This window comes from Thalia democratica, chromosome 8 (genome assembly GCF_965202585.1).
Source record: "Thalia democratica chromosome 8, ktThaDemo2.hap1.1, whole genome shotgun sequence".
Classification (NCBI taxonomy): domain Eukaryota; kingdom Metazoa; phylum Chordata; class Thaliacea; order Salpida; family Salpidae; genus Thalia; species Thalia democratica.
This window is the reverse complement of record NC_139172.1, coordinates 5,344,446-5,488,624: the sequence shown is the minus strand read 5'-3', so window position 1 is coordinate 5,488,624 and position 144,179 is coordinate 5,344,446. Positions and strand designations below refer to the sequence as shown.

Genomic DNA, 144,179 nt, shown 5'->3' with positions numbered 1-144,179 from the left:
GAAGCACGCGAAGCGTGCACACTCGGCCGATAAGGTGTCAAGTTCCGATAGACAAGCCCAACAAAGTAACCCCGAGCTGTTAACAGTTTTTACATACCAACAACCAACCCAACAACTGTAGAAACATACAAAACAGAAGAGAATATAACAGCAGAGGGTTATAAACTATTTCCAACAATAATGGCTCGATTCGCAACATTAACTATTTTCCGAGTCGAGCCAAAACTACTTAGAGTTTTCAAACAACGAACGCAAAAGATTATTTAACGGAATAAAAGCCAACGGTCTATCCACCGATCTAGAACATGTTGAAGATTCCATTTAACCACCGGTCTATCCACCGATCTAGAAGATGTTGAAGATTCAATTTAGCCAACGGTAGTATCCACCGATCGAAAAGTTGTTGAAGATTCCATTTAGCCATCGGTCTATCCACCGGTCCAGAAAATGTTGAAGATTCTTTTTAGCTAACGGTCTATCCACCGGTCCAGAAAATGTTGAAGATTCTTTTTAGCTAACGGTCTATCCACCGGTCCAGAAAATGTTGAAGATTCTTTTTAGATAATGGTCTATCCACCGATCTAGAAGATGTTGAAGATTCTATTTAGCCAACGGTAGTATCCACCGATCGAAAAGTTGTTGAAGATTCCATTTAGCCATCGGTCTATCCGACGGTCCAGAAAATGTTGAAGATTCTTTTTAGCTAACGGTCTATCCACCGGTCCAGAAAATGTTGAAGATTCCATTTAGCCATCGGTCTATCCACCGGTCCAGAAAATGTTGAAGATTCTTTTTAGCTAACGGTCTATCCACCGGTCCAGAAAATGTTGAAGATTCTTTTTAGATAATGGTCTATCCACCGATCTAGAAGATGTTGAAGATTCTATTTAGCCAACGGTAGTATCCACCGATCGAAAAGTTGTTGAAGATTCCATTTAGCCATCGGTCTATCCGACGGTCCAGAAAATGTTGAAGATTCTTTTTAGCTAACGGTCTATCCACCGATCTAGAAGATGTTGAAGATTCTATTTAACCACCGGTCTATCCACCGATCTAGAAGATGTTGAAGATTCTATTTAGCCAACGGTAGTATCCACCGATCGAAAAGTTGTTGAAGATTCCATTTAGCCATCGGTCTATCCACCGGTCCAGAAAATGTTGAAGATTCCATTAAGAATGTTTGAAGGTTCGGGTCATTACGGTTCATTCCAGTTCGTAACACCGAGACCAGCCTCGGTTCATTACGCTTCATTCCAGTTCGTAACACCGAGACCATTCTCGGGTCATTACGGTTGATTCCATTTAAAATCCACTATGTTTAGTTGATACTTTAAGCAATGAGTACTACCAAAAACCCCAAAACCCTTTCATTCAATCATCCTCACTAAACTGGTTAAGAAGCACGCAAGGCGTGCACACTCGGCTGATAAGGCAGCAAATTCTAGTAGACGCGCCCTACAAAGTAACCCGTGCTAAATACAGTCTCTTACCAACAAAATGGTTTAACAGACCTCACTGTACCAGGTGAGCCTTATAACAGAAAGAACAATGTAACAGCGGAGGCTTATACTTGAATCGTAAATATATAACCAGCAATATATTTCATTTAAAAATTTTTGTGTACTTTTTACTTTAAAGATAACAATAAAAGTTCTCAACTTAATTAAGTAGAGAATGATCTATTCACAACTTTAAATTGTATTACCAAAACAATATTTTACACGCTTGAACCTAGTCAAACGAGATCATCAGTTGAATGAAATTTATTTAATTAGAATCTACTATAATACTCTAATATAAGAATTCAAATAGTTTAGATAGTACTGTGGTTTAAAACTCAACATTATCCCTTAGTTTTTGAACTTCTATATACTCATAAAACGAAGCGTTTTAATCAAATCTTCTTTCTTAATTAAAATTTTGTATTTTTCGGAAGGTTTTTAGTTATAACTATTTTACTCATGTAAATTTATTGTTGAATTAATTTCGACAAAACTTATATAAAAAATAAATCAGTATAGGACACAATCAACTTTTTGTTAGTGATTTTTCTACGGCATCAATAACTAAAAAAAATCAAAAGATCTTTATTTTATCATTTAACTTAAGATTTGTTTCAAAAAAATAAAAATTATTTATCAATAATACTATTTATTTAAAATGAGAAGTTAATTTAAAAGAAACAGTTTCTTATTAAAATAAGTTTTTATATTTATTTTAAGTTTTGTTTTAGTAAAGTTTTTTATTTCAATGATAAATTTAACTATTTAATAGTTTACATCAAACAGTTCCTTACTAAAATAGTTTTAAATTTAAGGTTTATATCGGAAAAGTTTGTTTTTATTTTCATTTCATTTAAATTTACTTTTACATAAAAAAAATCATTATGGTGTAGTGTACTAACAATCTTCTAGCTTTATACAAAATAATTTTATACACAGTTTTAAATTACTACGTCATAATATATTTTTTCACTACTCTTGTACCTTGTTGCATAAATGTGTTTTATTTATACTAGTTTATTGTAAGTTTATTGAGGACGTATTATAAATCTAAAAACGTTTTAAACTTATAGATTGAGCAATAAAAATTAGTAGATTTTTTAAAGCTATCATTTTAAATTTTTACTTTGAATTAATTTTTAACATTCCATGGAGAATGTGTACGATGTTTTTAATAGAGAAGATGCATAAAGTAATTCTGCTGGTGATTGCATTACTTAATCTTTCTTTCACTATATTGCATCATTTCTTGTTTTTTCAGTCAGTAGCTGTTACTCGACTACTTATATGTGTATATTGGTTCAGTCCAGATTTCATGAGTTTGTATAACTTTTTCTACAATAAAAGAAATAGGCTGATCTTGTTTCTTCATAATATTGTTTATTAAACGAAAAAAAAAAGCGCACAAATATTTGGTATGAGGACCTGGTGTACGAAAAAACCTTTCGGTTATCGAGTCATACACCAGGATACAGTTTAAAGTCATGTCCAGGACAAGCACGTCTCATTCTTCTTTTTACTTAATAGAGATTTATACACTTTATATTTTTCATGTTTATTAAAAGACATGTAGTAGCTGGTAACAAATCATATTAGATTATAGTTGTGATAATTACAGTTGTAAATATATTATTAAGATAAGATACCAAATTAAGCGATGAAAACAACGATTTATATCTTCAAAATCTATTAAAAAGAGAATATATCTTTCTTGGCTTATACAAGGAATGGTTCTGCAGTATGAAAATTCAAAAAAGATTTTTCTTTGAAGCTTTTTTTCTTCGTCATAGAATCTTTTTTTTTTTAATAACTTTTTTATGGGTCTTGTTTCCCCTTCTTTCCTTTCTCTTAATTGTAGAAATTTTGAAACTTTATTTATTTTAATAATTTGTACTGACTTGTTTCGTAGTCTGCTGCCTATCTGATCAAATTTTGCAGCGAAAAATCTCAAGAAGTGAAGCAACTTTGACATTTCTGTTTTTTCAATTTCAATTTTTCATTTCTTTAAAACAAGTAGCCTTCATAAAGACGTTAACAGCATTTTAGAAGATGGTCATTCTGGCTTGTAAACAGTAGTAAACAAATTATGAAAAATGTTTTCAAATCTTTTAGTTTAATGATTTATCGTGTCATGTACAAAAAGAGAGCTGTTATCTTTCCAATACATTGATGATGCTTCAATAGGTTTTAGTTTTGATGAAGCACGTTCCTTTTCATCGTCTGAAGAGATGTTCTGCTTGAAACTTCAAAGAATTCGCTTGTTAGTAAATAAAACTAAAATTACATAAAGCTAAATAGATTGACAGACTCCGTCCATATTTAATATTTTTCATTTAATTGAGCAATAAATGTTTGAGCTGTATGTATTGCTTGGTTGTAACTGTTTAATTTATCTTGAAACTGCTTTTCCTGCAAGTATAAAAGCTTGACGTGGAAGAAAAATTTCGTTTGTGATGTACTTAAAGTTTTTATTCACAATAATTAATAGTCACGCAATATTTCTGAAAAAGCTGGTAATTTCAGAGTATGAATTTTTTTAGTATAAATTAAATGCTAATTTTTGACTTAAATCATCACGTGAGGACCTTGTAGTGAATATATTTTGTCAATTTTCTGCTGTTTTTGACCGACCTTGATTCCCTGAGCTCTTAGTTTGTCTAATTCCATCTTTTTTTGACGATTTAAAAAAAAATTAACACATTTTGTTATGTTTTTTATTGGCACTACCTTATTAGCCAACTAACTACATTCAACCTTGAAAGGGCAAGACAACTTGTCTTTTCAAAGCGGGAAGACAGTTTGTAAGGTTTTTTTTCTTGTTAGATTACTGACTCTTCTTTCTTTTTTTTCCTTAAGATGTTTTATAAAACTTGTAATGTAGGTAGACGACTTACTACATTAAACCATAAACGGGCAATTTCTTCCACGAGACAAACACAAAGTTTTACAAGTTCTGTTACTTTTTGTTGTTGCCTGGTCGCAACTTCTGTTCTGTTTCTAAAAAAAATTAATTAACTTAAACATATCGTTTATTTGAAAGTAGAGTTTAGACTTGTTTTACGAAAATAAAAAAACAGCTTATATTTTTTGATTTAATTTGCAACAGAAAGTTTTAAAAAAATTCAAGACAAATAATATATGTTATAATTTCTAGATATAATTTAAACTATAATTTCCACAAGAAATCTTAAGTTTTAGTGCATTAAGTTTTTATGTTATTTAAAACTAAGTTTGCTGCATAAATCAAAGAGAAGCATATTAACTTCTTTTATGGACCATGAACAGCCTGGAGAAAAAAAGATCTTTTTTCTGTTTCAGTAATTAGTTTGTATTTTTTCTATCTAAGTAAAACTTGTGTATAGAAATCCTATATACTTTTATTTTGATGCAAATTCCAAAATTTAGCTTATAAAAAAAATCTTAATAACTTATTTTCTTCCTTTTAAAGAGTTTACTCAGTAGGTGTTCAAACTGCCAAGGTCATTGTACATTATTGTACAATGGACCTAAAAGTAAAGTTTTTGTCTATTTTCTTTTTCAAAACTATTTTGTCTTAATTGACTGATCCGCAGTTTTTGAAATTTGTCTAATGTAATTAGTTTGAATATTTTTTAGTAGTAACTTAATAAAGCTTATAAACATTTAACTACGACTAACATTAAAAAAAACATAATAATGTTTCATACTAATTTACAAAAAAGTTTAAATTTTAGCGACATTTCTTCAATTGTGAATTAAGTTTAAATTTATTTATAATTAAACGTGTTAAACAAATAAAATAAACTCACTTTATTTTTTCTATGTCATCATCAACATACAGTTTTTTACCAACAGTATCCTCAGTGGTTCTGTTGAAATATTAGTACTAATAATTCTTAAACTATATTTTTTAACTCACTTTTCTTGACTTATTTTTCTCTTGCTTGTTTGGCTAGTAGGTTCTAATAAATGTCAATTTATTTAAAAAGTTTTACTTGTTTGTAAGGTATTAGTTATAAAGTCTATCTTTATTAAAACTTAAAATAATACCTTTTTAAAACAACAAAGTTTTTATGTAAATTGAAGTTAAGTTGTTGCTTAAAAATTTCAACGAGTTGCAATTAGATTTTTTCGATTGAACTTATAGTACTTTTACAAAGCTGTAAGAAAACATTTTATTAGATTTGTATGAAAATATTTTCATAGCTTACCTTTTATAGTTTTACTCAGCCCAGAGGTTTTAGATACATCTGTAACTGTTTGAAGAAAAGTTTAAATGCTTTTTATAAACATTTGACAAAGTTACATTAAATAAACATTGGTTGTAGGGCTTAAAATGGTTGTTTTATCAACCTATATTTAGTCTGCAAATATAGCAATAGATAAATATCTAACGTGATTTACCTCTTGGTTCTTTTTATTCCCTTGACATTTTTAAAATTCTATATATGTTTAGAGAATTAATTTAAACTTTTAAACTATATTTTACTTTTTAATAACATTTTCTGGTGATTTAACATCAAAATTTACTGTTTCTTATTAATATCAATTATCAAAACATATTGATATGTCGGCTGCCTTTTTTGATAAAAGTTGCTAGCGGGTCGTTATTATTTGAAATAATTGTAAATATCTATGTAATGATAATACTTTATACTTTAATATAATAAAACAAACATTTATAAAAAAAATTAAGCTAGGAGTATAACTATAAGCTTTTATCACAAAAATATTTTTTATAACAAAATAAAAAGTTTTCTACTTATATTCATATAAGGAACAGAGTTACATTTTATTTTTCAGCTTTTCATAATAAACAATGATTCACTTCTAAGTGATCTAAAAGAGATTTAATTATTAATTAGTTATTGTTCAAATAGAATCTGACTGTAATCTTCCGGCTAATTTGTTTTTTTCTAGTGTTTCACTTTATATCTGACCATTCTAAACACGAGGTATTGGTGTCAAATTTCCTCCAAGACATAGATCAAGGGTCGAGAAACTAAGGCTCATAAAAGGCAAACGTGCGGCCTGCAAGCATGAAAATTTTTTGGAGCTTACGCTAGGTATTCTGAGGATAGAAGTGAAGAACAAAAAAGTCTTAGGTAAGTTGTTTTTAAGCTTTTAAACATAAAAATAATCTTACGATTTTTTAATAAATTACTATTTGCCACGTTTGTTATCTGAACGTCTTATTATTATTACTATTATTATTATTATCTCTCACGTTTGTGTTTGAGCACCTTATTATTTTCCAGTTGGAAACTTTCATAGTTTATTATATTTATTTACTTATATAAAGTTTCGGTTTAAATAAACGTATCACTATAGTGTTATTTTCTATATGTCAGTTGGAAACTTTTAAATGTCAATACTTTAAATAAAGAACATTAAATAAGTTTTTTAAGTGTTTTAAAAACACATTGAAGTATAAAAATACAAAAATATTACTTTTGATTAGTTTTCTATAGATTTACAAGTTAGCTTCAAAACATTTTAATCTGAACAACTGTAGAATATTTTTTCTAAATTAAAAGCTTACTTGTTTAGAAATGTTACTAAATCATAATAACGCATAAAATATATAATAAAAAAATTCTAAATAGCTTTTAGCTTGTTTAGTTGTTTTAATAAACAGTATGTTTTTTTGATAAAGATACATTTTTTGTAGTATACTTTTTTAGAGCTTAAAATAGTTTAAAAGATAAGATAACATTAACTACTTTTCTATAACGAAAGTGAAGTTCAATAAAAGGTTTGAACAAAAGTTGTTTATTTATCGCAATAAATCCACTTAAAATGTACGCATAAGTGACACTATTCGTTCAGTAATCATTGGTAGATAGCGATCTTTAGTGCTGTTCAAACAAAGTGTAAGCAGTGTATTTAGAAAAAAAACATTTACTGTATAAACAAACAACATTTCAAAGATATATGACGTTTTTTGTAGGATAAGTTGTAAATTTTGTTCTCTCCAAAAGGTACGATATCGGTTTTTCGCACTAAACATAAACTAAAAAACAAGCATAGTAGTTATTTTTTTAAACCATTTCAGAAGTAATTGTAGTTTTTCGTTTAACAAATACCGATTAGAAGGATTAAAGCTTAGATTTTTTTAAGTGTTTTTCAACATATCTATTAATTTATACAAACAAAATCAGTATAAATTCAGAACTACAAACTTATATTTTTACAAACATTAAAGACAAAATCATATTAATTATGAATTCTAGCGTAGTATTTTCAAGCTTTTGCAATGATAAAATCTAGTATAGTTTTAGTTAAGTAATAAAAAAACAGTTTTTTTTTTAACTGTGATGTTTTTATTTAGCTTTTTTTTGTTTTTTAACTTAACTAAATAGTATATTTTATTGCAAAATTTAAATAGTTTATAAAAACAAGCACAGTTTTATATAATGTTTACAATTCTTATAGAAACAATACTTGTCAGTTAGATTTTCTTAAAGGTAATTTATAATTTAGTTCAATTCTTACTTTGGTTAAAAAACTTGAAATTTCTGCTTTAAAAAATTCGAAATGTGTGTATCAAATATCAATGTTTTAGTTCTATATCTATGATACTTAAAACGCGTAGTTAAACAACTCTTAAATATTTATTTGCATAAAATATGTATCACATTTAAAACTTGCACAACTATTATATAGTTAAAGGAATAAGTAAATAGTTATAAGAAGCTTTTATAATCTATGTTTTGGTTTGTTACTTAATTATTACTGAAAAAAAAACATATAGTGTCTATTGTTATTATATTATTCATTAGTCTTATTTACAGTTTTTTGTTTCCAAACAAAATTAAGAAATATCCAAACAAATATTCTAGCTTTTATTTAATAAGCTTACATTGATCGTTAAAGTAATTTACGATAGTTTTTAGTTTATGTAAGAATACTTATGTCAATATAACAAAAAATATTCAATTATATGTAATAACTCTAAAGAAAAGGGGTGTTTTTTACCTTAAGTATTTAAAAGCTATTATTGAAGTTGTAAAGAACGATATAATGTTAAATTATGAAATTGTGAACAAATATTTAATTTTTATAAAACCTAAATGGGTTAATTAACATTAACATTTAATTTAAAAATACTTTAACACTAAAGTAAACTATTTTCGAAACAATTCATTTGTCTTTAATTTGTTAAATATGGTTATGAACGAATAGATAACTTTATAGTTCTAGCTTATAAAAGTAAACATGTTTATAACTGTGAGATATGGATCAGATGAATGCAGTCTGTTTAATACAGACTGTGATATTCTTTACTTTATCAAAGATTTACAAAAACGATGTAATCCTAATGGAAAGATAATTGAACAAGTAGATCTGTCTGATGAAAGCGGTATATGTATTATTTTTGCTTATTTTTTTTACTTTTAAAAAAAAAGCTAAATATATGCTTTTTTAATAAATAAAAACTTTAATAGGATTTTTAGTCGGTATTAGTGATGTTCCAGAAAATAAAAGAACTTCAAACTATGTTACGCCATACAGTACATACATTTTGTTAGAGAGAAAAAAATTGTTGATGAAGGAGAAAGCTTCAGAAAAATCAAATACACATGAAAAAGTTGCCGACTTAAAAAAAGAAAACTCAAGCGGTAAAAAGGTTACTTGATAATACGTTTACAAAAAAAAACATAAACTATCGTTTTTTGTAAAGTTGATATATATCAAACAGGAATCATAATACAATAAAACCAACTTTTAAAAATTTTTTGCTAATTTTTTTATATATCAAGTTTATTATGTATACAAAAAGTTAAGTCACAATGAAGTAACTGTTTCTAATATGTAAAACAAATAATTTTTTGTAATAAGCTATTTTATACTAGTTTATTTTGAATTCATATAACATTTTATCTAAAGGTTGTTAGGTTTGCAACACCAGAAAAAAGTAAAACTTTTGACAACCATTTGTACTATCCACTTTTAAATGATATTTACTCCTACTACCCAGAATACTACTTTCATCGCAACAAAGAAGACAAAAGAGCTTATATGAAGAAAATGAAAGGTTAGCTCTAACAAAAGTTGTTTACTTAAAAACATATACTACATCAAACTATTAGAAGTAAAATACTCAGTCATAGACAATATTTAATCCTTCAATAAGTTTATACTTTGAGTGTTCAAGCTTATGTTGATACTAAAGTATTTTCAACATTTATTTCCTTGAACGGATATTTTACAGTTTTACTTTTCATAACTTTATTTTTTTTAATTGCTTACAAAATACACTTAGAAAATTATTTAAATAAAAAACAGCAAAAGACTGATTTGTAATTTACTTTTTTTTAAACTTTTAAAATTTTGTTTATAAACTTTTTTCTTACATTAGAGTCTAGTCTAGACAAACAAATAGCTTTTAGCTAGACTATTTTTGTCTGCACTGCATAAAAATGTGATTTGCAATATTTTTGTAACGCACACTAAAACTTGAAAAAATACAAACTTTTCTAATAAATTAGTACAAAAAGTAAAAATATTTTTTATAAGATTAGACAAAAAAGTAATTGTTTTGCTGTAGTATGATACTACTAAACATAGCAACTAAAAACACTAAAATAAGAATAGCGACAGAAAAATCTAAAATTTTATTAAATGTTTTAAGTCAAACGTTTTATAAAAAAGTTTTTGTTGCTAGAAAAAATTATCTAAAATTATGTTTATACTTTTACCATCTCCTACTAAAATTACTTGTAAAACTTTACTTTTAGGTACAAAATTAGAGTAAAATAATTTTTTAAGGTCTTGATTTGTTTCTACAACAAGTTAATATACTCAATGATTTACAAAAAAATTGTCTTTAGACTAAAAAATAGGATTGCTAGTTTATAAAAAGTTTCAGTTATCATTTTAGCTATGAGTTTTTTATTTTATTATTTCTGTATTTTATACTTTTTATATCATTTCGGAATATAAAGTGTGCTCTTATTTCAATATGTTATACAGTTTTTATCATTTTATGGATAAAATATCCAGAAACTTGTTGAATATGATTTTAAATTTGTTCTAATAAATTGTCGTTATCTGTTGTTGATTTCTGTCGTAACAACACTCTCAGTTTAGAAACTATTGATTAAAATTCATTTTTTAAAAGCTAGTATGTAGTGACACTAATCAACTGATTAAGTTATATCAAATAATTGTAGTTAAAAACTGGAAATATTATTTCTGTTAAAAATTCTTATAGTGCACCTGATCTTTATTTTTTTACGTTTACATTTGTTTACATAATAACTATTATTTTAGCTACTAGAGTTTAAAAATTCTCTTAACAATAATAGAAAAAGAAAACAATAATGAACTTGCATTTTTGGATGTACAAATTAAAATAAAAGAAAATATATTTTTAACTTCGATTTACAGAAAGAAAACGTTTACGAGAATACAAGATGTTATTTGAATTTTCAATCAAACTGTAGTTTAAAGAGAAAAGTAAATTTAACCAGAACTTTGTGTCATCGTGCACACAAAATATGTTCCTCAGAGTTGCTAATAAGTGAAATCAAACAGATCAAGTTATTATTAATCAAAAATTTTTACCCACAAGAGTAAGTTAACAAAACAATTGATTTAGATTTGAGAAATTTGGTTAGAAGAAAGACACTAGGACCGGAAAAATGTGTAGTTACTTAAAAAATTCAATTCATTAATAAAAGCTCAGAAATGATAGAAAAGAAAATTAGACAATTAATATAAAATACTTATTATGCGGCATCTCTAAGCCAATATTAACACCAGGTGGTAAGGATCTAATATCAAACTTAAGTAAAAGTATGGTAATCTACAAATATAGCTGCTGTTGTAAAGCTAGCTATATTGGATTAACAACAACACCTATAAGGATAAGATTAAAAGATCATGTACCAAAAAGTGTAAAGAACTTTTGCTTTGCAGATAAGAAAGATGATATACCGGTCAAGGTTTTAAACGCATCTAAACGTTCATCTATTGCAGAACATTTAGTTAATAATCCAATTCATGCAAACGGTTATAATCTAAATAGATTGAGAATTATTAAAACTTGTAGTAGCTTTTTCGGTTTAATTAAATTAGAAGCCATTTGTATTTTGTTAAGGAAACCTTTTATATGTAAGCAAAAAGATTTTGACTATATTGTTTCTTTATTTTCGTAACACTTTATAAGGATTGTTTTCAATTTATTTATGTTTAGTTTTATTGTATATCAATTATAACGTAAATGGACTTATTTAATTTTAACTGTTACTAATTGCTTTTGTCGTTTTTTAATCTCTTGATTACTTTATGATTGTTTGATTACTTGGTTACTACATAAGTTTGTAAAATCTTATTACTCGTTAGCTTTGTACTCTACTGATGGGAATTGCTCAAAATATATTTAGTTTTATTGAACTTGTGTGTCTTGTATATCTTATTGTATAATTATTGGTCACTTTTGTTACAATAATGATTAAGTAATGTTATACAGGCGTAAAGTGTTTGCAGTGTTTAATTTCTTAAAACATATTTAACTATCAAACTTAATCTTATTATTTTTAATTCGGTTTAATTACAATAACTCTATTATTAATAGAAATTCAAGGAAGATCACGTGTCATGGAGTGTAATATGAAGCATCGTAAATCTCTCTTCCCAGGATCAACTGCCAAACCTAAACTGGAACATCATTTGAACAGCATTAAGAGTGTTGAAAACAAAGCTTTGATGGGAAGAAGACTTACTTTATTTTAACTTTATTTTAAAATTATATATTTTTTTGAAATTAAAAATTTTTAAATCAACAATGAAAACGTTTAAATTGTACTTATTGTATAACGTTTGTATATAAAAGAATTTTCAAAATGTTTTTTTTTTCTTTGTTTGAAATTTAAAACTTTTTATCTAACGGTATCACAACTAAGAGGGCAGTATAAAGCAGAATAAAAACTGCAAAAAAAACTACTTGATCAACATACATTGATGCTTATTTGTAACTTTATAAAATATATTTTCAAAATAAAACTAATACAAGCGTGGGGTGGAGCATTGGAGCAGATTTTTCACCTAAAAAGTAAAAAGTAAAGCATGATATTAACAGTTACAGTAATTAATCGTCAAATAAACTATTGTTAACAAACAATTTGTTGTAATAGTAGTATTTGTGTCTTACCAATTAAGTAATTAAAAGCATCTAATTAAAGTATTTTTTAATTACATAGTTGTAAATTTTCCTCATCCCTCACCAAAATAACTCACACTTCGCCGCGGTAAGGGTACATTTGAGCCTTTACAAAAGCAATACTTTATGTGCAACTGGTCTTTAGACCAAACTTTTTTTGAGCATTTCGGTTTTTTTTTCGTTGCCCAATAAACTTATTTTAATGAGTTAAACAGAATATTATGTTTGGTCGATTTCTTTTTTTATGTTAAATTTTACATTGTTTTAAACTTTCATATTATACTTAAATTGAAGGTGATAAAATAAAGTAAGTGGTAAAAGACTCAATAACCAAAAGATCTTTCAGTTTAAACTTTTTCGTATAGCTTGTTGTTTAGCATTCAAAAAACTATTACACTACTAACAAAATTTATTTTATAGTTTATTTTTAAATTGGTTTTAGTACATTAATAGCATATTACAGATAAAACTAAGCAATTACCCTAGCTTTAATGAATTTATTTAAATATTGATATTTTAAGAGTTTTTTTAAGTATTTTAAGTGGTTCAACTAAGTAAAAACTATTTAAATCTATGCATCTTTAAAAAATCTTAACACCTTACGACTCTCATTTATTAGTTATATGTGTATTTTCCAAATATGTATTTTCCAAATATGTATTTTGTTATATTTATTATAAATACTACATACTTGCTATTTATTAAAAAACTTTCGACTACTTCGTTTAAAACTATTTCTTAGTACTTTTATTAGGGCAAAAAATTACTAAGTAAAATATTTGGAATGTATTCAAAGACAAATTACAGCCCGCGACGTGTTATTAAGCTTGAGAACAACTTGTACAAAACAACTAAAATTGAGCTTTTTTATAAAGAATGTGCTATTAAATTGATATACAGTACATAGTACTGCTTATAAAAATATGAATGTATTACAATCTTTATAAAAATTTTTAAACTTAAAAAAAATATTTCTAATTGTAAAGTATACTAAGAAATTTTAACTAGCCCGCTCGCAATAGACTTTTTCTGGTGAATATTACCCAATAAAAAGTAGCCCAACGCTAATACTAAAGAGTATTTTGTTTGAGTATTTAATTTACTGATATCAATTGTGCTTTAAGCTCATGAAATTTACACTTGGTTTGATCATGTACTTGTTCTGATTTCTTTTAACCTTATTATATGTTGTTATAAATCTAACAAACAATTCGAGTTTAGTATATAAAATCTATATTTATTGTTAAGTGCTATGTAGTAAGTTCGTTTAGTTTCTTTACTAACAGTTTTTACTAACTAAATGTTTTTTAATGGCGTTTTTAATTTTTAAGTCACTATCTAGTTGTAATTTTTAAAATTGAATAAACTCTTTATATTTTACGATTTTTTATATTAAATAAGCAAAAAGTTCAAAAAATAAAGTTTTTTCTTCAAAATCAAACACTATTTTGTAAATTGGGGTTAAATTTGGTAATTACCGTCCAAAAATGAGTAAATTTGATAGCAATTATTTAAAACTGGGTTTAAACACAAAAAAAGGTTAAGAACCGCTATTTTATATGGTATAATTTAAGTCCTGTTGCTAAAATTTTCATTCAGATTGTTTTGAAGTATACTGTTCTGTCAATTTAAACAGAGAGCTGTTATTAATTACTTCTAAACTTTACGTGTTTTTTGCAAGGCAAGATGCTTTGGAAATCGTTTTATTTTTGGTTTACCTATTTGTGTAAAGATTAGTCATTTGTAGGTATATACTAAAGTGTTCTTAACATTTATTAAAATTAATTTAATTTTACAAAACTAGGTTTAAGAACAAAATATTTAACTAAAAATTACTAACGTATATTTTGATAAAAAACAAAAAATAATAAAAAGCTTATGTATATTTTTTGTTATGTTATATATTCTGATACTATGTAATAGTTCAATAAGTTTCTTTTAGACTTTATGGTTTGTCACAGTAAAAACAATATGACAAAAAAAAATTATTTGTGTTCTAAACAGTCAATAGTTTTACCTAAGTACTTAATTAATTATTACTTATACAGACTGTTCTAAATTGATACTGTTTGCCAAAAGACGGTAAAAATGTTTCAAACTAAGAAAGCTTGTTAAAACATTTTGAATATGAACTTTTCAAATAAAAAAAGTATTTATTACTTAATAAGTAAAAAAAAAACTACTTCATAAAAAAGTTATTTTTTTGCAGTTTCATATAAAAAAACTACAATACACACAAGGGACGTAGCCTGTTTATAAGAAATAATATTTTTAATTAGTTTTGGTTAATTACTTGTTAGTGATATTCTGTATCATTAAAATTTCGTTTATTTTGTAAACATCTAAAAAACATTATGTCTAAAATGTTCGAAATTTTATAGTTTTTTGGAATGTAGGTTTTTGAAATAGCAGAAAATATAAATGTGTCAAGATTCGTAAATACCAATATAAATCTAATTAATTATTGAAGTTAAAGTTTAACTTAAATAAGTTTCTGTAAGACTTCAGTTTTCAATCATAAAATTAAAACTTATATATGTTTTGGTTTTAAGAAAAGAAATAAAGAGATCTCAACTTCTAGAGAACAAATAATAAATTATTATTTTTTTTTTTTTAATTGTTTAAATGCTATTTTTTATGACTGTCACATATCTTTTTTTAGATTTATTAAAGTACTGACGAGGTCTTTGACCGAAACTTAGTTTGTAAAATAAATTCTTTAAAGAATAAATTCAGAAAATTTAAATGATTTTTTTTTTGTCAAGAGTTTTTCGTGCTTTAAACAGTCGACTATTTTACTAAATTGAACCATTGTTAATAAAAACTGTTTTAACATCAAACCTACAAAATAAAAAGTATTTAATTAACGTCAATTTAAATATTTTTTTGCAGTTTCTATATACAAATAGTTTTTAGTTGTCCAACTTATTCGAGTGACAACAATATATACAAAGTTAAAAAAGTTATTTGAATTAGTTAAAAATTATTAACTTCAAATTTTAGAACTCTTTATAAATTTAAATTACACATTTTAACAAAAAATACGTAGTTTTAAGGGATTTAATGTAAAATAATAACAAAAGTATTTTACTTTAAGGTGTATAAAATTACAATCGAGTTTTTTATGTCAAAAAAGATTAACTTATTAAATACAAACCTAATGATCCAAATTAATTTTAAAATAAGGACTAAATTATTTAAATTAAATAATCCTTAAGATATATAAAAAACGCTTAAAACAAAACTAATTTTCTTAAGAAACACTTAAAAACTTTTTTTCTAAAATGTCATGTTGCAACTTACTAGACTAAACACTTGAAATGTACACTAAATAGTTAATTTAAAAATGTTGTTCTTTATATTGAAAACACATTTACACAACTAATGGTTACTAAAACTGTACTCAATTCCTAAATGTATACTTCCTAAATATACTTAATTCCTAAATAGTTTCATTCTTTTTCACTAAGTAATCTAGTATACATTTAGGAATTGAGTACAGGAATAATATTAATTGAATAAATTAATAATTTTGTAGTAACTTTTGTATTAATAATTTGAACAAAATTTTTAACCATTCAACTTTTTTTTTTCGTGTTTATTCCGATATATACACAAAAAAACAAATAATTTTACGTATAAAATTGTTAATAAAACAAGGTATAAAATAAGTAACAAGTAACAAATTTTCCGTTAGTACATACAACAAAGACCGAAGACACATTAATAAGCTGAAAATAAGCAATAGTGATAGCTAGCTTAGTGATTTGTATACATATACATATATATATATATATATATTTCTTTAACTTTACTTTAGTAACTTTACATTAATATATTGAATAAAACAAAAGATTAAATTTTTGAGTAATAAACTTTGAAACTATTTGTTAAACAATATAATAAGCGCAACATAATTTTGCTTGATAGTGAAAATTTAACGTTAGTTTACTTTTGTATATAACGACTGTTATGGTAGCTCGAATAAAAAGGATGAAAATATTTAAACTTTATGGGACTTGGGAGGTGATTTTTGTTGCTGCAGCTTCATCTGAGCTTGCATTTTATCAACCATCTCCTGCATGCGACGAATCTGTATTGTATATATATTTTGTTAAGGAAAAACTCAGTATGCTTTGATAAATATACTAAATTAAAATTTATTCGGTTTTAGTTGATTGCAAATAACATTATTACAAACTTGGAATAAATAAAGATAAAGTTTATCTTAATAAAAATCCTGAGTTTTTAATTTTTTTTTTAAAGTTTGAAGATTAACCAAATAATATTGTTAATAATAATGTTCTATAGGGTACATGTGTTGCCCCTCAAAAACGTAAGTATTTCAAAATTTCGCTTAGTATATTTTTTGACGTTGGGAAATCACATAAATAGACAGCACAAAAAAATTAGCTTCCTAGCTTTGTTTCCTTTCACTTAACTGTGTATAGTCGGAATCAAATAGTATTGTTAACATTTTATTATTAATAATTGTGAGCTTGAAAATTGTTTTAACAATAACTATTTTGAAATTAATCTACTTAGCAATAAATAAACCAATAGCTTCTTAATTAAGCAACATGAAGTTTCAAATGAAAATAGTAATCAAATCACCTGTTCATCTTTGGCCTGTAGAGCAGACATAGTCTCATCTTGAACGACTGGAGGCCTTCCGCTGTTAATAAATAATTGTGTATTAATTAAAAACTATACTACATATAATACAAAGAAATACAATTATTAATTATTTACAAACAACTATTAACTCTACAGAGTGCAAACTATTTGTTAACATACTTTTGTATAGTTTGTAACGCTTACATTTTTTTATATACAGTGTTTAAAAATAATTTTTTTTTTGATAATAGATGGGTCTTGCCGAATTTTTGTAGTTATTATGAAAGGATTGAACTTAAAACTTTATTTGAATAAACTGCGTGTTTACCATAACACGTTATCATAAAAAATGTATAATAAAAAAACTTCGATAAATCTTATACACAACAACCTGGATCAAAACTATATAAGAGGACTTGTTTGGTAAATATTTTGCTATAACTTTATTCAATTGTAGAAAAAATACTCGATGTTTATTAACAAAGAAAAACAATTACCCGGATTGCTTGAGCCGCTGAGCCCTGAAATTTTCGTAGTGCAGATCGTGAGTGACTTCTTGCAAGTCCTGCATGTGCGTTCTGTTGTATAAAGTATATGTGGTCAACTTTTTTTAAATATCAAACAAATTAGAATGTATTATAATATTATATATATAAAACCTGATTTGTTGATAAAACTAAATGCGTTCTGTTGTGAAAAGTATATATGAATTAATTTTTAATTTTCTTAAACATCTAAATATCTATTTTCACGAGCCGGTTTTTTTATGTTTATGATCAGTTTAAATTAAGACAGGTAACAATAACATCATAATTAATAAAATAATAAATAAAGATATTTAATGAAAAAAAATCAATAAAAATGTTAGAAAAAGTGCTAATTTAATTCATAACTACAAAAAATTAAACTACAAAAGTGTATAATTTGTACAGCTGTGTTAACCAGTTTAAAGAAAAAATTTTCAGCTTGTATAAAGATAACTAATTTGGTAGAGGTCATATTGTAAATACTTATTTAAAATTCTATAACTTATTTTAGTCTAAAATGTACTAAAAAATATATATTTAAAAACTTTATTTAATATAACAAACTACCAAACGAGTGTTTACCATAAAATAAATGCACATTAAAAAACTTTATGTAATATGTAATAAAGTAACATTTTATAGCATTACATATTAAGATTTTAATTTAACACATTAATATTTCAGCAGCAAATACGTACATTTGCTGGGTACACACAGTAACGAATAAATCAATTTAAACATTTTTTGAAATTAATTAGTTTTTCTTACACTGGGACTACCATTAATTTAATATATAATCTTAGACTTTTTATATTATTAAAATAAATAAATAAACTTAAAATTTTTGGTCAAGGTTGTCAGTTATGGGTAAAAAATAGTAGTACAACTTATTTAACGTAAATCAGTAATTTATTATATTCATTCTTATTTAATTAGCCTTAACTGGTATTTCTACTTTAACAACGTAAAAACAATTATTTATTTGCTTTAGATAATTATTTTTGTTTTAACAAATTTACTGAGGAATGGTATAAAAAAGTTTGCTTTAACGTACAAGTAAAAAAAATGCATATCTCTGGTTCAGAGTCGGTTTTTAAAAACAACATGAAGCAAAAAATTATACATATCATCGTAGCCAGATCGTGCATATATTAGTTCAATTGTTGTAAAACATAAAAACAAACAGTTATCGTCATTTAAAACGTGCAGTAAATCATAAATATTTTATTTACAACAATTTCAAGCAAAAATGTCGAAATGCGCAACATGAATTTTCGAATAATTTGTCCGCATCCAACCGTTAAATCGCGATAACGTCATTCGCAATTTGGAGCAAATTTCTCTATAACCAGCCTAATCATCACTGTTTGAAACGCCACTATTTTCTTCATATAAAGCCATAATTCGCGAATATGATATCCGTAAAACTATAAATTGGCAGGAATATTTTCTCCTTTTTTCCAGTCGAACGGCGTGTTTTTAATTTTAAGCGATGAGAGAAAGCATCGTTACGAAAATTTAATTTGATGGATGTGTTATATTTAAGTAAATTTTAATATTTAAAATCTGTTTTAATTGACTGTAGGTTGTTTTCGAAAGTAGTACTTAATTAAAATAAATAACTACAGGTTTGCCAAAGGTTTTTGAGAAACTTATTCCAAGATTTTTGAGTTTCTTCGAGGTTTTTGAAAACTTTTGGGTTCATTTTTGGTACAAAATTAAATTTTGGTAAAAATTCATTTTGGTAAAAACAACATTGTAAAGCTACTTAAAATATAAAATGTATACTTTAAAAAAAATTAATTATAACAAAAAAGTTATCCATATGATACTTTTTTGTGTTAAATCAAAATTTCATCACTTTACATGTAAAAATTATTTAAAATTCCAGGTTTTTCCAAGTTTTTTAGTGATGTTTGTTCGAAATTCTGGGATTTTCAAGTTTTTCTAAAATTTCAAAAATTTTAGGTTTTCCAGGTTTATTTTTGCCTAAATTGTCAAACTCCAGGTTTTTCCAGGGTTTCAGGTTTTTTTGAAAATTCTGTAACGAATTGTAAAATAAAAAGCATTTGTCTTCACATCTAAATTGTTATCGAAAACAAATAAAAGGAAAAGAAATAATAATGGCATACTTTAGGATTAAGTGAACGTTGTTCGAGTATAGGCTGATAACTTAACTTTAAATTTCAATGCATGCTTGTAAATTTTCGATGGTTTTTTATGTAAAAAACACTTGTAAATACATAAGTAGCGGTAAAAATTATTTTGAAGTTTGCAACTAAACAAAAATCCCTAAATTGTCATTTTCTAAAACAGTTAAGTATGTATAAGTGTTTGACAATTATTTTTATTTTATTGTAAACAAAACTAAGATACCCCACATTAACATTAAAACTTGGAGAACTAAATATTTCAATGCAAAAACACTAAGTTTCCATTTCAAAAATACTTTTTAGTGATGATTTATAGTTGCCAAATTCATATTTGTAATCAGTCTTATTCATTGAATGTGGTAATAATTACAACTGATCGAAAAGTAATGAGAAATGCAATAGGTGTTAATTATGAATGTTAAGAAAATAAAAAACTATCTTTGTAATAATTAAGCAGTACTTGTTTAAAAAATTTACCTGTAAAAAGTAAACTGTTTACTTACATACCATAAGTGAGTAAAAAATAAAACGATAAAGTGGTCTAAATGAAAAAAATAGCTAGATTTAAGTGCTTTTGAGCTCATACAAATTACACTTGGCATGAAAACTAATTAAAAGTTTAAATATTTATTTAAAGAAAAAAAATGCAGGATCTAATAACTTGAAAGTATTTTTGAAAACTCTTACTTTAAATATTGAAAGTATTAAAAAACCAAACTCTTATAACTACTGTATAAACATTTTTAAATATACCAATTAGTCTAAATCTAAAACATAACAAAAATGTACATTAAAAAACTTTCTTTGTTTAAACTTTCTTTACGAAAAAACTACCAAGCGAGTGCTTACTATAAAAAAAAATGCTTTGGTATAAGTAATTGCACGCACAGCAACATTTTTATAATATTTCAACAGATGTAAAAAGTATGTTTTTATTTTTTAATTTCAAAAACTCACTTAAATTTATTTTTTCTAAACTAATACTTAAATTATTGAAAGTATTAAAACTAAACTGTTATAAATAATGTTAATGTATAAACATTTTTAAATATACCAATTAATCTAAAACATAACAAAAATGTACATTGAAAAAACTTCTTTGTTTAAACATTCTTTACAAATGTTTAAATGTTTTTTTTTTAACTCACATTAGCATGGTGCGCAGCTTGAGAAAATCGCAATGCTCGGGATTTTCCACTTCGACAACGCCCCACGGGTACAGACGCCCGCGAACCGACTTCCCCTTTACTTCTATCATCTGCGTGCTGCCCACTATTGCGAACGGGATGCTTTCCTGCATTAACAAACAATGTGGTTTTAATGTTTGAAATTTTGTGAAATGCGTTTTTTTTTTTGTTATATGTAAGCTTTAAAGTTTATCAATAAATTCAAGCGAACACAATGAATGTAATCAAAATCAAGCATGGTGGCATTCGTACAGTTTTTTATTTATCACATGGTCTGTACTTGAAATGGTTTTACAATACTTGCGTCATGTTACTTTTTACAATAAATTATATTTATTTTCTAAATTTGAGTAATTAAGCATTGAATTTGAGTTTAAACTTATAAGGGGGTAAGTTTGATTTTTATGGTAAAAAACTCATTTACTTTTATAGAAGTTTATCATATTTAAAACCATCTAAGAACATTTAGTTTTGGTCATAGATAACTTTAAAATTATTTTTACTTGATTTTGGAGCATTTAGTATTACAGAAACTATATTTTAAATAGTAAAACTTAAAAAGTAACTGAACGAATATTGATTGAAGGTCGTTTTCAAGAAAATAAATAAACAATTACTTTCGCCATATACAAAAAAATTAGACAAGTTACTAAGCATTGCGTTACATCAGAAAATTGACACAATCACATAAATTCAATTAGCTTTTAGGTTGCGGGTACTATTTTTAATCATGAAGAAAACTTGTGTGCTATCAACTTAAGCATTACAACAAAAATTCAAACTTTCAGCTGGCGGGTCTGCTCTTTGAACTCCTCGTCTTCGTCGTCGTCTGCTTCTGGGAGGTGGTAGATGTTTATCTGGTTTTCCTCGATTTCCCGCAAGATCTTCTTCTTCAGCCTGCGCACCTCCTGCCTGGTCAGCGTGTCGGACTTGGCGATGACCGGCACGATGTTCACCTTGTCGTGCACCGCCTTCATGAACTCCACGTCCAGCGGCTTCAAACTGGATAATTAATAAAATAAGAAAAAAAAGATTTAAAATTAATAAATAACGCGTCTGTTTGACGATATTTTAATGCATTAAAAAAAATATTTCTTTAATTTTTTCCATGTACTTGAGGTTTAATTAATCTAACTGAATAATAGTAATTAAATAATGAGACTATTTGACGATATTTTGATGCAACAAAAAAATATTCCTTTAATTTTTTGTTGTACTCATCATAAAATCGATCTAAACTGTTAGGAAATTTTTATTTTCAGGTAGTTAATTTTAGGAAAACTTAACTAAAACTAGCTACAACTATCTTCAAACTGAAAATAAATAATGGGTAACTATTTGATGATACTTCGGTTCGTTAGAAAAATATCTCTTTAATTTTTTCCATGCACTTAGGTTTAATTAATCTAAATTTATAATATATTAGTACTATTTCATTTACCGTTGGTTTGTTTTAAGAAAATTTAACTGAAACCAGCTACAATTATTTTTAATTTACATACTTCAGGGTTTCCGTAGATCAAGCTGAAAAAAAATTCCCGACTTTTCCGGACTTTTTTTAATAAAATTATTAAACCGATTCAAAAATACATCACTAAAGACTTGGCATTATGTTAAGTTTTTGATCTTATTTTAATACAGGTCAAAACGACAGTTTTTTTGCTGAATTCTATCATCTTACTTCGATTGCATCATTCACAACTTTTTTAATTTAGAAAAATACCGTTTTTAGTATTTAAATTAAATTTCTTATAAAAAACATGTCTATTTCAAATTTAATGACTATTCCTGATTTATGTCTTTTTCTTTTCGTTTTTCTGTTTTTTCTGACTTTGTGACTACCCTGAATATCACTTTAGATAACTATATTAAAAAACTGAAAATAACTAAACATTGTGTAAAATAAAACAATAAAAATATAAACTTTATTATATAATATATCATAACGAACATAACGATAAACATATCAGTTTCATCTTATTTAATGTTTCTGTACCAACATGTTGCTTATTTGCGTAAAAACGAAACTCTCTGAAACAATTGTTAGTGATTTTATATCAGTTTTGTACCATTAAGTTTATTATAATCTACAGTAAAGATTTATTAGCTTTTAACAAAAAATTGATAGTTTTAGCTTGATAAAATTAAGGTTGTCTCAAATAAATTTATGATATACAGCTTTACTCTGCCCACCAGTAACTACTTTTTTGAATATGTTTTATTATTACAGATTTAAAAACGCTTAAACTTAATTACAAGATCTTGTATAGTTGGACTAAGAATATTAATTATCTAATCAACTCAAATTTACAAAATATTGAAAACTTTTTTATCTTCTATCTGTTTGACAAATTAAGCTAAAATTTAATTTTTAACCTACTGTAAACCAAATGATTAATTATAATAAAATAATAAATCTTATTGAATATTTTTATTCCATAGCTTGAGTTAAGCAACATGAAATTGAACTTTTAGGCATATGCATCAAGTTTTATTAATATTTAATAATATTTCACTTCAAACTTTTATTTCTTTGTTAAATATTATTTTCTCAAAAAATCTTTAACTATTTTCTCAACTTAAAACAGCATCCAAATTTAAATGTTTTCAACTAACTTACTTACAAACTTCTAAATAAGCGGCATGTATAAACCTTATTTAAATCTCTTTTAACACAACACTTAAACATTTGACTCTCTACGAGTAATGAATAATTCAAAACATATAAACAGTAATAATTTTATTTACTGGCAATTTTTTTTGTTTTAACATAACTAATAAAAGTGAAATTCATTAATTGCATGCCATTCCTCAACTCTAACATAAAAAGTTAAATTTTTAGAAATATGTCTCATACATTATTACATACAACTCTAGTAGCATACATTTATTATTATAATTGATCTACTATGACTGAAATAAAATCAAATAAATTAGTATACTTAGATATTAATAAAATACTTAGATATTAACTGGTTATGTATAATAAGTAAAATCAAAACATATAGCAATAACAATTTAATGCTTTTTTAACACAACACTTAAACATTTGACTCTCTACGGGTAATGAAATCAAAACATGTGATTACCCGTGTCCGGAAGCGGATATGAAGTAGAAGCAGGAGTGCACCCTGCTGTCCAGAATGTGCCTCCTGTTCAGCCCACTCTCGTCGTGCAGGTACTTGTTGAACTGCGCGTCTATGTACTCCACTATCGGCTTGTAACTGAAAATTTAAAACTGTATCATGTATACCCGCATGATAATTATTACTAAACATTGTTAGCTTTTAAAATGACTAATATAGAATATCTCACAGTTAGTAAATATTTTGAAATAGAGGGTGATATATAATCAAGTGATCAATACGCAAATTTGATCAAAAATGATAAAGATTTTTATTTTGTAACTAATTTATTTTTCAAAAGGCCATGTGGGGTCCACATTGTTTTTTACAAGTTGATCGTCTTTTGTAGCGCTTTATCTTAGCTATCAGAAGCATTCTATTACTTTTGAAGTATTTCAAAAAAAAATTTTGATATAAAATATCTCCTAGCTAGATCCCAAAGACAAAAAAAAAATTTTTTAGTAAAAACCTATATCTTTCTTTAAACTTTAACCAACAAGTCTTCTTAAAAACAGGAATCGTGAGCGATTTTTTTTTCATTTAGCCTGACTGATCCCAATTTAGCCTGACATTTTTTGAAAGTAAGGAAAATCCCTTTTAGAAGTCATTTTAGGTATTTATTTGGGGGTCTTGATTAGAACTATTGTAGTCTCCGACTTAAACCAACTTTATCTCAAAAAATATTTTGAGCTTTAAAATTCTGCAAAAAGCAACTCATAGCTCAGTTACAACTCAATAAAATAAGACTAAATTGTGAAAAAGGTGATTTACCCCCCTCCTATGTCCTTAACATAACAAATTCAGTAATAAGTTTTAAAATAATTATTATATCTAAATAATTAACAGTGTAAAAACTAAATATATATTATTAGATACAATTGTTCAATTTAATTAAGCACTTACTAAAAACATTATAACCAGAAGATTTATAATAAAACAACTGCATTGTCGTTTTTTATTAAAATTTAAAATGAAACGCTTACACGAGTATTAAAATAAGTAAAAAAAAATTAACATAGTATTTTGACTAATACTTGAAATTGATACATAATTATAAATCCTAAACTCTAAATAAATACAGTGGTTGTTGATGTCATATCAGATTTAAAATGCTTACACTTAAATTAAAAAAAAAACCTTTAATATTTTGTTCTTGTAAAGAAAAATTAATTGTACCTAAAATTTGTACTCCCACAAAACTTAGTACTTATATCTTAAAGCTAAGTTTTAGTGTTGTGAATATCTCTAATAACTTTAAACAAACAGTAAATGTATGAATAAACTGCTTAGAGTTTTAATCTAAAAAGTACTTGGTATAAAGCTATTACATTAGAAATTAAAACAGTTTAACCAACTAAGCTCTAAAAAACATAGCTGATGAAAACAAATTCAAACGAACAGATAAGTTGTTGAACTGAACTCTTATGTTTAAACTGTATTTATTTTATGAGTTTTCATAATTATAAAGTATATAATCTACACAAAACTAAATAATAAAGATTCTTAACATTTTTTTAAAGATTCAACACAAGATTTCAAACATTTATTTTTACAAATACTGACTGATTTTGTCTTTAATTACTAAATCTTGATTTAGAAATAAATTCACATCTCAATTTGATCTTTAAAAGATTTCTCAATTGTTTATATCCAATATTTTCAAGCATTTGAACTAAGAAAAACAGATATTCTCAAGTTTTTAAATTAAAAAACTGATTTAGCCTGACATTTTTCAACTTTTTTCAAAAAAACTGATTTAGCATGACTTAGACTGACGCGCACAAACCTGTAAAAACTTTAAATAAAATAAACTGTTAACAAATGCTTAGCAAACATTTAATTTTCTACAGCTGTATTTATTTTACAAACACAGTTTAAAACTCACCAGTCTTTGCAATTGATGGCATCACCGTAGCCGGGAGTATCAACTACGGTGAGCCGCAGCTTCACCCCCCTCTCCTCAATCTCAACAGTGCTCGCGTCTATTTTGACCGTCTGCTTGATTTTCTGAACGGCAGTGGGAACCTTGCGGTCGGGATACAAGTCGGTGAGGAACAAGCTATTCACCAGAGTGGACTTCCCCAAACCAGATTCACCTTTGTAAGTTTTTGAACGATTTTTAATTTGCTTTTAGTTTTAAAATGAACAGGATGCTACAAAATTTTTTATTAAGATCAAAAATAGTTAAATAAAAAACATTCACATAATAGAAATAACATAGACAAGTCAAAGTTAAGGGCATAGCAGGGGGTAAACCATTTTTTATTAACATTTTTAAAATTTGTCTTTTTTATTTGAATTTTAACTAAGCTAAAAGTTGTTTTTTACAGATTTTAAAACTCAAAATAATTTTTGAGATATAGCCACTCAAATTCGGGGACCACAACATGTTCCTTATGGAGGGAGCAAACTAAAACAGCAAAAAAAGACTACTGCGCTAAAAATTCATCTTCTCCTATTTTTTTCAAGACCTCAAACCTTTAAGAAATGTTCCTTGCATATTTAGAAAATTCTGTCAGAACAAAAGCTAAATTTTATGACCAAAAAACAATAAAGAAACTTTTTTTTGTTCATTTTTTTATAAAATTTATGTAATTTTTTTTTTAAATTCCTTCCAAATGATTTTTTTTTATTGCACAAACACAAATAACTGAAGGTTTTTTACTTAACAATCTAGTGTTTTTTTTTAGTTATTTACAGTCCACATGTTTTTAAAAGCTAGACTGCTAGAGTATGTGAACTGGTTGATTGAAATATATACGCTATATCATGTCTTTTAAGTTTTATTTTATGAAATTTAGTTTCTATTTAAATAAATGCTTGTTATTATACTATGCAGTTTATTATATCTAGTTAACAGAATTGAAAGTCTACTGTGTTTATTCAAAGTCCATAGCAGCATTTTGTTTATCAATAAAATTACTAAAGTAGGAATCAAGTTTAAAAATATTAATTGTTATTATGAATTTTATTGACATATTTTTAAAAATATTTAATTAAAACCTTTATAATTTTTGATAAATACTCTAAAACTAAGCAAAATTACTATATCACAATTTTCATTTTTGTTTGTGACTTTATCAATCTTAAAAACTTTTCTCCTGTGTTTTTTTTATAATCTAGTAGTTTTCTAGTGTAGTGGAAAACTTATAGTTAGATTATTGATCTTTAAAACTTATATTATAATATTAGTTTACTTAAGTTATTAATAGAATAAAATATTAATACTTTAATATAAATTGATTGGTAAAAAGGACCATTGAGAAAACTGTTTCAATTCTTAAAACAAAAATCACTTAAAAAAAAAGATCTTTCTTAAATTAAAAACATTTTCAGTTTTGCTGATTCAAATAGAATTTTCTACTGAATTGAAACAGATTTTAATATGAAGTTTATTGAACAAAAACAAAAAATTGCTCAAATTTTTTTTTGGTTCAAGTACCTGGATACACAAAAATACCTCTCAACTAATTTAACTTCAAATTTTATACTTTTCCAAAAAATTGTTTTAACTGGATGAAATAAAATACTTCTAGTTTTATCTATATTTAATTTAAGTTTATTTTCTTTAAGCCAATTTGAGATGAAGTTCAAAATTAAGGTTGTCACTGTCTTGTAAATGTGTGTTTTTATTAAATGTTCTATACAGTAAGGTATTGTCTAATAGTTGCTTAAGTAATAGATAATAGGTACCGTCTAATAGTTGTTTAACTAACTTGTGTTTTTTAAAATATCAAAAACTGTCTAACTCTAATCTAAAAAATAAAAAATACCTCGTACCATTCATCCTAACTATAAATATACATGTATATAAATTTAAAAACGACAAAAACAATAGCTTATTTTGTCTTTAAAACAATTGACAGACTACTAATACCTGCAACCATCAAAGTGAACTCGAATCCTTTTTTGACAGACTTTCTGTGAACTTGGTTGGGAAGATTAGCAAAGCCAACGTAACCATCTGATGTTTGCTATTCACATAAATTAAAATTATAAATATGTTAAATTAACACTATTTTTACTGTATCAAATGTTAGTAATACAATTGATTTAATACAAACAAAACTTACCTTTGAATCTTTTTTGTTGTTTTTGAAATTCCACATAAAAAAAGTATACAAATTAGTTCTTATTTAAAAATTTACAGATTAAAAAAAAATTAACCAACTAAAAAACTTAATAATACTATTAGTTGTGATAAAATAGTTTTTGACTGATTATAACTTAAAGACATTAAAAAAAAATAATCTTCAAATGTAAATAATTTAATTATACTTAACTAATATTTTGAAAATTAAAACAGTAAATATATAATCAAACAATCAACTATTTAACTAAATTTACATTTTTTTTAAACTAAATGTATTAAAAACAGCTCACCTGGCATCTTGTGAACAATTTAGTATCAAATTTAATAATTCTGAAATTTATGATTTAAATTTACCTAATAAATTTTCTGATTACTAAAATAACAGAATACAACTTGCCTTAGAAAAAATAAACATTTTAAATATAATATTGGCTTAATTCCAAGTAAAAATTTTCAATTAAACAAAAACAAGTGACAAAAAACTTTTTAAGTGGTTTTTATGGAAACTTGTTAAAGTTTTTAAGGTAACTTGAAAGACAATTGAAATTTATCTTAAATTAGATTTTCAAGAAAACTTAAAAAATTATTTTCAAATTTTGAACATTTAGAATATTTGTACTAAAAATTAGTGCATGATGTACATAAAAAAATCATTTTTGGTTTTGAAATTTTTTCTAAGTTTTAAACTTGAACAGTTTTTAATTCAGTTAACATTAATGTAAAAAAAATTGATAAAAATTGATTTAAAAATTCAACTAAATACAAATAAGTCTATTCTAGTTTGTCAGAATATTTTTATAACTTAATCTCATAAATTATTCACTTGTCAATGAGATGAATTAAAGTATTTAAGGTGAAACGAGAAAACATAAACTAGAAAAAAAGAAAACCACTCATTAGGTCTGACCTAATAATAATAATATAAACTAAGTAAGAAAGGTTTTGTCTTAAAGATTCTAAATCAACAACTTAAATAAGAATTGAGTTGTATCACACAAGTTATCACTCTTATGCAAAATAATCAGTCTAAGTTAGGGGTGGGCAACGTAAATAATTGACGGGCCAGATCCAAAAAAAAATAGTGCTCAGCGGGCCAGAGCATTTTGAGTAAGTGATCTACCGGATTCAGTTGGATCTTTTTAGATCCGGATTTTTATTCAAAAACGTTATCCAGATCTGACTAAATACTACTTTTAGACAAGGTTTTGTATCCAAATAGAACTTATTTCAAAAGAGTTGGATCCGGCTGGATGCTAATTAATCTGGTATTTTTGAATCAATTTATTAAGGGCATAGGGGGGTCCAACATTTTTTTTTACTAAAAATAACATTGGATCTTGTATGAAAGCTTTAAGTACAAACTACAAGCCAGTTTTTATAGAATTAAAAAATATTATTTAACTTTTGAGATATTGTGCTTTTTATAAAAAGTTTCCAAAACAAACATATGGACCGCAAAATTTTTGGAGTCAATTTTCTTGAAAATTTAAAAAATTACTAAAAACCTATCTTCTCCTTCATTTTTTAAGATAGAGACCTCAAATTTTCAGGAAACGTTCCTTTTATAGTTTAGAAGACTTTGAATGTTTGAATTTTAAAAATATTAAAAAATTTAAATTTTTGATAAAAAAAACAAAAAAAATAGGTGGTTTTTTTTTATTAAAAATTTTATTAATTCCTACATTCTATCTTTTTTAAAATTTAATATTTGATAATAAACTTTCTGTGAAACTTTGAAGAAGATTGCTTAAAAAATGAAGGAGGAGATAGATTTTTTGTGAAATGGTCTTATTTTGTGTTTATAGTTTGTGCCTTCCATTAAAAACCTATTGAGGTCACCAACTTTGACTACTCATATCTCATAAAACACTTTGAATTTTTTCAAGCGGTTAAAAATGTTTGATAGCTCAGATAAAACTCTATAAAATAAGATCTCTTTATTCATTCTGTCATAAAAAATTATTTGCTTCTGTAATTCTCTGTTTCACTTAAAGCTTAAACTAAAAGTTTAATTTATTTTTCATTAGTCCTTTTGTATTTAAATTATCTAACAACCTGTAAAGTTTATGTGATAGCAATTTTAACATATAAGCCCAAATTAAGAACATTGAACTGTAAGAAAACATCAGTCTCAAATTCTACTCATCTGTTGATCTCAAAGTTTTTCACATTTTGATTTGTTATCAACTTCATCAATAATAATATTAGGACTAAGTCACAAATGGTTATACAATAAAATTACAAAGTAAGTATAGGGGCTACAAGAAAAATGCAAAGATGTTTTTAAAAATCAAAGTCTAGGGGTGGAGAGATACAGTGGTGCCCTTTAGTTTCTGTAGTTAATTTTAGCAAAATGTGTTGAAAAAAGATTGCACTTTTTTATCATTTAGTTTGCATACTTTAAATTAACAAAATTCATCATTTGTTGATATAAATTTCATTTTATTACTGTTTGATTTTAAGTCAAGAATTTTTTTTTAATAAATAGCTTGAACTTTAAACAACGTTTATTTATGTAGAGGGAAGTAAGGCTGATGTTTTTTCTAAAATAAAATTAAAACAAAAATATATATAGACTGTGTGAGGCTACAAAGTTGAGTTGTTCAAATTTTATCTCTGTAGAAAATAGTATTAAGTTTAAAAAATTTGGAATAAAAAATTATTTGATACTTTTAGTTACATGACACATGAACAATTTCATTGAAGTTAAAATAATTGGTTTAAAACTTAATCATTGTAATTCAAATTATATTGTTTTTACTATTGTGCAGTCTAATTGTTACGCCCTATTAGTTTTGCATAAAAAGCATATTCTCCTTGGCAGTTAAAATAATATTGTCTTTATTAAGTAAGAAAATCAAAAGTGAGTTAGTAATTATCATAAAAAATATATAAACTTTGTATAAATTTTTTCAAGAAAAGTTTTAATTTATATCTCCACCAAATAAAAAAAATATTTTTTTTACATAACCTATTATATTAAAGTAAAAAAACTTTTTTTGTTTTAAGAAATAAATCGAAATTGCTTGTAAGCATGTTTTAAGACAATGGTATAAGTACACTTAAGATAAATATTATAAAATAACTCAGTTGCTCTTTTAACATTTTATTTTTTAATTACGTTTTGCTATTATTTTAGTAATGACCAAAACTGAGGTAAAAAACACATTAAATAACGTAGTTGTTATTCGATCTAACTAAGCTTTAAATTATATAGATATGTTAGCGCACTATAGCCAGTTAACTGCAAGGTCTGCGTTACATATACGACCAAACAAACACCCTAAGAAGTTTTACGACCATTGAGCATGGAGACGGACTTTCATAAATACCTAAACCTCCATTAAAATTTCTAAATTTAGTAGATGGTGACCAAGAAGCCAGAAACAGTTTAAAATCTTATTAAAGAAACTTTAAGTTAAGTATTTAAACAAAGTCTACTACTTATTATAAACGTAGTATATTCTAGGCCTATTAGCAGCCAACTTTCTAGGGCCTGAAATGAGTTTAAAAAAGACAAATTTAAATAAGACATTAGTTTCTAGTTTTCCCCCTAACTAGTAGCCTACTACAGAACTATAAATTGTAAGTACAACTAGATTAACTTCTTAGAAAGAACCTTATCTAATTGGTTAATCTCAAGTCTAGATAACGATCTATACCAACTTATATTATGGGAAGAGCGTATAGCTAGCTCTATAAGTATATATGAGGAACAGGTCAAAAATGCACAAGGTTGCTAAGTTGCACAAGGGGACTATTTCACAAAGACAGTTATGAACCAAAGGTCAATTTTGCACGAAGGGTCACTTTTGCACTAGAGTTGAAAAAAACAAAAAAAAATCTTATAAAAAGTAAAAAAAAAATATATATAAATGAATAAAAAAAAAGAAAAAAAAGTTACGAGGGTAAGAGTTAGGTTAAAGAAAACAGTGATAGTGAAAATAAAAATAAAAAACTGAATAATTAAAACTATTTCATAAACTTTAATATTAAAAGCATATAATGTTATTTTTACTTATCGCTGTGTTTTTAGCCAGCTAAAGTAACATACTTAACTTTTTTATTAATGAACATTGGGTGTTAAATAATATTTAAAAAACTAACATTTAGTCAAATTTGATAGTTATCATACATGGTAAGAAGTTAAAAAGTTCATATGATTTTTTTTTTGGAAAACATAGCAAATAGTAACAGGATTGTTTGAAAAATACATCTACTTAATTTATGCTAAACTTGTTTTTTTTTAATTTTTTAATACGAAGATGACCAAAAACCAATATTTTTTATCTTATTTTCAAACTAAAACTTTGAATACTTATAAAAAACTTATTTTGACAAATTTTAGCAGTGAGAATATTATATCTAGTGACAATCTTCTTGTGTTCTTGAGATAAATAATTAAAAGTTAAAAAATATAACAATAAATTAATATTTTAATGTACAATTTCTTTAAATTTATCGAAAAGTCTGATTGTAGTCAAAAATTTAGTTTTTATAAAGAGATCTTTTGTTTAATGACTTTTTAAAATTTCTTTTATAAAATATTAATTTTTAATCAAAAGAGTTTTTTACGACGGTACTAAAAAAAAACCTAAATAAAACGAAAGTATATTTAATTTACCATATTCTAAAATATCTAAAAGAATTGTTTGTTTTTTTTTTTTTTTCATTATTTATATAAAATTATTTGTCTATTTACATTCAGTATTAGTAACGTGCTAAACCAAAGTCGAATCAAAATAAAAGCCAGAAATAAAAAAGTTCTTAAAAAAAAAAATGAAAGCCATTGCAGTTTAGCGAGCCAATTTACCTGGCACACATACTGATCTTTGTATGCAATATGTAGTTTCTTTTGTTATGTGTGTTTTTGTAGTCCAAGTACAACACTTAATGCTTTATTCTTGACTTTTATATACTTTCTGAACACTCTTTCATTCCTAAATTACAGATTCTGACCATCTTCAAGTATTGGTATAAATTACTATAATAAACTAAAATAAAACTTTAGTACAATAGTTTTGAAAGTAGTTTACTCGTTAATGATAAGTTTTTATAAGTATGTTTATAATTTAGTCCGTACTTATTATTTAGAAAATATAATTGAATAGATTAACTCTTTTTAAAGGCAATAAGTTTAAGTACTATGCTTAAATATAACTATTTCAAGCAAAGTCTTAAAGTGTTTTATTTTCTGATACTTAACAACTTATTGCCGAATTAAATTAAACCAGATTTTAAATAAATAGATGTTTTGTAAAAGTATTTAAACTGTATGCAGCTACAAAGTAAACTTATGTTTATTTAAAACCGTTAACAATTAATTTAATAAAATCATTAAAGTTCAAGGTTTTTTTTCTGTTAAAGTTCAAGGTTTAGTTTTAATGTTCTGTCAATTACAAAAAAAATATTAAGAAGAAAAAAATCCATCGTTTATTCACTTGATTTATGTAAACTTAAGCTGAAAGGTACAGTGTTGTGAATACTTTCAATACATTTGAACAGCTTTTTTCCGGTGCATAACTTATTTAAAAAATACAAAAAAAAACAGATCGAATAAAAATAGTTCGACTATTACCTCATTTTATATTTTTAAACTTTAAACTACAGTATGATTCTATTTCAATTTCTATTCATTTTAACTTAGTAAGATACAATTTCTGAAGAGCCTTACTACAAAAGTACTAAAATAAACTTTTAATTCAGTTTTAAAATTTTTAAAGCAGTCATGGTGCATAAGAAATATTAGTAGAATTTGTACTTTTTAGACTGTAAAATTAAGAGTAATCATTTGAAAACACTACTTTTTTAATTCAAATTTGTAAAAGTGTAAACATTGTGTTTAAGAACTGTTCATTTAAGTTAAAACTAGCATTTTGTATCGGAAAAGATAAAACAAACCTTATTTTCATTTCATTTTAATCTTACTAAATTTTTTATTCACAATAAAACAGTTTCTATGACGTATAGACAACCTGTTTAAAAAAAAGGTAACAAATCTATTTTACTACAAATAATTTTTTTTATTTTTTTTATTTCTTCTTGAATACTGTACACCAGCTAATCCATTAGTTGCTTTATAATTTTCCATCAAGGTTTTGTTAAAACTCAGTCTGCTTATATTTAAATTATAGTGGTAATGTTTAAATAATTTTAAAAGTATTGATTAATAGGAGTACTAGATAGACAATGTAAAACAAGTTTCATTAAAATCAAAACAAAGTTTAAACCTAAATAAAAACATATCATTTTTACAAACTGTGAAAATCATATGATGTTGATTAAACATAGCTATTTTGCTTTTATATTACTGTGTTTCTTTACTTTAAAGCATATTAAAAAAGATTTAGTTAGTAAATAAAGTTCTGTGTTTCTGAAAACAACTAAACTTTTGTTTGTATAAAAAGTATTTTTCGTTATTTTATATTTTCAGTAGCAGTATTTACAACTATTTTATTTTTATAAAAGAAGCGTTTAGTAAACAAGACGACATTTAGAATAAAATAAGTATTTTAATTAATAAATAGTTTTATTTATTACCACTTATAAACTCTGAGTTGTGTAGTAGTTTTGATGATGTCCATTTATGAATTTTAGAGTTGTTTTTATATAAATACTAACTATAAATCAACATATAACAAAACATATGCAGCTAAGTAATACTAATCAAAATATGATGTGTGCAATTTGTTTGTGTACATTTTAAATAAGTTATAAGTTTTTAGATAAACCGAATATTTTAACAAACTTTATAAAAAACCTGTTTTCGTAATTGTTTAAAATGTAAAATATAGTTATAATACAAATAAACAAAACCACAACAAAAATTCCTTTCAATTTTTCCATTTAAAATTTTTGAAAAAGATGTCTAGAACAAAAGTTGTTGGAACAATAAGAAAAGTAGCTAATTTAAACAAATCTTATATTTTAAAGACAAGCTTTTAAATTAACAATAAATAGGTTTTTTAATTTTTTTAAAAATGAAATTGTAAACATTTAAACGCTAATATTTCTATACTAAAGCTAATTTTGATAGATTAACAAAGAATTCAAATCAACAATATTAATTTGAAAAAAAAGTATAAAACAACAAATTAGAATGACAAATTCATTTAGTTTTTTTTTGTTTACTTTAGTAGCATGTTTAACAACAAAAAAATTCTCAAACATCAAAATAACCAACATAGTTGTTCAGAAACTATTATAAATAAAAATTGAAACCTTTTTTTTAACCAGTTTATAAAAAAGAAGCTAAAACTTTTAGTTAATCTAAACTTAATGCTAAACAAAAAAAATCTTAAACAACTAAACTATTATTTTAGATATAAATTTAAAGTATATAAAACCTTTCAATAAAATTATTTTTTGTTTTAGCTACAAGTATAACAAAATAAAAATTGAGATAAAAAATAAATTGTATTATAGATACATGATGAAGGTATTATAGGATGAAGGTAAATGTTCCTTGATTCTGGTTTTGAAATGCCTCGAAGTTATAGAGACAGAAACAATTGAATTTTTATACCATACCAGAACTAAAAAAGTTTGTGTACTATGCAAATTCAATTGCTTATGTGAAAGAAGCTTTATCGGACAAACTTTGAAGCATTTTAAAACTGCTGGATCAAAGAACGTTTACCTGCATGCGCGTTGAAATTTAGGTTTGTCAGCTCCTGTGGTTAACAACTAACGACAGTGTAGTTTACTTTTTCACACACTGCAGTACTTTTTTACACACACAACGCAATCAAGTGTCTATAATACAGCTTCATTTTGGTTTTCAAAGTTTACACTTTTTGGCCTTTTATGAAACTTTCGTTTTATTAAGGATGTATTACAAACACAACTATAAAAAAAATATTGTTTAAATCAATCATAAATAAGCTCTAAATTTCGATTTAAAACAAAATTTTTGTCAGATATGCCGGATGACATACGAGTTAATGCAGGGAACTTGATGCGACCACCTTGATCCACTCATTAGATTACTTCTACTTCTACTCCGTCATCCAAACGGACCACACCAGATCGAACTAAGGGTCGGTGACCAGATTGGCAATCGGGCCGGTAAGTTCAAGGACAGCAACATTTTCAAGGGGCCGAACAAGCGAACGGGCAATTTGTGGAACGGATGGTCGGTGGGAGTAAATAGGACAACAGGGAAGGCCGGATGGTATCCCACTTTTAAAACTGTTAACAAATTTCGAACCATGAAGTTTCCAAAGTATCCCGACTTTTGATGATTGTTTTTCATATTTGGAAATTGCTAGTTTGTATTATTAGTTCATGCGTGCGACTTTGATAACTTTAATTTTCACAGTTATAGCTATAAGTTCCTGTATGTTTGACTTTAACTATGCAATTTTAAAAACTTTCTGTCTTCACAAACTTTATGTCTACTTTTCAAATCTTTGCTACCTTTTATTTATAAACCAAAATTAAACAAACATAAAACTTCGGTGAAACTGAAACTTTCTATAGCTTACTTTTTTTATAAACTTGTGTCCTTTTAAACTTCATAAAGAAACTTTAAACAAACCACAAATTTGTTAACGTTTTAAGAACAAATATAGAGCCATAACAGCTTCAAGTTATTTTGTAAAATTATTTTAATTATTATTCTCAAAGTTTGAACGGATGAAATAAAAAAAGAAAGTTTCAAGAGGTTCTTTACTTGTTATTCAAAATTGTTCTTACAAAGTTTAAATATCCTTTGAGTTTAATTGTTAAAGTTATGACTTGAGCAAGAACAGTGTTAAGTTCTAAACAAATACTTTTCAAAGAGCGCGAAGTTTCAAAAGTAGTTTTTTAATGTAATAATTGTAATTTATATAAGACTTAGTTTGTTGTTATTGTCTAATTATTGTTCAGAACTCAAGTAAACATATCTATAAATAATATTTTATCTATTATAATATAGCTGAACACTAAAATTATCACCCTAACTTAAGGTTCAAACTGTTCTTCAAACGTATCAGTAAAACTAACGAAAACTGTATCTTTCACGTTCATTTAAAAATATAAAGTTACAATAACAATTAAAGTTTTAACTAGCTATTAGCATTGAAATTTTTATAACAAAACTCGAATAACCTTACAATAGATATCAAATAACTATCGATTGTTCAAAGTTTAGATACACTTTCGAAGTTTGTATTAATCTTAAGTACTAAACAATCAAATATATCACTATGATATTTTGAGAATTAACGTATTACTAACCTTAAACTGTTTAAAGCAGAATTTTAAAGCGTTTTAATGATACAAAACGTTATTTAAATGATTGTTAAAATAATTTGAACTAATAAGTTTATAAAATTATCAGAATTTTAATACACTAGTTGGTTTCTATAATTTTTTCAAGAACAAAGTCAAGTTTGTAAAAATACTTAAAACAATTTTGAGTTATATTTAAAGAAGTTTTTTATTTTTTTTAATGTGTAATTAATTAAATGTAAAATTAAACTTTTGTAAAGATATCTTACCCCTGTTCACAGCTACTTACATAACATTTATTGAAGAAAATGTTTACTCAAATATTAAATAAGAAAATTTATATGAAGAAAAAGTGACCTAATTTTTATTAATAAAAAGCTATATACAACTCAAAACATTTAAATTACGTAATTTTATGTCAAATCGATCTTTTCTAGTCTGCTATCAAAATTTATTAAAAAATTCTTTAGAAAAAATATAATACATTTTTTTACAAATATATTTGCTTTAAAACATTAGTTTTAGTAATTTACAAAACTACTAACATAAAAAGATTACTTTTTTTTTGTTAATTGACAGAATATTAAAATAATGTTTTTAAAAAAACTTATATTTTAGTGCTTTAAAAATCAATTTTTAAATAGTTTTAAAAGAACGTAAGTTTTTTTGTAGCTGCATACATTTTAAACTCTTTTAAAAAGCATCTATTTATTTAAAATCTAGTTCAATTTAAATTCAGCAATAAGTTATTAACTATCAGAAAAAAAACATTTTAGGACTTTGCTTAAACTATTTTTTTAAGAATAGTACTTAAAATTATTGCCATTAAAAAGAGTTAATCTATTTGATTACATTATATAGATAATAAGTACGGACTAAATTATGAACATACATATAAAAACTTATCATAAACGAATAAAGAACTTCTAAAACTATTGTACTAAAGTTTTATTTTAGTTTATCATAGTAATTATACCAATATCTGACGATGATCAAAATCTGTAATTTAGGAATGAAAAATGTTCAGAAAGTATATAAAAGTCAAGACGACATCAATAAAGTATTATGAATTTCGTTTGTTACTGTCGTACAAAACTCTTTTCATTTAATAAGAAAAAAAAATTAAAAGAAGTTTTAAAAAGTCATTCCACAAAATATATTTTTATGAAGACTGAAATTTATAACTACAATAAGTATTTAAAATATAAATTTAATCGTTGCTTAAGAAAAGATCCTAGCGAAACAAGTTCACTGAATTATATGACAATAACAGGTTATACAGTATCCTTCTTTTATTAAACTAGCACATGTTTCTGTATGTTAACAGATTAACACACTTCAGCGGAGCTCTGTGAACTAATGCATACTGTAAGGAAAGAATAAAATCTAAAGTAGGTAAATACATGTGTCCATTAATAATTAAAACAATTGCTTTAGATTTTATAGGTTAATGGTTAATAGTAGATAAAATACTTAATAATAATCAATAATAATAAAATCAAAGTTAGATACAATTAGAAAGCAGATTGAATTCAAAAAAGAAAAAATTAAATTATAAAAAAAAGCACAAAAATCAAACTTGTTATTAAGCTTTGAAAGCCCTGACCAGTAATTAAGTTACAGCATCATACATAAAACCACCATGACTTATCTACATGTAGAATAACGTACAATAAGTAAAAAAAAATAATTATTGTCCTAGAAAGGAGCAGTCAGGTATCTGAATCAAAGATCTTATACAGATGTTTTAAATATTTAATAATTAAACTATGTTATAAATTATGTTTTTGTGTTTAACATGAAAGTTAAAATGTAAAACATAAAACGACAAGGTTATATGCTAAGTATAAACCTGCAGTAAAAAGACCTCTCACCGTTCTATTGAGCGTAGTAGGTTTATCTGTGATTTGAATACAGGTTTCTAATTAACATGGAACTTAACACATAAAAATATGAAGAATTATAGTTGAAGAATAAAATGAATATATAAAATGTCGGAGTATAGAAAGTGACATGTGTGAAAAAATATGTAAAAAAAGTAAATGGAAAAAACTATATTTTGACTTAGGATATATAATTATATTAATACAGTAACCTCTCGTTTATTTACGCACTTTGTGTCTACAGAAAAAGTGCGTAAAGATGTGAGAGATCGTAAAGATATGAGAGTAACCAAATATACTTACTACAATGGCTTTTTTTTGATATTGCTTCTAGTAAAAACAGACTGGGGACTTTCCCACTTTTTAATAATTTGTTTACCTACTTATAAATATGAAAACAAAAGATGATACTATACATACATTAAAAAAAAGGTTTTAAATTTATGTAAAATAATAATACTTATAGAAAATATTACTAATTTTAATAAAAAGTAGATTTTTGTTTTATCTATATTTATATGTGACTTATTTGATACTTAACATTTGTATTCTATTCTACTTAGCAAATTCAATTTATAATTAAGCATTTGTTTACAATTAAGAAATGGTGTTTGTCTATATTAAAATTTGTTTCTATAGTCTTATAGCATTTGGTGCTGAACTGGATTTCTTCTTTTGAACAAAAATATATAAAGTATAAGAAAAAAATTTAATAAAAATTGTTTATGTTACTAAAACACTTTTTAATTTGACCTTTGCCCACAGAAGGATAAACTTTTCATGCATCGTATTAAAGATGTATTAACTAAATGTTTATCAATAAGTCAAGGAACATAAGTTTACAAAGTCTAAAGATATAGAGAGGTGAGTTAGCATTTAAAAGCATATTTTAAATTAAAAATATACAATAAACCTATTTTTTGAAATATTAAAAAAAATTAAATTTTAATTTTTGAATTTTTTACAATTCTAAAGTGCGTAACTAAACGAGAGTACGTAACGTCACAAGAGCGTAAAGATGCGAGAGGTTACTTTATATACTAAGTGAGTGTGTGTGTTTATGTAAAATGAAATGAAAAATTAAAGGTGAGAAAGCGCCAAGGTGTTATTTGAAGAAGAACCGTCGGTTGTGTACACAGTTGTTTAAAGTATCACGTCTTTTATTTAGTAATTGTTTACTATCTTCTGCTAAAATTGCCATTTGTTCAAGGTTGCATATTTGTCAGATCTTGCTCGCGCTACTGATGTTATTGTTGGTGTGGTGAAGGATGCTCCATTCCAATTCTGTTTTGGTACTATACCTGTCAAAATACTACCAAACGAAATCTGACAATCTTGTGCTATTCTTATTATTCACATGCTTAAAAGTATACTCATGCCCAGTGTACCTATCTTAAAATGACCTCCTGTCGAACCGATACACAATTTATCCTTATTATTATCATTACCATTATTATTTTTGTTATTATCTTCACTAAGATTACTTTTAACACGCACATTATACACGACATTTTTAATTAAGCAGTTACCATGTAACGGACAGTTTAGTTTATTCGACTTACGACAGTTACAATTTTTACTTACATTGTTCTTGGGTTTATAACCAGGTTTAATTACTTTATTGTTATCAATATTACTGTCATTGATGTTATTATGGTTACCACAGGTATTATTAATATTATTATTGTTACTATTATTAATTATCATTTTATTATTGTTGTTATTATTACTATTATCATTATGGTTATTATTATAGTAATAATAATTATTATTTTTAGAACATGAATCATTATGTACAATTGAGTTTATACTTTTAGTTAGGCTTTTGCTGATACTTCTAGTTATAGGTCTATTATTATTATTTTTATGAGTTCGATTAATGATATCATTATTATTTTTGTTAGGCTTGCTAGAGTTACAATTATTTATCATACTACTATCATTTCTGTCTATACTAATATTAATTACATGTATATTATCTGTATAGTTGTTATTACTATACTTACTAATATAGATATGTTTATTAACTACATAAACCTTATTCAATAAAACAATTTATAAAATTTTTCTAAATTTATAGCAAAATCATATTACTTGAAGTTGATACTAATTTAAACATCAATTACGTCACAAACCTAAGTTAAAAATTTTGAGCTTTAGTTTTCAACAGTCTATGTAGAACAGGGTTTCCCAAAGCTGGCGGTAACGCCCCCCTGGGGGCGATTTAAGTAAGTCGGGGGGCAATAATTAAAAAAGGGGCGAAAGGGGGGGGGGAGGGTAATTTTTAAATTTTTGGCAGTCATAAAATTTTTACTTATTAGCTTGCTATTTAACTTTTGACCCTGAGATAAAACTGAAACAAATAAAGTCCATTTTGTTTACGTAAAACATAGAAAAATGATTTAAGTGCTTAGGACTACTATTTTCAAGTAAATTACATATTTTATTCATATTTTTTCTCATTTAACAACTACAGAGGTCGTAGATAACTTGAATCCTTCTATCTATTTTATAACCTGACATAACTAGTTAGGTATATTAACCCTAACCCTCGGTCAGTACCATTTTTTAAAATTTATCTCTCATTTTTTTTAATGTTTTTTTTTCTTTAAAATTTTCTTTTTGTTTTACTATTGTGCAAAAATGTACCTCATGCAAAATTGACCCTTGGTGCAAAACTGTCTTCGTGCAATTTTGTTCCCTCGTGCAATTTTGTGCGCTCGTGCAATTTTGTCTTTGTGCAAAAGTATCTTTTTGCAATTTTGTGCACTCGTGCAATTTACTAACCTCGTGCAATTTTGACCCGTTCTCAGGTAGTGTATATACAAATTAATAATCATATAACTATTTGATAATCACAATTATTTAAGTATATTGTGCGGCTTAAATAAATTACTTAGCATTAACTACTAAAGGTTCGAAATTTGTTATATAAGAAGTTATTATAATGTCAGATTTCAGTTAAAATTTCAGATAGGTAACGTACATTCCATATCCAGTCAAATTTTGACCCGCTAAGTAACTTAAAAAATACCTGTGCAAATCAATTAAAATTTAGTTTTTTGATACTTAAAATTTTGAAATACGCTTTCAATTTGGTTTTTAGTTCACAATAGCACTTCCTAGATCACAATAATACTAGATCATTTTACTACAATTAAAGTTTTCTAAATTTTTTATATGTTAGTTTTTAAATGCCGTAGCCCGCAAGTACATTTTTTTAACAAGTCGACACGATAAAGGGTTTTTTAGTAACAAAAAAAACTATGACCTGCTGACAAAAAAGTTATCCACCACTAACCTTAAGGGTTCATTAGTTTCAAAACAATTCATACTTGGAAACATTGATTACAGAAGGCTTTTTATTAGTTTAGTATTTAAAACCACTTAACCAGGCTTATAACAAAATAACTGCAAATTATTTTCTCAAGTCCTGTAAATTACTTTGAACACAGCCCAAAAATGCGTGCCTAAGAAGTAGCAGAATAAATTACATTTCAAACACAACTTCTTTGGCTCAAAAGTGCGTACCCAAGAGAAAACATACTGTATAAAATCATAGAGGCGATTTTTTTTTTAATTTTTAAAAGGGGCGATTAAGTAAATGAGTTTGGGAAATCCTGATTTAAAGCATTAGCAACCTTAGTTAATATTTAAATGATTAACCGGTCTCATCATTAAAAAATCTTAAATGAAATAGTTTTTAAACAAGATACTAGAGATGCTCCTGGAGAATGATGTTAAACTAAATCCAAGCGGAGTAAGATTCGATAACCAAAAGATTTCTTCTTTAACATGGTCTTCGGACCAAATATTATGAGCGCTTTTTTTTGTCGTTCAATAAACATTATAAAATGGCGGTTCATTGCACTTAATGCAGAGGTTGAACAAAACTAGCTAGTTATCATCAACATGACTAGCAGATGCCTGGTATCAAATTGGAATTAATAAAATCACTTCTAAACTGCAAAAATACTAATAAGTTATGTTCAACCTCAAAAAACTACGCTTTTGAAACAGTTTTTATGTAAAATAACTCATTAGCAACAAAATTGACACCACTACTTTAACGAAACGGAAAAGTGTTGTTGGTTTTTGCATAAACTGCTACATTCCCATGTATTGTAGCTTTAGAACCTCTGGCAGTTATCACTTTATTACAAACTCTTTTGTTACAAATATTGTTCACGTTTCTTGTTACGAAAGAAACTTCTAAAAGCTTTTGCTTACTTCTTGAGTTTCAAACTGAAAAGCGTTTTATTTTAAACTTAATTTAAACATTTGACTAGTTGTATCGTCCCAATGCACCTGAAGGTTTCGAGGAGCAGTTCATGTTTGCCTTATAACGAAATAAACTGCCTCAGTTGTTTTGGTATGGTGTTTTTAAAAACATTACAAATCGATGTTGATGATTATTTTTTCTTTTTGATATAGAAAATGCTTTTCTAGCTTTAAAACTATTATAAGTGCTTTTTGTCATAAGTAATACCTTTACTAAAGTCTTGTGATGCTCTAGTAATCTACGTTCGTTTGTTTTCTTACTTTCAATTAAAAATTATTTTTAGGCCCCTTTTTTAGAATTAAAAACGGCAACTCTACCTTGCAGGTACGACGACGTTGAAAAATAATTAAGTATCACAACTAAAGAATTGGATATTATACTCTACAAAAAGAGCTCATCAAGTGTCGTATCGTAGCTAGTTAAAGAACTCTATCAAGCCTCGGTAGAGTTTTAATAGTTTTTCATTCGTCCTGGGCAAGACGTTTAAAGGTACCTTGTGTTGTGCGATTCCAGTCTTTTTGTCGTTCAATAAACAATATATTCAATTTACGAGCATAAAGTTAATTTTATAGGCAAATTTATTAATTTTTCAAAAAACATAAAACTTTAATGTCAATTATTTTCCTTATCTTAAAGGCTATCTAAAAGTTTTTTATTTTATTTTAAAGAATGAACCTTTGTATTTATGTACCGGAAAAAAGCTATTCAATTTTAATAAACATAAAATTGATTTAAGGTTTTTTTATTCGGGGAGTTTTTAGGAGTAAATAGTAATTTCATTTAGTAATAACACAACAATCAAATGACTTGAAGAAAAAATAAAAATTAGAGGCTCCCAATGGCATATATATATATATTTATATAAACCTTAGCTTTATTAAAGAAACTCATTTGAGTCATTTATGGGATAGATTTTTGGTGATGACCATATTTTTGGAGCCCTTTTTCGATAAATGGATATCAGAAAAAATTTAAAATTGAATGCTCACAAAAATAGTCAAAGGTTGCCAAAAAATCTGGAATTTGATAGTTTTGGCTAAAAAAACCTGTAATTAGAGAAATTAAAAATATAACCTTGAATTTTAAACAAAAAATACTAAAATAATTTGGGAAAACCTGGAACTTTAAACAACTTTTACAGGTCAATTACCAAAGTTTCAATTTGACACAAAAAATAAATTGTAGATAATTTTGTTAAAATACACATTTAAAGAAGTTTTAAGATTTATTTTCTAAGTTGTTATACTATTTAACAAAGTGTTTTAACCTTAAACTTAATCTTATAATTAAAATAGACCCTTAGTTTAGTTTTGAAAACCTGGAAAAAAAATTGAGAATTTGGAGAAAATTTGTCGAAAAATATAAAAACCTTCTCAAAGTGTAAACAGAAATTGTAAACTGAAATATACTTGTTGCAAAATTACTGTAGACAAATACTTTAAAATCTGTTTAACATTATAGCTTTACTTCACTTTGTTTTGGTTGTATAGCTGGTTTTGATCATGCAAGCTACTGCTTTAATAACTTAAATTATATAAGTATATTCTCATTACTACTTTTCAAATTGTATTGTCAGTTAATACTTTGGTTTGTTCATTTAGGACATGTGTATCATTTAAGCTACCAACATAAACAAAACTTGATCAACTTTAGTTTAACCTACCTGACTTATGCTTTATCATTTTCATAGATTTTTTTTTACAATGATCTACATTGATCAACGAACGAATAAGGTAAACACTTCTTTAATCTTTGAAGTTCGTTTTTTGAGCTAAAGACCTCAAGCTTTCAGGAAATGTTCCTTTTATTTTTAACAGACTTTGAATGTTACAATTTTTAAAATATTAAAATATACAAGTTTTAGATTAAAAAAACAAAAAAAATAGGTGATTTATTTTGATTAAAAGTTTTATTTTTTAAAATTAAAAAAATCTTGCATTTCATCTTTTTAAAATTTAATAATACACTTTCTGTGAAAATTTAAAGAAGATTGCTTAAAAAATGAAGGAGGAGATCAGTTTTCACTAAAATAGTCTTTTTTGCGTTTTTAGTTTGCTCTTTCCATTAGGAACCTATCGAGGTCACTGACTTTGATTGCTCATATCTCAAAAATTACTTTGAATTTTTTCAAGTGGTTACAAATGTCTGATAGCTCAGATAAAACTCTATTAAATAAGATAAGCTTGTAAAAATCAAGATGGACCCCCCTATGTCCTTAAACAAGTACTTAATAGACATCAATATAACTTATGTGATATTATATCATTTTATAGTTTATTGTGCAATGTTGGACTCAGGCATCAACACCTGAGCCACTTAAACAGCACACACAATGAGAAAAATGAAAATAAAAACATTTATATTCAATAAAAAATAAATATAAACAAATCACCAAATATACTTATAGTTAAAATTATAAAAACTCATTAACAAGTTTAAACTTATTTGAGTGATATAAAAGTCAATAATTTAAGACTTACAAAATTATTTGTACAAAACTAATAAAATTAGATTAATATTCTGTCAGCAGGGAGGCAGAGGAAATAAAACTAATTAATATTACAAATAGAAAAAAGAAGAAATTAGTAGCTTATTTAAACAATATGAATATTATAAAGATCTTTATTTGTTTGTTTTTAAGATGTAACGTTAATAGGCGTTAAATCCTAGAGATCCTGATAAGCTAAGCTTATTGAAATATATATCACAGATGTTTTTGTGTTATAACTTTATTCCGACTAACGGCGTTTCACTGCTCTTAAACAAATTTAAGAATAGATCTACAGAGTCTATAAAATATTATCATACATTAGAAAAAAGCATGTATAATTATATATAGTATTTATGTGAGTAGTAACTATAATTAGATTTTCCTAATGTGTGTTAATGTTTTATAGACTCAGTAGATCTGTTCTTAAATTTATTTGAGATCAGTGAAACGCCGTTAGTCGGAATAAAGTTTCAACACAAAAAAATCTGTGGTTTATATGTTTTTATGTATTGTTTTTGTGAAAAGTTACTGAGTTTTACTGATACTTATACTATTTAAATAAAATCTTTTTGTGTTTAAAGCAAAAATGTTCCACCTTCTATGATACATCATCCTGTGGTAATTTTTTCCACATAGTCTTTGCTCTTTGAAAAAATGAACTTGCCACTGACTGTTGTTAAAATGATTTTATGTTTTATTTCTTTATTATTTCCTCTTAATTAATATTTATTATGGAAAAAGCTGAAAAATTGACTGAAAAAAGCCTTATGTTTCCCAGGAATAATTTCATAAAGCATAAATAATTCAAATTCCCATCTTCTATACTCTAGAGATCTCAATCCAAGTTTAACCAATCTACCATTATATGATGCTACAAGAACTACATATCAACCAGGTAAAACTTCTTTGCACAGACTCAATTTTGTTAATATGTTTTTTAAAAAGGATGACTAAATTTGTGTATTGTATTCAAGCTTGGGACAAACGTATATTTTAAATATTTTTGTCAGAATAGTAGCTGAATTAGTTATGATTAGTTAAATCTTTAGAAGTATTTGAAGCTGTTGACTCACAGTTTGACTTGCAGTTTTTTTTTGCAACCAATCCCAGAGCTCATGGAAACCTAATCAAAACGTCTTTCTATTTAATTCAACTATTATATTGTTCCTGATAATGTATTTCACGTCCAAATTGTTCTGGTCTGCTATGGCTTGTCTCATTTTAACTTTCTTTCTCAAAATTTCTGAATGTCTCAAGCTCCAAAATGATTCTGTCAGGGTTAATATAGACATTTTATTCTATTTCATTTTTTATTCATTTTATTCTATTCATGACTTTCAGGTTTATTAGTTTTAACAGTCTGTGTTTAGAGGCTACATCATTAAGCTTGATTATGATATGTCTATTTTTGTCCTTTGTGTTTTACCCACACAATATAGTGATTTTAACTCCTCTTTTTTTATTTTATTTTCTCCTAGAACTATTTTGATAATTTGCAAGTCATTTTTAGAGTTTTCTAGGGAACTATTGGTTGAATTTCTCCACTCAGGGATATTAAATACAATTACATTCAGAGCTTACTTTTCTTTTATTTTTTGTTCATTTTCTGCTTCAAATTTTCCAACAACTACACTTAATTTGGTAGTGGTATTTTGGTAAAAAAGTTTTTTGTTTTTATTGTTTCCGTTACATCAGCATATGTAGAAAATTTTTATTCAAATCTTTCAAATTTGGAAGAAAACTCTGTTTAAAATTCCAAAACTTCTTTGTAACTCTGAGAATTTTTCTTTCAAAGAAATAACTCTATTATTAAACATCACATATTTGTCATCTTTCTGAATTTCAACAATACTCTTCTCAATGCTCTTACTTTTCTCTTTAATACTCATTTTTCAATCTACAAATATCAGCCTGGAGTGAATTGGGCTCATTGTCTTTTTTACAGCAAAATGCAATCAATTTTTCTTTCATTAGGAACTTTTAATCAAAATATAATAAATATAAGAATAATATAACTTATTATATTTAAATTCCTGTATTTTTAAATTTAATTAACAAAAAAACAGTATATTTGGATTTAAAGGTAATGATTTTAGAGTTTTTTCAGATATATAATAATCTTATAGTAACAATTTTCATGGTATATAAAAAAAAAATATATATTTGTTTTAAACTTTACAGATGGATCTGGTTTCAACATTATTTTGATCTTATATAAAAATAAAAAATATTTTTTAAATGTATTTTATTTTAAACAATTTAATTATAAAAATAACAACCCTGTCTTCAAATTGTCATAAATTGATTTTTTTAAAGCTGTGGTTATTGTTAAAAACATATATGAAAACTGATCATATGCTTTCATGTTTATAAAAATTCAGCTTTAGTAGTTTGTTTTAAAAAATTGTTTTTTAAATAATTAGTATTAAATCCAGTGAAATAAAAAAGTGATAACTTAATTTTACAGTTGCTGTAACTATTAAAAACTGAAAGTTTAAACAAAAAAACAAGTGGAAGTTTCCACTGAACTGTAGATTACTTAAAAAACCCCAGTAAAACTCAAATTAGAAAAAAAAAATTATAATTGAAAAACTACAGAAATTTACAAGAAAACCTTAATTTTACTTTCTTTAAGCTTAGTTGTAGCTATTTGAAAATGATATATACAGTCAGTTTTATCTCAAAAACTACTTTGAATTAAAAAAAAAAACATTTAAAATTAACTGGTAGTTTTATTTTTGTATAAAAAATATGACTAGTTATCAATATAAAAATTACTCCTATGCCCTTAAGGGCATAGGGGGGGGGGGTAAACACTTTTTTTTGGTTTTTGATCTTATTTTATATAGTTTTTACTAAGCTACAAAATGCTTTTTTCAGATTTAAAAAACTCAAAATATTTTTTTAGATATAGCCTGTCAAAGTCGGAGGTAACAATAAGTCCCTTATGGGAGGCGCAAACTAAAACTGCAAATAACTAGAAATCACTAAAAATCTATCTCCTCCTATGTTTTTTGAGATAACTACTTCAAATTTTCAGGACATGTTCCTTGCAATATTTAAAAAAATTCTGTTGGAACAGAATTAAAAAAAAAAAATTATAACAAAAAAACAAAAAAAAAACTGTTTTTTTGTTTATTTTTCATATAAAATTTTTATTTTTTAATTTAAAAAAAAATCCTTCAGACAGAATTTTCTAAATATATCAAAGAACATGTCCTGAAAATTTGAGGTAGTTATCTCAAAAAACGTAGGAGAAGATAGATTTTTAGTGAAATAGTCTATTTTTGCAGTTTTAGTTTGCGCCTTCCATAAGGAACCTATCGTTGCCTCCAAATTTGACCGACTATATCTAAAAAAATATTTTGAATTTTTTAAATCTGTAAAAAGCATTTTGTAGCTTAGTAAAGACTATATAAAATAAGATCAAAAACCAAAAAAGGGTGTTTACCCCCCTCCTATGCCCTTAAACTACTTTTTGTCTATAAGAATATACAAAACTACCTTGAAATATTTTCTTCAATTGTCGTAGTACAATATTTTTTCACATATTTTCAACTAAAGTTTCAACAATTACTATTTTACCAGAAACTTAAAACAAATAATGAGTGATGGCGATTTACAAGAAGACGACTTTGAGTTTGTTGAGTCCCCAATTGTGTCTACCAACTACAATTTAGACCAAAAATTCTCAAACAACCATTTCAGCTTGAAAAAGTACCAGGAAGAAGATGATGATTTGTTTATCAGTGAAGGAATCGAGCAGCTCTCAAATGTACAAGTAAATGAAGATCAATTTGATCAACTGTTCGACCACTACGGTGTTTTAAAAGATTTTAACCAGATGAAAAAACTAGTTTTCAACTTAGGCTGCAATCAAAATATCAGAAGAAAAGTTTGGAAGTTTTTGTTCAAGTTCTATTCAGCTGACTCAAGCCTTGAATCTAGGAAGCAAACAGATATAAAGCGTCATTACAGGTATCATGCGTTGAAGAGAAGATGTGAAATGTTTTTGAATCAAACTACAAATGAAAGCTTGACTTCTTTAGAAACCAAGCCACTGCCTGTTTACGAAGGTGACAACAAGGCCACTAGTTCCGAGCTGCTACACCATGAGACTGACGCTAGAATTTATGCTTTCAGCAGAAGGTCTGATTTGGAAGGCGTCACTGTTTGGTACAGGATATTAGAAAAAGACATACCAAGAGTTTGTTGTGATCATCCTGTGTTTAAAAATGATACTGCTAGTGTTCTAGAAAAAATGAAAAATATTCTCAGGGTTTATGCTTTCTTTCATTGTGAAGTTGGCTATGTTCAAGTTGGTAAATTTTTGATTCTTTATATTGATTTTTTTACTTTTTCTAGTTAAAATACTTTCTACTTGTAAATTACAGTACATATAATGTTTTGACTGAACTGTTTTGCTTTAAGTATTTTCACCAATTTAGATATGTATTAGTTAAAGAATTGCAATCTGTAAAAAAAAATATAAGTGTTGATCATTAAAAAAAATCAAACTAAAAAGTTTGTATTATTTAAATTTTTTGATTGTGAATTTAATTAAAAAACCTTAACAACTGTTACTACAAAAAGTCTAAATAAAAACACTAACATTTTCAATCAAATATTTGTTCTTTTCAAATATTATTAAAAAACAAAACAGTTAAGTTTTTGCTAATCTGATTAGGTTTTAATACTGATAGCTCATATTTACACCATAGAAGTACACCTTGTTAATATAATTTGATCTAATTTTATAAAGTTTTATATTAAATATAAGAATACTTTAACTGCTAAACAAAGTTTAGAATAGCTAATTAAGCATTAGTAATTAAATTTAGCTAGTTCAGTAGGTTAAGGTGCAAATAAAAATAGCAAAAGACTTAAAATAAATTTATTAGTTTTCCTTAATTGTTTATCATTCTTTTTTAAACTCCGAGTTATCTAAACTATATAAAGCTTTCTAGCTTTAAATATGCTATGAAAGACAAACAAGTGTTGACTGTTTTCTGGACAGATTTTAGTATTATATTCGATATATAAATCTTATCTGTATTGAAGCTTATTAGTAAATAAGTAACAAGAACATTCAAAGTAAATAAAAATAATAAGTTTTCAATTAACACAATCATCATTAGTCAGAACTTATACATAGCCTTATATTTATAATAATTTAGATTTATGTACACTGTACTGTACTACTATATAAAGTTTGTTGATCAGCATTTGGTCTAGTCAAATATGCTAATTGTTTAAAAAAGAAAAATTAAATGAATAAAAATTTATTGTTTTTATTGTCATCAAAATTTTGACAGTACTTGTATACATTGGTATTGCTGGGTCATAACAACCTTGAAAACTGTCAAGTGTTTGTAACCTCTTGTCATCATATGAAACACATATAGAATTTTCGAATACTACCACTTTTAAAACTATCATCATTTAAGTTGCATAATGTAATAAGTTTTACTTTAAAACATTTAGTTTTAGTTATTTTATTAACTGAAATATACTTACTAAAAAAGTATATTGTACTTTTTATACATAGCTGGATTTTTAGCTTAACATTTTCTAAAAAAGTAAAAAACAAAATTAGTACTTATTGGTTGACAGGAGCTTGTAAACCTGTTTGTAAAATTTGTAGGGAATGACAGATTTGCTATCGAACTTCATCACTGTTTTCGACGATGAGGTGGAAGCGTACTGGTGTTTCAGCAACTACATGGAAAAAGTGCAGCATTGGTACACTGATGACGGGATCAATAAAAGACCAAATTTTGTTAAAAGTCTGCTCAAAGATCTTGAACCAAACTTACACAGGTTGCTAAGGTGTAAAAACTTTGCCAAAAATAGACATATAAAGAATATTATTTTTTAAATATTATTTTTATTAGTAATGACATATATAATGTGCAGGGTTGCCGATTTACAAGGAATTTGAGAAAATTTGAAAAAAACCTGGAAAAACCTGGAATTTTGATCAAAAGCCTGGAAAAACCTTGAAGTTTAACATTTTTCACGGTTCAGTAGTAAAATTTCGATTAGACTTCAAAAATCAATCATATAAAAAAAAAGTTCTCATTATCAAAAAAGTTTTTTGTTAAAAAACATATTTAAAGTATATTAATAGTTACTCTTGATCCTTTATCAGGGCCAAGCTGATTATTCAAATTTGGCTGGAATTTTTTAATTAGTAGAGCTTCTGAAGATAATAATTCATTATACGAAGTGCACGTTTTAATAACTTTGAAACTATTACAAATGTTTTTACAATTAGTACAAAATACACAATTTTCAATATGTTTAAATACCGCACTGTTGGTTGGAGTCACATGTTCTTTAATTCTGACGAAAAGTTGTCTTTCTGTCTCACCAATGTACTGGTTGTTCAGATCACCTGGACACATAAATTTATAGACAATACAACTTTGATACAAGCTACTTATTGAATCTTTTAGAGAGAAATATTTCCCTACTTTTTCTGATCTTTAAGTAATGCGTACTTTTACCCCGATGCTTTCAAATACTGCTTTTATGTTCTTGGCGAATTTCTCTGACGTCTTTTTAACATATGGTATTGTGATGTATTGTTTCTTATCATCTTTATTTTCAATTAATTCTGTCTCAAAGGTGTCTTTCTTTTGTATTTGTTCATCGATAAACTTGGCCGGAAATGAGTTTTTCATCAACAGCTCTTTTACCTTTTGCCACTCGTCATTTTGTAGATCTTCTGTAACGAGATTTTTGATTCTGTGATTCAAGTTTTTTACTAAATTTCTCTTCCACGACTGCGGTACACACGAGTTAAAATTCATGAGCACGCCCGTGCTTGTTGGTTTTCTGAATATTGATGTTATAAACTTGTTGTTTTTTATTGTCACCTGTGTATCGAGATATGGTAGTTTACCTTCTTGGCAAGTCTGGATTACAAATTTCATGTCTTGATGCATATTGTTGAGTTTTTTATCAAACTGATCTATTTGTTCTTTATTTTGGAAAATGCAGAAAATGTCGTCAACATATCTGCAGTACATTCTAGGCATTGCAGTTTTGTTGAGCAGCTCTGTCTCTAATTGACTGACAAACCAGTTGGCCAGTAAAGGGGCAAGAGGTGAGCCCATTGATAAACCGTTTGTTTGTTGATATATGGTCCCATTGAACATAAAGATGCTTTGAGAGCATGCTCTTAGAAGATTTTTAAATACTGTTTGAGTCATTTTTGATCGAGCAAATATTGAACTAGGATTGTCTATGTATACTACTTTCGTAACTTTATTAATAGTCTCCTCCAACGGGACGTTGGTATACAAACTCTTGATATCAAATGTGACACAAATGTCTGTGTTCAATGGTCGATAGTCTTTCAATTTTTCAAAAAACTCAAAGCTGGAGTTAATAATCCAGTCACTTTTTAAGTATGGTTTAAGTTCTATCTCTAGCCATTTACATAAGGCGTATTCTGGGGTTTTTATTGCTGATAGTACTGGTCTAAGAGGATAATTAGTTTTATGGTTTTTAGCAAAACCGTACATTTTCCAGGTTGTGTTCCTTTGGGTATTAACTTATAGTACACTTTGTCAGTGACTAATGGTTTAATGTATTTGTATACAAGTCTGTATATAGTTTTTTCTTTTAAGTACCAAGGTGCTTTGCTGTAGTTGTTTGAGTTTGGATCAAAGTTAAGTTTTTTGAACTTACTGCCATCTTCTAGAATCTTATTCATTTTATCATTGTAATCTTTTGTGTTCATTATCACTACTCCGTTTCCTTTGTCCATATTTAGGCACCTAATGTTTTTATTCCTAGCAAGGTTTATTAGTGTTCTGTGTATTGCCTTGTTTTTATTTGTTGCACATGCTTTGTTGCTCTCAGAAATAAACTTTGTGGTACTGTTTCTTAGATATTCTAGCATGTCATAATTCAGAGTTTTGTTTTCGTTTGAACAAACTTTTTTGGTTTGACTCTCAATAGAAGCTTTAGTTTATATTTCATCAATGTGTTTAGGCATAATGCTTCGTTTGAAACCAAACATTAATGCTGATTTTTCACTTAGTGACAACTTGTAGGAACTTAAATTGATTACACAGTCTGGCGTTTTACTTTTTCTTTGTTTGTTCCACAAGTTGAAGAGCTTCTTTTGGTGTGTTTTACTCTTATCCAACACCATACATTTGATGCTGTGATCTCTGATCTGCTGTAATATCAATTGATATTGACATATAGTTAACCTATCACGGAGATTGTACATAATATCATCTCTTGATCTTTTTGTAGAATGAAACTCTTTTTTGGCTATCTTAATTTGTTCTAAAAGAACTTTACGGTAATACTTGTGCACGTTTTCATAAACGTTTAACTTTGGTGGCCTGAACTTCAAAAATTCAGGAATTAAGTCTAACTCTTCGCACTTTTTTAAATATTTAATATCCATCTTTCTCATACTTGTCTTAATCATTAGTTTTTCTAATTTTCTTAATTCATAAACTTTAACATCGGTCATACTTGCAGTTTTCTTGTATAATTCAGATATATTTAGACCTTTTAATTAAGTACCATTTTACTACAAGACAAACAAATTTTTTCATTATAAACTTTATTATAAACTTAAGCGCTTTCGGAATGTCCTAATTCCCTTATCACAATGCTTAACACTCCCTAGTTAAACAAACATAAAATATTTAATAGTATAAATTATTTAAAGTAGCTTTACAATATCTTTTTAATTTTTTTATACTATTTAACACAGTTTCCTACCTTTAACTTAACTTTAAACTAAAAATGGACCCAAAAATGTGTACCTTTAAAAACCTGGAAGATAATTGGAAAACCTGGAATTTTTTTTGAAAAAAACGAGTGGCAACCCTGAATATGTTAATAAACTTTATTATTTTCTATAGCAAAGATTAATTACATTACAGCTGTTAAAAATAAATGTGCTAAAGTGTAAAAATTTCTCAAATGTAAAGCTTTATGTTTGAAATTAAACTACTTTTCAGTTTTGTGAAAAAAAACATGTTTTAAGGCCATAAGGGGGAAGGGGGGTAAGCCATGTTTTTTACAAGTTGAACTTATTTTATAGAGATTTTACTAAGCTTAAAGTTGCTTTACCGTTTTAAAAAATCTAATTATTTTTTGAAATATGACAGGTCAAAGTCGGGCCGCATAAATGATTCCCTATGGGAACAGAAAACTAAAACAGCAATAAAAGACTATTTTATTAAAAATCTATCTCCTCCCAGGTTTTTAAGCAATCTTCTTCAAACTTACACAGTCAGAAAAACTTACACAGAAAAAAACGTTACTTAGAACTTTATAAAAAATTATAAGTAAAAATTTTTATTTTGAATAAAAAAGACTTTTTATTTGTTTTTGTCAAAGAATTTTTTTATTTATTTAATGAAATTCATAATTTAAGTTTTTTTCTAATAATATAAGGAACATTTCCTGAAAATTTGAAGAAGATTGCTTGAAAAATGAAGGAGGAGAAAGATATTTAGTGATTTTTAAAATTTCCAAGAAAATTGACCCCAAAAAATTTGCGGTCTATACGTTTAAATTAGAAACTTTTTACAAAAAATAAAATACCTCAAAAGTTAAATGATATTTTTAAATTTTATAAAAACTGGCTTGTAGTTTGTATTTAAAGCTTTCATACAAAATCCAAAGTTATTTTTTGTAAAAAAAAGTGTTTTATCTCCCTTATGGCTGCGTAACGTTTTGTGCGTATCAGCATTGTTGTTTATATACAAAACTTAAAGTTTTTTAAGAATATTATAAAGCTCACATACCAACATAACAAAATTGTAATGTTATGTCTATCATTTAAATGTTCAAATAACATACTACTTCGTACTATAAAGTCAGAATATGTAGAGTTAATTCAAATAAAATTGCTGTTAATTATCCATTGATATTTTTAAACAACTGTTTTTAGCATGTAAAAATCATAAAATTAAAAAGTCATATTGAACAAAAATCATAAAAAATATTTAATGCGCTATAAACTTACTAGTATTTTTATTTTAAAGTTATAAAATACTAAAAGCAAGCAATGATCAAATATATTGAATAGTTTCAAAATAAATAAAAAACAATGAAAATTTACATTATTTCATTTACAACTCTATTATTGAAATATAAATAAAAGGTATATGTTAAAAATAAAATAAATTGAAATAAAAAGGTATTGTTTGAATAATTCACAGTCATTTGATCAACTTGGACGGGTTTTTGATGTGCCACAATTGGCTCTTTGTCGCCTTCAAGCGGGATTTCGACGTGCACGAATCTGTTACTTATTTTGAAATCAGCCAATCAGAAAGCTTCAATCACCACCAAGACTTCTTGAAAGTTCTGAAGTCATTGAAAAACACCCATCAGGTCTGACATTTTAATATTTAGATTATTTTATTTATTGTTTTGCACGTTAGTTGTTATAGACTTATATTTTTATTCCATTAATCCAGAAACAAAGTTTGTTGCTAATTTGTAATAAAACTGGAAATAGTTATTCTAATCAATGTTGAATTGTTAAAAACCAAACTATTTTGATATTTTAATAATTAATATTCTTTTAAAAATTTTGTATATAGAACATTTATTATTTTTGATTTATATTTTTTTATTTAAAGTTGATCATCACTTTTACTCAGCTCTCTTATTTATTTCTATTCACCGCTACAACTCGTATGTACTTTACTTTTAAATTAATATTCCATCAACATATTAAGATAAAACCAATTTTAATTTACCAAATAACTGTTCATGCAAAACACAATTGCTTAACAAGTTTTCATAATTTTCAAAAATAACTTTACAAACGATATATTTAAATAAAAACATAAATAAGTTTTGAATAACTTTACAAAGATCACCACCAAAGACGACGAACCTTTTGAGCTGCTCGACGAGGTGAACCCCGAGTACACGTACGATATATTCGCGTGCGCGGCCGTCATCACCCTCAAGCGGCAGGACCTGCTCGCCTGCCACGACTGCACCGACGTGCTGACGGTGGCGCAGTGCGCGTGCAGGCAGCTGGGGTTGGGGCGGGTGCACGGGAGGGCGTTCAACCTGTACCACAAGTACTTGCGCTTGAAGGCCCAGCGGCACGTCGAGAGGGAGTCTTCGAGCGTCTTCGGCAAGATGACCAGGGCGCTGAGGTCCAAGTTGAAGATAAAGTCTTGATCCGCAATCAAAGCTTTTGTGAAAGTATTTACACATAAACAATTTATGCGATGAACTGTTAAAAAAAAATTGATTACCTAAAACAAACCTAAATCTACTATTAAAATCTAAGTGTCGAAGTGCTTAATATTTTTTAAACTTTTAAAATACGGTATCCTTGAGTTCTTAAACTTTTAAAGTTACATATATAATCACGTACAGTTTATCAAATTCAAACTAAACATGTTTTTTAAATTTCTTTGGTACTATTGTACGTAATCAACATAGTTTTAGTCTAAATAGTTTTACCTTTGAGTCATATAACAAATACGTTTTAATGTTTTTACTAATTTATCATCCAAACATCTATAGTTTTTACTATTTTGTTGTGAAATAATCAGCTATATCAATTTGTAACGCAGTAAACTTTTAAATAAGTTGTTATTTTTATATCAGAGTCTTTCTCTAACTATTTTTACAAGGTGGTAAAAAGTTTAATGTGTTTTTAATTTTTTTTCCACTGCCTTATTGAACTATGTGTACTATTTGATGCTATGCTTTTTTCAATGTTGACTCGCTCTTAGACTTGAATTATTTGTATTAAAATGTATTTTATAAAATTTTTAACTAAAGTTTTCATTTTAAAATTGTTTGTTTTTTAGGCCTTTTAAGCAAAGTGTAGCTAACCATTTTATCTTTTTTGTTGATTGATTCAAATAAACTAACAATTCGGTTAAAAATTTTCAAATGAAAATCGTATGTAAAATTAAGTTAATAAATGAATAGTTAAAGTGAAAATATTTTAATGACATATTATTTTCAAACAACAATTTGATATATTTTAAGTCTTCTGTATAGCCAATACATAATCGTAAAATTTTAAGAAACTATCAATTTATTTACATAGGTCTTTCAAACGATTTATATGTAAACACAAGGTTATCATGACAAACATCTAATTGTGTAATAAATCATATTTAAAAGCTTGAAACTTTACTAAAAAGTTTCTTTTTGAAAGAGTTAAGGAAGTACTGTTTTATTTTTAAAATATAATGCATTTAGATGATCTTTTATTAAACTTTTATTATTAAGTTTTGACTTTTATTTAATTCATATGATGCATATTTTTATTTCGAATGTCTAAACTCTAAACGAGAGTTTTAAAGGGGACAATATTCGACCACTTTTGCAAAAACATCATTGATAAACAGTAAACTCTGCATATAAAATCAATAGTTAAGAAGCTGATTGTCTTAATTAACTAAGCTTACCACTTCACTAATTTTGAACTTATTTTATGTTAATAAAAATCGATTGCAAACACTGAATTTATTATTTTTTGCTGAAAAACCTTTTCGTCACATCAAAGTTTTAAAAAAAGAACAATTAAGGTAATCTTTTGATATAAGTAGTTTTGCAAATTACTAAAACTAGTGTTTCAAAGCAAATATATTTGTAGAATAGTATATTATGTTTTTTCTAAAGAATTCTTTACTACATTTTAATTTCAGACTAAAAAGATCGATTAGACATAAAATTACGTAATTTAAATGTTTTGAGTTGAAAATAATTTGTTATAAATAAAAATTATGTCACTTTTTCTTCTAAATTTTACAAAAGTTTTGCTTATAGTGCACATATTTTGCTTATTTAACTTTTGAGTAGAAATTTCCTTCAACAAACTTTTTGTAAGATATCTATCCCCTGTAACAGGGGTAAGATATCTTTACAAAAATTTAATTTTACATTTAATTATTACACATTTAAATAAATAAAATACTTCTTTAAATATAACTCAAATTATTTTAAGTATTTTTAAAAACCTGACTTTGTTCTTGAAAAAATGTTAGAAACCACCTAGTGTAATAAAGTTCTGATAATTTAATAAACTTAATAGTTCAAATTATTTTAAAGATCACTAAGTAAATAACGTTTTTGTATCATTAAAACGCTTTAGAATTCTGTTTTAAACAGTTTAAGGTTAGTAATATGTTAACTCTCAAAATATCGTAGTGATATTTTTTTTATCTTTGATTGTTTAGTACTTAATATTCATAGAAACTTCGAAGAATGTATCTTAACTTTGAACAATCGATAGTTTTTTAATATCTATTGTTAGGTTATTCGAGTTCTACTATAAAAATTTAAATGTTAAAAGCTAGTTAAAATTAAACATTAATAGTTATTGTAACTTTATATTTCAAATTGAATGTGAAAGATACAACTTTCTTTAGTTTTACTAATTCGTTTTTTTTTTGAAGTCTTAGGCTTTATGGTTTACTTATTTTTGTCTTTGATTCATTAAAAAAGAACCATTTTATTCATACATACTACAGAATACTTATTCTTTTTGAAACAGCTGTTTTCTTTTATAGTTTTATTATTAACTGTATTTCAAATTTGTACTTAGTGCATTTATTATTTATGAAAATTATTTACTTTACACACAATTAAAGTTTAATTAAAAAAGTTTTATATTAACAAATTTCTAGAATTGTTATATGAAGTTAATATACTTTATTTATGATAATACTTTAGTTCTAGACCAGCTTTAATTTTAATTAGACTATGGCATATTTTGGTACTATCAACTCAAATTTTTTTCTTAAGTCGACCTAAATCATGCAAAAACAAATTTTCAAAACTTTAAACTCAAAAAAATGCTAGTTCAAGTACTATATAACAGTACTTAATAATTAATTTCATAATTGTAAAACATTAAGAAATTTTAACAAAAAAGTCTAAAAATAAACAAAACATGTTACAAATCAGTTAAGCATGCTGATTCAAGCGTTTTTATTTACTATTACAATTTTTATTCAAACTTTAAAATTTTTAAAAATAAGTTTTGATAAAAGTTATACAATTTTTAATGTGTTGATTATTTCTGAACACTCACCGGTCCACAGTTGTGGCTTAGCACCCCTCACATGCGTGCAGTTTCCACTGACGTTTTGGAACACCGAGGAACATAACATTATAACCATAACCCATAACATTTAAGAAATAACAGTTATTATAGCTTGCATAGAAACAAAAAAATATAGAATTTAGATGAAAGTGATATATGTATTTGGAAGGGTATATTACGTACATAGATATTTTTATTGAAAAAATAATTTCGCTCAGTATGAATCAAGGCTAAATTAGAGGGGTAGATAGAAGGGAGATGGTATGGTTATAAAGACAATGTGTGATGAAAAAACAAGTAAATTTTTCTTATTCATAAATTATCTAGAACGGTAATGGTGCAATATCAGGAGAAGTCTGTGGCGCCGTCTGGCGATTAATTTTTTTTAAATTCTAAATTTTATGCCTACTTAAGCGGTACATAGATATTTTTTTTCTACAAGTTAGAGCTTTTAAAACCCTCAACTTTTCGTATACTATTTTAAAATAAACGGTTTTAAACATGTTTTGCTTAATATACCGCATGTAATAAAAGTTAAGTCTCAACTATAATACTTTTACGTGAAATTTAGTTTTAAAATTTAAATACAAAATAAGTTTAACATTAAAAACGTGTACTCAACCAAAATGCAGATAAATTCTGTTTGTTTTCTTTTAGTATGAGCTTTCAAAACCTCAGAATTTCAGTACATTATTTTTATATTAAGTTGAAAATAAATTGCTTTTATTATTTATTACTTTTAGTTTAGTTTTTAATTTCTTTACTTGGATAACTAAAATAAGTGTTTGATAAATAATTTTTAAAGCATGTAATTTTTAAAGATATAAAAGTAAGTTGTAGTATCTATTCGTGTAAGAAAGCATATGTGATATTTATATTAACTTATAGACTTACTGACAGTTTCACTTATTTTACGTTTTGCCTAAAAACCGTTTGTTCAACATAGTTGTTTAATAACAGGTCAAAATTAGTCATTTAATTTTATACTACTAAAAGCTATCTGTTTTCTCTTTTTGTAGTATTTCTTAGTTTCAATTATATAACCAACCTAAAAAGTTATTATATTATTATACCAGTTCGTTCAAGTTATTTTAGATTTCATTGCGTTTTTCAAATACATTTTAAAATTTTGCTTAAGATTCGAACGCATTTAACTAAAGCCCGACAAGGAATAAACTTTCTTTTTCCATGTAATGTATTTTATGTTAGTTTTATATGGTTAAATGAAGTTATAAATAAGTAACATTTCTAATCTTAAGAAGAGCTAAACAGTAAACTGATCAGTAGTATATAGCTGAGTAGTTAATAAAAAAATTGAAAATATGTTGTCTTTATAATTATAAATAAAATAAAACTCTAAGGTTGATAAAGCACATTAAACACAGCTAAATTACAGTAGACTACCGCTTAAGTACGCAAATTGAACCCGACCATAAAGTGCGTACTTAGCACGGGTAGTGCTTACTTTTTGACGACATAGTATAATATGAAATTTAGTTGTTTGTTTTCTTTCTTACAACTAGCCACCAAATAATTAAGCCAAAAAAACAAGTCTTTTTATTTTAAATAACATTTAATACATAATTCAAATCTGCAAAATTTTTAAAAATATTTTAAAATGATTAATTTTTTCTAGAAAAAGTTTCTACATAATTAATATATACATTTAAATAGAAAGTCAATGTCAGTCAATGATATAAAAAGAATATTAAGCCATATCTTCCATATTTTGCTTTGTTGTAGGAAAGTACTAATCTACATTGTGTTTACCAAATATTTTCAAAACATCAATGTGTGTACTTTTAAATTAAATTATGACTTAACTATGCTGTATTTGTAGGTTTTTATAACTTTGTCATCTAGATTTATTTATTTTATAGCATTACAGCTCAAATCTCATTATTTTTTTACTTTTCTGCAACCACTGAATAAGTATCTGGTTTATTAACATTTAATAACAGGACTCTCACAATCTCAGGCCATTATTCAAGTTATTTGTTTACTTAAATTTTATAAAAATATATAAAAAGTTTAGATTTTTTTTGTCTTTCTGGATAAGTGCGTACTTAAGGCGGGGTGCGTACCAAAAAAAGTGTGTACTTAAGCGGTAGTCTACTGTAATTCTAAACAATTAGATCTTAGTTTCATGAAAAGCTAACTTATGAAAGAAAGGTTTATATGTTGAGTTTTAACTATTAAAAATGACTTTTTTTTTGAATTAATTAATGAAATAAGTTTGTTATTTTTACTTTATATCTATAAAAATGTCAGTTTAGATTATCAAGTTTATAAAACTAAAACCAACTAACCCTAAAAGTAATAAGTTAAGTAATATGCCTAAAACATGTAATTGCCGTAAAATAAATAAAGATAACTGCCTATTAAAAGGTAATTGTTTAATTAAAAATGTAATTTACAAAGTTAAAGTTGAAATTAAGGGCCCAGATAAAATTTATATCGGAAGTACAGCAGGTAGTTTCAAGGATAGATATGCTAACCATAAACATACTTTAAAAAATATAGATAAAAAACAAAGTACGCGTTTATCGGATTATGTCTGGAGCTTTTTTCACAGGTACGGTAAAAGGCCAAACATGGAGCGGAGTATTGTTTCAAAGATCAAACATGCATCCAAAGGAGTAAGTAGAATTTGCCCAACTTGCAATACATAAGTAGCAGTAATTGCAGCAGAAGATAAAGACCTGATTCTGAATAAGCGGCAAGATTTATCGAATATTTGTCCCATAACCGACGATACTACTTTAAATAACTCTGTCTACTTATGTACTAATTTATTTCACAACAATCACATTACAATTACAAACACTTGCAAGTTAATACTTCATGTTTTTAAGCTGCATAAATTATTGACCAATTTGTTAAATTTATTATGACTTAATATTTCTGCACAACTCAACTTAACTTTCATTTTTAAAAACTTGCCTAATCTTAGAGCTTTTTGAGGTTAGTGCCAGAGATGTTAAAATGCTAAAAGTTACTATGGTAATTCAGCAATGAAGTGTTTTATTTTTGGTTTGTTTTAAGTTAGTAATTTCACGCTTGAGTAAACAAAGCAGAGCTTTTTAACATGTCTGGTTAGTGCTTACTTTTATTAAATTTGTATTTTTTATTTATTTAGACAATTTTAAAATTTTATGTTATTATCCCAAATTTTGTATAAATTTCGTTTATAGTTACTACCTACATAAACACTATACATAACTATACATGCTTTTTCTGCTTTTTTTCTAATGTGTGTTAATATTTATAGACTCCGTAGAACTGTTCTTAAATTTATTTGAGAGCAGTGAAACGCCGTTAGTCGGAATAAAGTTTTAACACAAGAACATCTGTAATATATTTTTGACATAAATAATGTAAAATTGTAGAATTGAAAAACTAATACATTTGATATTTATTTTTTATAAATAACGAACGTCTAACTTTTTTAACTGACTTAAATTTAGTTGAAACATTGATCAATGCATTAATTTTTTTATATTTTTCATTTTTATGATGCAGACACGTCGCTTTTGTGAAACTAACAAATTTAACGCTTTTCTAACAAACTCACATAATATTAAAAAATTCTTAATGCCAATTACTTTTTTATAGTTATCTAAAAATGATCGTTGAAAGAAAGAAACTTAATTGAAAATCTTTATCTTAAACTTAAGATTTTTTATGTTTAATATTTTAAAATATGCTAATAATTATATTTATTTATGTGTGATTTTTAAAAAGTGAACATTATAAAAATGATTTAAGGCAAAACAAAATATTTTTTTATTCTTATGAATTCACAAATTCTAGTTGTTTAAGTTAATCATATTATATATATGTTATTATAAATTACTTCAATTTAGCTTAGTACAACTCAATTCTAATTTAAACTTTTTAAACAGACTTTTATACTTTATGACGTAACTATTTTTAGCTAGTCTTTTTAAATTCATTTTATATAACTAAAGTTACACTATAATATTAATAGTTTTTAGCAAAATTATTCTGAGGATGCGCTAAACGAAACTAGTTAATAAACTTTCTTTGAAAATGAGCGACTTATGTTTAAAGTTTTTATTTAAAACCAGTATCAAAACCAAACTATCCAAATAATTGTTCCTAAAAATATCAAATTATCTTTTTCACATACTATAATATTTAATTTCAATATACCTTTAATACTTAAAGAAAATAAATGCTTCATATCTACTCACCACGGAATTAATTAAAAACTGTAGCTACGTAATCTAGGAAATTTATAATAAACAAATTAAAAAATAGCACAAAGATCATGTTGCAATAACATATCTATTTTAAAAGGCGCATAACTTTTGTTAAAAATCTAATCAAAAACTCTTTTCGAGGCTCTTAACTTCTACTAAAAACTTTTTTTTCGTGATTTAGAACTTTTCTCAAAACGAAACTACGTTTCAGGCTATAAATTTCTGTTACTGAGTCGTATCTGACCCATCGGCACGTTACGTCATCCAACCCCCTATAATTTACAACTTGAAATTTTATTGAAAGTTTTTAAATACAGATGAATTTTAAGATTTAATTTTTATTGTAAGTTTGATAAGTTTTATTCATGTTGACAACGGGTGTCTATATTTTTTTATTGAACTGATTTAAACTTTGCTGTACCGTTGACCAGTGCTCTGAGCTTATCTTTATAATTATCTTACTTATGATGCAGACACATCGCTTTTGTGAACTCAACAAGTTCTAATAACTCAGTTTACGTGCAACTATTCTTAATGTCACGTACTTCTTCTACAATTGTCCATAAAAGATAATTGAAATAAAGTCACTAAATTATCAATTTTGGCCTGTAAGAAAACTATAGGAAACAATTAGAGTTGAGCTTTTTTATAATAAATGTTTTTAAATATGTTAATAACTGTTTTCACAGTGATGCACACTTAAATATTTTATTAATATTCTTTTGCGTAAAAAAAAAGAAAAAATTATGTACTGGGACTTTCCAAATATACAGGATGGCCTGCCAAAATTTATTTTTTGTTATTTTTTAACAAAAGAAAGAAATAATTTTAAATTTAGCCTGTCCATTAGAATAGTTGCCAACTTTTAAAATGTGTAATTTAAAATATTATATTGAAAAGTTTTTACCTATTTTACCTTAAGAAGTTTTTATTATTTGCATACTCAACGACCAAATCTGGCTGATCGCCGTTTAAAAAACAACAATACTTTAAATTTTCTTAGTGTTGTTTGTTAAGCAAAAGTTTGCTTTTAATTTATATTATTTTTCAAAGTTTTTTTTAAATGTTTGTATATTTGAAGTTAATTAAAAGGTCATTTAAATAACATATTTTAAGATTATGTTCTGAGTATTTTACAGTTGCACCAATTTGACAAATGTTTTTATAACTAAAAAAAAAGTTTTATTATTCTACGTATGCCATGCTAGTTATTTGGTTTTACTATTAAAGATAACTGCTTGTTTTTAATTTTAACCTGTGTCACCCCTAAATAACATATGCTTGGTTAAAATACACAAACTAGAACTCTTTTGTAATGACCTTTGTATAGATATAACTTGGTTTAAATATACTTTTGTACAATTGCATTGTCTTCTTAACTAGAAATTTTATACCTGAAAACGTTATTGAAAGACTAGTAGTTACTATATTTAGTCTTATATTATAATAAGTTGGTAGTTTTTTATACTTACTTATAATTTATTAGTATTTTTAATACTTGAAAAACCTTTAGTAAAATTTATAAGATTTTGTTGTAAGTTGTTTTCAACATCATTAAAAATTTATTCTTTGTTAAAACTATTGTTCCTCAAGTGTTACAGCTTAAACCTTTTAATTGTAACAAACTTATCTAGTTAACTTAAACTTGATAATAATATCATCTAATTTTTAATTAAATTTTGTTCTCTTCATTAACTGGTACTTATTTATTATTATTTATTTCTAGTATTATTAAAATGTCCTGGACAACACATTAAACTGTATCCGTGGTGTGCGACTCGATAACCTAAAAGGTTTTCGTGCACCACGTCCTAGGACCAAATGTTTTAAGCGTCTTTTTTTATCGTTCAATAAACTATATCAATATGTATTTTAGCTTCAAATTTGAACATTAGTACTCTTTTCAGTTTAACAATATAAGTTTTTAGTTTAGTTTAAAACATTTCCAAATGGGATCAACAAGAAATTCTATTGAAAAGAGAAAATTTGGAAAAGTTAAACTAAATATATTTTTCAAAAAGTTTGAAGAAGTTTTTTCAAGACATACGTGCTCTAAGTTTCTGATTTTATGCATGAATAGTTCACTCAAAGGATTTGATGACAAATCTTTACAAAATTTCTACAATGTATCAACTTCGAGTAAGTAAACTAATTTATAGTTTAATATTAAATATAATGTTCAGGGTTGCCACAGGTCTGGATAAGTCAGGCTAAACTGGGCTAAGTGTTTTTTTTTTTGAAAAAATAAGTCAGTTTATTAGGGTTTAAAATGACCAAAAATAAGTTATTTTACATTAAAATGGCAAAAAGTCAGTTTTTTAGGTCAAAATGGCAAAATGTCTGATTTTGTCAGTTCTTACTTACAGAACTCCTTAATTTTCAAAGCAATAAAATGCTAAAAAATTAACAAAAAAAAAATCTTTAAAGCCAGACTAAAATTGTAAAAATTTTTCTTAGAAACTTACATACAAAATCATTAAGTTCCAAAGCCTTCAAAAAGTAAAATAGATAAAAATTTTTTTATAAAATAAGACTAGAATTGCAAAACTTCCGTAAAATATTTTAAACTATTGACCTATTTGAACAAGTAGTTGTTGTATGTAACCTCTTTAGTATCAATGATTTGTGGTAAGGACTCTTTCATAGTAAAAATTTGTTATATACACAAAAGTCTATTTTGAAAAACTTTAGAATAAGATTGTTTTTTATTTAAGTTAATTATTAAGATCTTTCTAATTAAGCAAGTAGTTTTGTATTTTATGTAACAAGTTTATGTGTATGGTTCACCTCTGTATATAACTTTTTCAGAGTTACAGTAACCTCTCACATCTTTACGCACTCGTGACGTTACGCACTCTCGTTTAGTTACGCATTTTAGAATTCTAAAAAATTCAAAAAAAATGTTGAATTTTTTTAATATTCCACAAATTAGGTTTATTTCATATTTTTAATGTAAAATATGTTTTTAAATGCTAACTCGGTTCACTATATCTTTACACTTTGTAAACTTATGTTCCTTGACTAATTGATAAACATTTAGTTATACGTATATCAGAAATTTTGTTAACAATAAGAGTTTAAATTAAAATTCTGAAAGAAATATAACTGTGTTAAATAATGAAAGTATATTGAAATAATGAAAATTTAAAACACAAACCAATAATACAGCACTCTTGCCCTATATATAAACAAACATCTAAAAAAGAAATCTCATGAAACTTCCTAGCAAAAAGTAGCATTGATATTTAATAAATATAGAGCTTACATTTAACACAAATGATTAATTATAAATTGAATTTGATAAGTAGAACAGAGTATAAATTTTTAGTATAAAATAAATTACATATAAACAAAAATAATATTTAATTATTATTACAACAAGTAAAAATTTTCTAAAAATATTATTATTTTATATAAATTTAAATTCTTATTTTTAAATATGTATAGTATTGTCTTTTGTTTTCATATTTGTATAAAAATTAAACAAAATTTTAAAAAGTGAGAAAGTCCCCAGTCTGCTTTTAACTAGAATCAATATCAAAGAACAGCCATTAGTAAGTATATTTGGTACCTCTCGTATCTTTACGATCTCTCGTATCTTTACGCAGTTTTTCTGTGGAGACAATGTGCGTAAATAAGCGAGAGGTTACTGTATTTAAATTTAAAAAATTTATATTTGTTACTGTTACCAGTTTACAGTTTATACTATTTAAATTTTTTTAGGATAATTACTCTCTAAATTGATTATCAGTTAAAGTTTTTTTTTAAGCACCAGGATTTCATAAATAGTGTATATTTTAAAGTTTAAATTAAAAAATTTTTAAAGAGAGCTGATTTAGTTTGAGTATTTTAATCAAAAATTTTTTTCCAGTAGTTTTCTTTACATTTGTGACACCTAGAGACTTTTTGCGAATAGGTAAGTAGTGAGAAAACAGTAAACCTGGTTCAGTGCAAATATTTTTATAATAAACTTATATTATTTTTTTAGTTTTGTTAACATAGTATTACAGTTATCTTTCGCAGAAATACACATTCTGAACAAAGCAGCTACTCAATAGAAAGTTTATAGCTAAAAATTACTAGTCGAAATAATAAAAAAGAAATCTGACAGAAAGTTTTTAATTTGGTCTAAAAATGAGTATTGAACAAGAAGTGTGAACTAAAATGCTTATTTGTCAAAACACGTGTACTCAATATACGTACTTATCAAAATGTGCGTACTCAAAATGCGTACTTAACTTAATTTGTGTACTTAAAACGCGTATTTAAGAGGTATAATGATAGAGGACCTGAAGGCTCATCATATAAATATAATGTTATCATATAAAGCTAACTAATTTATTCTAAGTTTCATTTTTTGTGGTACAGTGCGTATTCACTTATCCGGAATTCACTTATCCGGACGCTCACTTATACGGACAGTTTTGGTCAGAAGAAAATTCAAAAAAATTTCAATAGTAAACACAAAAATTTATTCAAAAAGTTTCGCAACTTTTTAAATTCCATGAGTTTTTAGCTGAAAAACGTAGGAAAGCTATAAAACAAAGGTCTATTTTTTCTAATTTTAGTAAAATTTTTAATAAAAACAAGTTTGTTAGGAATGATTGTTTCCGTTAAATTGACTATAAACTTAGTCAAAGTTTCCCGTTTTCTTTTTGTCTGTTTTTTTAATTAAAAAGAAGTCTTTCATTTCATTTACAGATATAGGTTTACATTATTTTTTGTTTTTAAATATAAATTTAATTTATAGTTTCTCTTAAACAAAAATTAATAATTTTTAAATTAATAGTTAGGGCAGGTGGAATTACAAATGATAAATTTTACTTGCTTGACCCATAAAAAATGTATATAGCTGCAGAGGGTTAGTAAGTCTGATGTTTTCTATCATAAAAAATAGATTAATTTACATAAAGTTTAGCTTTTATTATTTATCATTTTATTATATATTACTTACAATTACTATGTATTTGTTTTTACCATAACACTTTTATTATGCATTGCATTATATGCAACAGTTATATTATTATATGAAAAAAAATATTTTTTGTAGTTATCCGGACTTTTAGTTATCCGGACATGTTTACAGAAAAATCTTGCCCAACGTGTCCGGATAAGATAATAAGCACTGTACTAATCTAAGTACTGTTCAAAAGATATAACAATTTATTACACAATTCAATGTATACAAAGTAAACACACACTATGTAGAATAAATAGTTAAAATAGTCGATTAAATAATACTTAGCTTAAAAAATAGTTAACAGGTGACTTTATCTCACCATTCTACCAAAAGCCACATATATTGAAATTTTCATATTTAATCATTTAGAAAAAAATCCTTTTAGCAGTCTTTTCTCTTATACATTTAAGATAGCACTGAAGCATGCAATAATGCTACAGAGAAAAGGTTAAATTGGTCAGATTTTTAAAAGGTCAGGTTAGATTTACAAAGCTTTGCGTGGCAACCCTCAGTATTTCAGTTGGTTGTAAATAAGTGTTTGAATTTTTTTTTCAAACAGCTATTTACATTTTACAGTTTGTAACTTTTGTACAATTGAGATAAACATACAACAGTTTTAGATTTGAAATTATCAAATAAAATGATAAATTGTACCTACTTAGTACTATTTATTTTTCATAATCAAAAACTTATAATGAATTTTCAGGGATTTTAGTACAAGAAAACGAGGATCTTGTTAAAAACCTCAAATTCAACAAGTTTTTCTATCCTGAGACATCGGAAAAAGGTGTTCATAAAGCTCTTGACAAAAAAAAAATATATGGGTTTTTGAAATCAATATCTAAGATCTTCAACTTACATCAACTTTCTAAAAAAACTTTTTATCACGCCGAGCGTAGGTTCTCAACGTTTTGTGAGACCAAAAGTTTTCTCCGTTTGTCCATCGCTCACCTTAAGTTCTTCGTTCTTGCAAACTGCACGTCTCTTCAGAGTTCGAGGTGTTCGTTGCAGCAAACAGTTGGGTTGCCCACAATCCCGAGGAAAGGAGCAAGTTCTCTGAAGATCTCTTGCTTTTAGTGCGCCTACCGCTGATGACTGATTCCGCTTTAAAATCGATTCTAAGTGGCAATTACTCTATTTGTAAAGCTGATGAGTGCAAAAATCTAATAAAAGGTGTTCTGCTTAAAAATGAAAATATTTTGAGTGAGCTACCGAGCAAAAGTTTTAGCTGGAGACATTGCGATCACGTGTCTTTTAACGTTCTTGTCTGCGAAAGATTCGAAGATGTGAGGACTTTGAAGCTAATTTACAGAAACGATTCCAAAAGACTAGAAAGTAAAAAAATTGATACCATAGTTTTCGGAAACGATGACATTTATAAAGCGTTTTCTATGAAAAACGAACTTCACCTGTTTGCTGTCAACCAAACAAACAGCGGTGATAAGTTTTTGAAAATGAGAAAGTTTTCAGCAGTTTCAAGAGTTTGGCAAGATGTAGTCGACATGAGCTACCGCGAAAATTTCAACGTGTGTGGTCTCATTGACAAAATATACATGACCGGGGGACTGACTGACCACAATGCTTTCATCTTCACTCCAAGCATGCAGTGCGATACAAAACTCAAGGAGATGAAAGAAATCGGTGAAATGAGGCTGAAAAGAACCGAAGCCGCAGCCTGCACTTACGAAGGAAGGCTGGTAGTTTCAGGTTGTCTGACGTTTACAACGGAAACCTCGTCGCCACAAACACTGTTGAGCGTTTCGACCACGTGAGCGGCACGTGGGAAATAATGCCGAATATGGTGTACGCCCAATGGAGCCACAGTTTAGTTGCGGTTAAGGGGAAATTATACGTTGTCCCTCAGAGCTTTAAAGAGCTCGAAGTTTTTGAGAGAACAACCAACAGGTTCGCGATAGTCCAAAACGAAACTACAAGCATGAATCTCGGTTTTGATGACGTAGTTGCGGCAACGTCACTTGGCAACAAGATTATCATGTTCGGTAGAAAATCATCTGCAATTGTTTATTATGATGCTGACGAGGGTAGCTGGTATGAAGAAGCTTGTGACGGTTTGAACGGTGAAAACTACACTTCTTGCTGTAAAATACCTCATATGTAGTTTGAACAAAACGGTGCAAATTTACAAATGTAACAATGATTTTAGTTTGTACTTGGAAAAAGTTTTGGTTGAACAATTAAATGTATTTGAAACATTTTATAGTACTATACTATATACTACTGTGGTAGCAGTAATATTTTGTACTTCTATGTATGCTTGAAATTTTTCTTGAATATATAGGAAGATATAAATAACAACAGCCTATTTATTTTTGATAAAACAAAATATTTATTGAAAACTTTAAAGTTAGAACATTTACTTTTGATATCTTTAAGTATTTTAATTGTTGTATTTTGTATTTTTCTTGTTGATTTCGCTAACTATAATAATTAAAGTAATAAATTAACTTTGTTAAGAACCAATTAATACAGTTTTATGTTTGATATTATTAATATTTTTAATCTATAGTCTTAGTAATCTTTAGTCTTAATTGATAGTTGCATTTTAAAATTTCAAAACTTTGCTGTATTGATGTCTAAAAAGCTTTTTTAATTTAATAAAAAAGTTAGTTTTAAGTTTTAATTATTTTATAAGAAATTTAATTATCTATTTGTTTTACAAAGCTAAGATGATTTTCCAAGAACATGAACTTTATACAGTTAAACTATTTTTTAAACCAACCGTTTATTGCAGTTGCATTTGTTACAAGTTCGCCCTTTTTTTATTGATTTGTAATTTTATCTTTAGGCCATTTTTGTCATGTACGGGCAGCAAATGTTTATTTTATTAGTAGTTTTTGTTATCATGAGCTTGTTCATATTAGCAATTTTCACTTGAAAATTATTAAATTTCCTATTTTTGAATAGACTTAGCTGAACATTAGTTGAACATTGTTTATAGATTGTTTGCTTCTTTATTGCTATTGTTAATTTAAGTTACAAAAATGAAACTGTAAAACCGATTGTTGTGGTTTCTCACCTAGATCTTAACTCTAAATGTAGAATTTTTGATGTTTACTTTCTTGTATTAAATATATACTTTCTTGAACATTTTTATAAGCATGGAGCAGGAAACGTTGGAACGGGTCTAAATTGCACGACGGGGCTAAATTACACGAGAACAAAATTGCACGAGTGCACAAAATTGCTTGAAGAAGATTTTGCACCAAGGGTCAATTTTGCACGAGTTACATTTTTGCACGAAAAAATACAAAAAAAAATAACAAAAATTAAAAAAATTTCAAAATAAAAGTGACCGATTGTCGGGTTTGGGGTAACAGTGATAGTAAAATTAAAAAATAACTAACAAAAAATACAATAAAAAATAAAAAAGTAAATAAAAAAGCTACCGACCGAGGTTAAGGGTTAGGGGTAACAGTGATAGTAAAAAATAAAACTAAATGAAAAAAAAAAACTAATAATATTAATAAAAATATTTGAAAAAAATTTAAAAAAATTAACCCGTGCAAAATTGTCTCCGTGAATAACTTTCTGCTCGTGCAAAGGTGTCTTCGTGCAGTTTTATCATCGTGCAATTTTATCCCCTCGTGCAAAAATATCTTCGTGCAAAAGTATATTCGTGCAATTTTGTCCCCTTGTGTAATTTTGTACGCTCGTGCAATTTAAACAGCTACCCAGAAAATGTGGATCTTGCCCTCGGCACCTAACGCTCTAAGCGTTTGGTTGTTAAAATAAATAAAAGTAAGAGAAGCTTTAGTTCTACTAAAAGTAATCCTTTAACTTAGGCCCAAAGGGTTGTAGCACAATATGACATAATACTCTGTTATACAAATACAATAGAAAAAATAAACTTAAATGTTAGGTTCGAATACCTATTTTAGTGTTAGAAACTAATGTAGCCTTAGTTTAAATTTAGTTTTTGTATTTTTAAGTTAGTTATTTCCAAGTATAAATAATTTTTAACCATTATGTTATGTATTATAAACATGTTATAAATAAATTTAAAATTGATGAAAATTAATTTTGATCGATTAAGGTTTTCCGTCCTTATAAACGAATTTATACCAATATGCACACTATTCACAGTGGTAATCCAAATCAGTGGTCTTTAAAGTATTTGAAATAGATCACTAACTAGAACACTAACTTGTTAACTAGAATAAAAATATGTGCACCTCAAGATCAAAACTACCGAGAAATCAAGTGAAAATTTCATAGCATCCAGTGTAAGATTTAAAACTTAAACATGCCAAAGTATGTTTTTAAATCCTCATCATAAACTTGATAGTAGTCTCAAAATATTTTTGTGCACCCCTACATGAGCTTCGTGCACCCTAAAATTCTTGTAACTAAAAATAATTTTTCAATGTAAAAGGATTGCTTGAGCAATGCTTTCTAAATTTAACTACTTTCCTTTTCAAAACATCATAACTACTCACAAAGCTAGTAATCAAAAAAAAAAAAAGATAAACTTAAGCAACAATCACTAAAACACTATTCAAAAACATCTAAGAAAGAAAGTTTCTTAAGAAATCCGTTTTTATTTTGAATATCCTTTTTTTTTAACAATCAACAAAATCGGCGAAAGTCTGCAGAACAAGTCCGGACTTCCGTTTGCCGTGAGACAAGCTCAAATTTAACAAAAGGGTTGATCATGCCAATTCGATCATCAGACAACAAGTTTCGCAAACTTGTTGTCTGATGATCTTGTTGTTGATAATCTTGTTGTTGATGTTGTTGTTGATGTTGATGATCTTGTTGAAACTTGTTGTCTGATGATCGAGTTGGCATGATCAACCCTTTTTTTTTTAACTTGATCAGCTTTTTTTTCATAAATTAGTACTTAATTAATTGTTTCTTAAGTTAAGTTTTTTTTTGGATATTTAGTGTCGTGATGTTTTTTTTTTCGTGATGAAGAAAATTAATTAAATTTAGAAAGCATTTTTAAAATAAACCTCTTAAATGGAGATATTTGTTTTGATTGCAATTAGTTGGTATCTAAAATCTTACATTACACACAGTTCGACATTACTTTTAAGTTTAAAAATAGAGTAAAGAATAAAGACAAAACTTTATAAATAAAACTTTATAAATAAAACTTGTTTTGATGAAAGCTTAGTAAGTCTATTTTATATTAATCTTTTTGTAAATTAGTTTGTTCATTATTTTGAAAATCTAAAAGTTTTTTTATTTGTCAAACTATTTCAAAATTTATAAAGTTATACCAATTTTTATTAACTTAATGCAAACTTAAAAGCATAGCTCGATGCAAAGGAAATGATGATTTATGTTTTGTTTTTAGCAATTATTTTACCATTGTTTTAACTTACAAAATAGTTTTAAATTTTAATAATATTAATGTAACGATTTACAATTTTGAAAAGAATAGAATTAAAACATTAAGAGATACATAATTTTTAAGTTAGTTGAACATTATAAACTAGTAAATGCACAAAATAAATCGATAAAGCTTTAAAACATTTTAACTTTAAATGAGGTAACTTGTTTTTTTATCTACTTATTAAAAGTTACTTTCTTAAAAAGCATATAAAATTAAATGAGTATAAAACTCATTAGATGTAACAATGTTAAAATTTTTGTTTACAATTTTTTTATCTTTGAAAGTTTTTATATAATAAACTTACAAAACTAAACAAACAAATAAATTTATTTACAACAATTTTGGTGATTTAAAGTTTTTGCTTAAATAACGACACTTAAAAACTATTAGTATAATTTTTAGATCGTCGGTCAATTATTTTGAGCTGTTTTTTTTTTTGTCGTCCAATGAAAAAACTATTCTAGTGTATTCAAATAAATGCTAATGAAGTCACTAGACGGTATTAAAACTTATATATTTTTATAAAAGAATTTTTTTAAAGTAAATGGATACTTAACTTGTGATGGCTTTTTTGTTCAAAGAAGAACTTTAAAAATAAAACTTGACTAACAAAAATTAATCTAAATTAAGTTTACAATAATAAACAGATGTTTAAAAAAAATTAATTTTTACATTTTTATGCTATTTTTGTAAAATAATTGTTTTTTGCTAGTCTATAAAACAATATTTTAAAATAGTTGAAACTATTTTTGAAACGTTTTTGTTTCACTACCGGTTTCACTATTTTAAACATGAAAACAACTTAATGTTTTAAAAATCTACATATTTTTTTGTTATTAATAGACAGTAGTTATTTTAACTAAATTTTTGTATTTTATAAAACTTAATAGTTATATTCTTCAATCGAACTCTATTTTTCTTAGTATAATTAAAAAAATTGTTAGTAGTACTTTAAATTAAAAATAATTGGCTTAAAACCACATGCACATTTTTACATTATGAGTAAACTAGTACAATTCGAAAACTTTTAATGATTAATTTTAAAGTTTTGATTACATAAACGTATGAGGAAATAAAATTTATTTTTAGATTTATAGGAAACATATGATTCATACTAAACTGGTACTTAAATCGATCTAGCTAACACCAATTTAGTAATATTTAAAGAAAGAAGCTATAAACCCTTAAAAATCGTTAGTTTTGACTAAGTAGGTTTACAGTTAAAATATCAATTTTTTCACTATTTTTTTATTAAACGTATCTAAGTTATGTAAAAATATTCTCAATTGTCTATAAATGTTCTTTAAAAATTCAAAAGTTTTTAAAATATACTTTTTTGATTTATTAAAACAAGATTTAAAAAAAAATGTTTGATATAGGCCAATTTAGGCACACGTCATATTTACGTTATAATTCTAATCACTACGAAATCAAAGCTTAATTAGTAGCGCCACTAAAAGTAGTTATATATTAGTTATATTGTAAAAAAAAAACAACAGAATTCACTAAGAACTGTTTAAAAATGTTTATTATAGACAAAATATCCAGTTCAGACCAAAATAAAATTCTAAAAGACTCAGTATCAACTTTTTAGTTTAGCGTTTTATAATCGTGTAAGAACTAACAGATTAAGCAATTATGTACAACTTTTTCAGTACATAATGATAAAGTCTTCTCGTTTAGCAAATATAGTTTTAATTACAAAATTTTTTAGAAGTAAAAACTAAATAATTATGTCAGTTAGTAAAGGAATTTGGTCTGGTTGGAAGCCTGTTAATGAAATTAATAAGCATGGACTTGACATAGAGGATGTAAGACTTATATTTATTTTATTAGAATTATGTATTACATTAGTTAAAAAACTTTTCAAAATTTCTATCAATTAGTTACTTAAATTAGTTTAAGGTTTTTAATATGAATCAGGAATTTAGTAAAAAAATAAAATATGTTTTTAAACTGAACTAAAAAACAACTAATCGGTTTCAAAAGATAGCATCAAAATTAAAAAGCAAACTGTTATTGCATTCTAACTACAAATGAAGAAAAATCATAGTATCAACTATAAATAAATTTGTATGCATATTTTAATACAGATAAAAGCTCAAGTTGAAATAATGATTGGCAAAGTTGATATTTTCATTGATTATGAGTACAGAGAATACAGAGAATTTTCAAAAGACGGAAGCATTGATATCAAAAGTCTGCAGCTAGTCGTTAGTTTATTTTAAAGATTATAAATTTAATGATTAAAAATCGTTGTATCTTTTAACTAAACTAACTTTTTAAATTCAATCATTTTTTAATAATTTATAAATCGTTTTCTGTAGGTCAGAATTAAGGATGGTAGTCACGAACTTTATGGGTATTTCGCTGAAGTTCACATAGAGGTCCATAAAGGCAAGCACAAAGTTGTCAGAGTCAACAACAAGATGTTTCCTGGCCTCAAGAACACGCTCAAAGTCGTTGACGGCCAAGATAAAGGCAAGCATGTGACGTTCGTGGACGATTACCCGATCCAGAGCCCTTTCGTACCGGCCACAAAGTCCATTCAGGGTATTTTGGACAAGCTCTTTCCCGAGTCGCAAGCTGTTGATGTGCCCATTTTCAAATCCATTCCTAATGCGAAAGTGCGAGTCTCATTAAATAATAGTTTATTGCTTAAAAACTTTATGTTTAAATCAAACTAGTAAATTTTTCACCTTAAATTCATATACTATAATCAAGTTTCTAAAGTAATAAATATTATGTATATGGTTTAAAAAACTAGTTTTGCGCTTTTTGGTCTTAGTTATGTATCTAGTAAATGAATACTACTTTTTTTTACAGATAACAGCTTTGTCCTTTATTTGTAGAATCTTGGAAACTGGAAGAGAATATTTAGTTTTGGTAAATCTTTAAAATATAGCTTTAAAAATTTAGTGTTAATCAAAATAATAAACTAAAACCACAAACAATTTTATTATATTTTACAAATATAACTTGTAATAACATATATACTTCTTTACAAGTTCTAATGCACCTTTAGTTTTAAAGAAAAACTTTTTTCTATAGCTTTCTTAAACAAGTGAAATAGCGAACTTGATTAAACAAAATCAGATCAACAGGAACTGAATTTTTTTTTTTAGAATTTAGAATTATAAGTTAAATTTTAGGCTTATGCCAAACAAGGGAACGATTCGGTTCAACAACAACAGCAGAGTGATCAATATATAAAAAATGTTGGACTTCTGACCATCCACGGAGAAGGCAAGAACTACACGCTGAGGTCAGCAGTGGAGGTACCGGATGATCGATCACTGACCGGGGGGTTCGGTGATTGGCTGGCCATGACCAAAGATGTTGAAGATGCCGCTTTATTTGTTAGTTTATTTGGTGTTACTAATCTACTCGTAATTTTTTTTCTATTATTTTCAATACTTTCAAACAAGAATAAAATGTATTTTCAATTAACGTTTAACCTAAATAAGATTTTATCTTATTTTAGTTTGATATAAAAGATTAAATTTTATTACCGAAAATCTTTTGGTTTTATAGCTCTTGTAAAACGATTTGAAAAATATACTTTATTAAAAACATCCTTTTAATATTACAGGTAAAAGGTTTAGTTGTTAACAAATTGAAAGAATTAAATGTTGACTCTAACACATATGAACCGAGAAGGTACCGCAGCCAATTGACACCTAATGATTCAAAGTCCTTACAAATAGAGGTGAGGCTGTTCAATATGTTTCATATTTTTTTAGTATTTCGAGTTACTTTTACTTTTCCATTTATGAAGTTTATGCGACTTGTAACTGTGATGTAAAGTAATACGTCGACAGAAATTTAAAATATGCAATTTATACTACATAAACTACAAAGTTATTACTGCTTTTCGATATATCTATCCAATCACATCGGAATTTTAATCAGTATTATTTTTTAAAGTTCGAGCTAGAAAATTTTGAGTAAAGTAATTTATTTTAAATTCTTTTTAATTATAAATTTTCAAAAACTCAAATTTAAATACACATGATAAGGTTGTAATCTATTAAAAGTATTGAACAAAAAGTGTAAAATGCATAAAAGTCTAAAATGAAAAAATAATTTTAACCTTAGTTACAATTTAAAATATATTTTACTTAAGTTAAAATATAAAAATTTAAGTACTTGTTCACAGTAAGAAAAAAATAAAGTTTAAATCATGCCGATTTCAAATATATTTATACTTTTAATACTAAATTAAGTTAAAAATACATTTAAGTCTAATTTTCATAAGTTTTTTTCAGCATTTAGCAAAGCTTAATTTTCTTTCAACAATAAAAAAAAAGTTTTATTTTTGAACAGTAGCTCAAAACTTTACTTATAACCTCTTTAATTTTTTCAATTAACAACTTATTTTTAACTAAAAACATTATTTTCAAGATAAAAGTGAAGAAGAACGTCGTGCAAGGAAGCAGAGAATCTTTCGCACCGATGGGAGTCGTAATAGTCAAGGTTTATGTGAGCGAGGGGTGTCTCAAGTACGAATCGATCAGCGACCTCCAAATTGTTCCGTCCACTGTGAACGAGCTTATATACTTTCCGACCGACTGGAGCCTAGTCATTGACGGTGACCACGACATCAACCACTTGCTTACAAAAGTAGACATTTTTGCAGTATTTTTCAACTTTAGGTAGGAGTGATTTTTTAGTTAGAGTTGAGGTTAGGAAGGTATTCTCAAAATTGTTTACTATTTACATCAAGATTTTTAAAAGTTATGCTGTTGATAAATTAAGTTGTAATACAGTTTATTATGATACTAAACACAAGTTTTTAATTTTTGTCGTTCAAAACATAAATAGTTGTTTAATATAAATAGCGTATAGTTTCTTTATTAATTTGAAATCTATTTAAATTTGAGTATAAAAATACATCTAACTCACTTGAATTTAGTTTTCTTATTTACATGAGTTCACTAACAGCTAATTATAAAAGTACATAATCTAATACTACCAGCTTTAATTTAATTTTCAGTTCTACAAACAACATTTTCAAGTGGCTTTTTGGAAGTTCAAATCCAACAATGAGGGTCTGTTAGTTAAAGCCTTGGTTAGTTTTGCAGTTGCTTCAACACTTATATTGATATTTTGATATTCACAACACTAAACATAGTTTTAAACTAAAGTTTGCTTAAATACTGCGCTATGATGAAACATCAAGCAAAACAGTGTGTTCTCTTATAATTGTTTTTATCATTAAGAAACGCCGTTTAACAAAAGTAATAATTAACAAAAAGTTTGAACTGTTTTTTGTTTCAATAATATACTTAAGAATTATAATTAACTAAAGGTTAAGTTGTTGTTCAAAAAATATAAGCATTAAAAAACAAAAAAAAAATGTAAGAGACCTTCCTTTTTTTTAGTATTAACTAATTCCTGCTGTTTATTAAAACACTTTTTATTTTAAGTTAGTGAAGTTAACAAGTGATGATAATTTTCAGCTTTATAAAAAGTTTAAATAAATCAAACAGCTTAATAATCCTTTCTTCATAAGGTTGTTTCACAATAAGCTTAAATATAATACAAACTTTTACGATTAGAACTAGTTTGCAAATATTTAGTAACACAAAATGATTTCTGAAATTAAACTTAAGTTTAAATTATAAATTAAACTTGGTTGACCATCTATTTTATATCGTACTTTTTTCGTTAAAAAGCCTTGTTTTATCTTTAAAATAAAACAGCTGACATTACTTAGTACTATATAACATATAATGATAATAATACTAAAAAATGTAAAAAAAAAAAGATTTGAAACTACTTCATAGTTTTTCAGCTAAAGTATATTATTAAGCATGTTAGAAACTAGTATTATGTTTAAGTTTTTATAATAATTCAGGTTGATGTGAATGATGACAAGGATCCAAAACTAGGAAGAAACTTCGAACTAGTTGAGATCACAACTAACCCACCCTTTCCCAATGATGATTCCGTGCTTGTGAGTAGAACTCCTGTGCAGTTTGTTTAAAAAATAACTCGCTGGTGTTTGGAAAACGACTTTTTACATGAATATATACGCTTTTGTACCACTATATTACTATGATACTGAATACGTTTCATACAAATAAACTATATTAAAAAAAGCTGGAGTTGTGAACTAATAAGAAAAAATTGTACTTAAAAGATTATGAACAAAGTATAAAATAATCCTTAACAACATCAACTAAGTATGTTTTTGGTAATCTAGAAATAAGTTTTAAAAGTTCTATAAAGCATAGAGACGCTTGAAACTTCTTAGTTTTATGTACTTTGAATGAAATTTTTGGTAAGACAGAATTTTTGAAAAAAAATTGAAAAATTTTAATTTTATCTTATTTTAGTATAAAACGATAATGATGGCTGTAATTTTTTGCTGTTAGTTAGTGTTTAATAACATATATACATTAGTAATGTTAACGAAGCTTAAAGTTATCATGTTTCATATTAAAGGGGAAACACAAATCATCGTGAATTAGTGTACATAAGTTATTTCGTAACATAAAAAACAGACTTAAAAATTTTTTTACTGAAAATAAGTTATTTATATCGTAACTGATAAAAAAAGCACATATAAGAGTTTTACTGTTTGCAAAAATATTATTAGCAAATCAACTTTTTAGAAAACTTTGTATAATAATATACGACATTGGAAAAAAAAAATCAACTCAACGTTATTTTAATTGAAAATTTTTTTTTCAACTAATAATAAAAGATGAGTTTTAAACATATAATAAAAAAAATTAGTTAGTATTAGATAATCTTTTTTTCTCTTTTCATCTTAAGAAATTCTTTAAACATAAGATTTTTTAAATTTTTTTTATATTAGAACTGTTTTATAAGTTCATAAGTAAAATAAGCACTAAACTAAAGTCTGTCAACCAGAAACACTCGGCCGGTTATTTATTTTTAAATTGAATAATCTGTATCCAAACATCTTTAGTATAGGTTTTATTTTGATATTTTTTTACAACTATCCTGTAGGTAAAATTGCGAGAGGGCAATATTAATTATTTTTATTTTTATCATATAATAATATTACGATTATTTTATGATAATTTTTATTTAAACCTAACTTTTTAGTTTCTTATTTAGTTTAAAAAAAAAGCCACAGAAATGATTTAAAAGTTAAGCTTAGCCAGTTAGTTATAAAATTGTTTGTATACCTATTTTTACAATAAAAGTCTAAATTGTTAAACAAACAGAACTGAGTAAAACATTACTCGAAAACTCTATCAGAACACCAAGTACAGATTTCAACTTTTTGCCGTTTCTAATAAATTATCAAAACGAGTTTACTGAAAGTTTAAAATAATTGAGACTTAGATTAATTTAGTTTTATTACACGTTCGTCAAGGGTCGTTAGTTTTGCTAGAAATCTTAATAAATTTTTATATCTCGGGACAATTAAGAACGTTTTATTCACGTTTTTTAATTATTTTTTTACGCTGCAAATGCATGAGTTACGATATAATACATTGAATAATGATTTTTAAAACTATATCTGATTACAACAACTTTATAAAGAAGAACTTTACTGGTTTTATTTTATTTATAAACCGATTAGGTCAATTTTCAATAATAATACGAATAATGCACATATAGTGCAAAAGTATTATTCAGGGTCATAAAAAACTGCTTAGCTTTCGTTTGAAAACTTATATGTTTTTCAAATATTTTGTTTTCTAAAACCAATCTTATAAAAATAAAAGAATAAAAAATGTTTATTTTTGAACGTGAATGTGATTGAAACTTCTAAAAAGAAGTATATACATAAATTGTTTGATTTTCAGAACAAAAGTCTTTGGTAGACTGGGACCCGGGTTTCGTTATTGTTTTAGCTCGTCAGCTACTCAGCATAAATATACTAAAACATGTTTGTTCATTTTATATTTTATACCATTTAGATTTCAAAGTTCGGAGTCCACTCTTCTTTTATTGCATTTCACAGTTTTTAAAATATCCTACTTAAAGAAAAAATAATAATTCTGCTGTTTTAATGGATCTGAGCAAGGCTTTTGACCGTACAGACATAGGGATTTTGTTAGAGAACTTAGATTAAAATGAAATAAATGAAAAATTCCTAAACAACCAGAATCGTGCTTAACTATAAGTTAAACTTGGAAAGTTTGGAAATTATTAATCAGTAAAAGTGTAAAAGTACTAGTCATAAAATTTTAGCTAAAGTACCGTTTTTACCAATATGAAACTTTTTATTTTTTACATACGTTTTATTTAAGTTTACACTTTGGTAGCTGTTATTATGGTTTTTTACGTTTAAGTAACTTTAACTTTATATGTATAACTTTTGTTCAAGATAACTTTAGTAAATATTTTCTGAAATTATTTAACATTTTTTCTTTGCGCTAAAGTAGGGTTCGAAATATACGAAAAACTACACAAATAGTTTAGCTAAAAAAATAATTCTGTAAAACAAGTTTTTTTCTAGATAAAACTTGAAATAAATGCTTATTTTGGTTATCAGTAAACAACAGTGTTTTATTATTGCTCTTTACATACTTTTGAATTTAAATAAGTTTGTTTTTAAAGAAAAAAATTCTAAGCAACCACGAAACGCCAAGGATTTCTATTTCTAAAAAAAAATATTACTATAATTTAAATTCATTTTTAAAAGAAAAAAAAGAAAGACTTTTTCAATGAATCTGGCCCGTTACTTAAAAAAGACTGCCGACCCCTGATTTATAGTTTTTAGAAATAAAATATTCTTGTAATTGGATATATGGATTTTTTATCATTAACACATAAACACATGTTTTTGATAGTTGAATTTAATAAATTTTGAAGTGATTATCTCGTTAGTATTAAGTCGAGAACTTTTGTTGTAATCTCTAAAGTAAAAAAGTACACAGTAGTAATTTATTGATAAATTCATATGATTATAACTGTGCGTAACTATTATTTTTTTCGTTACGTCGTTAGAATATAAAACTGAGAGGTACAACATTTAATAATAGTTCTCTATTACCATTTTGAATGGATCAAATTAATATGAATAGCAAGGGTAAAAAGTAAAAGGTTAGTTGTTTTAGTCGATAACAATGTTCTTATTCTAAAATATAAGTTGTTAAAAAAACTGTTGCAAACTCTGCTTATAAACTTTCGAAATGTTTAGAATGTTTAAAATATATTTTTGCAAACATTTAAGATTTACCTGAAACTTCAGGACTGTCTCGCCGGGAACCTTTGACTAGCAAGCTATGAAGCTATTTTTCTATAAATCTTACATTTGTAAACTCCTTTGTAAATATTCTAAGTTTTCAATCGAGTATGTTTAGCAACGAGTGTAAATACTTAGCGATAAATCTACAAAAGTTATTAAAACTTTTTTTTTTCAATAAATATTCTTTATTGTAACGAATACATACTTAATAACTTTATCAACAAGTTAAGCAACTTAAATGAATTAATATTTATTAGAATCTAATCGAAAAACAGGCAAGAGAAAAATGATTCCAGAAATGTAAGTTGAAACAATGATAACTACAAAACAACATAAGTTAAAAAAAAATATTAATATTTTAATATGAATATATATAAACTTATAATTAATATTAATATTTTAACAGGACATCCAAGGTACCTGTTTTAAAAAATCACCGGTCGCTGGTGAAAAGAAAAAAGAAAAGTTAGATTGTTTTATTTGTTTACAGCTTTTATTTATATATTTAAACTAAACTTATTATAAAATTTAATAAATGTCGATTTATTTCATTTAACAGACTAAAAATCAGTTTTGGTAATAAAAAATAATTAGTGTTCAAAGTAAAATGTAGAGAATTTTTATATTTTTATTTAAATCTCAGTTTATTTTATTTTACTAATTTAAGTTACAGTTAAAAAGTTTTCTTACTAATTGAAACAAACCTACTTCAAAAACGGCCAGTCAATTTAGTTAAAATATCTTTGAAAATATTTGACATTCGAAAAAAAAAATTGACAGAAATTTTATTTTTAGGCCGAAATACAAGAGTCAGGGGACTCAAACTGACCCTAACAGAAGATCATTAGTCAGCAAGATCTTCAAGAGGAAGAAAACTAGTTAATAGGAATTGTTTGTTATAAGTTGTATATTTAAATTTTTATCTTAATAAATTTTATATAATATTTTTATAGATCAGTTTTACTTAGTTTTAAAGTTAATTGAAAAAAATCTCTCAAACAGAGGCGAAATAAAGAAGTCTGCTTGTTCGCATGTTAAGGGTCCCAAAAAAAAAAGTTAGTAAATTTTTCTTTGATATAAACTATAAGTTTTGTTATTGAATGTTTTTATAAGTTATTTTACTAAAACTTATAGTTAGTTAAAATAAATCAATTATTAATTATACCTAGAAACTATAACGTATGTTAAACGTTAAAGAAAATGCTTTAAAAAAATTTATGCTGCTAGTTAAAAAAGATTAATAAAACAAGTTCTGTCTAAACTCTATTTCAAAAAATAACATTTAAACTATTTAACAAATTTTATAAACGGGACAGAAGCTGCGACCAGGCAGCAACAAAGAGTAACAAACTCGTAAAATTTTGTGTTTGTCTTGTCTGAAAAATTGCCCTTGTAAGGTTAAATGTTGTTAGTCTTCTATCAAGGTACTTCCATTAGAAGTGTTAAAAAAACATCTTAAGAAAAAAAAAGAAGAGTCAGTCACTTAAAAAGAAAAAAAAACCTTACAAACCGTATGCCTGCTCTGAGCAGCAAAGCTTTCATCAACTTGTTTTCCCACAACGATAAGATACTGAGCAGTGAATAAAATCAGCAAAAAAATAAATGGATATGCTTACATGCAAGTTGATAACAAAGTTAATAATTTTATTTACCAAACCAACAACAAAAATCAGTTTATTGAAATCTGGTATAGCAAATATACATTTGTATAGTCAACTAACAACTACTGTCTGATGATACTATTATAAAAGTTGCAGTAGTTGTTGTGTCAACGTTTTGTTCAAATGTCAAGTAAGTGTAATTAGAACTTTTGAACTTAAAATTTGTACTTTATAAACATTCAAACATATAAATCAAAACATGCAAAAATCTTTAGTCAGTCAAATACTTCATTACAACTATCTTTAGATAATATTTACATATGGTTAAAAACAAGAAAACTAAACTTAAATCCTAGCAAATGTAAAATTCTAACCATTAACAAAAAAAAATCTTCTCCAACTGACCTCTTAATCAATAACATCAAGTTACCAGAAATTAAAGTTTTTAAAGATTTGGGAATTTATATTTCAAAAGATTTAAAATAAAATGAACATATCAACTATTTATATAAGATTGCAAAAACTACATGCTATCAAATATCAAAAAGTTTTAAAACTAGTTCTGCTTCAATTCTGACAAAACTATTTAAAACATACGTTTGCCCTAAACTTGAGTTTAGTACCCAAATTTGGTCACCCCATTTGAAAAAGGATATTAACAAAATTGAATCTGTGCAAAGGAGTTTTATCCGTCATATTTGTAGTCGTTGCAACATATCTTACACATCATATAATGATAGAATGATTAAATTTGGTTTGAAATCACTGGAATATAGAAGATGGGAATTTGATTTATTAACTCTTTACAAAATTATTAATGGCAAATATAAAAGTTTTTTTAACCAGTTTTTTAATTTTTCGCAAAATAAATATCAACTAAGAGGAAATATTTTGAAATTAAAATGTAAACATGGTTTTCAAAACAGTCAGTGGCAAGGCGCATTTTTTCACAGAGCAAAAGCTATGTGGAACAGACTACCTCAGGATATAGTATCTTGTGAGAGGGTAGAACAATTTCGTTTAAAGCTAAAAAGATTTGATTTAAATACAATAAATACCAGTAAAATTCACTAATTTTCCACTATAAACAAAAGAAAAAATATTCGTTTCCCTACGCCTCCCCCCTACAAATTAACAGTTTACTTATTTATTTTGTAATTATGAATGTTGTTTTATAAGCGATGATTTTAGACAAACTCCTTTATTGTGTGTACTAAGTAATATATAAGTTTAAATTTTTTGAATTGAATTTTTAATTTAGTTCATTTGTATATCATATTGTGTTTAACTTTGTTTTTTCATTTAAATTATGTTTATATATATGTATATAATTTATCTTAAAGTTTTGAATATAAGTTTATTTTCTTTTTCTTACTTTGTGTGTCCTGTTTAAGTGGCTCAGGTTTTGATGCCTGAGTCCAACATTGCAAAATAAACAATATAATAATAATAATAAAAAAAATTACAGTGTAATAAAAACTTTAATAACTTTTTTTTTATATATAGTTATGTTTTTCGGAATATATACACTAATGTACAAAAAAATGGACCAGAGTTTGACCTTTATAAACAATTATTATACTTTTATTGCGGTGCTTGTAAATGAGTAGATGACTTTTTTATTACTAATTGATGAAAAAACATTTAAAGAGTCTAAAAAGCTATGGTTTTTGTTTAATACATTAGCTATACTAGATATGTTTGTTCTAAGATTAATTTCGTCTAAGTTAGGAGTTGTAACTTGTTCCAATAAATTAAAACTATTTTAACTTTGACAGAAACTGTCAAAATCAGTATGTAATTATTTAAACTTTGTCACTTGACTTTTCTCAGTTTTATCAATAATTTTATTTATTTTATTGTAAACATAGTTGCTGGATTTTTTTTTTTAATCTTGATTATAGGAATTAACATTCCTGTACAACTATCAAAATTTTTAAAAAAGTGTAAGTTTAATAAATGTTTACAATGTACGTTATTTTTCTTAGGAAATTTTAGAACTAGAGTAGTATTCTTTTAACACATACAAATTAGATTTTTTGTAACATAAATTAAACTAGAAATTCTTGTGTACAAACTTTTAGGCTGTTTTAAAATGCGTACTCAAAATAAAAACTCTTGTATTATTTACAACTTTGTATTATGAAGATAAATTTCAATAAATTGTTATCAAATGTTCACATTCAAGCTTTGACTAACAGTTATACATTAAAGTTTATTTTTTTTAACACGCTAAGAAAGTTTAAGTATATTTATGGAGATCAAACTGCAAAAGTAATTTTGTAATTAGTGTTTTAAATTTAATTATACTGAAACTATTTTTTTGATTAAAACTGTTCTTAGTTATTATTACCAATAAATTAATGTTAAGCTTAAAACATTAAACTTTAAAAAAGTCGCTTATCAAGTGAACATATTTGTAATAAAATTATTTTCTTTTTGACCTAAACTTACTTATTTTGAAAAACTAGAACAAACACTTATTAAGTGCTTATTCAAATATTTGTGAATAAAAAGTTTGATAGCAACCACTTTTGCGATTATAAATTAAATGTACTGTTTAAGACGTTAAACAAATACTTCGCTATAAAAACTTAAACAATGTACTGCAGTGTTCTAGTATATTTTCCTTGAATTTAAATTGTATAAGTCAAAATTTTATAGACGAATAATGTTGCATCTGAACAAAAACAAATTTAAGTATAAATATCATATATAAACAACTAAAAACATTTTATAAGACTTATTTTTATGAGATAGCTTATAACAACCGGAACTATAAAAATGTTTTACGTCTAAAAATTTTTCTCGACATACTTTTTTATAATAAATTATAACAAAAATATTCAAATATATTAATCAAAATTAAACTTAAGCATATTTGATAAAGTTTTAAATATAGTACTGACTACAAACTCTAATTTTCTTTAAAAAAAAATTAAGCAACACCTTTTACATATACAGCAACAGACTGTATGTACAAAAATGTCTCTACTAAAATAAAAGTTTTGAATAAAATTTAAAACTTAAATTAAAAACATTTTTTTAAGTACTTAAACATCAGAATTTATAAAATTTCTTGCTGTGTGTATTATTTAACCGTTAAATAACTGTTAGTTATATACCAACTTTATTTTTTTGCACAATCAAACAATATTTGAAGATAAAATAAAGCATAGCTATTTCTACAGTTCATTTGTAATACTTATTTGAAAACTAGCAAAACATCTATAATACTTAGTTAAATGAATTGTGTACGTTTTTGGCTGAAACTTGTATTTTAAATTTTTATATACAAAAGTCTAGTATAAACATGGTTTGTAGAAAATTAGTTACTTTAATAAGATTTATAGATTTATTTTGATTAGATTATAAAAAGCAAGTGGGGTTGATTTAGATTTGTTGAAACAATAATGCTTAAAAGTTTAGGTTTAAGGTTCAAATCCCAATGAAAACATATAAAACTAAAGAAAATTGTATAGAGTTGGGAGAATTAGTAACAAGAGTAAAAGTTTGATATTTGTTTTCAAGCACTATCCTTTGTTGTTGTAACTTTCGATAGTGCTACAGAAAGTTTTCTTTTGTGTTTACGTATGTCACCAATATTATTATTTTCAAAAATTTTACTTTAGCTTTAAAATGAAATAAAAATGTTGAAAGTCTTTTTATAGTATTTCTTTCAATTTTATTTTTTTTATAGTACCTTAATCACATTTTTGTTTAACTAAAGTTTGTTTTATAATTTTTTTACAGTTATTTTTTATAGTTAATGCATTTATAACTAGAAAAACTAATACAATTCATAGTTGTGCAGAAAAAAATAGTTTTCTTAATACCTAATCATTTTCTAGGTTTAAACATCTACTGAGAAAAGTTAAGATTAATTATATTATGATTTCGTTTCAGTAGTATGGATATGCTCAGATGGTATACTTCAATAAATTGAACATATCATGAAAGAAGTTATTTTAAACACTGGTTAGCATTTGATTTACTTTATACTCAACTTTCCAAACTTGTCTAAATATAGTACTTTATTATCAATTTTTTTATTAGAATATATTAGATAACTTTCGTTGTACTACGAATAGAAATAATTATAAGTTATTTTTTCATTAAAATTAAAACAAACAGTGCTTGTTTTGTGTCATGATAGAGTTTTATTTTAATCGCAAAAATGCTATGTTTTTTTTAACAATTTTTTTCGAGAATAATAAACTTTAATATTTAATAAAATTATTCACAAAATATTTAACTTACTCAACAAAAGTATAGAGTTATCAAGTTAAAAGAAATAGTATACTTAAAATATTTTTTTTAGTTTCAATAAATAAAAAGAATACTTATAGTATAACTAGAAAGTTTTGTATGTGTACCAGGCTAAAATAATAAGGTTTTTAGTTTTTCTGATAACTGAGCTTTGTTGTTTAAATGTTTCATTGTTTAATAACTAATGAATTTTTATTTATAACTTACCTCTACTTTTAAACTTACTTTTTTAATAACCACCATATTAAGAACTTTATTAGATATATTATGCTTATGTTTTAAAATATTTGAAACTGCTTAACAAACTACTTTTTTGTGTCCAAAAAAACGGAAACTCAAAAACTTAGTTTAAGTTACAAATTTACATATTTTTCAAAAAACTTTTAGAATCTGTAATGACTTATGACTGTTTTAGTTATTTTGTTATTATTTATACAATTTTGCACAAAAACGTATATACTTTTTTTCAGAGCCTGTTTCATTCTGTATAGATGATTTTGTAAGTTTAGTTCTTTATAAACTTTTAAACTTGAATATTTTTAATGAAACTGCTTTTTATTATTATACAACTAAATAAATGTTTTACTTTAGCATACATCAGGTGTATTACGTATTTACTTTATATCACAGGAAGAATTTTTAGCTACAGACGAAATATTTGTTGATTTCTTCAACTTTTTCCTTAAACTACCGGTAAGCTTTTTTAAATGCTTAAAATTTTTGAAGTATTTCAATAGCTTCTAATTTTATACATTAAAAAACAGGTTTTTTCTCAACCGATTTTCTTCAACAGTGACACAGAACAGTTTGAAGCAGTTAGCGATGAAAAACATAAATTATCAAAAAAGATTAAAACTTTGTATCGATTAAAAAATCCCTTGGAAGGTCGATGTAAAGTTAGTTTGTTTATTTTAATTGATTTAAAATGTTTTTGAAGTTTGTATTTTGAACAGTAACTAGTGTCTAAAGTAAATCAAGATCGTGATGGTAAATAGCTTTTTATTGAATAGTTGTCATTATGTTTAATAAGTGTAACCATTTTAAAAGTTAAAAACTATTTTTTTTTAGTGTACATATTTGAAACTTCTTCTTTAAGGTATGTTGCAAAGATGCATTTTGAATATGAAAATAATGATTAAAATAAATTTGTCAATTATACCTCGAGTGTTTTAAATACAACTTTAAAAAATCAAGCAATAGTTAAATATTATATAGTTTTACTGATAGTATTAAATGAAACTTACCTAACTTAAGCTTAATTTAATGAAAAATTAACAAAAGAGTGTTTTTTGACTGTTTAGAACAATTTCTAGTTCTTTTATCATTCTAAAGATTAAAGTTTATCTTAGTTGATAATTTTAAAATAATTTGTTTTTTTAGCAGTATAACCGAATTTTTTTCGCTCATTTTATAATAATCTTGTTTTAATAATATGGTAATGATGTGCTTCGTTATACCGAAACCGAATTACAAGTATAACCACGAAATAAATTTTTTTTAAGTAAAAATACTCTTTACTAAACTTTTAGAGGGTATAAAATAAGAAACAGTAGCAATATAGTTTGTTCTGTTCTCAGAAGCAACTTAATTAGATTATTTAGCTTCTAGTACTTATTTTTTCAGAACGCAATTTTAGATCAAGAAAAAGTTGTTCCATATGATGAAAGTGAACAATTTCAAAAGAAGTTAAAAGATGCAGAAGACGACATTAAAACTTCTATAAAACTAAAAGTAAGGTTAACTTTTATAAAATTTGGTAAAAATTAATGTTAGTTACCTTTTAGAATTTTATTAAAAAAATTGTAAAAGCTGTAAATAAGTTTTGATCATTTCCTTTGTATGTTTTAAGTTTATTTCAGTTCTTATAAGCAAATGAAGCTTGTTAAAAAAAGAACAAAATAACTTTTGGTGAGTTTTACAAAAAGCCTTTTATTCAATCTTTGTTTCTTTTAATTCGTTAATATTTCAAGAATGACCAAACAATAGTAGGTTAAAAACTATTTATTTTGAATTATATAAGAAGTGTATGTTTTAAAATTTAAATTTATTTTGAAAACTTAATATAGGTATTAATTAAAAATTTTACATTCACAATTTAAACAATTTTCTTCATTTAAAAGTAGTGTAAAATTAACGTATCTTATCTTAGTAATAAAAGTTTTATTATAAGTTATTTGTTTGTCTTACTTTTAAAGCCTATTATAACATTTTAGTACTTTATGTATAAAATATTTTTCTTGTTATTGCAAAAAAGAACAATTACTACATTTAAAAATATGTATACCTCTACTTATAATTCCAAAATAGTCGCTAGTTAAATGTGTTTAACACTTTGTAAAATGTATAAATAAACTGTATACTTATAAATGAATTGTTGTATAATGACAACAGTTTTTCATAACAACAATTTTTTTTAACGTTTTGTTCAAACAGTTTTAAGTTTTCCTTTTGTTCATACTTAAAATTTTTAATTATTATTTTCAAAAGTAGTATTTTTCAGTTATTGAAAGATAAAAATGGTTAAAATTGAATATTTTTTATAGTTTTTTGTTGGTTTCATAAAGTATTTACAAAAAATAAATTTTTAACTAAAAAAAATTTATAGATACAGCTATTTTTTTTAATTCTAGACTCAAAAATAAATTTTTCAGTTTTTGATAATAAATAATTTTGTAGTTAATGGATAAAGACGGTAGTGTACGGTGGATAAAACAACATCGGTTACCTGCCTTTATAAGAAGTGAAACTTTTAATGAGTTTAGGTATTAACTAGTTATGAATTTAGAATATTTTCAAAATGTGTTATCGTGCAAAGTACTGTTTAAATATTTACTATTTAAAATACACATTCATTCTGACTGTGTACTGTATACTTTACTGTATACTTATTTATAACTTTCTTTAAACTACATCTTAGTGTTAAAAGTACAAATTTTTAAGTGGGTTATTTTATTTACGCTAAGTTGAATTTTCTAAGCAAATTTTTTGTTTATACATCAAATTCACTTTTTATTGAAATTTTGGTTATGTGATTAGTAAAATTTTGTAAACCTATAACCATTTAAATTAAATATTATACAAAAATGTCATAAATTATACGTTTTATAAATACAGATAAGAAGTTAATACTAAGATAACATAGTTTGTAGTAAAGTTAGAGCATACTAAAAAGAAAACACTAAACAATATAAGAAAAAAAAAAGTTTGTTTTTATACATATAAAAACTAAGTGAAGCAATTTATATATCACTTAAAGAAATCATTAACAAACTTAAAATTTATAAATAAATAAAATAGATTAAACTAGTCTAAAACACTGAGTAAATAATTTTTTTCGGTAGCTTATGAGTCCTTCACCTATGATGTTAATAAAAAGTTTCTTTTGTTATTTTTTAACACTTTTGCGTTTTAAAAATTACCATTTAATTACAAAGTATAAAAATGTATTCTGAAAACTTACTAAGTATTTTAAAACCAGTAATAAAAAACTAAGTAAATGATGTTTGTTAAATTTAATTAAACTCTATCAATAAACTTATAAATTAAAGTTTGATATCAAGTTTAAAAAGCACTATTGTATGTATGTATACACTACTTGACACTGATATAAAAGTTGTCTTTATTATTTACAATTTTTTAAAGAAGCTTATATATCTAAGTTTCACAGATTGTGTAAGCTTTTATCACAAATGAAAAATGACAGCGAAAAAGTTTCATTAAAAATACGAAATGAAAAAACAATAAAAGAAAAGGTAAAATGTTTTTTTTTGTATAAAATAAAGTTCTCTTTTTACTAAAAACTTATCACAAACATTTTGATACTTTTTAAACTAATAAGCACCCAAAAAATGTATATAACTAACAAAGTTTTTAAAATAAGCTAGCAATAACCTTTTAAAAGTTGATAGTAGTGTAAGTTCTTTAAAATTTTAATCCATTACAATTAAATTGTTTGAAACTTCTCAAAAAAATTAAGTTACAACTTTTTTTAAGAACCTATAACTTTTTTTAATGAAGTTCTTCAGCTATTTTATAATGATAAAAGTAGATAGTTTACTTAATATACAATGAAATTAACAGAATAGAACAGAAGTAAAAACTGACCTCGAAGAAGATAACTTAGCAGAAAGTAATTATTTGGAAACCTGTAAATCCGAAGAGAAACAAAATAAGTAAGTTTTTGACAAAGTAATAGACACATCTACAATATTATAATTTTTATAAAGTTTGTATTTCGTGCACCTTGACGTTTAACATTAGTATTTATTAACAAAAAGTGATGGTATGTACAACTGAAACACTTTAAATAAACAATTTTCAATAGACAAATGATCGTGATGTAACTTATAAACTTATAACATATAAAATTATGTAAACGATGCTTTTTTTTTATTTTTAGCAACTTTCCAATAGGAGGTGGTCATGTAGATCTCAGTAAAAGATGGATGGATAAACCTGGAATAGTAAGACGTTTTAACTAACTAGCTATAAAAAACATCAACACTGTAAAGAAAATTTAATATGCATTTTTATATGTCAATTAAGTATTTAAATAAACCTGTTTGTTTTTTTTGTGGTTATAAATAAAAATTAGTCACCGTTCTTTTTGTACCACAGTTCAAATAAATAAGGTAAACAATTGATCATATTAACAATTTTAAAATACTTTTAGTGCTTATAAACGTTATTCTGTATAAAAACAAAACTTGATTATCTTTAATTAGAAGTAAAACTTTAACCAACTTCATTTTAAAGTATTTATTACTTTAACTGTTTCAAACTTATGTTACAATTATTTGATACAATTTAAAACATTGTTACTACTAAAATAATATTAAAATATTAGCACATTAAAACTAAAGTTGCAATATAACATAAAACCAAGAGTTATTGTTATAAACTATCTACTTTTTAAGATACAAATATAGCTTATTTAATATAAGTTTATAAAAGGTAAAACCTGCTAAGATGATTATAATTTTGAAAGTTAACTTTATAGCAGTGGAAGCGCTGTAAAATCAATAACACTAAATTAATTGACAAAAAGAAAACTTGAACTAAATTTATACTTTGTCTTAAAATTACAATGCGACAATATACAAAATATTATTTTACATAAACATTGATAAGCATAAAATGAGTTCTAAAAGTTTAATTTCTTTTTAAAAAATAATACAGTATATAAGAAAATAGTAACTTGAATAAACAGAACTACTTTACAAAAACGAACAGTTATACTTTTTTGCATGAAAGAAACTTTCTAAGAATTATTATATATATAATTGTATTCTTTTCCAAATATTTTACCCTTAACTTGGTTTAAGAAACAGTTTACTAAAGAAGTTAAATTTTTTGAAATATCTATAGTTCGTTTGAAAATTTAAAGTGTTTTATTGCACTAAAATTCTATTTGTACTTTTGACAAAAAACTCTAAAAATATAACTGTTCCTTAAATCAAGTAGATCTGTTTCTGTTTAGCCGGTTAAAAAGCAAAACTCGTTAATAAAATGTTATTAGAAAGAAGATGACGAAAAAAATTCAGTTTTTGAGGAAGACTTTTTGAAAAAAGAAGACGAAATCTTAGTTTCCATCAAAAGTAAGACTTACAAATTTAAAAAAGTTATTAAAATTAATTTAAAATGGATCAATAACTATAGTTTATAGTTTAACAAGTTTATAGTAATAAATTTACAACTTTTAGAAAAATTTTTAAAGTAGAATAGCTCTTTGACTTGCTATTGCATGCATAAAGTTACACAAACTGATATCTTTTGTATTTTGTTAATTCTTTACACTTGAATAACTTTACCTAAGAAAAAAAAAAGTCTTCAACTGTTTATGTAATTTGTTTTAAGACGCTACTAGTCTGTTTTATTAGAAAGTTAAAAGTTTCTAAGTCTTTTTTAATCTAAAAAATTAAACTAGTATATAACTAAAACTTTTATCTATCTTGTTCAAGTTTTAGTTTTCCGTATTTTTTTATAGCTTATTTTGCGTGAACTTGAATGAATGTTTCAAAAACTTATTTACTTGCTGTAAATATATTTTAAATTTTATTTAACTTGGTTGGTTAAGTTTTAGCATGTTAAAAAAATGAAATTAGAGTATATTAAGATGCTTGGCTTTTTATAATTCTAAAAACTGAAAGTTCTTACATAATTATTTTAAATCTATGTTTGAGGAAATTTACTGAAACTAATTTGTTAGTAAAAATTTTATATAAATTAGTTTTAAAGTTTGCAACAGAATATGCTTAAAAATCATCATTGAAAAAATTTAGATGTTTTTAAATAAAGTGATGATTAAACAAAATTATTGCGACTTATATACACAGTTTATAATGTTTTAGAGGTTAAATACGGTAGAATTTAGTTTTAAAAGTGTTTTAATAAAAAAATTTTTTACACTCCTAGAAGAAGAATTGTAAAAATAAACTTATAAACTTTCAACAATTAAATAAATCAGAATTAAAACTACTCAGGTGTAGAAGATTTTGAAAACTTTAAAAAGTTTATAAAAGAAAAGAACGGTGAAAAACTTTTATATTTGTGGCTTGACATTGATCAGAGCAGATATAACGTGAATGAAAAGCAGACTTTGAGGTAAGCTGAATATCTTATTGTGTAAAGCAACTAAAATGTTTATGTATTGAATTTTTAGTTTATAACTATAAATACAGCTTAACTTATAAAAGAGTTATAAAAAAAAATTGTTCAGAAATGTAGCTTTAAAAATAGATAGTAAATTAAAAAAATCAGAGTGTATTATGAGCCTAGGTACAAAAAAAAAATGACATGACTTTTTTTTACTTGAAAAAGTGTTTATAAAACTTTATTGATCAGTTTTTCTTTTTTATCAAGTACAATTAGATATTATTCGTTGAAAAATTTACTTACAGTCAGTAATTTTGTTATAAATAGTAAACACAAGTTCTTTCTTATTAATTTGTGTTATAAATTTTGAAACATTTGTATAACTACTTATAACTATTTCGTGGCTATATACATTCACAACTTGGCTAATTATGAATTTATAGTCTTAAACAGTTATTATATTAAACATTTTATTTTTTATTTTACTTGAGGAGGACGCAATTTTTGTTACCGAAGCTTAGTTGTAAATAAAATATTCAATTTGCACTATTTGTATTTTTATTTTGTAAATATTTTTCTTTAATTAGTATTAAGCATATAAAAATTAAGGAAATGACATGAAATAAATGTCTTAAACATATACAAAAACAAGTATATTTAATTTTTTTGTTGAAAAGCGGTCGGAACCGGGCTTTCCTATCCAGCTAGATCTACATTCGAACTAAAAGTTCCAATTGAAAACAACAGACTTTATTTTTTTTATCATAAAACGTCTATCATTTAATAAAAGTAATCACACTAAATTAGTAACAAATACACAAAAATAGAATCAAACAAAAAAAGATCCACAGTATTTAATACTTCAAGAATATGTAGCTGATGTTAAATTTACGTATGAAAATGTTTATTACATTTTCTCTTAAATATAGTAAAATATGTAAAATAAGAAACACAACATTAAATTTTACAACTTACACTTTATGAGCATATGTTTTATTAACTGGATAAGTGAAATAATATTGATTGATTGTATTACAGTAATTTTGAATTCTTCTTTTTATGACATACAATTTTTTTCCGTGCTGTTTAAAACTTTATTGATTTTTATCTTAAAAAGGATAAAATTTATGTATTTAATTCAATACTGTACAATATTGTTGAGCAAATTTTTTTGTTGGTGAGATGTAAATGACGACTTGTTCGGTCTTCGCAGTTCGTCCAACTTTTATAAAACTAGAATTTTTTTTTTAATTTGTGCATGCACTAAATTCTAGCAATATAGTCTTTAAAATAGCACATTAGCTTACTTTACTTATATCAAATATGTTGTTTATTAAAAGAAAAAAGCGCTCAAAAGTTTGGTTAAAGAACCTGGTTTACGAAAAAACCTTTCGGTTGTCAAGTCATACACCAGGATACAGTTTAAGTCATGTCCAGGATTCAGAAAAAATAAGTTTTTTGTTGTTTACTACAGACTCGCACACCATGTGTTGTTCACCCTTGTTCTATGACAAAACAAACTGATTTAAAAATTAATAAGCCAGAAATAGCTTATATATTTTTTTTTATTTTTAGCTACTACATAATTGCAGGCTAGGTATAAGTAACGTACAAGATGCTTAGCAGATGCTACTGACAAACTAATTTTTTTGCTTTTCTTATGCTTGAAAACAGTTTGTGCAAAACAACTACAATTAAGCTTTTTGAATAAAATATTTTAAAATGTTTTCTTAACTTGATCATCCGTATACAGTAGTGCTTATCATGTTATTAGATCAATTTGTTTTTCTTTTAAAAACTAAAAACAATTATTAATATTTTCATAGTTTACGTGTCTTACAAATATTTGTTTTCGATAAGTCCGACCTACGAAAAGTTTTTTTAATTTAATTTGTCCTGTCGTCTAGAAAATTTGCCAGCTTCTGTTATATGTCGTAAACAAATAAAAATGATATACTAGAAGTTCAATTTACCATAGTTTTGTACTTTTGAACTATCTGAATTTGATGATTCAAAAGTATAAGGATCTGGTTTTAGGAAAAAAACTTGAAGTTAGTTTATGTTTTTAAAATTAGTTAATGTTTTAAGTAAAAACTCTAACACAATTTTTAAACTCATTTTTTACATATTTAAAAAAAACAGTTACTTGCAAAGACTTCGAGAAATTTACGTTACCGGTGGAGGAAATCTTCAACTTGAAAAACAACTTTTATCCAAGTTTAAGCTCGATTCTACTTCACAATGGAGTATTGATACATTGCAAAGAAAGCAGAGTGAAATTGTTGTGCCCTTGTTATTATACTGGTTATTGTTAATTTTATCACTAAGACTCTATCCGTATAAAATACATACTTATCTGGTATGTATAAAAGATTATTGAAGTTTTAAATTTGTACTGTTTTATCTTAAACTATTTTTTGCTTACATCATTAAAATGTATAAAACTTTAATACTATAGAAAAATATATCAACAATTTTGGTCGCTTAAAAGTTGATAACCTTCAAACTATTAGAATTGTTTAGTAAATTTTTCAACGAAAATAATACTTAGATAACTAAATTTGCTTATTTTTTGCAAAGTTCTACTTTTAACTGCTATACAATATCTAACTTAAGAGCCCTACAGTGCGAAGCATTGTATTTAATTAGAATGTTACTGTATAAAATCTCGAAATTAAATGTTTCATCATCAAAATTTTATACATAATCTTACTAGATCATATTAACTCAAATTTAAAGAACAACAAAAAAAGTCAAAATAAACGACGAGAAAAAGAATTTAAAAATCAAACAAACTTGTTTATACTTTCTACATGAAATACTTTAAAAAAATAAAATTGACTTTTAAAGGACAAAGCGGTTTTTGATGTCTAAAGAAAAACATACAACTAAGGAGGCAACGAATTCTTCAAAAAGTTCTTTTAAAAAGAGTATTCCTGTCAACCCGCTTAGACCTAAAAAGCTGTTTCCTATTGCAAATGTTCGTTTAATTATTCACTTTGATATTTTTTGTTGTTGTGTTTATATGTATGGATGATTTCTTTTACAAAAAACAAACTTAATACCAACGAAAACTAATAAAAACTATTTTTTCGGCATTAAGTAAATTTTCGATCCAGGTTTTGCGATACTACTTTTTTATTTTACTCAGAAACAGGTTATTAACTAAATAAAACCTAAAATTCGTTTTTATGTTTCTGCTTTAAAATTCATTCAAATATTTGTTTTAGTTACACTTAATTATAACATACTAATGCTAAATAGAATAAAAAACAACAGTTAGATAGGACATACTATCCCAAAAACGAGTTCTAGTTTTTCGAAAATGAAAATATGCTTTTGAAACATTGCACTCATGTTGATTTTTTAGGCTAAACCAATGATAAAATGTAGTCTATAAATGTTTATTAGCAAAAACAACTTTATCTAAATCGATTTAATCATTTTAACGCAACTTTTAATTCTTTAAAACAACCATAAATATATTATTAATTTCCTCTAGATATCTGTTGTTATTAAACATTTTATAAAACGATTATTGTAACAATTTTAAAAAGGAAACTTAAGTAAAGAGACATTTACATACTGCTAGAAAAATTCTTTTTTTTTGAACTTGCCAAAAATGTGTAATAACTAATAAAACTTAAAAAAAAGCTTTTAGATTTATTTAACAAAAAATTCTTACTTTTGTTTAAAATTACAACAAATAAAAATTAATCATAGTGCCATAAATAGGTATATTTACTTGTTTTACTTCAGTTTATAACATGATTTATTTTTAAAACTGCATTTATTCTTATAAAAACATTCATTAGAAAAACAGCAGCAGTGCGGATAACTTTTTGACTAACAAAAGTGCTAACTCACATTACAAAAGCTCTTTACGCGACTCATACAAACCTAAAAAGTTGAAAACAGACTCAGAAGAAATTGAACTTATAACAGGCAAGAAATCACTATCATTAATTGACTAAACATACAATTTAGTGTCTAATTTTTCACATAAATTATATAAAATTACACTTGTCAGAATAAACGCACTAAGATATAAAAAGTGGGTTTTAGGTTAAATACTTTAATTTGTTGGGTTTGTTCAAATAACAACATTTTGCTTTTAATACCAGTTTAGCACCGTTTTTAATTTTATTATCTGTAATTGTTGATAAACCATACAATAATTAGACGGAGAGCAAAAAAGTTTTGAAGTTGAAGAAATGCTTAAGGTTTGTTTCGGAATTTAAAAAATATATTTACAGAGTTTTATTTCAACTGTTTAACCTACTTATAAACTAATGCTTACTACTTCAGGGTCTTTGTACCGATCCGATGGCAGGACTTTACTTCATTGACTTTTGTGAGAAGTCGAAAAATCAGGTATGTATAGTAAATTTACTAATTTTTTTTTGCTTGAGGTTTTTAGTGAAAGTTGTATAGAACATTGTCAAGGATATACATTTTTAAGCATTATGTACAACTAAGTTGGATAACAGCTTTTATAGAAATTTTGTTTTTGATTATTAGGATTGGCTGAGATGGTCGCACTTTTGGATAGACGTTCAGCGCTACAGAAACATGTTTTATGATGATGTTTTCGATAGCTACTTAGCTAACAAAAGATCCAAGGTAGTTATGTACAGATAGTTAAAAATAAGTGTTTTAAATCTATTTTTACACGGTGCTCAAGCAATCGACGTGAAAAGTTAATGTTTTTTCTTTGAAAAAAAAAAGAAAATAACAACTTATTGAACTTATAATAAACTTTTAATTTTTTAATATATTGTTTAAACAGGCTATATATTCAAAGTACATTGTAAGTGGAAGCACAAAAGACCTTCTGTTAAAATCTGAAGTTATAAACAAAATAAAACAAAAACTCAACCCTCCTTATGAAGATTTGTTTGATACGGCTGAAGAGATCATTTTACCAAATCTTCTTTTACCTTGGAAAAAGATGTTGGAAGAAGATCAAAAAGAAATCGACAAAGTTTTTGTTGAATTACATATTTTTCGAGCAACCTTTACGTGTTTATTGTGCGGATTGATTAGGGACTGTATAAAACTATTATTAAACTTGAAGTTTAAAACTTATTTAGAGTTTTCATTACATAAAATTCACCCTTGATTTATAATATAAAGTTTTACTAGTAGATTTATGTGAAAGTAAACTTTAAAACAGGATTTTATACAAGCATAAAATCATAAAAGAAGATAATTCCTATCTAAAGTTTTATTTTTAGGTCGAAACATACACGCTTGAGAAAGATGTTAAAGTTACTGAAAAATATTCGAAATGCATCGAAAAAAAACAAGTCGTTGAAGTGAGTTGTTTTAAACTGCTTTGTAAAACTTTTCGTTTTTGAGTTTTAATTTTAGCACAGTTTAACTAAGACTAGTTCTAGAAATTTAAGTAACTAAATAGCAAACGTTTTAAGAATATTTTTAATAAACTATTTTTTGTTGTTGGAAATATGGCTTAAAGTATTAATTAATATTATTACAACATCGATTCTAACATCTTCTTTATAAGGAAAGCTTTCATAAACTAATTAAATTTTAATTTATACTAGTTGCATGTAATGTTAGACTTGTTTTGTTAAAATTCTTATGTAATACTAACTAATCAGATAACTTTGAAAATACACTAATGGTGTTCTACAAGTATTTGAATTCAAATATTAAAAAGTAAGGGTTATCATTAAAGTATAAAGAAGAAGTTTTGGTAACTAAATTTTTCGCTTATAGCTAATAAACCAAAAAATGTATATTGAAATTATATTCAAAGCCGAAAAAGCCTGCAACCAGCTCGCTTCAAGTGCGCTCACAAAAAGACGAACTGTGGAGTCGAGTCTCTCAAGAGCACCGAGGAACCACGCTCGACAATATTCTGAAAAACAGAATCGAGTTTGAACACTTCAACAAATTTCTAGAGGAAAACTTTGCAAAGTAAATGCATTTTAGATTACTTGCTTGATCACTTTATTAACTAACCGGACTTGATATTAAAAAAAAAACTAGGCAAATTACCATGATCGTTGACTATTTTTTTAAACATTAACTATAAACTTCTTTTATAAATGATATAAATAGGAGTTTTAGACATTTCTGTAAACAGTTTTAACAAAAACTGTAATTAATAACTATTGATTTCTATTTTATTGATAAAAAGCCAAAAAAAGCTTTAAAAACAAATTAAACCTCTTTTGTGCGAATATTTGCATACATAACATTAGTCTCTTTTAGTTTCATTTTTGTTTGATCATTAATAAGTTACATGCACTAGAAATATAATTCGAACATTACGTAAAAACTTAAACATAAAAAAAAAACTAGAACAAGATATATAATTCGAAAAAGTTTATTCAAAAGATGCCATTAAGCCGACCCTAACCTTTTTATGGAAAACTTTGTATGAATTTAAACTATGTAGCTTAAAAATAAAATGTGTTTACAGTATAAACGTAGCAATGACATTGTGAATCAAAATTTGTAAAAATTGAACAGTAATCAATTGATAAAAAATTAGTTTTTTTAAACATCTCATGTATATCTACATTCTACATACAAATGTTGTGTTTATTTCACCTTTGAAAAGTTTAACATTTTAAAAATACACGCATTCTCATTCAAATATAAAAAAATCAGGTTAGATTTAGTTTGTTGGATGGAGGGGGAAGCTTACAGAAGATTACTAATAAAATCCGAAGAAGAAAACCAGGAAGTGAATAAAGAAAAACTCGATCAGAAATCAATAAGTTTCAAAAGCAAGTATATCAACAACAAGTATTTCTTCGGTACTTCAAGCCCAGCAACTAAGCCTGAGCAGAACGAAGTAATTTTTTTAATTAGTCAATTCACAAATGATTATGTGCTATTAGTAAGTTTTATATGAGCACTTTAATAAGTATAACTAAAAGTACCAAGTATTTGAATTTAGTAAAAGTACTTATTGTATAAAACTTATATACTTAATTAAAAGTAACGTACTTAACTTGTTAAAAACTTTAGTTTTTTTTTTTTTAAATACGAACTTTTAAACGTTTGAACTAATCGTTTAAACTAATCGTTAAATAAAGAACGTTTAAACTAATCTTTTTTTTTTCTTTTAAGTTCTAAGTTACGTTAAGACTATTCTATTGTGTACTTCATCTGTACTTTACTTAGTTCTCCTACCTGGGGAAACTGCTTAAAAAACCTCTTTAGTCAGAACTATTGATTTTCAACTGTACTAACTCAATTTTATGAACTTCACATACGGAGATAAGTTTGATTTAAGGATACTGTTTATACGCTGAATGAAAGCATTCGTAAATTGGTATATTTTTTCTTGTTGTAACGCAACATAAAAGTTTTAAATTCGTTTTAAAAACGAAAGCTTTCTTTTTAATGTTTATAAATAATTCAAAAGGTTCCATAATTATTAGTAAAAATATTTAAATTTAAAATTTGGTGCTAATCTTGGCTTGAGGTTACATAATTGCTATCAGAAAATGTTTTAATTTGTTTTTATAACGTAATTTATGTTATTAAGACGTATAATTTACAATTTTAACAAACTTTAAACGTGACTTTGTGCAAAACTTACCTAATTTACATCTTAGTAAAGCAATTAACATAAATTTAAATGAAAATTATATAATTAAATAAACCAACATGCTTTTCTTTTTAAATTTAAGAAAATAGAACTACACAGTGTAAACAGCAATCCTAAAAAAATGCGTTTTGTTTACAAGAACACCAAAATTTATATCCTGAATTCATTGATATGTTCAAAGCTAATAGAAACTACAAACTTTAAACAACCAGTATAAAAAACATTATACCTATATTTTAATTAGACACTATAAAACCTACATTTGAAGAATAACTACAACAAAACTAGGTAAAACTGTCTCAATGTATTTTTTGTGTACCCTAGTACCTTGTAATTAAATAAGTACTACCAAATGAATAAATTAAGTTTATCGAAAATAAAAAACACTTGCTTATTTTCAGGCAGTAGTAGAGGTAGGAGGTTGGAACAAATTGCAAAAAGAGCAAGCTCCAGACGATCTCATTCTGAACGTGCAGAGATTTTCCAGGAGACGTCTCGATGATAAATGGCTGCCCATGTTTCTCGCCTCAAAAGAGTACAATGTTAGTTTATTGATAAAGAGTGCTTTATATTGTTTCTCACTATTTTTTCAAGAGTAGAACTACTGGCAAAGCGATGGAATTAATTAATTTTAGTTGCAACAAAGACTTTTTAACATTAGCCATTGATAAACTACACACTTAAAACATATTTTGCGCAAAAAAGTTTTCAACATAAACAAACTCTACTAATCTGTAAAAAATAAAAAAGTTTTTAGCTGTAAAGAAAATAAAAAAACTTTGTAAAGCTCGTAAAGTTCTGTTAGATTTAAAAGTAAAATGGTTATAAAATTCCGGTTATTAATCGAACAGTTTTAAAGGTTTTAAATAACAAACATTTTAATGATAAGTTTCTAATTAAAATACGGTGAATTCTTAATATAATAAATGCATTAATAGTATTTGTACTGTCAAGCTTTTCCTTTTTAGACAATTGTTTAAATAAAAACAAATTTTACCCGAGTTTTATATTTATTTTGTCCTAACAGGAAAGACAGCGTGAGTTGTCCAAAATGAACGAAGTTGCAGAGGATCTTGTTTTGCAAAAGAAGAAGAAAAGAGGCGAACCTTGGAGGGTTTGTAATTAAATCATATACAAGCTAAACAGAAAGTGTTTAAAAATTAAAGAAAGCTATAGTTTGAAAATATTAGCTTTTAAAGTTTTTAAATTTACTAACAGTTAAAACAATATTGAGTTTAGTTATTCATTGCAGCAAAAAGTACTCAATTAAAAACTTAGTCAAAACAGTAATTTCATATATTTAACTATATTTATTTTTTTCAGCTTTTAGATAACAAATGGCAATCTTCTTCTCGTGACGTCATTCAATTTCGAAAAGGATTGTCCAATCGGACAACGGCATTACAGTTTCGCAAATACGTTGGTCTTCAGGGAGATTTGCTTGAAAATGACGCTTTGTTTTGGATAGAAGTTCAAAAATACAAAGTTATTAGTTATTTAAAACAAATCTTTAGAGGGAGCATGTTTAAAACATATCAAACTTAACTTTAAAAGATAGCTTATTATATTAAAACAGTCAGTGAAAACAAAAGGATTTATAAAGTTTGTTTTAAGCTTAGTATGTGTAAAAGTAACATTTATAATTTACAGTTTCTTAATTTTGTAAAACAAGTAACAAACTGTTGGTTAAAAAGAAGTAAGTTTACGAATATTTTTTAGCTCACTTTACTTTATTTAGTTTGCTATAAAAAAAAATCATAATTTACATACCTGTAGTTTTATATTAGTTATTTCCAGTAGACAAAACTTATAAACTTAGTACCAAAATTTTGAAATAATAAACAACAATAAATTTTGAAAGTATATATAAAATGATTAGACAACAAGTTTTTGGAAAAATATTTGTTTAAGAAACTTAAGAAAGTAAATAAAAAAGAACTTTGGTAGCTTAAACTGTTGTTATTATCAAAAACAATAAGTTTTTAGCTTAGCTGGTATTTTTAAACAGGAATCATATCACTTGCACAATGACCAGTCGGCGATTGAATCGAAAATATCCTCCATAATAAGTTGTTTCCTCAACTCACAAGTGCTTCCAACAATACAAATAGACATTCCGAACGAGATGGCAAACAAGATTATTGAAAAAAAGAAAGAGCTAGGTCCCTACATATTCAGAGAAGCTCAAGTCAGTATTTTATTATTAATTCTAGTAATATAACTGGACAACTTCTAAGTTAGGGCTTTCTGAAAGATTAAAGTCTAGTTTAAAGTCTAATTTAATTCAAATTTATGTATATATTAAGTTAATTAACCATGTTGAAATTAAATTTAAAAAAAATTCGAAATGTTTTTATTTGTCGATAAATAATACTGTTTCAATTGTTTATACGTATACTAACTTATTATTTAAGTCAATTTTTATAGGACATGTTCAAACTTTTTATGAATTTCTTGATACTTTTTGAGTTACGTGTTTGATTTTATGCTTTTTTTTCATTTTTTTCTTATCCGTATTAAATTTAAAACTTGTGCGGATTATCAACTTATTCACTAAAAATATTACTACATTTATCACATTAACTTACATATATAGACTCAAAAAAGTTAAATTTACACACTTTGGTTACGTGTTTTTGACCAATTGAGCAGTAAACTTTTACACAAACAAAAGTAAAAAAATACTAAAACCTACTGCAATAAATTTAGCTTGAAAAAAGTTTAAACTATATTTACTTTTACAAATATGTAGTAAGTAACTGAAAATAATAACAAAAATTTAATAGTTCTCTACCTAGGCTTGAATAGATAATTGAAATTTTCTAAAATTTAAATAACGTAAGAGTTGAATTCGCATTCTAAAAATTTATTTTGAATATAATGATTTTATGGACGCCTTATTTATCATGCACACTTTTTGACTAGTTTGTTGTTATTTGCTAATTTTTTATTGTATTAAAATGCAGGTTATCGAAATATTATTAAACGTTTCTAAATTATTATATTTCTTGTTTTTTTATTCATTTGATGAAAAGTGTTAAAGGTTAACAAAAGTTTAAAGATGACAGTTTTCCGTGTGCTGTTTCCTCACTGGACATCGTTTTGTGACTTCAGAAAATCGCAGTCGCCTGATAACCGAGAGGTAATAAGCAGTTTGCAGAAGCAGAGAAGAATAAAAATGGAAAAAATGAGAAAGCTGGCGAAAGAGCAAGAGGAAGCTTTACAAAAAGTTTGTTTTGCCTTAAAATAAAATCATATAACCGTAAATTAAATTGAAAATTATTAAGATGAAATTTATAATATTTTAAATAAAATAAAAGGTATACTGTTTTGGTTTGTAATGTAAAGAAATTAAACAAATTTTTAATCAAAGGAACAGGAACGCATCAAACGGGAAACGAACCCTTACGACTTCAGCGGGCACTCTGAAACCGACGCGTTCTACTCGACGTTCGGCAGCGAGACGGCAAGTTTCGCCGACTTCGGGAGGAGGCGGGTGGAGCCCCTAATGTGGTCTTACAGCCGGCATGTGGAGGAGTTGGAGAAGAAGAAGTTGATGATGATGTGGGACCATCAGGTGACGGGGAAAGTACCCATGTTGAGACTGTCATCGCAAGGTTGAGTGTTTAATGAATACTAATTGTGCTGATTGTTGCAAAATAATTTTTTTTGGAATGTTTTAAAAGTTTTTTCAGTTACAATAGTAGCTTAACTAAACGTAGTGTAAAAATTTTGTTTAAATAAAGTATTTAATAAACTTTAGTTTGAAAAACATAAAGTGTTGTTAAAAACTCTTATGTAGCTTAAATATAGTGTATTTCAAAAACTATTTAAATTTTTGTGTTTATTGTTATCCCCATCTAACTACAAAATATATATAAAGTAAAATAATGTTTCTCTTTTGAACAAAACGAACAAATTTGCATTGAAAACTTTCGTAATAGTTTTTGAAGAAAAAAATACATTTAAGTTCAGTGACTGAACCAAACAAACTAAGTTTAATAAGTTGTTTTTTAATTTTGACTGTTTAGATATTTGTTAACAGTTATAAAGAGTTCAAAGAAAGTTAAAACATAGAGTGTGTAAATAAGTTAGCGAGTAGCTTTTTTATTAAGGAATCTATGACTTAAAATAAATATAAATATAACAACTGTCAAAAGTCTGCTACAATTTTTTTATAACAAAACAAACTACTTAATTAGAATTCTTCTTACTTATCTACAGTACTTTATTTATTATCAAAGTTTTGAGATCTAATTTTTTTTTGGTTTTCGATATTAAACTATTTTTAACTTAAACTTTAACAGAAGAGCTTTTTTCAACATCTAATGGACTATCAAAAACTTCTCAGGATATTTTTACAATAAAAACTTCACAAAAGATACCAATTATTTCAATAAACTCAAAACGTAATCGACCCAGCCAAAAGGTTTGTTAGCTAAATGTAGTTTCTCCTTTCAAACTAAACAAACACTCAAAAATATTCCAATTTGAAAACAGAATGCTTCAAGAAAAAGCTTGATAGAACGACAAAGTACTAACTTCAATTCTGTTTTAGGAAGATCTGTAATACCGGAAAACAAAAAAGTTCTTGTAGAATGAACATATTACTATTGTTATTTATTTCTATTAACACTTTAATGCTTTTATTTTAATTTACCTATAATAAGTCGTTTTATAAACTACACTGTGTGCATTTTTACAATTATCTATAAAACTTTGAACTGACTTTTTAATAATATTTTAAATGGTAAACATTTTTTTTAAATTGTTTCATTTTATAAAGTTCTAACAAATATTAATCTTTGATTAACTGTTTTTGTTTTTATAATTATTTCTGTAGTTATAAAGTATGTTTTGTAATTTTAAGTTTGTTTACAAATAAAGTTGTTTAGATAAATAAGATAATTGACTGAACTCGGAAACTATTATAAAAATTACCAAACAAGATATATTATTTTTGACATTATCAATATTAATTTTTAACATCTGCATATGTTGAGCACGCAAATGATCTGGATAGGTATAAAATATGATTATTGTCAAGTTTTTTACAGAGAAAACCTGTTCACTCAAACTTAGTGAACTTTTAGAATGTCTATTCTGCAATAGCAGATTTTATTAAACCAATTCGACGAAATAAACTTATTTTATTACCAACAAAATATACTTAAGTAATTATTTTGTAGCGTACGATCTTTTTTATAATTTTCTTAAGTCGTTTAAAGTACTAATGTTATTAAAAAAAGACTATCATATAACTTCATCCCTAATTAAAGAAGTTAAGTTAAAATTTGATTTAAAAAATCTAAAGAAAAATATCAAACTCGCTACTTTAAATTTTCTGAAAGACAAATTTTCTGAAAATTGGTACATATCTATAAAAATATTACCTCTAAATTCTTAAATAACTTTACGATTTGGTAACAGTTTTTAAAGCTGAACGCCTTCTTTAAACTATTTATATAATAATAGAATTATTCGGATTAAAATTTAAGTTATCCAATGGCAAAAAATAAGCTTGTTTAAATGACACTTTTACAATCAGTAGAGTGACTTGTCTGATAAGACTCGTTTTTTTATCATCTAAATTTCATATTTATAAATCGTCACAATTTTTGTTGAAGACTAGATAAATTGTAAAGTTTATTTAAAGTATAATAAGAGCGAGTGTTAAAAAGTATAAACAGTTTACTATGTTTATGGTTATCATATACAAAAACAAGCTAAGATTCGCCTAAAATAAAGAGCAACATGAAACAATTTAAAGAAATTAAAACAAACTTATTTATAATCTATTTTTCAGAAGAAAGATATAGACAGTTTTTTAATATTTTTTTTTAAGATTTAATTAGTTACTACTTACATTAACGTCTTTAAGAAATCAAAAAAATATTATTTACAACAGTATAAATAATTGTTTTCCTTCACAGAATTTAAAAACTAATGTTCACAAATCTACTACAAAATCTACAATCTACTTGACTAGATTAGTTATTAAGTTAACTAGAAATAAACTCAATTAATTTGACCGTAATTCGATAACACTAATTAAATATTAAAATAAAAGGAAATTCTCAGTAAACATGTTAAAAATTTTGTTACATACAAGCGTTTGCACCCGGCTTTTATTCAATTTTACTTACTGAATATTATCAACTTTAAAAACTGTTTTCTAACTAAATAAAATACATCAGTAAATAAGTACTATTTCTTTAAACCATTCTTAAAGATTTACTCATACTCTCTATATCAAAAACCTTTAAAAAAATTATACGAACAAAATAATCTCTAGTTATTTCATCACAACCTGAATCACATGAGCACCACCTTATTTATATTTATGTTTATAATTGTACACTAATCTTTGAACTGATAAGTTTAACCTAGATACTGTAAGTTGTACGATCCTATGATATGCCAAGATTACTAAACAATAATAATACATTGTATCAATGTTTGTTAAATTGATGAATATGGTAACTTAGTTTGATTTTATTCGTTAATCTTGGTAATTCTGCAGTGAATCTTTACAAACGTTATTTTATGTATTAAGTAAAGTAGTACAGCAAACTCAAATCAGTTTTCAAATGATGTTTATTTTAAACGTTGATCTATGGTTACAGCATAAAATAGCTGCTGTTTTTTTATCTATCTTATAAAAATAACTACTATAAACAATTAAGTTTAGATAAGATCATAATTTAGTGATGAAATACGTAAAACTGTAGTTTTGTTATTGTAATTTTTTTATAAAAGTTTATTCAGCGCAAGGTTACAAAAAAAATCTTTTTCAACTTCAATGAAACTAAGAGTATTTAGTTGATCACTGAATACTTTTTGTTTGCTATTTTGAGCACTTAAATTATTATCGTCTAAAGTTCATAGTTAAGTTTCTTTTTTGTTAAATAATGTATCAATTTGTTCTTAGTTATATAACTTTTACTAACTAGTTCCTCACACTTACAAAACTAACAGTTCTTATAAATATCTGTATAAAGCTAAATAACAAAACAGAAAAAAAAATTGTACAAAAATGAACATTGAATTTACTATTTAAATAACTGTTGCAGATATTTAAATGATATCTGAAACGATCTTCAGAACGTCTTTGTTCTGAAGATTTCTCAATTCTGTAAAAAATGTATTATAGGTTGATCTTAGTATAAATTAACTAAGATTAGAAAGTTATTAGTTAAATACTATTAAACATTAAGATTATGTATAACAAAATTAGAAAATTTTCAATTTAAAGCAACTAGTATTTTTTTCGAAGTCACCAACTAGGTATAGGTAAAGATCTACTACAATTTAAAACTTAAACACTGAAAAGATATGTTTTTAGTATGACTTGTTGTGTATCACTCAATGACTAAGATAAATGTTTTTACACCAAGTTCTTAGATCAAATTTTATTGAGTATTTTCGTTTTTTTTTTTGTGTTCTATAAACTTGTTCTTGTTTAGGATTGATAGACATAATGTACATAAAAGGTTCTTTCCTCGCTTTTTCTTACGTTAATTAAATTAAAATTGTTTACTTGGGCTCACTTTTTCATGATGCTTCTTAAAAAAACTGAGGGACATCATGATTAAGTCTTGAAAATAATTGCAGAAATATTGACTTTTTTAACTAATAATGTCAAATTGAATTAAAAACTCTCTTTTTTAACATAACAACTTATCGTCTTTATTAATCACACTCAATAAAGTATCTTTATATATAACGGAGTTCGAATTTTAAAACAAGCCTTAGCAATTTATTACCAAGTATACAAAAACAAAAATTGGTTTGTTTTAGTTTTTTTACTAATACTTTTTAGGTTGTCAAAGCGTTTTAGCACTTTTAAAAATATTAAAAACTTATTCCGCAAAAAAACTTAGGTTCTAAAATAAAGGAACGAACAAAAACAAAAACAAAACCAAAACAACTTGTATGGAGACCGAGGTACGACGCCGTACTTTGCCGGGGGCAGCCACTAATCAAAAGAGCTGTTGAAATACTAGATATTTAGCTAATAAAAACATTTGCGGCTGATGTGAATTCAGATTAAACAAGCGAGTTAATTTATCACATACTTTTACGGTCTCACGCTACCGTGCTAAAAATGTTTCACATTATAAAGTCAGTCAGTTGTGAGGCTGTGAGGTGATGACTACCAAGTTTTAAGTATTGGATAAATTCCTTAAATAAATTTTACTTTACGTTAAAAAGATTCATAAAGGATTTTTTTTTTCAATTTTCAAGTATTTTTTATATAGGTTGAAAGATTAAAACCTTTTTAATAAAAAAATAAAACCTTATAATAATCTGTATGTTTCTTAGAATTACAGTGTATATAATTTTTCAGAATTGTGCTTTTTACAAATAGTTTTACCACTTAGTACTTGATTAACGAAATTAAACTAATTTACAGAGTTTTAATCTTTAAATTCAGTATGGATGTAGTAGTTTTCAAATTAATTTTGAAGTTGTTGCTTATACTTACATTGCTTGGTAAAACTTGTTCAAGTAAGTCTTTATTCTATTACATTTAAACAAACTTTTAGTTTAATGTTGTGTTACTGCTTTAACTTTTTTTAGTTTTTCCTTCATTATTATTATTGATGAAAAGCTGTTATTTTTAAGGGCTTTAATAAAAATAAGTTCTTTACTAATAAAAAACTTCAGGTATACAATCTATTAGTTATATGTTATATAATTTTTAAAAAGTTATTAGTTTTATTAAGTATGTTTGTAAGGCTTTTTTTAGTTTTTTACTGTTAATTGCTTTGTCTACGAACTTAATAAAATAAAATAAAAATCTTAAACAAATCTACTGTATTTTTTATTTAATAGTGACGGTATTTTGAACAGTAACAAATTTATTAATAATTTAAAACTAAAAAAAGTTTGTAAATAGAATTAGTTGTTAGCCAAATAAGTCAAATTTGGTTACACATAAACACTTTATTTACAGATATTAAACTTTGCTACTTTTTCGTTTTAGCACGTAGATTTAGCAAATACACTAAAAACTGCTTATCGGTATCGCAAACATCAAAAACTAATTTACTTTACGGATTAAATTTTAAACGCAGTAGTAACTTTTTCCCTACAAATGAATTTATTTGGCAGTTACATAAATTTCTATTTAACTAACTTTCTGTATTAGTGAAGTTAGAAAATTTGTTTAGTCAAATTATAATATTTTAAATTTTAGTTTTGTTTTAAATAAAAAACTAAAAAAAAAGTTTCTGCCTTATCAAATAAACTTCATAGAAAAATATTTATAGCTTGTTGCTTTTAAAAACGTGAATTAAGTATTAAGGTCTTACTTGGATACTTAATAATTTTTTATTTATTTACATAGTATATAATAATTTTTAAAGCCTTAATTACACAGAAAAGCTTTTTTATAATACTGTTAACCCATTTTACACTTAAAATTTTTTAATAATAGCTTTAATAACAATTTATAAGGCTATTATTACCACCTAAATTTATTATCGCAGTTTCTGTTTCTAAAATCAAGTTTGTTGTTACGACTATATAACTTTAACAAATATACGAAATAAATATTGTTTTTTTTTTCGAAATTCATTTATAACTTTATTCTATCAAAACCAAATAATATTCCAGTGTGCCCTCCATACACAGTGTGCACAAACACTCGTGACGTCATAACGCAAGTTCGAAGCTACAACAACTATCACCCGTCTAAAAGCTGGTTCATCAAAATGAGAAACTCGGGAAACGTACTGCTCCATTTTAAGGTACAATTGCTATTTGTTGCGATGAACTTTGTAGAAATGTTATTTTTATACTGAACCATGTCAATTTCCAAGAAGTACTCCAAGCAGCTGTTGCAGAGCGCACACTACAAATTACAAACATATATTTTCGTTTTGGATGTTGTTGTACTAACACATGTTTGTTAAGTGGGCTAAATATAAATTTATTTAAAAAGCTGTCCGTTTAAACAATTACATGAAAGCCTTTATTACAAAAGAGGCAGCTGCAAATTTGACTATATTTAGTTTACATGAAAATAATTGAAACTTTGTAGATTTAGTTCTAAATAAAGGTTTTACGTTCATTTATGTTTTTGTTGTTACGCAAATTGTTTAAACATAGACTTAAAATGAACTTATTGTTTTTAAAAGCTGTCTTAAAATAACAAATTTGTTACCAAATCGCTACAGCCTGAGAAACCTAATTAAGAAAAAACAACTAATTAATGACATTAAAAATTATGTTTTGAATAGTAAAACAAGTTTTAACGATTTAAGTTTTAATTTATGTTAGTCTTATACAAACTAAAAAGTTTATATTCTAAATGTGTTATGTAGAGCGTAAAAAAGCTATTAAAACTTTATATTTAAAAACTTGTTTTATTTAAACGGTTGCTCTAAAACTTTTAATTTAGTAATGTTCTTAAATACACTGGACATCTCTTTGAATTAAAAGGCAATGCTTTATTACTATCAATTTATAGTTTTTAATGCTTATTTTTAAAACTGTAAAAACTTTTGCTTTTTAACAAAAAAGACTATTAAAACTTTATAAATTCAAAGCTAAGCGCTGAAATTTACAGAAATATATTTTATAGTAATTTTGTATCAAAATTAATAAAATACTGTTTTCTTTTACTATTTAATTAATAAACACAGCAAAATAGAATATCATAAAATTACTTTAAGATAGTTTTTAATTTTGCAGCATAAACAAAAGTTCTTCTAGAAAAATTATTTTTATTTTCAAAGCAAACGGTTTGGTTTAAGTTCAAAAATTTCTTGATTACTAGTTAGTCAATAGTTAAAACAAACCTTTATTGAGAATTTAAAAATTAAAAAGCTTGTTAATAATTTTAGCTTTAAATTAAATTGATAATATTACGTTGAAAAAATTAAAATAAAATGTTCAATTATACAATAAAGAAAATATTTATTTTTTTTTGATCCTACATTAATTTATCACGAAATAGTTTATTGTATAACAACATAAGAAATACTTTTAAAGTAAATCTTGGTGACCTTTTTAAATGCTTACTCTATATTTAGTCAAATTTGTTTTAGTGATGGACTTGTATAAAATAATCATTATAAAAAGGTTGTCTAAATTTCTTCAAGAATATAATTACTTTCAGAATGAAAATATATTTTACAAATATTCTTTTAATATAAAAGTAAAATATATCAAAAAAACCTTTGAATTAAACTCTTCATTTTTCAAAAAGATTAAGGTTTTGTAAAATAACAATTGTAAGGACAAAAACAAAAGTTTTACAACTAATCAAAATAAACAGTAAAATAATTTAAAAACAATACTAACAATTTTTTTAGCATTTTATTCTTTTAATACTTTATTAAGTCTGGATATTTAGAATTTTTGCGGTATAACTATTTTATTTAGTCTGTTTCAAGTTTTTTTATTTTATACTAGTTATGTATTTCATATAAACATTTATAGACATTATATTAAACAAAATAAAGTTATAACAACTTAAAAAAAAACGAGCTTCAAAGACTTTTTAAAGGAAACAAAAATGCGCTTATTATAAATAAAAATAAGTATATACTTTAATACTTCGTTATTTATCCTAAAATTTATGTTAAAATACTTTTGATTTTGATTTTTTGCAAAACTTATCACCAAGAGTAATGAAGAGCTTTTATAGAACTTCAGACAGCACGAGAAAGGCTTGGCGCTGTTCGGCTACAGAAACCGGCAACTGAAAAGTGCCCGTGTCCTGTCCAACACCGAATCGGAGTTCCAAATTGTAGTGGAAGACTGCAGTATGCTGGTTCTATTCCTCCCCGAGCAGAACAACAACTACAATCTACCCGCGTTTGAACTTGAGTATTTTGGTGAGAACTGCTACAGTTCAAACTTTTAAATACATACATTTATACTTTCTTTACTACTTAACTGTTAAAGGTGGCTGCAAAATGATACGCAACGGAGATCACGAGTTGATCTACCACGGATATTTAGAGAGGGAAAAGTTTGTTGAAAACCACCAGTGCTGGTTTTTCGAGCCTTCGGACCGGATCGATACTATTTACATGTCAGCCGAGGATGTTAGTCTTGAAAACGGACAGTCAATATCGGTTAGTTGAAAAGTTTCTACTTCTTATACGTGTTTGTTTTAAGTGCTTAAATAAATAGTCTAACTTAAAATAAATATGAGCAACAAATTTAAAAATTGTAATTGTTAACTTTCTATTAGTTTAGTGGTTTAAAGTACTTAAAAATTTTGTGTTTAATGTAATGTATAGTACGGTTAAAAAGTATAGCAATACAAACTTTTTCTGATGTATCAAATGTTATAAAAGAATAAATAGTTGTTATATACATTTTTAAATTTTTGAAGTATAGAAATATTAAAAAATAGTTTTGAGTTTTTAAAAATAATTACTAGACTTTATGTTATAAACACTTTTAAATCGAAACTTAACTTTATCTTTATTTATGTGTTTCGATAAGGCTTATAAAAAATAAATACAAATAATATCGCGTTTACAGCGATAAGCAAAAATAAACAAATACCTCATACAAAAATAAAACATAAGCTATTAGCAAAATAACTATACTATGTAAAAGAGACATTAAAGTAATGACATTAAATATGTCTTATTTATTAAATATGCTTTTTGTACCAATGTATTAAGATTTATAGGTCGGCAAAAAATTAATTTATAAAAAAAAATTAATTCTTTAAGTTAAAACGAGTCCAAACTACAATTAACAAATATTCATTATGAAAATGACTGATAGGCAATACAATGTTAACCAATTTTTAAGAACAATTTAATAAGTTTTTCAACATTTTTAATTACAAAGTATTAGTTATACTATTAACCAGCTTCTAAAATCGTTGAAATCAGTTCTTATCAAAAACAATTTAAAAAAAATTAAAACCTAGCTTTGTTATTTAGTTACAGGAACTTATAAAACACTTAAAATCACATTTACAGTTCATTACTACAATTATATTTTAAACTAATTTTCACAGGGACAAACTTAAAAAAGTTAGTTGATATGTTTGTATAATTACTGGCGCGTTATAAATTTATCTACTTTTAAATTAAATTATCTTCAATTTAACTGACATAGATAACCAAACTATCAATACAATTATAAAGTTAAAATGTGCTGAAATTAAGCGTTTCCTCTACTTCTGTCTTTTATTATAAGTTTAATATCTTTAAAGTTAATATTTACGTAATTTAATAACTAACTGAAGTTTAAACGTCGAAGAACTGTATAAAAAGCATAAACATGAATTGAAAAACAAATTTTCAAATTACATCTTGATAAATACTTTATCAAAAAATTATATCTGATCTTAATCTTCAAGACTTAAAATATTAGTTGTACAAAATGAGTAAAATGCTTTTATATAAATGAAAAATACAATGAAAGTAACTTCTTACTCATAAAGTATTTTAAATATTGTAGATAGTTTTTGTAAAATCATAAAATTAAGTTATCAATTTTTTGAAATTTTTTTGTAAGTGTAAAGCTGTTTTATTAGGAAAAATCATAAATAGTTATAAATTTCGTAAATAGATAAGATTTTTTTTTCGTATATAATTTTTTAATATTTTCTAAAACTTAAGATATAATATATGTCTGTTGTGCTATACTTTATCTCAGTAATTCATGAAAAGCATTTTTTATAAACAATAACAAACAGTTTAACGAAAGTTTGTTACAAAACAAAACTATACGTTAATTAAAAACTTATACTTCTATTCATATTGTAAACAATACAGTTCATATTATAATAGCTCTTGTTACAATAGAAAAAATTAAAAGTTGATAAGTATTAATAAACTAAAAAAGAATTTGTTTGCGACCAAAACTAATAATTTAAAAGCAAAACTATTTATATAACTTGTCTTTTTTCTAATTTTCTAATTTTTGTATTTCATATATTTTCTAAAAGTTAATGAGTAAAATTTACGTACTACAACAAATAAACTAACCAAAACCACGTCAACCTCAATACGATGTTCATCATTTGCTGATTTTTTTATAAAGTTAATCTTAGAAACTTCAAACAATGGAAGAATAGAGACTAGTAAACAAAATCTAACTGAACAATGTTTATTTATATTTTTAAAAAGCAATAGCTGTATTTTAATTATATTTAGTCGTAGTATTAGCTTTCTACCGAGTTTTTAAAAAAAAGCTGTACTACTTTTTAATTCTAAACTTAAAGTTTTATCAAACCGTTTTTCTAATGATAAACAAAACTATACTACAAAAACAACGAAAATATTTAATTGTCAATTAAGACTATTACGATTATGTTTTAATGTAAAGTTAGATGAATTTTTAACAATTTTATTTTTAGACTCTACTTCTGTACAGATATTAACCTTTATTTTCAAATTTTAAAGAAATTAATTCGTTCTAGTAATATCAAAAGTTTATATTTTATTACTGTGTATTGAATGAACATGTTTTGTAATATTTTGATATAAAGTTAAATCTTTTTTTTAATTTTTACAGTGAAATCTTAAATTTAATAAAAAAAAAGTTAAACAATATAGATAAACAAACTTATTTTGATTGTGCTTGCTATTTCTATTAACCGATTTTGCTTTTAATAATTTATTTTTTATAAAAACTTCTAGTTAATAATTTAAGTATCTTTATTGCTTTAAAAGTTTGTATTGAGTATTAATTAACTTGAATAAAATAAATTTTAATCAACAACATGTTTGGAAGTATTTTAATTCTAACCATATTCAGAATATATATGGTACTTCGTAAACAAAAACAATTAACTTGTTTTTTATCAAACTTTATAACATTTTCAAATGTATTTAAGTTCTGTTTTGTAGTACTTATAGTCCACAGTATGTTAAGCATCATTTTTTAAGTTTTGAATTTAGAGTATGTAGATACTTTTTTTAAATATATGTATTTAAAGTAAAGCTTTATCAATTTTTTTATTAATAACACAGTTTTAAGTTTAAGTTATATATCGATCTCATTTGTTAGGAAATTGTTGAACCATTTTGATATTTCAAAACAGATTTGGAATATGAAAAGCAAAGAAACTATATTAGAAATGAAATTCGATACCAAGTATATTGGATTAACGTCGATTAAAGTTAATGTGAACGAGCCTTTGATAGTTAAACTAAACTGCGATAAAAATAAGTACTGTTCCGTGGAAAAATCTTCTTTCATAATGAAGTATCAAGGTAGTAAACAAAGTTTTATTTAGTATGTATAGCAAAGTGTTCAAAATGAGTCATGATTATTTTTTTATGTCTTAATTTTTGAAGTATTGAATTACTTTTATTGATAGTTCACACCAAAATCAAGATTTCAAATATAAATTGCTACTTTGTCCTATCGAATATATTTTTATTATTTAGTATAATTTTTATTGGTTTATACTAACTGTCTGTTTTTAAAGCTTTAGACAAAGAAGATATGGACTGCATTAGGGTGAGTTTGTAGTAATTTTAAATTTAACACTGTTTTCTCATTCATACAATTTATAGAAAAACAAGTGCAAGGAGTATAAGGAGGCAAACTGCACTATAGAATGTGAGGCTTTCGACAAGTTGTTGTTTAATCAGTATGGTATAATTACGAATGCCCCAACATTTGTAAGTTTATTTAATACAAGTAATAAATAGTCATTTTAAAGGTTTACTTCAAATAATTATTAAGTTTAAGAAATGTTTCTCTAAATATGGATTGTTTTAAATTTAGATTAGATGTTGAAAGACTAATTTAAATTTTGTATTGGAAACAAACTACATTTATGTTATAAAATGCATTAAGCTATAAACGAAAAACTAGAGCTTTTAGTTTCTAAAAATATTTTTTTTTTTAATTGCAGATTTTAATTGTTTTATTTTGATATAATTCATAAGACAAATTACTCATCCATACTTTAGTATTTTATGTATTTGTTTGAAAAAACTTTGTTTTACGTAACTTTTTTGAAAACAATGTTTCTTTTTTTTAGCTTATTATTATTATTTATTATTATTTATTTTTGCAATATTATATTTGCTTTAAATAAGATAACTTGTTTAACTTATAGTTAATAACATTTGTTTTTAAAAATCCTAAAATTACCACAAATCTACCTCAGGAACTAGTTACGATGATAATATTCACATAAAATTTTGAAAATGATTAACACTTTTAATAATGTGTTTTCAATTAAGTTTTTTCAATAACATCTTACAGCTGGAAAGTAAAGTGAAAAAATATTTTTAAAAACTAACTAACGAGTATAAATTAAATTAATATTTAATTAATGTACCATTTAAATTTGAAATTCCCAGGCTTTTAACAATCTGTACTAGTCTGGAATATGTTCGTTAAAACCTGTAAATCAAACTTTAGTTAATTAATCATAACATAAGTATTTTTATACTGAGTGTTAACTTAATGAGTAACTAATGCTTTACAGTTTGAGCAACTTACAATAGAAATAAAGTATTGAACAAATCTGCAAAAAAACACTTTTGTATTTACTAAAATAGTCTGGTATTTTTTAGCAATAACTTTAAACTATTTGCACGATAAGATATTTATAAGAGTCACAATTACAAATAAAAATTGAATGCTGTAAGTTTTAAATAAATTAAAGTATTATGATAATAAGTTGTAATTTTTACCATGTCTATATATAAAATAAAAAAGATTAACTTGTAGATGCAATTTAAAAAAGTGTTTTTATGCTTTAAATTTTTACAAACGAATTCCTAATTATAATTATTAAACCTAACACTATAAAAACTTTTATGGCCATAATGCAGTCATAAAAGGTTTATAAACAAAATAATTATATAAGATAAAGTTTTCTTAACGTAATTTAGTAAATCAATATAAGCATATTCTTACAAGAGTAATTTCAATATAACATAGGTAAAAATAATGTAATCTTAATACAAAAAGTTCATTATGATAGTTGCATATCCACTATCGAGTAAAAGTAAAAAAAAAGTGAATTAGTCTAGTTTGAAGTTCTGTCACTAATAGTTCTAAAAAACTTTAGTGACAAACTTTCTTTTGTTTATTTTTTTCAAATGTTTAATTAAAAAAACAGGTTTAATACTACTTTGTCTTACTTTTTATAGAAAAACTATAATAAGAAGAAAAAAAAAAGTAATTATTCTTTGTTTTGAAATTTTTTTTACGAAAGTAAGTAATACATAAACGGTCTGACAGATTTTAATTCAATTCATTTTAATTTTTCATAACATTAAAATTTTTTCATTTTGTACAACGACAAACTTTAAAGGCACATTTTGCGCAAAACAAATATTTTTTAACTAGATCAATAAAACTTTGTAGAGGTCCGGAAGCTGGTTGAAACGATCATCAAAGAGGAGATATGTGTCAAGGTGCCCGCTCCCGCCACAACTATGTCACTGCAAAATACCATTTGAACGAAGCATTTGGTGCGACAAAAGTTACAGATGTTGTGAGTGTTTTTTTTTATTTATATATTAGTATGATTTATACATGAGCAGGTAAAAAAAAAACTTTGTTACAATATAATTTAGAAAAATACTGTCTAGATAGAATTTTATAAACTTCAAATTTTTTGTTTGTAAATATCGTTAATACGAACTTAATGAAAAACTCAACTTTCAGTAAACTTGAAGAAGATCGGGCCAAGAGAAGCAAGTTGCACGTGGGCATGCATTCTGTCGAAAGTAAACCCGAGAATTTGCCCTCCTAGAAACAAAACAAAGTCAGTGGGAAAGCACCTGAAAGTTTTGTAGATATTCGTGTTTAAATTTTACGGTAAAAATTCAGACAGTTTTATTGTACAAATTGTACATATCATTACTTATAATGAAGTGAATGTCTTGTTTTAATTTTTCATAACTATATCTACCAACATTTTAAGTGAAAAAAAGTATTCTAAAAACATTGAAAAAATTTTGGCTAAACTACTTCAATTATTAATTTTATAATAATATACCGACAAGACTTTTGAACTTGTGTTTTTTTGCTTCGAGTTGTTTCTATTAATTTAATATTTATTTTAAAAGTTCTCACATAGAACTTAGTCATTATAAATTATTTGAATATCTTTAAGGGTTAAAAGTCTAGTAACAAAAAATGTAACATTTCTGAAAAAGTACTTGTCAACACAATAATAAAAAAATTATTTTGTTATTCAATGAAAGTAAATTTAATTATTAAACACATTTAAAAACATTTTAATATTTTTTGTACTACCAAAAGTTTTTTTTTGTAACAAAATCAAGGTGTTTGTTTTAAATGTTCACAAAACTATTTGATTTATAAGCATCTATGTTTGCATAAAACAAAAATTAGTAGAATTAGATTTAACAATTGTTACATGATATTAAAAGGATTTATTGAACTGTTATTTAATATTTAAATCGTAATCAATTTTCATAAACTAGTTTATATTTGCTACTTTTATGTTAAAATGAAGTTTTTAAAAAAGTTTGCGTATTTTTAAATCTAACAGTTTTAAATGCATAAATAATCATTTGTTATTAACATAAAAGAGTAAAACTTAAATAAGTATAATTTAAAATTAATAGCTTTTATCAATAACTAGAAACAATTTTGTTTTACTTATATTAATTCATAAAATTATTGCAAAATAAATTTTCATAACTGTTTAATAAATATGTTGAAAAGTTTAGATTTTTTTGTAAAATCACATCTTGTTAATTGAACTTTATCTAACTTCAAAGGCCTTTTATTTTGATTCAACTTGACTTGAGTTTTTTTACAATACTAGGTTAATCATTTATAAAATCTTATTTAAATATAATTCATAAATATTTATTTCTACAGAAAACTATATAAATTATAGTATAATCTTAGTAGCTTTTAAAAGTTGTTTAAAGTGTTTGTATAATTAAATCTGCTTACTAATTTACAACGACTTTTTGCTTACTTATTTACAAGAAAAAGCAATATACTATACTTTAGGAATAGAAAAGTATTTCAAAAGTAAGCAATGCATAACAACGAAGTTTTTGGAACAGAACTTTTTATAACCTACAATTAATCTTATAATAAATAATTTTTAAATGATTTTTCAGGTTCACTAAAAAAACTATCTAAAAATTAATAAATTATCAAAGACATAGATTTATAATCATAAAATCCTTACAGAAATTTTAAAAAAGATTATTAAATGCAGAAAAAAAAATTATTATATTGCAGCTAAAATACTTTTTAATTTCATCTATAAAAGACAACTATAGTTACTTAAAAAAATATCATAGCATTAATCAGAGCCTTTTACAAAGAACGAGCCAGAAAAAGTTCCTTGAGAACCATTTTAAAAAGATAAAAAAATTAAAAAAGATTTTATAACTTATAAATGCAACTGTGTAATAATAAAAAAAACACAAAATAGGCAGCTTAGTTTATTCACATGCTAAAAATGTACGGATATTATATTTTTATTAAAAAAAGCTGAAATGTTTCTATTTTAGCTTTTTCTATTTTAGCTTTTTTGCATTAGTTAAGTTTATATGCACGTCGCAGGTAACATATTTTTGTTTTGTGGGCAAGGTTACAGTTTTCCGGCGTCTCCAATAAATCACTCAGAACTGAAGGTTTCGAACCCTTTAATAAAAAGAATGTTTTGAACACTTTTCTTGAATCGAAATAATTTTTCTTAGATGAATTTTTAAATACAATTTAAGCTACTATTAATAAATTTTAATATAATCTTTTTACCAAAAAGGTCGTCATTTACAAGTTTTTATAAAAATTCCATTTGAAACAAATAGAAAAAACTGTTTCTTCCATTTGTTTCATATGGATTTTTTGTTACTAACAAAACATATTTTAGTGTAGATATAAAAACGTCATACATTTATCTCCTTGAATTTTAGTTTGAGAATTGTAGAACTGTTAGATTAAAAAAAAGTATAACAAAAAGAACTCTAATATGAAAAAGACTTGTTTAATACTTCATATAGTAATTGTAATACAAATACAGTGATTTCCAATATTTAACCACAGTTTATGATCTTTATAAATATCATAAAAAGTTTTTTTTTTATTACTACTAAAATTCTATAAAATTATGTCGAAAATACAATGTAAACTCCTTTTAATTTTGCATAAAATAAAATTAAGAATATATTTGACTCTAATTTTAGAGCTACGTTTCTCAAATAGTATAAGAAACTTTGATGTGTCGTGAAAACTATTTTCAAAGTGAATACTATACTTTATTGATTCTTTAGAAGAATTTATGTTTTTTACAGACTTTAACAACATTCAGAACCACTACATCCTATCACTACAACCACTACAGTCTATCATTCTTGGGTAAAAACTTATGATTGAAAGTTTATGCTAGCAATAAAAACCTGGAATTACTAGTTTAAATTAGAGAATTTGAAGGCTTAAATATGTAGAAAAGTCATTATTTTTCGTAAAACAGTGAAATTTCAAGGAAAAATATCTTCTGTGCAAAATAAACCGAAAAAAGTAATTAAAGTATCGGCCGCGGCAAAGAAAAAACTGTATGAAGAGTATTTATAGTTTCAAAAATTTTTTAATAATATGGTAGCTTTTAAGTTACTATAGAATTTAATATAACTACTAAAATAGTTTCCATGGTAAATAAGATTAATAGTTACCAAAATATTTTTCAAAGATTAAAATGTTTTTTGTTTTAATTTAACCATCTAGATACTACAGAACTTATATTACAAGACATAAACTAGAATTTTTTAAATAATCGAAACTAAAATTTAACATAATACTTCCTTTGTTTTATTAAAAATCATGACGTCAAACTGTATTATAAGTTTGGATTAAATAGTAAATATACGAAGCTTATAAAAAAAATATCATGTAAAGTTATTTTGTAGCAACTTTAGTCAATGAAACACGTGGATTAATCAAAATAATAAGCTTTTCAATTGTTACTTTTTAAAGCTGGTTTTCGGTACTTTCATGTTAGAAGAAAGTTGTTTATTAGCAAACATATTAATTCGTATAAACATCGACAAACTTTAAGCATAAGTTGTAAATTGTAGATTAAATAGGCATTTTACTGTTAATTAAAAAGCAACATAAACATTTATCGGATTAAAAAAATACCAAAAAAGATACAAATATTTATGTACATCCCTTTAGAATTCGATGTACTGATAACAAGGTTTGTAACTTTACTTATAAATTTCAGATTATAGTTTTAATAAGTTTTTTATTTAATTGTAATTTTTTTCAATGAGTTTTTGTATATTTTAAATCAAAGCTTCTTAAAACTCCGGTTGTTCTTTTTAATTTTAAAAGTTTAATAAACTACCTTAAAACATTTAGGAAATGTTTTAGAAAAACTTTTATAACGACCAGGCTGATAATAATAATTAACTATTAGAAAATAAAAAATAAAAAGTTTTCGATCACAATGAGATCCTTTTCAACAAATAATTTTTTTTCTATTGGACCGATTAAACTTGGTAGTAAAACACATTTTGAGTGTGTTATTGGTTATTTTTACATTTAGAAAACGTTTATTTTTGTTATAACCTTTTTAACCTACTTACATGTTTTATTTAATTTTTCAATTATCTTCTTGCGTTAAACTATTTATCCTTAGCAATTAAGTCGTTATTGTATATAATTAAGTCTTATCAAGATCAAAAAATTTAAGTTACTGTTATGTACACTAAATAGTTTTAAATTTATTTTAGGAAGTATAATTAAAATTATTTTAACAGTTTTGTTTAACAGCACATGTAAAAAAAGTTGAAACACATTTAGAAGATTAAAATATCAGCTATTTTTAGAAATACTAATGCTCATTTTTGTTGAAACAAAGTTTATGCTTACAACTAAAAGAGAATATTAAAAACACTTATAAAATAGTTTACAATTTCTCCATAACTTGCTTATAATGGTCTTAAACTAATTATAAAGTAAAGCTATTCAATATTTAAAGTTAATCTTTTGCCAATACAAATCCTGGCGAAACAAGATCACTGAAATATATAATAATAATTTTAAACAGTACTATTTCTTTACTACACTAACATATGTTTCTGTGTGTTAACAAGTTATACAATTCAATGGAGCTATGAAAATTCAATAAATATCATAGCTCCGTTAAAGTGTGTTAACTTGTTAACTTACAGAAACCTGTGTAAGTTAAATAAAGAAAGAGTACTGTTTAAATGTTTCATCATAAAGCAAAACTTAAGTTTTCAGTTAACAAGCATTAGCACGGCTTAATACATAATTTATAATATGAAATAAAGAAAGACGTATTAACTTAAAATATAAAGTTTGTAAATGTAAAAACTTCGTCATAATACACGTAAAAAATGTCATTTCATACAATCCAGGTAATTAAATTATAAAGTAACTCTTGCTATTTTAAAAAACTCTACACATAAGTTTTTATAATCAAAAGTTTAAAATTAGTTTTTTTAGACTACAAATTATTATTTATGTTTTAATGGTCTAACTTTTTAACTAGAAACGTTTAAAAACATTTTTTAAATTTTAAATTAAAGAAATTATTTAATACTTTTAAGAACATTACAAGCTCTCACATCAAAATATAATAGTAAAGTATGTTTTACTATGCAAATAGAACATTTAGTTTTCTTTTATTAATAAATCAACCAAAACTTCTAGTCAATATTTTTGTTATACAATTTTATAAATGAAATTCTCCTTATAACAGAAATTATGTTTTTAAGTTTAGAAAAAGTCATGTAAGATTCAAGTAATTTTAATTTTTTAGCGTAACTACTAATAAAATTTAGCATGACTAAATTTTAAGACTTTTAGACATGAATTATTAAGAAGAGTTAGTTTAAAATCAAAAGTTTGAATCTTTATTTTAAAGGCTTGTATAGCTTTGTTTTAAAAAACAAGCGCTAAAACATTTTTGTATTTCAATACATTTGACACAAAATATAGTAAACTTTGCGTAATCATTTCAAAACAGAGTTTTTTTAGTAAATTAACTTCATAAAAAATTATAAAGTAAATATAAACTAATTTTCACTCTAGTTTAACTGTTATAAGTTGTTAAAAAGTAAATTTACAAATACTGTTTCCTTAACTTGAAAATCTTTTATTGTAACTTTAACTGTGTTTTGCTTTTTTTTAGCTAATAAGTCAATTTCCTACAACACCTCTGTTCTGATATTTGGTATAATATATTAAAAACTTTTGATTTTAAAGTTTTATAAAACACTAGTTGATGCACAAAATAAAAATAAAGATAAACTAACTACTATGTTTAGCTGTTACAAATAAATAAATACTCTTTTTGTCCTTATTTGAAATATAACTTCTTAATACTACATTGTTAAAAAACTTATAGTTTAAAAGGTATACAAATTAAAATTTATGCTACAGTTACTATTGTAAATTCTTAGTTATTTTATGTTTTTATAAGTTATCTGAACTTCTAAAAATACATTATGTATGTGACTTTTGTTGATTGTTACTTAAAACATAACCGAGATGTTTTATAAACACCATAAAACTTTACATTTTTTGCATTCAGTGTAAACAGATTCTTACAATGTTTAACGTTTCATTATTTATAAAAATAATTGTTTAGTAAAAAAAGTTTAGTCTTTGTACGTGCTATGAATAATAAAAGTTTTTATCTACAAATAAGTAAACTTAAAAGGTCGTTATTGCTTGTATGAAATAAAAAGTTGGTCATAGCTTAAATACTAATCCAATTATAAGGGCTTAAATGATACATTTCATCTTTAAGTAATTATCAGATAATACACAGGTTTTCACAAATAATTACTAAGATTCAAAAGTTGTTCTTTTGTTTTTTTTATAGATTTTAAAACACATATTTTATACGGTATATGGCTTTGAAGAACGCATTTAGAAAAAAAAATTTAAACGTTTAATATGCGTGTTAATAATTAATAAAACGTTTTTAAATATTTGCTAAATAAAACACAACTGATTTTTTAATCGTCTAATTTTATTTTAAAAGTACAAACTTGGAACGAGCTACCAAGTTAAAAAGTTATTAAGTAAACTAACTACTTTTTTATTACTATAACAAAGTTTTTGAAAAATTATTTTAATGTTTATATAACCATCGTTTCGAAAAAAAATCAGCACTTTTCATAAAAAACTTATTTTTATTAAAATCGTTTACTAATTTATTTTTGTATCAAATATGGAACCTAAAGCTATCCAACTTTTAAATTTTTTTTTAAGTTTTTTTATACAATTTCAAATGTTTTATAACTTAAAACAGTTAAGAAAGTACTTAACAAAAAGTTTAAACTTGTTCATCAATTAAATTTTATGAAAAAAATAGAATTAACAGTCATTTGAAAATAATAGTAATAATAATAGCACTATAAATAGTGCTAAGTAAAAAATAAAATATATTTTTTAATAAAAGATAATAACTTTAAGTAAAGTTTAATAAACTTATTTAGTAAAACTTAGCTATCATAACCCAAGCACTAAATTGGAACATATTACAAATTACAAAATACAAAAAATACCTTACTGATTACCATGCTATAAAAAATAGAAAACTAAACAAAAAATAAAAATTTACCTTATTGAAAAGTTGTAAATATGCAAACTAAGTACAGTGTAATACAAAAAATGATTTAAATTTTAAATATTACCAAGCTTTTTACTTTAAAAATAACATCATAATATGGCTTAACAACTGAAAATAATTTATTGTTACGGCATAGGTACGTATTATTTTGAGAACAAATCGTATTCAAACTATTTTTATATTTTTAAATACCTTTTTAAAGAAGTCTTAACTCTTAATCAACTAGTATATAAGAAAATAAAACTGTTTGTTTAATATAACTTTATCATAACAAATGTAGAAAATTGTTAATGATTACTTTAGAAAAAATATAAATTTTAAATTTTTAACAGTTTTTTTATATATATACCTTAGTTAAATACTTCATGGTTATTTTATAAAATAGTTAAATAAATATCAGTTCTATTGTAATGTATATATAAATTCTAAACTTTAAATTTCGAGAAAACCACAAAAAAACACTCTTAATTGTATTTATGGTTTTGCTGTGTGTTTTGTTTTTATATGTATTGAAAATAAAGGAATTTTTCATTTTAAAAACCAAAGAACACGCTTACAATTAATTTTATGGTTATTTTTCGGTTCGAAACACAACAAAATAAACACAAGTTTAAAATCAAAGTTATGAAAAGCGTTGATATTAATTCATTACCGTGACTCGAAAAGCACACACGTAATGGTAAGAGAAAAACGAACATAAAGGTTTCTATCGCCACTAAAAGTTAAAAAAAAAAGAAGGAAAAAAGTTGTACGTAAAAAAAGTTAGATGTATATAAGCGTGAGTGTTGGGAATTTTGAACAAGATTAATTTTGTTTTATACAGATCAATTAAATATGAAAATTACAACAATTTTACTAGCTTTTCTTTATTGTGCTAAAATAAAAACAACAGAAGCAGGTTTAACTTGTTACAAAGTTTTTAAAAATTAATTTTTATTTATTGATATTCACTTATATCAACTAAATTAATTTTGAATAATTACTTTTGTATATTAATTTTCTAACTTTTTTTTTTGATTTATTAACCTAAAGTTTTAATTACTTTAACGCACAATATTTTCCGATGAAGTTATAAGTAAAACATTTCTTCGTTTTACTTTTTAATTTATTTGGTCTCTTAGTTCTTAAAAGTTAACAAAATGGTTTTCTTTTTTTTAAATTCTTGTAAACTTATACATATACTACTATTATCTAATAACTAAATTAAAATGTTTGTTTTTATTTTCAAAGTAGATGTTTTTTAAGTAATTTTTCAACATTTGTTTAATTATTATAATGTCAACAATATATTTATACAGTGTGCAACCCATACACGGTGTGTACAGAAAGCAGGAACAAAGTTGTGCTCAACAGCCAGTACCCGACCAACTTGATGTCCTACAGAAGCGATGTGACGTGGTTCATTCGGCCCATACAAGTAACCCGCTCCCTTGTACTTGTTTTCAGGGTAAGTGTTTTTTTTTAGTTCTAAGTTGTTTGTAAAAACTTTTTGTCATTGACAATTAGATATTTAAAAAAAATTCTAACTAAAAGTTTAGTCACGGAGTAGAAAAATTAAGAGTGCAATTCAATACAATTTTAAAATGTTTTTTAAACCAAACTTGATACAAATAACAAATGTTTTTTAAGAGAAAACTTTTTTAACAAAGTTAAGCGGTACAAATACTTAAATTTATACTTTCATTTTTCCAAATACTTACTAAAATAGTTTTTTAATTATTAACTTTTTTCAACAGAAATTTCACTTTGCTGCAAATGTTCGAGTTCTGGTGATAAAAAACGACGGTTCATTAGTTTTGTACAAGTTTGAAGGGGGGAAGGGAATGAAAAACTTTCAAATAATTAGTGACAAAATTAGAGAAATAATGATTGTTGCTACAAACGGGCCTTTGTCAAGTTTCATACTTGAATATTACAGTTAGATTTTTTTATAATTTTATCTAAACAAATAAAAATATAGTTCTATGATTTTAAATCCTCTTTAAGCCTTACGATTAAAACTATGTTTTATCGAAATAATTATACGACTAAACAAACAAAACTAATCACGATTTAAAGTAAAGTAGTATCAGCAAATCAATACAATTAAACAGCTGATTGTGGGGTAATAACAAGTGACAGCATGCATTTTCCTACTTATGGTGATCACAGCAGTTGCTGGTTGTTCAACCTGCATATGGATGATGATGACGCAATGCAAAGGATGTACGTCACAATGAGAAACGTATACCTCGATCCAAGTTACTCATTGAAGGTTAGTATCTAAAAAGCTGATTATGTATAGGTTATTATTTAATAATTTTATAATTAAGTTTCTTTGTTTTTACAAAAAAGCGCTAAGCAAATACGTTTTAATTCACTTAATTTTAAACTTACACATTAACGCATGAAAGTTAGCAATGTGTTTTCTAAAAACATTTTTTTAAACTACATTCAAATAGTTAACATTGTCGTTTTACCTATCAAACAGACAGCTTTATAGTTATTACAACAAATTACAAACATGCAAACTAAAAATATAAATAGTTAAAGCTGTTATACAACGAATAAAATTATTTTCAAATACTAAAACCACTTTTTTAACTTTGAAATTTTTCTACTGAGAAAAAGATTTGTTTATCATTCCAGAATGTTTGTAGTACAAATTTTTCCTCGATAAATCTAAAGCAAAACACTTTTCTAAATCTGGTAGTAAACGCCTGAAGGTCTACCACCGAGGGTGCTTAATCAAAATGCTGAGGTTTTACTCGTAAACAAATTGAACAGATGACGGACGTCTCCACTCAGGAGCAAGTGTTCAGGTTCACCGGCAGCAGCTTGTACGAAGTGTTCGGTTTCGATACAGTTTACAACAGGACACTGATGCTGGAGCTCGTCTGCTTGAAGAAAGACTGCGTTGCTCACAATTCTTTTGATTTCAACTATTACAGTTAGTTTCGTAAAATATTTTATATTATAAAAGCTTTTTTGTTTTGAACTTTGAATAGTTTATAAAAAATTTTAAGCAGTTAAACATGATATAAATTCAATTTATTTTTTCAGAAATGGATGAAAAAGATGTAGCTTGTGTAGAGGTAAGTCAACAAAAAACATTTATGAAAATGTTCAACAAAAACTAAAATCCCCTTTAAAACTTACAGATACAAAAGCAATGTCGAGCGTTGAAAGACGACATCAAGCCGAAAATTTGTTATGCCGCTTGTGAGGCGATGGAAAAAATGTTGGAAAACGAAATTACAATCGAGGTTACCTGATTTTACTACACGTTTTCAGAATTTCGCTGAAAACATATTTGTTTAAATTGTAGTTGTTTTTTAATGTAATTAAATTTATATTTTAAATATTACAACATTCAGTTTCGGACATAAATTACTTCAAACTGAGTTTATATAACAACAAAAAGTAGAGTTTTTACGAGACTTAACTAAACAAATACATCATATAAAAACTTCTAATAATATCTGTTTTTATCGTGAGAAGACATAAACTGTTGTTAAATTATTTTTTTTAAATTAGGTATATAAATATTTTATCTTCATGTATTTTTATAAATTATAAATTAACTATATTAGCTAAGAACAAAATAATTGATTAAATCTAGTTTATACTATGGAAAAGTTGTATTTAATAAGAGTACTTTTGCGTAACGTCTTTTTAAATTACCTAATTAGTTTTGATAAATATGGTTAATACAAAAAATATTACTCTAAACCGCTAGCTAAATTTAAACTTGTTTGATATTAAATAGTTAATAAATTATTGTGCTAAGTTTTTTAAACAGTGTTAGTAAAAGTTCTAAAATATATTTATATTATTTTTCGGTTTTACTTTCAAAGTTTGTAGTATAGTTTGAAGCTTTAATTTCACAAAGTTATAAGTCTATAGAATGTTTCAAGAATCATTACTATAATAAGCTTATTGTATAAATATAAAACTTAAAAAAAAAACTTGTGATTTATAGGCTAATAGATGCAGGTTTTTTGCAAAAATTTTACCGTACTTAAAAGTCACGTATATCACATTGTTGCGTAATGCGGTTACAAAAGAAATATTTTTGTGCAACAGTTACTTTTTAAAATAGTTCTAATTTTTATTCTATATTGCTACATTGCTAAAAAACTATTTAAATTCTGAAGTTTAACTTTTTTTAATTATTATATTTTTATAAAAAATTTAATTATCTAATTCTATTAAAGATTATTTTAATTGGAATTTTTTATATTACCACGGAAATATTGTAAAGTTTTTAGTACTACTACTTACTGGTTTTTTGTTCAACTATCTTTAGTCTAGTAATATATTTGAGCTTTATTTTATATTTTTTATTGACAACTTATTATTAAAAATTTTAGCTTCTAATCTTAAAAACTACGCTTCAAAAATAGTCTTTTTAACATTTTTGTTTTGTATTTCTCATCATACTCCTTTTTTTTCTTGTTAAAGCATAACCTATAACCTTTTATAAAATAAGTTCGAAACAATAACTTTTAAATTTTAGGAAGGATCACAACTAAAATTAAGATCTGGGTACAGAGTTTCGACGTCGAACACTTATTTCAAAGTGCGGAGGAGGGAAAACAATAAGTTGAAAAGCAACAGCACGTGCAAGTTCAAACCACAATATTGCCAGTGTCCCAGCTCCGTTGACATCACAAAGTTCTGCCAGACGAAGCAAAGATGCGTTAAAAGTTAGTGTTTTTAAACTAGCTTGTTATTAATATTTAAATCTACTCGGTTATAAATATATATTTATGGGTAACTCTATAAGTAAACTTTTGTATTGATTGAATAAATAACAGTTTTTGTCCAATAAAAGTTATTGCTGTTTGAATTTTATATAAAAATTATCCTATTCTGGTTTAAACATTTTTAGTTTAAACATTTCCAAAGAGGCTTTTATTGTTTTATAAAACTTAAATGCTTTCTAATTTTTATTTGATTAAAGTAAACACCTCTATACTAAGCTAGGTACTATTTTTAACAATAATATATATTAAAATAAAATTAGTAATTGTACAAGTTTTTAAACTTTCAAATATTTAAATTTGTTAGATATTTTAAAGAATCTTTTCCAATTTCATCCTTAATTCAATTGTATTTAATATCTACAAATAAGTTCACTAGTCAAAAACTTTGACTCTTTGCAGTTGTTTGTATGGCAGTATAACACTTATTTCACATTACATATTTTATTTCCCAAAGTTTTAACTCAGCACTATAGCTTCTCTATTTAAACAATTTTTTAATCAAGTTCATTAAATGCATATAAGAAATATTTTCATACTAATTAACTCAAGTGTGACACAACTTTATCTTGCAAACTGCAACGACTTAATGTTTCACATACTAAAGACCTTATTACACGCATGTTAATTTTCTGGTTACATATTTTCACTTAATATTACACAGTTGTACTAGTTTTTTGCTTTTGATAGTGAAAATCTCGTATAACGTCATGTTAATTACATTTGCACGGTGCAACAAAATTAATAATTATGCGGCAGAGCTACTCTTTTTTTTTTGTTTTCAAAAAAAAAACCTTTTGTGAAAAATTTACTGTGATTTTTTTTAATTTCATGCTTTTTTCATAACTTTAAAGCAAAAAATATGTAAAGTTTATTGTTTTTCTTTTTTAATTAAACGTAAGATAACTTTAAAAACTACAACCTAAAAAACCAAATGTTTAAGTTTTAAAAATAAAACGAAGTTCTTCTATTGTTGTCGATTTTTGATAATTTTTGATTGATGTGTTAGAAATCAACATTTGAAACTTGTGTCTCGATATTTTCTCTACAGTTGGCTATATTTAACTTTTATGTTATAAACTAACAAAAAACTATGTAGATCAAAGGTTTATATCAAAATAGCGTATTGTAAAACTAAGGAGAATTTAGTTTTAAAATTAGATAAAAAATTTAGAACTTAAAGCAATTAACATGTAGTATTTTCATAATAACAAGCTACAAGTAGGGTTGCCAAATATTTAAAAAAAACATAATACGAAATTCTTAAAAACTTTTAAATATGTCAATTCAAATTATTATGCTGACTTAATTTTCTAAGTTGAAATGGTTCAACAGATTCTAACTGGTAACTAAATATACAAATATTACTTTTCAGTTGTTGATTAAAATATAGTCCGCGACATGATTTAAATACTTTACAGTTTAGTTAAGTTAAAATACAGATCAGTAATTTACTTTTCAGTTAAAGAAAAAAACTGTATGTGGGCATGCATTTGGATTAAAAGTTTCGGATGTAAAAGAATTAAACAAATTACATCTGGAGTAAAACTACTTTAAGCATAAAAAAAAAATATTATTTTACAACCAACATTCCTTTTTATACGGATCTTTTTTTAATATGTTTAGATGAATAGAATTCAGTTAAACAACTTTATGAATTACAGTTGAATGCTTTGGCAAATAGAATTTTTCTACTACTTTTAGTACTAAATATACGTTTGTTTTTACAGTAAATATTTATTTTGTAAAAAAAAAATTACAAACATAGTTTCATCATAGATTATTGTTTTAGTTTTACTCTTTAAAAATGCTTCCAATAAAATTTTATTATAAAAGTTAACCGTTGTTTGCAATACTTTTCTAACTAGTGAAATTTCAGAAGCTAATGCTTTGTTAAGCAACGCGAAAAGATGAAGTTTGAAAGTTTTTTGTAAACACGTGGTTTGTTTAAGCTAATTTTTTACAGTAATTCTTCAATTTTCTCAGGTCGTTTTGTTTTCGTTTTTTTAATATTTAAACAAAATTTTATAGCATCTATTTTTCGTATTATAATTCTAAACAACTTTTATACAACAAAACCTAGTAAATTTTTAATTAGTTCTTAAATTTAAGTTAATTATGTGTTGTTAAGTATATCTTAAAGAGTTTTTAACCAAACATAGAAAAAAGCTTTAAATTAAACAAACTTTATTGTATAGTATTTTGTCATTAATATTAACTAATTCGTTTTTTTAGTTATAAAATCTTAGTTTTATTTTTTGTAATATTTTCTTTAATAAAATCACAGACGCTATTTACGTTACTTACTTTAATTAATTATAACTTTTGTAAGAAAAATGTGTTCTGAACAAGTTTTTCAACAGTAAGTTCTATTGTAATTTGCTAACTAAGTACAAAAATTATATTAAAACACTAAAACTAGTTAGTGCACCGATTTTCTAAAGCTTTAACACCCTTTTTACTTTGTGCTTCTTTTAAATTAGCAGTTCAGATTAAAGTGTTAAAACAACAAGTAAAAAAATCAACTTTTAAAAAACATGAATGAAAGTATTTTATTACATGTATGTTTGTTAACGATGCTTCATTTAATTAGTTTTATTGTAATGTTTTCATTTTAATTATTTATAAACGTTTGATTGAATTTGTAGACACGATTTAAATCGTTAGCAAACTATAAATATAAAAGCATTAAATATGATTCTAGCTACTAGAACTGTTTTGCTTTCCACTTAAATTGGAATTGTAAACAAAATATTTTGTAAACAATACTTATTTTTAGTTTTATCCTTTAAATAACTGATAACTACATTAAAATCATTATTTTACATTTGTTTACTTCAAAATTTGCCAAACATAACCAATTTTTATAATTAACAAATGAAAATTACTTTATTTCGCGTATAAAATTGACAACTAAAAATAAAATTAAAAACGAAAAATATATTGACAGTGTTAGTATTTAGTTTAAACCTAAATACTAAGCCAACTATTTTGGTATTTTTCTACTTCAAACTATTTTTCAATATATAGATATTTGAAATTGCTCGATAATTTGGAAAAATAGAAAAACTTTCTTTCAGCCTTGATTTTTATTTGCTCAAATAAAAACAAAAAAAACATTTGAAGAAAAGCACTAGTAAAATTTTTTTTTATAAACTAATTTTGTTTAATTTTAAAGAAACCCTTTCCTTTTAAAACTATATGTTGTGTTTTAAAAAATAATGTCTCAGAATAGTTTTACATTTAAAAAGTTTTTTAAAATGCAATGTTTTAATCTAATGGCGCTTTATTTTAAAATATATTAGTAAGTTTAAGTTATACACATATAAAATACATATACTTATTACGATATAAAACCTTTAACTTACTAAGTTAGTTGAAGGTTTTATATCGTAATAATTTATAGGCTTATTTAAATCCAGTTAAGTTAATTAATATAAATCAAAAGGCTGTTTTTCAAAATACAGTTCTCAGTATAGTGGTCAAATTAAACATTGATTTATTTATTATTAAGCGGTACTTATATTCAATTTGTAAATATTCTTTACCGTTAATATTTTTATAAAAATAGTACTTATATTAAACGCTCTTTCAAACAATGATCTAATGATGGTGTATCTTGATCAGGCATTATTGTATGTTATAAAAGTTACACTAAACAGCTTTCTAAAACATGTAACTTTTGCTCTTTTATTTTTAAAGTACTGTAGAAGTCCTTTTTAAAAACTTTAAAGTCATAGCCAATTTATTTGTCAAAAACAGTTTATTAAATAACATTGGTTTAGTTGTTGACACCAATGAAAATGTATATACATAACAACTTAATTTACAGACTGGTTTGAATTTAAGAACTATATTAAAAGTCATTTACTTTGTCAAATTGATTTTTTGTGTATTAATAAATTATACATTTTACAACGATAAATTATTTGATAAGTAACTTTGATTTTTAGTAGTTTTATATAGTAATATAGTAATCTGAACTTTTTCGACTTGAAACAAAATCAAAATTCTTTTTAGAATTTAAAAATCAAGTATTTTAAGACATTTTTTTTCAATTTAAAGTAAGTTAAACTTTTATGTAAGTTTTATTTATTAGCGCGTTAAAGAAAAGAAAAAAATTTCTATGTCAACTTAAACTTTTATTTATATTTTGTGTACTTTTTCGTAAGTCCCTTTTTTTCAAATAGAGCATATACTATGTGTTGTTTCAAACGACTAACTATAGCACTAGTTTAATACTTTAGTGTGATAATATCTCAATAAGAGAACCCGACGTGGTGTCTAATATCTTAATATAGAGATGTTAATAGGGAATAGTATAACAGATTAATACAACAATCGAAACAAGACTTATATTTTCTTTACATAAACTAAACAACACAAAGATGCATTCTAGCTACGTCACACTATACTAAAACTACAATTAAACAAATGATCATAAAATACTAATAAGCATCTTATAACTTAATCAAGAAAGAATCTTAAATTTAACGTGTTTGAAATGAATCATACCTAAGCACACCAATTAAGCAACTAACGCGTATTTGAAAGACAAACGCAAATGTATACGTATTGAAATGAAATTTACTCCTTAAAATGAAAAAAAAAATGTTTTTAATACTGGAAGCACGTCACGAAAACTGCGTAAAACAGTTTACAACATCCGCTTTAAAATAAATTTATTGCGTGAATACTGCGACAATAATACCCAATTCAAGTTGGATCAGAGTTAATATTTTTACATTTTATGTTATAATTTTTAAGTTAGCAATTTTTTTTCTCTTTTTGTATAAATCTTAGAAAATAACAATGTTTCATTTATAAAGTATATAACTTTCTTATATTTACACATTTGTAAAGTACACACATACTAGTTTACTGTAAATTTATAGGCAGTGTTTTTCGAATTTTTATAAGATAGTTTTTAACAAATACTGAAAAAGTTTTTAGTAATAAGTACAATACTAATAAGTAACAATAGTAACTTTTGTACAAAAAAGTTTTTACTAATATTGTTACCCAGACTAGGAGCCTCACTGGTTTCCTTCGCAATTGCCTCGGTTTCAGTCTCAACAATCTCATCGGATTCCAGGTTAGCAATAGTCTCGGAACAACTTATCTCGGTTCTGGACCGAGTCCTGGGTACCTTCAGGACTAATGCCTTTTTTAAGGGTTTTAAGGACATAATTATATAATTTATATTTGACTTTATTTATATTTATATATATTTGACTAAATATAATGAAACTAAATAATGTTGGTTTATTATGTACAAATACGCAATGACAGCTCACAATAAGTTTAAACACTTAATGTCAACAAATAGAAGAAAACGCGCTCCGGATTCCCCCTTTGGCGTGTCACTGGTCTCCGTTCGCTCAGCTTCTGGCACTCGACGTTGGTCCGTCTCGTTTGCACAATCTGGCTAGACGTAGCGTGGTCTGTTTCCTTTCCTTTCCGTAAGCAGAGCGGCGATAAAATACGATAATAAATAAGCACGATGATATCAATATGTATAATTATTACAATACAAATACAATAGTGAATAAATGCGGTGATATAAATATATATAAATATTACAATGCAAATATAATAGTGAGTATATATGATAATATGAATATATAAACAATACGATAGAGTCAAACAGTATAAAACAACTTGTTCGTTGAAGTGTAGCTAAGGTTGGCGCCCAGTCTGTGTGGGTTTACTTGCTGAGATGAATGTATACTTTAACTTGATTGAACGCTGTGACTCGATCGTTGAGTCCAACTTAGAGTGTTTGATGAAAGAGTACTACCAGTACTGAAATTCTCGATGCCACAGAATGCGTGGGCTTCTTCGATTAGATGGTTGTTGAAATCTTCTTGCTTGAAGATTGACGATGTTATTTCTTTTGCGGAGCAGAGTGTCGCTTCTTGCTTGTTTCGTGGTGGATTGCCCGCTTCATGCTCTGATTGAGCGTATTTATAGATTTTGAATTCTTTTTCTAGAATTTTCCATAAATCACGCGATATCTCATTTGATTCTCTCATTTTCCTGGACTTTGGACTGTAGATCACTTGATCTCTCATTTTATTCTCTCATTTTCCCTTAGCCACACCCATGAACAGCAATTTCCAGTTTAATCAAGAAATCAAAGACAACAATCATTTTAACTAGCACTTATTTTGTTTGTGAAAAATAGTTTTTTTATTTGAAAACAGTTTTACTATATTTATTCAATGTTTTCTTTTTTTAGGAAAAAAATATAATATCAAGTGAAAAACATTAATTCCTTTAAATTATAAAAATTTGGACACAAGGCAAAATAAGATTTTGCACAAGTGTCCTACACTAAAAAACACATTAGTAAACTAAAAATCCACTTTTTGCGACTTACACTACAGAGCTTCAGATAACTTTAAGAACTACGGATTTATATATAAAATTTTATAGAGTCTTTAACGAATTATATAAACATAATATTATATTAAAACATGTGTGACTTTTTAAAGTTTTTAAACATTAAAATACATTATAGTAAATATCTGCTATAGGACGATGTTAGTAGTTGTACTAATATGAAAGCCAGTAAAACAATTGTACATACAGTATCTATGTTTAGGCTTAAGCCTGTATTTCTCAAAGTGTGGATACAAATTAGTCTACTGGAAATTACACTATTTTGTGAAATATGAACAGTTATTTGTAGATTTGTTTCTAAAGTAGAAAACACTTTTTTATCTTTTCTTTCACTTAATAAGCAAATTATTTTGAATTCAATTTGCATCAAACTTCTTAACTTTTATTCAAGCAATTTCAAAAACTTGATCGTTTTTTTTTTCTGTCCTGGACAAGACATTAAACTGTATCCAAGTGGTGTACGAATCGATAACCAAAAGATTTTATCGTGCACTAAGTCCTACAAATAATAGTTCTGAAACTTTATTTTGTTATTCGATTAACATTGTTGAAATTACAAGTTATAACTAAGTTTAGTCGCTCGCTGGATGCTGTCGACCCTATTCTATAAAAAAAGTTGATTTACCATTATTTCAGTAAAGAAAAACGTTGATCATTTTTTCTAACTATTAGCTAGAACGTAATAATAGATTAGGGTGGGCAAACCGTGGGATTTACCAGCAATAATCTCGTTTTCGCGTTATTTTCTTTTACCTTGAAAGTATGTTGTGCTAAACAGCTAAAACAGTTTATGTAAGAAACATTTTCACTTTTGCATTTAAATTGATTTTGCATATATGTACTGTAGTAATTATCAAACAACTACTTTTCTGCATTAATGAGTTGATTTTTAAAACATGTTTTATAGTATGGTTTTTATAATTACTCGAACCATTAAAATTTATTTTTTATGAGATCAAAAAAACTTTCCTCGTCAATTTTCGACTTGAAAAGTTACCCACAAGTAATAAACGAATGAGAATTATATTCAAACTTTTAAGTGTAATTTAGAACTAATAGTTCTAATTTGTTTTTTACTTGGATTCGGCCGGATGTTGATATTAAAAAAATATTCTGATTGTAGATCCTAATCTTAGCATCCGCTAGATCGATTTTAACATATTTTTTGATAAAATAAATGTAAATTAATGCCATTTGATTTCTAATTGGTTCAAGAAAAAGTTCTCATCTTATATACATGGAAAGAGACAATTTCTCAAGATTTATTCAACAGGTATTATTCAACTTTAATTTAAACATATTTTTTTTATTCAGACGATTCTAAGAGTAGAACAATTTTTTTGTTTATGTAATCTGTTAAACAAAGTTTTGATAAAACGATAAATATTAAGTTCTTGTTTATGATTAACAGAGCGGTGACAATTTAAAAGTCAACAATGTAAAATAAACAGAAATTAATAATAAAACGTATAAATCTGTTAAATAACAAAGAATTAAAAACAAGATTGAGTTTGAAAATTAAGCAAATACAAACATTAAGTCAAACTATCCGGAGTTAGTCTGAGTTTTTCTTATAATTTAAACTAGTGTTTTGCATTTTGATTTAGCCTTGTTAAATAGTAATAATAATTATATAAACGAATTTTTATTGTAACGTTTAAAACAAAATATTTAGAAATTTTAAGTTTAGTTATAAAAATTTCTTCAGAACTTCACAGGTTAGATTTTAATTGTTAAACTTTAGTTTAGTATTATAAAAGTAATGTTTCTTTTAACCAAAATTATTAATTCAAATATTCTTTCATAAAACAATGTTTCGTTCAATAAATCAATGAGATCATTAGTTACAATTAAAATTTTGTTCAAATAGATTTTATTTTAATTGAATTATTGTTTTATAAAAAAAACTATTGAACTTAAAAGTTTGTATTTATCTCCTTAGTTTTAAGTTGAGAATTTTACTTTTTGTTCCTAAATAAAGCTTCAAGTATATAATTATTTCCTAATCTAATAAAACAAAGAAACTTACAAATTAGCAGAAAAATTAAATAAGTTTAACTTATCATTTGTTTAAAATAGATAAGCAGGTTATAAAAAGTTTACTAACTAAAAATTCATAGTACTAAATTTTTAGAAAGGTGTACTTTTTAACATTATACATAAACGTAATTAAACTGGTCCTATATGTATTTTTAGATAAAAATATTAAGTAGTAAGTCGTTCATTAAAAACTTTAGTACTTGTTCAAAAAATCACTAATTGTTATTATCTAAGCTAGCTTTAATATAAAATATTTCTAAATCAAGTACTTTCATAATTTTTATATACTAAATATATATAATATATATATATATTTATCTAAAATAATTTATTGATTGTGATCATTTGCATCACGTGCTTTCTGGCTTTAATCTTTGCTACTTATAATAATAAAAATTTATTAAAATATAGGATATTAAAATATTCATTCAAAATAATTTAGCATTTGTAATTATATGTCTTATGTGAACTATTGCTAAATTTTTTTTTATAACTACTCAATCTTTGCTACTTAACACTAGTGCTTACTTAAAACAGATTCAATGCATTTACTGAACAGGTGTGAACACTTATATTTTATAATTAAAATATTGTACTTAGTACTATAATCAGCAAATAGTAGTACTTCTACAGTAGGTAAAAAATTTCAAAAGATTTTAAACTAATCAACTGCAAGATAACAATTGAAAAAAATTCGACATCAGCTTATAAGTATTAATTTTAATGTTTTTAACTATAAAATCAACAATAAAAAGTCACCTTCACTTTAAAAACAACTATATTTTATAGAAACCTACATTTTTATAACAAAAATTGTATGAACAAATTTAGACGAAAAAATTAAATACACACAATTGAAAGCTAGACAGAAAGTATTTTAAAATTTTATATTGTAATAGAACGTTTTAATAAATTATTATGATGGTGCCAACTATCTAGCAATTTAAAAAGTTATTAAAAAGTTTTGAAGTATAATTTGTTTAATAAATTGTTAAAATGAGCTATTTTTTAAACAAAAACATCAAGTTAAGCATTATTCTTAATCAAGTTCTGCAACAATCATTTCTTTTGGTGGGGCCAGTGACTGATACCCATGCAACAACGCACTCAAGTACTTGGGGTTCGACTTCAAATACTCTTCATGCCTGCAGGCACGATCACCGTAGCTTTCAACCAACCTCCAGTTGTGCACAAGCGGAACAGCGTTGAGTATAAAATACCCAACGTGGTAAGTTGCAAAAAGAGCAATTACTGGCAGAAATGCAAGCTTGGGAGCTTGGTACTTCACAAAAATAGCTAGCCTGTTCCTGGATGATTCGGTGAGGCCCTTGTTGTACGCAAATCTGAAAACTGATTTGGCAGGGTGGTTGCCATGCTTGAATGATGATGAAAGCTTTTGCCAGAAAGCTACATTTATCTTGTACAGCGTTGGAAACTGCCTGGAAAATCTAGTCCAAACCATGAATTCTATTTATTTAAAGCTGTAAAATTTTAACCAAACTGTTTATTTTTAGATTTTTAAATATAACTTGAACTTGTTTTTAATCACAAATTTACAGTATTTTATGGATTATAAGTAAAGTTTTTTTTTATAGACAAAAACACAGTAAAAAGCTAATTGTTTTACTTACTAAAGGTAAATGTTTTACATTTTGAAAATGCATTATATGTTTTTTTTAATTTAATAAAAATAACTCATTTGTAAGTTGTATTTTGTGACACTCATTCATTTTAAAAATTTAAATAAGTATAGCAACTGTTTAGTACTATAAATAATACTAAGTTATAAATGTTATTTTTGAAATGTTTTGTAATGAAATAATTTCAGTTATTTAAAATTTCTATTGATGCAAACATACCTTTTTTACTTTAACTACATTTAAAAACAAAACTGTAATAACTGCTTCATTAAACTAACAGATTTATGTTAACTACTTGATTATAGTTTTCATCAAAATTTAAAAAATAATAAAAGTCTCATAAATGTTTTACTTATAAGTACATTTTAAATAAATCTAGAATACCATACCACTATAAGTACTATATACACAAGTTACTATAAAAAAAGACTGTTTTGCAGAGTTTAAATTTTTAATTTAGTGAATCAGAAAAACAAAAAGATGATATTTTTAAAAATTGATTTACATTATTTTTATTAAATTGCATGAGTTTAATGTTAAAGAGTCATTTTGATCGTGTGATTGTTCTTGAATTTGTTTCATGTGTACAAGATTGTGCTGGTTCAATTTTAATCTTTCTCTAATTATGATTTTTAATTAATAAAAGTAGGGTTACTATACATAATGTACATAAACTGTAATATCTAAACTAATTCATAAAATGTACAATA

General features: G+C 25.3%; 5 protein-coding genes across 8 annotated transcripts; 3 read left to right on the top strand and 2 right to left on the bottom strand.

Annotated features, from left to right (window-relative positions):
- Nucleotides 1–16,244: 16,244 nt before the first annotated feature.
- LOC145842061 (septin-2-like) lies at nucleotides 16,245–28,675 on the bottom strand. 2 transcript variants are annotated; one of them, XM_082949426.1, is made up of 9 exons: nucleotides 28,641–28,675; nucleotides 28,135–28,231; nucleotides 26,143–26,353; nucleotides 24,222–24,356; nucleotides 21,915–22,134; nucleotides 21,094–21,239; nucleotides 17,763–17,843; nucleotides 17,263–17,323; nucleotides 16,245–16,741 (listed from the first exon to the last, which is right to left on the bottom strand). In XM_082949426.1, the coding sequence occupies exons 2-9, from the start codon at nucleotides 28,142–28,144 to the stop codon at nucleotides 16,652–16,654; spliced, it is 954 nt and encodes a 317-aa protein (XP_082805552.1). In that variant the 5' UTR covers nucleotides 28,145–28,231; nucleotides 28,641–28,675; the 3' UTR covers nucleotides 16,245–16,651. The 2 variants fall into 2 exon arrangements, with proteins under 2 accessions (XP_082805552.1, XP_082805550.1); XM_082949424.1 differs by lacking the exon at nucleotides 28,641–28,675 and adding an exon at nucleotides 28,331–28,381.
- A 21,139-nt stretch (nucleotides 28,676–49,814) lies between these two features.
- On the top strand, nucleotides 49,815–57,798 carry LOC145842265 (TBC1 domain family member 15-like). 2 transcript variants are annotated; one of them, XM_082949686.1, is made up of 4 exons: nucleotides 49,815–50,540; nucleotides 51,867–52,042; nucleotides 56,428–56,602; nucleotides 57,092–57,798. In XM_082949686.1, exons 1-4 carry the CDS (start codon nucleotides 49,827–49,829, stop codon nucleotides 57,407–57,409), a joined length of 1,383 nt encoding a protein of 460 aa, XP_082805812.1. In that variant the 5' UTR covers nucleotides 49,815–49,826; the 3' UTR covers nucleotides 57,410–57,798. The 2 variants fall into 2 exon arrangements, with proteins under 2 accessions (XP_082805812.1, XP_082805811.1); XM_082949685.1 differs by having other exon boundaries at nucleotides 51,867–52,051.
- An 18,779-nt stretch (nucleotides 57,799–76,577) lies between these two features.
- On the top strand, nucleotides 76,578–84,905 carry LOC145842828 (uncharacterized). The gene is made up of 12 exons (XM_082950309.1): nucleotides 76,578–76,655; nucleotides 76,938–77,057; nucleotides 77,172–77,471; nucleotides 77,671–77,730; nucleotides 77,997–78,203; nucleotides 78,437–78,553; nucleotides 79,249–79,467; nucleotides 79,841–79,915; nucleotides 80,705–80,823; nucleotides 84,298–84,322; nucleotides 84,429–84,487; nucleotides 84,818–84,905. The coding sequence occupies exons 1-12, from the start codon at nucleotides 76,578–76,580 to the stop codon at nucleotides 84,903–84,905; spliced, it is 1,467 nt and encodes a 488-aa protein (XP_082806435.1).
- Nucleotides 84,906–89,473: 4,568 nt separating this feature from the next.
- LOC145842081 (regulator of G-protein signaling 22-like) lies at nucleotides 89,474–108,798 on the top strand. Of its 2 annotated transcripts, XM_082949458.1 has the most exons (29): nucleotides 89,474–89,601; nucleotides 90,363–90,391; nucleotides 90,523–90,585; nucleotides 90,657–90,788; nucleotides 91,516–91,623; nucleotides 92,569–92,654; nucleotides 93,560–93,644; nucleotides 93,973–94,064; nucleotides 94,292–94,355; nucleotides 95,411–95,489; nucleotides 96,375–96,495; nucleotides 98,629–98,790; nucleotides 99,337–99,466; nucleotides 100,302–100,431; nucleotides 100,669–100,709; nucleotides 100,795–100,860; nucleotides 101,008–101,109; nucleotides 101,276–101,470; nucleotides 101,724–101,804; nucleotides 102,269–102,429; nucleotides 103,129–103,315; nucleotides 104,479–104,619; nucleotides 105,105–105,191; nucleotides 105,401–105,562; nucleotides 106,086–106,265; nucleotides 107,139–107,306; nucleotides 107,451–107,694; nucleotides 108,385–108,506; nucleotides 108,578–108,798. In XM_082949458.1, the coding sequence occupies exons 1-29, from the start codon at nucleotides 89,577–89,579 to the stop codon at nucleotides 108,677–108,679; spliced, it is 3,345 nt and encodes a 1,114-aa protein (XP_082805584.1). In that variant the 5' UTR covers nucleotides 89,474–89,576; the 3' UTR covers nucleotides 108,680–108,798. The 2 variants fall into 2 exon arrangements, with proteins under 2 accessions (XP_082805584.1, XP_082805585.1); XM_082949459.1 differs by lacking the exon at nucleotides 90,523–90,585 and having other exon boundaries at nucleotides 89,540–89,601; nucleotides 90,686–90,788.
- Nucleotides 108,799–142,541: 33,743 nt separating this feature from the next.
- LOC145842604 (uncharacterized) lies at nucleotides 142,542–143,306 on the bottom strand. Its single transcript, XM_082950074.1, has one exon. It carries the CDS (start codon nucleotides 143,289–143,291, stop codon nucleotides 142,869–142,871), a length of 423 nt encoding a protein of 140 aa, XP_082806200.1. The 5' UTR covers nucleotides 143,292–143,306; the 3' UTR covers nucleotides 142,542–142,868.
- Between the last annotated feature and the right edge of the window lie 873 nt (nucleotides 143,307–144,179).

Bases quoted from the DNA above. Each gene is read 5' to 3' on its own strand.
- LOC145842061 (XM_082949424.1), bottom strand. From the start codon at position 28,366: ATGTGGAATTTCAAAAACAACAAAAAAGATTCAAAG. The intron at 28,232-28,330 runs GTAAGTTTTGTT...TTATGTGAATAG, and splicing joins ACAACAAAAAAGATTCAAAG to CAAACATCAGATGGTTACGT. The intron at 16,742-17,262 runs GTGATTTGATTA...TATACAATACAG, and splicing joins TACAGGCCAAAGATGAACAG to ATTCGTCGCATGCAGGAGAT.
- LOC145842265 (XM_082949685.1), top strand. From the start codon at position 49,827: ATGAGTGATGGCGATTTACAAGAAGACGACTTTGAGTTTGTTGAGTCC. The intron at 50,541-51,866 runs GTTGGTAAATTT...TAAAATTTGTAG, and splicing joins GTGAAGTTGGCTATGTTCAA to GGAATGACAGATTTGCTATC. The intron at 56,603-57,091 runs GTCTGACATTTT...AACTTTACAAAG, and splicing joins CATTGAAAAACACCCATCAG to ATCACCACCAAAGACGACGA.
- LOC145842828 (XM_082950309.1), top strand. From the start codon at position 76,578: ATGTCAGTTAGTAAAGGAATTTGGTCTGGTTGGAAGCCTGTTAATGAA. The intron at 77,058-77,171 runs GTTAGTTTATTT...CGTTTTCTGTAG, and splicing joins TCAAAAGTCTGCAGCTAGTC to GTCAGAATTAAGGATGGTAG. The intron at 84,323-84,428 runs GTAAGTTGAAAC...ATATTTTAACAG, and splicing joins AGAAAAATGATTCCAGAAAT to GACATCCAAGGTACCTGTTT.
- LOC145842081 (XM_082949458.1), top strand. From the start codon at position 89,577: ATGAAAGAAGTTATTTTAAACACTG. The intron at 89,602-90,362 runs GTTAGCATTTGA...ACTTTTTTTCAG, and splicing joins AGAAGTTATTTTAAACACTG to AGCCTGTTTCATTCTGTATA. The intron at 94,356-95,410 runs GTAAGACGTTTT...AAATGTTATTAG, and splicing joins GGATGGATAAACCTGGAATA to AAAGAAGATGACGAAAAAAA.
- LOC145842604 (XM_082950074.1), bottom strand. From the start codon at position 143,291: ATGGTTTGGACTAGATTTTCCAGGCAGTTTCCAACGCTGTACAAGATA.